The sequence below is a fragment of the Mytilus trossulus genome, chromosome 5 (assembly GCF_036588685.1).
Source record: "Mytilus trossulus isolate FHL-02 chromosome 5, PNRI_Mtr1.1.1.hap1, whole genome shotgun sequence".
Classification (NCBI taxonomy): Eukaryota; Metazoa; Mollusca; class Bivalvia; order Mytilida; family Mytilidae; genus Mytilus; species Mytilus trossulus.
Genome location: NC_086377.1, coordinates 82,995,771 through 83,139,949, shown reverse-complemented (window position 1 = coordinate 83,139,949; position 144,179 = coordinate 82,995,771). Strand labels below are relative to the sequence as shown.

The window sequence follows — 144,179 nt, the reverse complement described above, 5'->3', positions numbered from 1 at the left end:
GACCTATAGTTGTTAATTTCTGTGTCATGTTTGTCTTTTGTGGAGAGTTGTCTCATTGGCAATTGCAATTATACCACATCTTCTTTTTTATGTTGTCAGAAAACAAAAACAAAATCTTATAAAGGAGAAACTTCAATATGCTAATGGATGCTTTTGTCCAGAGAGAGAGAATCTATACCAGACTCTTGAAATTATTCATTGGCAAAAACGATTGAAATTAAAGCGAAAGGACTGGACATATAGCCTATGCGTAATTTCATTGGTAAATAACTATATATATATATTTTTCTTTTCACCAAAGAGCGACGCATTGCGGGGTACATAAAATATCGCACCTTCATTCCTTTGTTTGTCCTTTCTGTCCTTATGCATGTTATGGTTAATTAGATTTTTTAAGTGTACAATTCTTGCCAAATTTCTTTAAAACTGATATCGTATTGACACGTTCGAAAATCAGTGCATGTTAAAAGAGATATATATGCCATTTGGAAATATTAATTAATTTATATTGGAAATTGCATTCTATTTGCTGTCATACCGTAATTTCTCTAATATATTTGTAAAAACTTAAAGAACAAACTAAACAGCATGATATGCCCGTCGTTTTATGAAAAAAAAAACATAATACATATTTTTAAAATAACACGGGGCTTGTACAGGAAGCATATCCTGACTCATTCCTTATTCTTGCATGTCTTGGGAGTTTGTATATCACAACATGTTTTCTATGATACCAAATTGAAGCTCAATAAAAATTCAAAAACCCAAAAATGAATTAAAGAATCATCACGAAAAAGTAAACAGACCTAAGAATAATTTAACTAACAAGTCTGTGAAATTGAATGCAATAATTATCGATAGTTTCTGAGATATGGCGTGACATGTGAAAACCCCCTCTTTTTTCATAAACTCAATAACTCTAAAATAAAATTTGAATCATCACAAAAAAGTATACAGATCTTCAGATTCATATAACTAAGAAGTGTGTAAATTTTTACTATTATTTATCTATAAACATAAATAAATTGAATAAAGTTGTTCAGTTCGAAAAATTCCTTCTTCGTGTACCTAAATTTTCGGTATTAGTTTTAAATGATCATTGTTGGTTTTCTGTGCAGTTAAAAAATAACAGAAAATCAGAGCCGGACTATATCATTGAAATAATTATGACAGTAAGGAAGGGTATATTAATGTTTCGCTTTGGCAACCCGCCTCCCTGCGACGCATGAAAGAAAAAAATATAATAGCCTTCCAAGACGTTTGGACTAGAAAAATATCATACCCCTCCAGCCTTTTGAAGTGCAAAGATCTTTCCATAAACATTTTTCTTCTAAAGTTATTATTTTATTTTAGACAAAAACTATATCATATGCAATGATATGTAGGACATACGTCCTGAACATGCATGAAATGTTTGTCACTGGACGTTAATTAAGAAACCAACAATCAATCAATATATTAGACATAGTCTTGGTATAAAGCTGGAATTTAAGGTAGCGCCTTCCTTATATTAAAAATTTGTAAGGGTTCCGCGGAACCCAGTGTCTCGCCTACTTTTGCTGAAAATCACTGGCTCAACAAAAATGAGGAAAAAAATCAATAAAAAATGTTCCTTTTGATACTATCTTTTGATTGTAAGAAGCTTCTGAAGTTCTGTCCAAGTTTGGTAAAAATCCAGGATAGTTTATGAATCTTATAAATGTTTAAAAACTTTAACTGCAGACTGTATGCTATGTTAACTGGAAGAAAAACTAAGTCCATTTATAAGTAAAATATAGATACACAGGTACAAAATATTAACAAAATTTCCTTCTAAATTCTAGCTTTTGATCATAAATAAGCTTCTGTCTAAGTTTGGTACAAAGTAAAAGGAGTATAAGAAAGTTATTAAATTTTTAAAAAATTTAACCACAGAGCAAATGTGTTGTTTCCTGGCAGAAAATCTAAGTCCATTTAAAAGTAAAATATGGAAAAAACGGATTTATTTTTTTACAAAATTTACTTCTGTATATTATCTTTAAATCATAAACAAGCTTCTGTCCATGTTTGGTACAAACCCAGGATAGTTTAAGAAAGTTATTAAAATTTTAAAAACTTTAACCACAGAGTGAATGTAATGTTTCCACCATAAAAACTAAGTCCATTTATAAGTAAAATACGGAAAAAATCGAATTTTATTTTTACCAAATTTACTTCTGGATACTATCTTATGATCATAAACAAGCTTCTGTCCACGTTTGGAAGTAATCCAGTATAGTTTAAGAAAGTTATTAAAATTTCAAAAACTTTAACCGCAGAGTGAATATTTGTGGACGCCGCCGACGACGACACAGACGACGACGGAATGTAGGATCGCTTAGTCTCGCTTTTTCGACAAAAGTCGAAGGCTCGACAAAAATGATAATTGACATGCATTATATTAGTAACACCAAAAGGGTCAGTCATCTTGAGATTACTAATTATACGATATTTTGTTGAAGATCTCACAGAAACAGTAAATGTGTTTTATTTCTTATGATTTTATTAGACTGTTATCCTAGTAGAATAAAATGCACTAATATTAATGGTGTAGAAGTTAGCATGCGGGAGAAACAGAAATTTGAGCATCGAAAAATCCACAAACCTTTTCTTATTACGGAAAATTACACGCATTACGTCCCGCAAAAAGTGATGTTTTTCGGGAATTCAAACGCGTAACGTCGCGCCAAGAGTAAACTCCCTTGAAACTGTATCGGATGCCCTTTCTACAAAATTGTCAATATTTTGAGTTAGAGCTGGTAGAAGTTTCTATAATGTTCATATTATTTGTCCCAATAGTAGTACACTACACTGTAAAAATCTTTTTGAGATTGAACAGGTGCAATTTTTTTAATTTGAATTTATTGTCTAAAAGAAATGCACTACGAAATAACTGTGTTCTCGGGCCATATATTATAGGTGAACAACTTGCATGTGAACGGAATATGGACCTGTACTACATTGCATGCAAATTATGCATTGACTCAATTTGTATGATCAAACCCCTTGATGCAAAGCTGTAATTGTATATATCATGTATATAATATGTAAACTTACGCTTTGTCTTTTTTGTACATATGAACTCAAAATAATATAAGCATGTGATAAGAATACTACCTTGTTTTATAGCTCCAATCTACATGATCTACGAAGTAGTGGTAAATAGTTATGTATCTCTCTATCCGTCTGTCTGTCCGTCCATTCTTCCGTAAGTATTCTTGGTTTTCGTATACTTAATCAAATACTTTAATCATGTTACATGTAATATTGTATTGCAACCTTCTTTGGATATATGATTACAAATTTATGAGAGGAAGGACTTCTGATCATGTTCATACATTTATATTTTTTAATATTGTCTTGTACCTGCGGAAAAGGAACCAAACTTAAGTCTAGTGCTATATATGTCTACATGTATATGTCATTTTAATTTATTGTGTCTGGCAAATTCATGAAATTCATGTCTTTTATCTTGAATAAATATAAATAATCTGCAGTGAATAACTGTTTTTAAATTTTCCATGGATTTTATCAATGTTTATAAGGTCTGGAAAAACCATTAATTGATGGATTATCACTATCGCAAGACTGGAGCGGGCCCCCTTTTAGGCAGGTAGTGCGAATCCCCTTAGGTTTCATCCATTACAGAGGGGTAAGGGGTTAAAAAGTTCTGTTATGCTGTTATGGGGTAATTAAATTCTTTGTTACTAGTATCTGTTATTCTGAAAATATATTTGCTGTGAGCTGTTATTGTCTTATTCCTTGTTAGCTGTTATAGGACTATTATTTTTATTGTTATCTGTTATTGTGAGATTGTATTTGCTGTAAACTGTTATTGAAAATTGGAATGTTAGCATTTTGACAGCCAATTTTAAGTAGAAATTGACGAAAATTGAACATTGTGACTTGGATGGAGAGTTGTCTCTTTGGCTCTCATATCACATCTTACATCTATTGGGGTCTTTCCACTGGTGATATGGGGGTCATGTATTTGCAGAAGGATTCCAGTAACCTACATCACATAAACATATTAAAAACAGTCGGGTCTAGGACCATTTCAGTCTACATTATTATTATTCTTTGTAATAAATTCCATTGTCTGTGAACATCTTTTTAGATGTATAATTTTGTACAAATTATAATATGTACAAAAAATGTGTTCAAATTGAAGTTTGTATTTTGACTTTGTTCACATTTTGCTTACGAACTATTTATTGTATTTTGACTTTTTACACAGTTTTTGTACACATTATAATTTACTGATAACTTTTACAATAACTTATCGTATGGATTTTGTTATAAAAAAGCATTGGTACACCGCATAAAATTATAATTCAATGAGCACATAATATACCTTATGTTATACTGTTACACCACTGTCCAATGTTAGGGGAGGGTCGGGCGCCAACTAACATGTTTAACGCCACCACACTCTGTATGTGCCTGTCCCAAGTCAGGAGCCTGTAATTCAGTGATTGTTATTTGTTGCTAAGTTTTTCGTTCAGTAATTTGTAGATAAATTAGGCCGTTAGTTTCTCGTTTGAATTGTTTTTCGTTTGTCACTCAAGGCCTTTTATATCTGACTATGCTGTATGTGTTTGCTCATAGTTGAAGGCAGTATGATGAGCTATAATTTGTACATTTTTTTTGGTACAAATCAATATTTGTACAAAATCAAAACTTGAACACAAAATATATAAAAGGTGTTCCTGTTAAGGTCGTATGGACCTAGGCCTATCCCAATCCTAGCCATAGGTTTTTCTTTTTTGTGATATTGAGAATTGTTCAAATTTGAATTTAACATATAATTATGGATAATGTTCCTTGTACCCCCATGCGTACATGCATATTTAATTCAAATCAATTATTAAAATACCTAAAAGGAAAACATATGACCAAGGCAACCTGATGAGGATAATAATTAAAATGAATATATATGTCTACTCTGTTAAGGCATAGATAGGTCCATACAACCAGTTATATAATAAAATTTACTGTATTGGTCCTGAACCGGACTGATTTTAAGATTTTATTTACTGTTAACTGTTATTGTCCCTTTTCAATTCCTTGTTATCTGTTTTAAGCTAAATCAATTTACCGTTTTGCTGTTATTGGATCCCCTCTTGCCCCCCTCATTACATGCAAAACGGGGGGAGGAAGAAGGTTGTTTTTTTTTTTACCGAGCCAAACATTTTTCATAATAATAATACATTGAGATTTAACATATACTTTCCTATATATAGATAGATAAAATATTAATCTTTTAAATGAATGCAATGTTTTATTATGCAATCATTATGTAATCAATTATTATGCAATTAGTGGCAAAATCTGGGTAAGTTCACTTGAATGAATTTAGCTTTATCATCTCTTTAACTATACAGAAAATTTTAACGAAATCTTAATCAACACATCATGGGCTTCAAAAGAGTGTCTCAGATTGTCTCTATGGTATTTCATTCTCTCATAAATCTCTAATTAGTGTAAACATCCTAACCACATGAAAGAAGTTAATGTTTAATTAGGTTTGAAATTTGTTCTATACATTCTATCTGAAATCTGAGACACCCTTTTGAAGATAATGGCCATAGGAACAATATATAATAAAATCAACCCTCTAGGAATACCTTTGCAGAAGCTAATTTCATTTGAAAGTGGAAATTTGGTAAACAATATTTTAGACACAGTTAACATTATAATTGGTTACATAATTGTTGCATAATACTAACATTGCATTGATTTGAAAGAGTTTTCTGTTAGCTATCCAAAACTTCCACTTTAATAAATGTTCAAGCATTTTAAAACTTGAGGGTTGGAGTTATAAAAATCTTTGTATTGTGCTACCTTAACATATACTTTCCTATATGTAGTGTTTGTATTAAAGTATGCCAACAAAATTCATCAAATTTGGGATCATAATATTGTTTAAGATAAAAAATCTTACATCCTGTACATTATAAAAGTACAAAGTCTTCTTTAACACACGTACATGGTTAATTCGGATCACATTTTTTCTATTCCGATATTATAAGAATTCGAAGGTTCATATCATTTACAATATCATTCAACATTTTTCTGGGATTTTTTTTACTATCAACGTTGAACCTCGAGGTTACATTGTAGTAAAACAAAATCCAATTAAAACGTTGAATGTAAATGATATGAATCTTTAAAATCTTATATAATAGGACTCATGTTTTTCAAACATAATGTGTTAATCAATTATGTTATGATGATTTTAATAAACTTCACATTGGGTAATTTGTCACGTATATTGATTACATTATATCGAGTTGTCCCAACGATACACTTGTCGGTGTGCTCGATCAAACGTATTTACCGACATTCATATAGACAAAATCACCAAACTTTGAAAACTTCTTGTGACGAAACTACATTTCGGAACACGGTAAAAATTGGATACTCAGAAAGCTACATTATTAAGGTTTGATATATATTTAAAAAAAAAAAAAGATAAATATGCAGTCAAATCTGGCAGTTTTTTACACACCCCTATGTTGAACAATAGATTGTTCAATTAACAGCATGTTTGGCAATTAAAAAATCATATATTAACAAATTTAGATTTAACATATACTTTACTTATAGTGGTTGTACAAAAGTTATATAATGGTTTTGTGTTTTAAGATATATTCATCCCTATGCATATCGGTTTTTATGCGTAAATTGTCTCTCTTTTTTTTTTACCTTTTCTATCTCTTTCATAAGAAGAGTGACTTTTCTATTGTTCTTGTGTCATTGGAAATTCCACTGTATGGAATAACCGCTTCACAGATGATATCAGATATGTTTCTTACGTCGTAACTACAATCCCCTTCCCTTTTCATAAATGTGACTTACTGAATAAGACTATTTACTGGATTTGTAATAACATAAGCAACACGACGGGTGCCACATGAGGAGCATGATCCGCTTACCCTTCCGGAGCACCTGCGATCACTCTAGTTTTTGGCGGGGTTCGTGTTTTTCATGTCATGGTTGCTGTCAGTTTATTTTCGATTATGAGTTTGACTGTTCCTCTGGTATCTTTCGCCCCTCTAGAAGTTACTAACTTAAAGCATGATGAAAAATAATAGTTTTACAATTTTAAATATGATTACAACATACGGCTGGTTAGAATGCAAATCGTTCAGCTTGCAAAATAGCCAATAAATGCCACCAAATATGCAGAAATTTTAGACTGGAGGAAAAACCTAACACAATCACACTAGCTTATTGAACACCAGCTTGGTTTGACAATACTAACATGTATGTAAGACTATAATTCAATAGAACATAGGTGGATATACAGGCAATCAAATCTTGTATATATCCAAGTTCAAAAACAAAAAGTGTTCACTGTAAACCAGTGTTGTATGTCCTGGGTTAGGGACCACCCTTTTTAAAATGGTTGGATCCGCCCCTGGTTTCAATGTGAATAGGACCATAGGTCGGTATGCCGACATTCAAACCTATGAATTCCATTTTTTACAAGAGTTTATTGAAAAGCGGGAATTTCTCGCTGCATTGAAGACCTGTTGGTGACCTTCTGCTGTTGTCTTCTCTATGATCGAGTTGTTGTCTCTTTGACACATTTCCCACTTCCATTCTCAATTTTATTGATATACAGGAGTGTTGTAGTTAAGAATTGAGAGCTTTCTTTCAAATTCAAATGAAGTACTAGTATACGCATACAGTGAGAGTTTAGCACACACCAAGTCAGTATGCTGACATACTGATCTGACAACTTATAGTATACATAGATTAAGAGTTTAGCATACACCAGGTCGGTATGCAGGCAAACACACCTGAAAAATACTAGTATTTTAATAGAATGAGAGTTTAGCATACACCAGGTCGGTATGCTGGCATACAGACCTGACAAATACTAGTATATGCATAGAGTGAGGGTTTAGCATACACCAGGTTTGTATGCAGGCATACACACCTGACAAATACTAGTATATTAATAGAGTGAGAGTTTAGCATACACCTGGTATGCAGGCATACAGACCTGACAAATCCAAGTAGGACACTGAATTTAGCATTCTTTTCATTGAAACATCTGAAATAAAGATGGGTGAATGCTATGTTATGTACATACTTCAAAAATGGCATGACAGTATAACAAAAATGCAGAATGAGTATTTTTTTTAAGGTTTATTTGCTTCAACTATTTCCTGGGTGTTGAAATAGTTTATTCTAGTATCCTATGAAAAAGGTTTATGATAAAATGATGTAGTTTTGGATTCGCATTTACAAAAAAAGACCACAAATCTTGCCAAAAAATGACACACAAATAATAATAATGCTATAAAGTGACTTTTTAACGCGAAATATATCAATCATCCCAGAAGATGTAGCTTTTTCGCTCAAAAATGAGTGAAGTGTCATATGAGAATTTCTAATTTTAGATGAGAACGTGTTCCATGAATCATGTGAATGTCTATAAAATGGAGCCATTGATTCACATAAATTTGCCAATGAAATTGACTGAATGCTACCATTTCCTCAATAGAAGGATCTTTTCCTTTATCTCCTCAGTGAGGGTCTGGAATTGGGAGGAGGGGTGTCGTATCTACAAATTTTAAACTGATTCAACTCAGTGACATATGCATGTAATTCAGTAAAAGGAGTCACATTTCCCTTCGTCAACTTTGTGACACATGTAATTTCAGAAAGTCAATTGACAATGTTTTTTTTTGTAGAATAGTTCATTTGGTTTGTACAAGTTCAACTTGTATGCGAACACAGGCATGTGCACTTTCTTGTTGGCTTTATTTCAAGAAAAAATAACTAACCTGCTCCCTTGGGAAATGCCGCAGAAATTTTCACTTCTGCATACAAAAGTCTTAACACTTTCTGATACGTCAAATCATCTGTTTCTTATAAATTATCTTTCCGGTAAAGGCTTGAAGTCTTCGATAATTTTCAGTTATTTTCTTGTTACTTGATCGTCCAACCTCGCGTGCACCCAACATTTAGACGGTATATTTAACTGCGGAGGCTCACAGTATGGATGGGGTATATAGAATATAGAATAATTGGGGGAACAACATTGTGTCCGGGGATACAGAGGCCCGTATGTGTGGTTTAAACAAATCAGTACTAATCTGAACACAATCTTATATCTTTATATAACAAGTTGCTTTCTTTAAAAAAAAAAAGAAAAGCAATGCATGAACCTAAGACCGCTTACTGGTCACCAACAGATTGTTGCTGAATTTGTGTTTGCTTAGACGTGAAATAATTGACTTTATATATTTTAAAGTTCGACTGTTTTATTCAATACTTGGGAATGTACATAATGTTTCCGATGAAACAAACCGGTTGACTTATGCAAATTGCACAAACCAATCGCAATTTAAATTTATGCACTAAGTTTGCTTTATAATCTGGAATTCTGGATACATTTATTTTATCTATCATATCTTTTATTTTGTTTCCTGTATTGATGCCTTCATATTCTCAACTCCGCGTTATTGAAGCTGTCTGTACGCATGGTAGATGTGGTATAGATAAATTTAAAGTCCAATTTCCATGTGCGGTGAAACATGTGGCATGGAATTAATTGGGACATCTTATAAAGAGACTTTTTTTGGTCTAATAAATTAAGTGAGTAATTATGACCGTGCATGCAAGTCACATGTCAATCTCTTACAGCCGTGTCCTAAATTTAGATAAGAAAAACGAAAATGCGCATTCACGAGTGAAATTAGTATAATTGGTTTTTTTGAGAACGCAAACCGATAGTGTGCGTTTGAAATGCGCACTATAACGTAAATGAATCAAGACGTGAAGGATAGGTGGGCAACACAGTGAATACAATTTTCAAAACTGTACCATAGTACACATATATATGTAGATGTTATAAGGTAATACTATTAAAACAAACAAACAAAAATAGGGTTGAAATTTTATAATAAACATACATTCTTGTCAGTCATTTTTTTCCGAAAATTTTGAATAGATATACATGTAGTATCAATAAACACAAGCGTCAAGTATTGAAGGACGGACATTTTATTATTCAAATGAATCTATTTTTAAATTCTACCATTCCACTATAAGAACAGACTACTATACAAAATATTAGTAAATACTTATAAATCCATACTTTAAAAGTACAAAATAATAGCAATCGGAGATCAGACGGAGATCGACGGAATATAACGACTGACATTATTCGGGTTAGTACTTTATTAAATTGTGATTATTGTAAATTATTACTGGGACTATTATACTATTGTTACGTTTTTTTTGTGAGCTGCAGGGATTTAAAATCTTTGTAAATTGAAAACACATAAGTATTTTTATTCACGACGGTTTAAAATTTATATATTTAATTAATTTATCTTTCCGTTTTATGGATATATTCCAATACAAAAGAAAAACTATTACTTATCAAACCTTACTAAAACGATAGGAAATAATTAACATAGAAATATGATTATTATTGTTTATCAGCATTTGTTTTGTATGATGCAAGGATTTATTTAGAGTTAATTAATTTGCATGTTTCATTTACAAATGAATATTTAAAAATAGTAAAGCAGAGTAGATCAGAGTATCTTGTCATATAAATAATTATTTCTTAATTGCAACTCCGAAAATATTCTGACTTCAATTTAATATTTAGTTTCTACAGAAACATAGATACATTTACATTCTAATATGACGTTCTTCTTAAGCTTTGGGTACAAAGCCATGTTCTAATTCAAATGGAACATGGGCTGCACGTGATTGACGTCCCAATTGAAATTGCAACGTCAGGTGAATTTTGAACAACCCCAGATATCAAAATGGACATTTTTGTTGGTGTTGCTCGCTAGGAAATTAAATAAAAACATTCTAAAAGTAAGTTTAAATCTGTCTGTTCTTTTTTATTGATAAACTGTTGATTTTCTATAACGTTTTTGGTTCATGAAATCAAAATGGCGACATTCCGAGCGTCTACTATAGGTCCTCTTCGAAGTGAAAAAGTTCAATTATTCCTATTAGAATCGAAATAATTCTATCCTGCCATGCTCTATGCTCATTTTAACATGGGTAGGCATTATATTTATAAACATTTAATACCTCGCTAACGCTCGGTATTAAGATATTAACAAATATAATGCCTACCTATGTTAAAAATGAGCATAGAGTTAGAGTAAGAGCAGGATAGAATTATTTCTTAAGTATCTATTTTGTAAATATTGCTTTGAAATCTAATGAATTAATTAAGTTGAATACTTTTGATAATAATGTTATCCTTCTGTTTTCCGATCTAATATAATACACATTTAAACCAGCCGAATGTTTTCTCCTTAGTCTATAATGAAAATACACACGTGGTTAAATCTTCAGATATAGTTAGTTTACATGTTATCATGACAATGCATAATACTGACACGTTATAATTGACCTAGATACATGTACACACAGTGTACAGGGCTCGTTTTAAAAGAAATATAATTGTGTTGTCATAATACTTGTTTAGAAACTTTCACATCAAAGCGCTTATCAACATACACATTATTATAAACACATATGTTTTGTGAAAAATAAAAAAGGTTCTTATATGTATACGATTTATTTGCTGCAACCTAGCCTTATGGTTTACTTTCCAATTTACTTTGATTGTGTAATGTCACGTGGCAGCCTAGCCACAGAGGGACCCTTCAAAGACGTAGATAACTACCTGTATAAATGATTTAAAACTTTCGAGACGTTCCGAGAATTTTATTCCGACTTCCGGCCGAAAGATATTGAGCGGCCCATAGACACATCCAAAACTCGCCAATATATAACCGTGAACCCCTCAGGAGGTTCACGCACAAAACCTGTACATTTACCCCGTATTTGAACCCTCCCTTTTTCCATGCCTAAAAATTGTCAAGTCCCCCCTTATTTTGCTCCTCCCTTTTCAGGTTACAAATGACCAGTCCCTTAGTACGTATTTGCAAAAAAATTGTTTACTCATAATCAATACGGTATTGGTCTTCGGACTAGTAGTTGGAAAAGATTGGTGAAAGGTTGGTGCACACTGTGACCACATGACATTTTCTTTCTCGTTTTTTCACATGAAGACATTTGTCTCAGCCTCTCGATACATTGTGTACATGTTTACTTTTAGAGATATGTATGCTAGAGATTAAAAGGTGTGTACAGATGAAGATATTTGACAGCCTCTCTAAACATGTTTAACTTCAGATAGATACTAGAGATTAAAAGGTGTGTGCAGATGGAGACATGTGTCAGCCTCTCGATACATGTTTACCTTTAGAGATATGGATGCTAGAGATCAAAAGGTGTACAGATGAAGACATTGGTCAGCCTCTCGATACATGTTTAACTTTAGAGATATGGATGCTAGAGATATAAGGTGTATACAGATGAAGACATTTGTCAGCCTTTTGATACATGTTTAACTTTAGAGATATGGATGCTAGAGATATAAGGTGTATACAGATGAAGACATTTGTCAGCCTCTCGATACATGTTAAACTTTAGAGTTATGGATGCTAGAGATCAAAAGGTGTGTGCAGATGAAGACATTTGTCAGCCTCTCGATATATGTTTAACTTTAGAGATATGACTGCTAGAGATTTAGTGGGACGTACAGATGAAGACATTTGTCAGCCTCTTGATACATGTTTAACTTTAGAGATATGAATGCTAGAGATTAAAAGGTGTGTACAGATGAAGACATTTGCCATCCTCTTGGTACATGTTTAACTTTAGAGATATTGATGCTAGAGATTAAAAGGTATGCGCAGATGAAGACTTTTGTGAGCCTCTCGATACATGTTTAACTTTAGAGATATGGATGCTAGAGATATAAGGTGTATACAGATGAAGACATGTGTCAGCCTCTCGATACATGTTTAACTTTAGATATATAGATACTAGAGATTAAAAGGTGTGTGCAGATGAAGACATGTGTCAGCCTCTCGATACATGTTTTACTTTAGAGATATGGATGCTAGAGATATAAGGTGTATACAGATGAAGACATTTGTCAGCCTTTTGATACATGTTTAACTTTAGAGATATGGATGCTAGAGATTAAAGGTGTATACAGATGAAGACATTGGTCAGCCTCTCGATACATGTTTAACTTTAGAGATATGGATGCTAGAGATATAAGGTGTACACAGATGAAGACATTGGTCAGCCTCTCGATACATGTTTAACTTTAGAGTTATGGATGCTAGAGATAAAAAGGTGTGTGCAGATGAAGACATTTGTCAGCCTCTCGATATTTGTTTAACTTTAGAGATATTGATGCTAGAGATATAAGGTGTATACAGATGAAGACATTTGTCATCCTCTTGGTACATGTTTAACTTTAGAGATATTGATGCTAGAAATTAAAAGGTGTGTACAGATGAAGACATTTGTCAGCCTCTCGATACATGTTTAACTTTAGAGATAGGGATGCTAGAGATATAAGGTGTATACAGATGAAGACATTTGTCATCCTCTTGGTACATGTTTAAATTTAGAGATATTGATGCTAGAAATTAAAAGGTGTGTACAGATGAAGACATTTGTCAGCCTCTCGATACATGTTTAACTTTAGAGATATGGATGCTAGAGATTAAAAGGTGTGTACAGATGAAGACATTTGTCAGCCTCTTGATACATGTTTAACTTTCGAGATATGGATGCTAGAGATTAAAAGGTGTGTACAGATGAAGACATGTGTCAGCCTCTCGATACATGTTTAACTTTAGAGATATGGATGCTAGAGATTAAAAGGTGTGTACAGATGAAGACATTTGTCAGCCTCTCGATACATGTTTAACTTTAGAGATATGGATGCTAGAGATATAAGGTGTATACAGATGAAGACATTTGTCAGCCTCTCGATACATGTTTAACTTTAGAGATATGGATGCTAGAGATATAAGGTGTATACAGATGAAGACATTTGTCAGCCTCTCGATACATGTTTAACTTTAGAGATATGGATGCTAGAGATTAAAGGTGTGTACAGATGAAGACATTGGTCAGCCTCTCAATACATGTTTAACTTTAGAGATATGGATGCTGGAGATTAAAGGTGTGTATAGATGAAGACATGTGTCAGTCTCTTGATACATGTTTAACTTTAGAGATATGGATGCTAGAGATTAAAAGGTGTGTGCAGATGAAGACATTTGTCAGCCGCTCGATACATGTTTAACTTTAGAGATATGGATGCTAGAGATTAAAAGGTGTGTGCAGATGAAGACATTTGTCAGCCTCTTGATACATGTTTAACTTTAGAGATATGGATGCTAGAGATTAAAAGGTGTGTACAGATGAAGACATGTGTCAGCCGCTCGATAGATGTTTAACTTAAGAGATATGGATGCTAGAGATTAAAAGGTGTGTGCAGATGAAGACATTTGTCAGCCTCTCGATACATGTTCAACTTTAGAGATATGGATGCTAGAGATTAAAAGGTATGTGCAGATGAAGACATGTGTCAGCCTCTCGATACATGTTTAACTTTAGAGATATTGATGCTGGAGAGTAAAAGGTGTGTACAGATGAAGACATTTGTCAGCCGCTCGATACATGTTTAACTTTAGAGATATGGATGCTAGAGATTAAAAGGTGTGTGCAGATGAAGACATTCGTCAGCCTCTCGATACACGTTTAACTTTAGAGATATGGATGCTAGAGATTAAAAGGTATGTGCAGATGAAGACATGTGTCAGCCTCTCGATACATGTTTAACTTTAGAGATATTGATGCTAGAGATTAAAAGGTGTATACAGATGAAGACATATGTGAGCATCTCGATACATGTTTAACTTTAGAGATAGGGATGCTAGAGATATAAGGTGTATACAGATGAAGACATTTGTCAGCCTCTCGATACATGTTTAACTTTAGAGATATGAATGCTAGAGATTAAAAGGTGTATGCAGATGGAGACATTTGCCAGCTTGTCTATACGTGTTTAACTTTAGAGATATTGATGCTAGAGATTAGAGATATGGATGCTAGAGATTAAAAGGTGTATACAGATGAAGACATGTGTCAGCCGCTTGATATATGTTTAACTTTAGAGATGTGGATGCTAGAGATATAAGGTGTATACAGATGAAGACCTTTGCCAGCCTCTCGATATTTGTTTAACTTTAGAGATATGGATGCTAGAGATTAAAATGTGTGTACAGATGAAGACATTTGTCAGCCTATATATGCCTCTTATAGTTATCAATAGACGTTAAAAACCGACTTTGAATTCATCCATTGTTATAGTAGTAAGGAGGCTAAAATAAATGTACACGTAAAACATTAAATCATATCCTTGCGCCACGATCACCTAGCTTATCAGATACAAAAACATTAATTTCATAAGAAAAGGGGTGAACTTAAAATCAAGAGTTTACTTTCTTGATAAAATGCAAACTTCCTTTTATAGTAAAAGTTCAACGGCAAGTCAATATTGACATTAAAAGACTTCCGAACAAGAAGGGATTTTCAGAAACCCGATCCCGAAGGTCGGGGTAATTTCAATAGCCTATTTTGTGAGGAGGTCTTTTATTGTCAATATTAACTGATCATTGAACTTTCACTGACTTTCAATCCTTCAAATATTCAAGAAAATTACAGAAACAACACTTGCATTATAAAGGACAAGTTTAAATAGGATTCAATTCATATGACGGATAAACAGTACTTAGTATAAAGATTCGGGGAAGTGGGTTGATTGCCAGTGAGACAAATATCAACCAGAGTTTAAAAGAAGTGAAGGTTCAAAATTATAGGCAACCGTGTGGCCCTCGTCAATGAGAAAAACCCATACCGTATAGTCGGCTGTAAAAGGCCAAGACATGACAAATGTGAAACAATTCAAGCATACTAATAACAAAGCCATTTATTAAAACAAATACGGAAGACATGAAATAACGACAACCACCGAACTGCAGGCTCATGAATTGGCTTGGGACAGGCACATACAGATTGTGACAGGGTTAAAAATGTTTTTTAGCGCTCAACTTTTCCATTACCTAGTATATACAAATGATAGTTAACTAATTGCATAGAAAACGGAACGATTACATAATATACTTATTCAATAGTTTAGCTCCAAATCAACACCGTGGGATGTTTCTTTTTAAAATATGAAGGGTAATTTTATATTTTTGAACATGTATGTGAAGTTAGCAGCCGGTTCGTTATTTGTTATTCGATATTCAATATCCAACCGGCTGCTAGCAGCCGGTTGGATATTCAAAATTAAGTTGAAAAAAAAAATTACTTAATAACATTAAAAGCATGATTTTCATAGTTAAAAGGACTGATATATTCTAATATTATTCAGACATTTTATTCAATAGGTAGATACAAACGTGATTAAAGGGAATTGGCGTACACTTCCTGTCTTTCATGTTTACGGAGCGCCCAAAGTGCCAGTTGGATATTCAAAGTGTATTGGGAAAACCTACCTGGGACCGCTAAAATGAGGTTGAGACCCCCTGGTCTTTCAATATCCACACAATTTAATAAATCATAAACTCTGTACATATAAAGGTTGTATTAGAAGGATTTTCCAGAATACTGTCATATTCAATATCTATGGAGGGCTTATATTGTCACTTTTCAGGTAAAAATTATCAAAATTTTAGGACAAAGGGTACAGGGCAATGGTGAGAGCCCCCTAATCTCTCAATCGTTCTTATATTATTCAGAAATGTATTCAATAGGTAGATACAAACTGACTAAAAGGAATTTGGGTACACTACCTATTGTCTATGACAGGAAGTGTACCCAAATTCATTTAAGTCACGTTTGTATCTTCCTATCAACTAATTGTCTACTTAATATTAAGCAGATTGAGAGATAAGGGGGATCTTAACATTGCAATGCGCTCTTTGTCCTGAAATGTTGATATTTTTTTGCTGAAAAATCTAAGCCCTCCGTAGATATTGAAGATGACATTATTCTTGGAGATCCTTTTATACAATCTTTATACATACAGAGTCTATGATTTCGTCGAAATTTATGGACAATGACAGAACAGGGGGGTCTCATCGTCCTTTAAGCTGTGTCACTATATTTTGTTTTTTTTTGGGGGGGGGGCTTTTAATATATATTTTATTCATATTTCTAAATGTTATTAAATTGAGCGGTTTTTGTTTTTGTTTTAAGAATTATTAGATATAAATTAAAGTATTGATGTAGTTTTATTGATAGAAAACTATATTACATAAAGACACATACGCAACTTACATAAGCATTGATAAGGGTTAATATTCGAGGATCACGAAAGTTTAAGACAACTTGAAGGGGTCATAAAACGATTTTCTACGTATCGTTTCACTCCTTTCAACTTTGAAAATCATTCTTTTAATGTTATCAAATATTATATTTTTTTTTTATGATTTTCAACTAAATTTGAATATCGAACAGACTGCTAGCAGCCGGTTGGATATTAAATATCGAATAACAAACCGGCCGCTATCATCACATCCTATAGGATTCTGATTTCACTTAAAAAACATGATTGATATCAAAGTAAGAGATGTGGAATGATTGCCAATGAAAAAAGTATCCTTCAAATCTCGAATGAAATGGATGTAAGCAATTGTAAACAAACGCATGGCCTTCAACAACGAGAAAACCCCATACTATATATACGGCTATAAAAGACATCGACATGAAACATAAAAAACTGTCCTAATCTATAACAAAACAATTTTTACGAAAAGCAATTGTAACAGACATGAACAATCACCGAACTACATGCTTCTGACTAAGGACGGGCTCACCAACAATGTGGCGGGGTGAATCGTGTTAAAAGACGTCAACCATCTATATAACCTGGCATAGTCTTGAAATAGTAAAACGTAAAACCTTTTTTTTTTATATAATTGTGCATGTAATAAGTATAATAATGTGGACAATACTATCGAATTTATTAATTTGATCGAGTTGCGTATTAAACATCTCAACAGGGCGCATCAACACGCAGTAATATGTAGCGATATATCTGACCAGAAAAAACAACATTGAAGAATATAAGAAATTCTGATTAAAAACAATCGACCAACTCTACATTTTACTCTAGAAATTAAAATTTAGAAAACATATTTTTATATAAGTACTACATGTTCACCGTGATAACAAGTATGACTTGAATGTTGACTCATCAAAACACGAAGATATAGATTGTAAATATAAACCATTTTTACTTGACATCTTCAGATACAAGTAGAAATGTGGCTGTCTTGATAAAATGTGTTTGCTTCTAATTATCATGATCATGTAATGATAGCGATTTTTTTTATTCAATTGAATTGTATATATAAGAGTTCAACAGAATGCATCAGACACCAGCAAACTGAAATATCTGGAAAATAAAAAGATTTTGAATCAAAGACGAATAAAAGTAATGTTCACCAATTACACACGAACAGTCTCCCAAACAAAAAGACCACAATTGGGTAATATCTGTGATAAATCAGACTGTACATTTCTGTTATTGTTTTTCATTTAGTTCGACCTTGAAAACATGTATAAACAATATAAGTACTACGTGGTCAAAGTATAAGTTGAATGTTGACTCATCATAACAGGAAGATGAAGGGTGTGATTATTAACGATTTGAACTTGACATCATCCGGAGGTTACAAGTGGAAACATGATTATCTCTACATACGCTTGATTCGACCTTTTTCATTGTATTATTCAGTGCTTTCAATTTTGAGTGTAGTTTACATTGACTAAATTACGGACGGGGGAGGCTGAGAATTTGTATACGATTTTATTTTAATCTTAAGTAATAACAGTAATCACGCAATGCCATAAACACAACATGTTTCGATATCTTGAAAAAGTAATGTATACTTGTCATTAGTAAATCAGGTATGGATCTTGTTTATTATGGTTAATTAGTTTTAACTATTGGGGGTAGTTGGCATTTGTTTCGTCAGATTTTATGTGTCCTGCCTATTTATGTCTTTACATATATGTATTAAACTGTTTTTTGGGCATTAGTTTGACGAGTGGGTCTTTTTCTTAATTAGATTACACTTTTATGCAGGTGAGGGACGAGTTTTATGCAGGTGAGGGACGAGTTGACATATCTTTATTTAAACTATTCTCTATCAGTTCAATGTTGGCGATTTTTCAATGTATCCAGTTGTCTTCGATTCAATTGTATCGTACAGACAAGTAAGTTATTTAACGTAACACAATATAATGCAGTTAGTACATTTCATTTTATCATGACCTATTTGGTATTGAACAATTATTTGGTGAACAGTTAGGTCGACATAGCTTTATTAACTCGACATTTTACTAAATAAGTGGATTATGACCAATAAACACTTAAAATTTACTGCAAGTATGATTTTTTTGTATAATTATTCAGAAGGTAGATATAGGAAGATGTGGTATGAGTGCGTGCCAATAAGACAACTCTCCATCCAAGAAACAATTTATAAAAAGAATGGTTTGTTTTTACGTAAGACTCTGAAAGTGTTTGAAATAATCATTCAACGTGTGTCTGCTCTGATAAATCTAGGAATCATATATTTTTTTTCAAAAAATGTCAATAAGGCTACTTATTAAATCGCTGTTAAAAATATCGGATGTTATGTAGAAAGTAAAGTAACGAAAATTTTGAAATCCAAAACGAATTCACAAATCGAAAAGGGATTTATCAAATAGCTAAATCAAAAACTCAAACAAAACTTACGAATGGAAAACAACTGTCATAATCCTGACTTTTTTTACAGGAATTTCCTACAGTAGAACATGGTGGATAAAACCTGGTGTATAGGTCGCGTAATATATATGACAATAGTGTTCTACTTGTGAAAAAAGAAACATTACCAAAGCATATGGGTAGTAATTCTTAGGCAATGTTGCTTTTTTACGTTATCAACATAATTTGAAAATTGTTCAAAGAATTGTTTTAGTGACATTTTTTTGTACATTTAACCCCATTTTAAAATGTTGTGCATGCATCTTGAAAACGTGACGTGTTTAAAATTGAGGAAACATATTAAATGGCCATTGTTATAATATTGTTCGTTTCTGTTTTCTCTTATTTTTGCGATAAGACGTGGCACGGTACTTGTCTATCCCATATTCATGTATTTGGTTTTGATGTTATATTTGTTATTCTCGTGGTGTATTGTCTGTTGCTTGGTCCGTTTCTGTGTGCTGTTGCGTTGCGGTGTTGTGTCGTTGTTCTCCTCTTATATTTAATGCGTTTCCCTCAGTTTTAGTTTGTTGCCCCGATTTTGTTTTTTGTCAATGGATTTATGAGTTTTGAACAGCGGTATACTACTGTTGCCTTTATTTATTAAACATCATAATGTGTTAACACAATCCTTTAAAAAATGTAGAAATGATGTAACAATATACTCAAATAACATATTGCTGTTATCCAGATCAACTGTTACAGTGCCGACAGCGAACGTTACAATTTCAAGCTAAGGTTATTCCCGACACTTCATAGACATGATGCTAACCGATTTTTGAACAAGTAACCGGAAGTTGGATAAACTGTTAAGAATTGAAAATATCACACATGTTTACAACATATAAATGCGTCTGAAGATAATCAATACAAAATAAATGACATGTGTTCAGGAGTGCAAACGAAACAATTATCCACCAAAGGTCAAGCTGATTGTTTTTGTATAAACAAACACAATTAAAAAGAGAGAGGGGCATAATGATTTATGATATGCATGTCCAATGAGTATTATGATTTATATAGGAGGTGTACCAGGTTTTTAGATAACATTTGTCAAGTTTTAAACATCAATTTTTATGGTCAATACTGTAAGGTCCTGTGTAATCTTTCGTTATTTTTCTTCATATACACATTTTCAAAATGCGAGTTTCAAGTGTTACATTTATCTCAATAATAAAAACATCGGAATAAATTCTGAATGTACAGTAACCAAGTCATGCTAAATGATTAGTATTTCTTATTTTCATAGTTTTTGTCAAGTGAACATAAAAATATTAGTATCAATCAAAGTAAAATACACATTCGACATGATCGGCATAAAATGTGAGTAAAAATTGAAGCGTGTAGTTCATTCCGAAATTTTGAAATAATTAATCTATATATTTGTTCTTTTATGATTCGTAGGCAGTAGTTTTCTTTAGTTCTACTTCATTTGTTCAAGGTCGGACTAGGCGCATTTATTTCTATCATAAGACTGGGTTTTAGGCAGTTCAAAGTAAAATAAAGAACACACACGTGTACATGGTATTTGTTTAATAACCGAATTCACGGTGGGTAAGGTTGTCCTGCGAGAGAACGTTCTGTGCTGGTGATTCGGTCCTGACTGGTGCTGGTGATCATTGAATATATGTAAACAATGACGAAAATGATGATTTTTGACGTTTTCTCGCATAAAAAATGGAAGGAAACAGTTCAGATGTTTTAATTTTGTTGCTTGTAGGTTCATAGGCAAACAATTAAAAATGTGACCCTCTAAACCGTTTCAGGAAGCGTAACACAAAAGTGCTAATTTTTAGAAAATCTGGAACTGAAAAAATCAAACAAAAATGCTCCTGGAGTCCGTTTTCTATACCCAAATCCAAACGACACAATTATTTGGGAAAAACCTGTGCAATTTATTAAGTTTAGTTTAGACATGTCCTGATTCTGTGCTGGTAGGTCCTGTCATTGTGCTGATGGGTCCTGATACGGTGCTGGTATTGTTGGGTAACCAGTTGGTCATATTTGAAACAATCGTTCCAGAATCAATAAAATTGGGCAAATGATTGTAATCATTCGGATTGGTGACTCCTATTTTTACTTTTGTGCATCCATTTGGCTGTTTAATAAGCGTTTTCAAATAATCGTAACTTATATTACATAAAAGTGCAGCATATTCCGTCCAATATCAGATGAAAATACATCTAATTAGAATAGTTTAATTTAAGAAATAAAATGCCCTTAAATTGATGATTCTCTACATAATATGATAAAACAGTTTTAAAAGGTGCTTAAGGTTAAGTGACATTTATAACGACAATAAACGTTTAACTGGTTTATACGAGGTTAGATGATTTAACTACTGGTGCCTCTAATTTCTTCCTTAATATATACACTTTCTCCAATATATTTCGACTGGATAAAAAAACGACTTAGATTTGCTTTTCTTACTTTACTGATAAAAACTTACTAGACTGGAACAATATGTGAACAATTGCAAGTCAAAGTATGACATTCAACAACGAGCAAAAACTATAACGAATACTAGCTATAAAAATGTAAACGATTAAAAAGTGTAGACCTTCGGACTGATTTAAAATACAACTTTGAACAAAAACAAATATGACAGATAGCAACCATCGACAACAACTGGTTTTGAGTACTCGTGTCAGGGCTTAACATGTTTGTTTGCGCTCCACACTCCACCCAATCCCTCCTTCTGTCTCCCTTCATTGGTACAGTGGTGTAACAACACAACACGTAGCACATAAAATGATAACATTAAGACACAAATTATTGATCAACGAGTACTCACAGCCACTGAAAGCTAGTTCAAAGCCACATTTTCAGCTAATAGATAAACAATGTTCTCTTAGATTAAAATCTCAATCGGTACACATCAAACAAACGCAAAACTTAAGTTCACATTTAAATTTTTGGTTAAGCAGAACTTTAAAACTGTGCAGTAAATCTTGTGCTCACAACAGCTATTGTCATAAATATGTATACATCAGACATTATAAAGACATCTGGTAGATACTAGGTAGTGTTTTACAGTTCAATTTATTGATCATAAAGGGATGGAGATTGCAGGGAGTTTAACATAGGAGAAGAAGAAATTGATAGTAATTTTTGGCGAAAGACTTTAAACCTTCTTTGCATTAAATTCTGAAAGTTTTCTTGTTGCCTTAAGGGGTATAATCCTCAACAAAATCTTAATAATTTGTTGGAATGAATAAAGGTTTTAAATCAAATTTTCATGGATCCACCTTTTAGCTCCCACGTGCCCTGACGAGCCATGAGAGCTGTCGGTATCCTGTTGCACCTACCGCCCGTAAACTTTCACATTTCCATCATTTTACCCAATTCAAACGTGACAGGATTATTATCCTAGTAACTGGTGTTACCAATGTATCGAATATTTTAAGTTAAAAAAAATCAAAACACTATATTCATTGTGTTTGTCAATTTGTTTAGACAAAACAAAACTGCAAAAACTTCGAATACAAGAGAGTATTTTTTTTTCTAAATGCATTTTTATCTGTCGATTTCTAGATCTATGCATAATATTTATTTCAAATGACATGGATTTCACACCCTGGTGACCCTGCTACCCTTATATATTCATATACATATGTATTGAAACAAACTAAAGGCTGATAAATGTTGCAAGACCAAGTTTTGGCATCTGATCTGAATTTTCTAAAAAGTGCAAGTTAGATAGAAATTGGCCTGTTGAATATTTTTACTCGGTTAGTTTTGCTCTAACTACTTGAACTTTTGCGATATAAACTAAAAACTCGGTTATATTTTAACAGACAATGGTCATGTTTGTTGATGAATATTGTTTTTCCTAGATTCACTCAGACAAATTCATTTGGTAACATTTGGTCAAGTAATTTCAGAGAATTTTTTTTTCTAATTACGGACGCCAAGTCAATAGCTCACACGGCCTCTTGATACAGGTGATCTTAGAGCAAAACGGGTTGATATAAACCAGCTTAAATTAAACCATTTGGTAAAGTTTGAATATTTGGATTGTTTAAAACTGTTTTTATGGCTTTTGAAAGTTAAATGTAGGTGTATGCTTTAAGATCTTTTGCATCTTATATACTAATTCATACTTAATTGGTAGTATGCAGCTACGAGATATTGTTTTTGTTTTTAATTAAAGGCACATTTAACAAAACAGCCGATTTCGGTAGGTGCAAATACTTCTGGATTTTTAAGATGCATAAGCATAAATTCAACTGAAAAAATACTAAAAAAATAAAATATTGATCTTAAAAAGCATTAATTTACATCGTTGCCCCCGGGAACAGTATTTTTTTGGGGGATGTGGGGGTGTGGGGTGTGGGGGTCTAAAAAAGGGCAATTATATTATCGTAAAGAGACAGTCGAGTACATATTTTACGTTCAAGGCGTGTTTGAGTTGATTGTTTTGTCCTAAACACGAACAATATTAAAATAATAAATGTTTGATATGTCTGTCTTTAGATTGGATTTTTTAAATATATATAAAGGCTACATGTTAATATAATAGTACTGAGCATTCATAGTATGAAAAATGAAATAAATGGGTGAAGTGAAATACCTTTGTAACAAGTCATTTCTACAGAAAAGGTGTGTTTGAAACACAATAATTAAAAGCCTTGTGCTATTACAAATATGGATCGAAAAGTTTATTTCTTAGTCTGGTATTTTTTTTTTCGTTCACTCATTTTCAATACAATTTTGGCATATTTTGTTTTTATTTTTATTCATGAAATATATTTGAAATTAGAAAAGTGTGACACATCGTTCACTTCCTCCCCCTTAATTCTTTACCAAAAATCATTGACAACATACTTTACTAAAAAGTAAAATCACAAAAATACTGAACTCAGAGGAAAATCAAAACGGAAAGTCCATAATCACATGGCAAAATCAAATAACAAAACGCATCAAAAACGAATGGACAAGAACTGTCATATTCCTGGCTTGGTACAGGCATTTTAAAATGTAGAAAATGGTGGATTAACGGATCTTTAAAATGCATAACGTAAAAAATCTGATTTTTTTGTGCGTGTTATCTAGGTAATCTAGTCTTCATTCTGAGAAATTCTAGTCTGCCTTTCCATGAATTATTTAAATATTTCTTTAACAAAAACTCAATAACTCTTTGAATCATCACCAAAAAAACGATGTCCGATCGATTGGGAGACTCGTATCGCGATGTATAAATTCATTCAATCAATTATCTTTAAATTCATCTTTGTTTATATTATCTTTATCGCTTTTTTTGTGTGAAGTGCTTACATAAACTATATATAAATAAGAAGATGTGGTATGAGTGCTGATGAGACAACTCTCCATCCAAGTTACAATGAATAAAATCACAAACAATTATAAGTCAAAGTACGGTAATAACGTCATATTAGAATTGATCTTTGTTTTTATTATCTGTCTCGTTTTGTCAAAGACAAAGATAATCGAAAAACATATATTGAGGGCAGTAAACAGACTCGAACAATAGAAACAATTAAAACGTACAGTCAATTGTTGAGAAGTATATTATTTTTTTTTTTTTAATAACTTTCTGCGTTTTAGGTTCAACCAAGCCTTTAATAAAGTTGTGACTTCATTGCGACAACTCCATAAAACGGACGTCGATTAAAGAAGCCAAAAATTGGACGACGATTTGAGAACAACAAAAAAAGACGTCGAACAGAGGAGCATACAATTGGCCGTCGATTTGCAATGTTATTTTATTGTGACGTCAGATTTGGACATCGATTTGGTGATCGGACGTCGATTAGAGACCGGACGTCGATTTAAGTCTTATATCTATATACGGTAACACGTTGTCATCTGAAAAACAACCACGTAGGTTATATCATTGTATATATTAGACAACACCCAAAATGCAAAAAAAAGCCAGTCATGCAATATGTAAGATAAAATTTGGCTCCTCGGTAATATATAAGTCAAACTTGGCAAATCTACAATAATTACAATCGGCCAACCTACACAATAACCACTTTGGTAATAAATAAGATGAGTAGTGGTCAATCTGACAAAATGACCACTAGCCAAAATGGTTAATGTAATATATAACACTTTCCCAATCTCCATAACTACCACTTGGGTAATATAATAAAGGCAACAGTAGTATACCGCTGTTCAAAACTCATAAATCCATGGACAAAAAACAAAATCGGGGCAACAAACCAAAACCGAGGGAAACGCATTAAATATAAGAGGAGAACAACGACACAACACCGAAACGCAACAGCACACAGAAACGGACCAAGCAGCAGACAATACACCACGAGAATAACAAATATAACATCAAAACCAAATACATGAATATGGGATAGACAAGTACCGTGCCACGTCTTATCTCAAAAATAAGAGAAAACAGAAACGACTCAACGTTAAAATGCAACACACTCACAGAAACGAACAATATTATAACAATGGCCATCTTCCTGACTTGGTACAGGACACTTTTAAAGGGGAATGACAGTGGTGGGTTGAACCTGGTTTTAAGGCATGCCAAACCTCGCACTTTAATGGCACAGTTAAATATAACATAGAAATGAAAACAAAATATTACAGGACTACAATACAAATAAAAAGCAGAACATATAAGACAAAGAAAAGCATGATTAATAGATAACAAAAAGCATCAGGTTTAAAATTCAATACGCCAAAAACGCGTTTAGTCCACACGAGACTCACCAGTGACGAAAAAAATACAAAATTGTACAGCACTGAAGATCAAAAGTTGAAAAGGTTTTGCCAAATACGGCATTGTTTGTATGCCCAGGATAAGAACATTCATATTATATAAAACAATTCACACTATTGCAAACAGTAAATTTTTAAAAAATGAATATGAAAGAGATATACATAATGAAACTGAAGTAAAAACTAATTACAGAAAACTGAACCCGAATACATAACGCCCAGATATACAAGATTGAAAGTGAAAAAAGTACAAAGTTGTACAGCACTGAAGATCAAAAGTTGAAAAGGTTTTGCTAAATACGGCATTGTATTATGCCCGGGATAAGAACACTATTATATAGAACGATTCATGCTATTGCAAACAGTAAATTTTAACAAATGAATGTGAAAGATATATTCATAATGAAACTAAAGTATTAACTTATTAAGTTATTACAGAAAACTAAACCCGAATACATGATGTCAAGTTCAATACAGCATAGACACACCAGAATCAGTCCAGGCGTTAACGCAATTAAAAAAATGACGTCACATACGATGGCGAAAAGGCAAACGTTATGCTACATTTGAATTTATAAAATTTAGAAACAGCATGACGTCACACATGAATCCTGGTACTTTTGATAACTATGAAAAACTATAATTTAAAAGTGAGCTAGAATTAGGATTGCTTTAAGATTATATTAAAACTAAATACTGTTAATTCATTAAAACAAAATGCATATTGTAATACTTATTAATAGCAATTAACTGTAATATATATATATGTCCAGTTTGTTATGAATGCAACTTCAAACGTAATTAATCGTACAAAATTAAATATAATCAATAAAGGCGGTGATTAATTTATCTATCCGTAACACCTAAATATAATAAAAAGACGTCAACACATTTGACAAAATGAGAAGATGAGAATTACAAATATAACATTAAACATATAATAGACATTACTCTGTCAATTTGCAAATTAACCCCTCGGGAAAAAAATCAGATAAACCTCGGCAAGTATACAAAAAAAATATTACTTCGGTAATACATTAGATAACATTCAACCAATCTATTAAAAAAAAATACTCGAGCAATATATAAGATAACTATTTGCAAATCTATGGAACGACTACTCATGTTGTATATTTTATAAAACTCGACCAATAACTCGGACATATAGATGATGACACTCGGCTAATATACAAATGACTACTCGGGTTATTTTATAAGTATATTTTTATATATTCTGTCATATTAGATCTGCTTACCCTTCCGGAGCACCTGAGATCACCCCTAGTTTTTGGTGGGGTTCGTGTTGTTTATTCTTTAGTTTTCTATGTTGTGTCGTGTGTACTATTGTTTTTCTGGTTTGTTTTTCATTTTTAGCCTTGGCGTTGTCAGTTTGTTTTAGATTTAGGAGTTTGACTGTCCCTTTGGTATCTTTCGTCCATCTTCTTTTACATTAAGTTCGACCTTGTTAACACGGTTTTAAATATAAACAACATATGTGATAACATTATAAGTTGAATGTTGACTCATCATAACATGAAGACATAGGTTGTAAATATAGAGATTTACACTTGACATCATCCGTAGGTTTTAAGTAGACACGTTATATTATATACATTAGCTTATGTTAACCTTATATATTGTACGTTTTAATAAATTTTATTATGAGTGTAGTAAATTTTTAATTTATTAAGGGGTAATATGAAAATAAAAAGTTATTACCAGATGCTACATCTATAAACACAACTTGTTTCGAGAACTTATCAAACAAGAGGGTTGAATCAAATAATTTCATTTGTTCAAGGAATTTTAACGCCATTCGTGTACACGTATTTAAACTCTTTACTGTTAACAACATTATTTCAGTTCTGTTTTTGTTTTTTCATGTTTCAGTATAATATTTTTTTATTAGATATATAAAGATGTGGTATGAGTGCCAATGAGACAACTATCCATCCAAGTAATAATGTTTAAAAGTAAACCATTATAGGTCAAGGTATGGCCTTCAACATGGAGCATTGGCTCACACCGAATAGCAAGCTATAAAGGGCTCATACATTTCAAGTGTAAAACCATTCCAACGGGAAAACCGACGGTTTAATATTTATACAAACGAGAAACGAGGAACACGTATGAACTACATAAACAGACGACAACTACTGTACATCAGATTCCTGACATAGGACAGGTACAAACATTTGCAGCGGGAATAAACGTTTTAATGGTACCAAACCTTCTCCCTTTTCTGAAACAATAATATAACATCACAACATAGAAAAGACACACTATAAAATATCAATTGACTGTTAAACAGAATATATCCTTTGTTGTCCTCTCTCTGTGGTTTTCAAAAATCAATGTTCTATTACATGTTGCCTGGTGTAATTGAGATAGACACCATTATTAATCGATGGATTTTATTATATGTTGTCTGTTAACATTGAGACAGACAACATATTCAATCGATGGATTTTAATATATGTTGTCTGGTGTCATTATGGCAAACAGCATATTCAATTGATGTGTTATATTGTATGTTGTCTGACGTCATTGAGACAGACAACATAATCAATCGATGGATTATGTTGTATGATGTGTGACGTTATTGAGACAAACATGATAAGCAATCAGTGTCTCTTAATTTATGTTGACCGGTGTCAATGGGAGGGACAACATAATCAATGGGTGGATAATGGATATTATCTGGTGTCATTGGGACATACATGATCAGCAATCGTTTGATTACATTGTATGTGTCCTGCTAATCAATCGTTTGATAAAGGCAACAGTAGTATACCGCTGTTCAAAACTCATAAATCCATGGACGAAAAACAAAATCGGGGTGACAAATTAAAACTGAGGGAAACGCACTAAATATAAGAGGATATATTGATAACATTGTATGTTGCCTTTTGTCATTTAGACACAGATGATGATAATGGTCTGGCAAAACAGTCGTTGGACGTTAGAGTAATCTCGCAAGTTGTTTCATAGGTTCGATGGTCTAGGTTTAGAATTTAGTATCTCATATTGCAAAAATGATTCACAGCCAGCTTGCCTTGATTTATCTTAAAATGTTACCGAGCAACAATATTTTAGTCTCATTTTAATTGATCAGTTAGTTGATAAACATTCTAACAAATATACAAGGTCCATGATAAAATGGAAATTCCATTAAAACTTTTAAAATAAATTAAAATGACACATCTACATTTTACAGAATATGTTTACTGTTTATCAAATATAACATACATAGCTAACTAGTATTTCGACACTGTCTGTCAAATTCTATCACGAAATTAAGTGTACAAGAAGAATGTATGCCGGTTATTAAAAACCCACGTTATAAGGATGCAAGACTATGTACCTCTCACGTTGAAGCACAGTTGCTTTTCAAAAGCTACATAATAGAAGAAAACACATTATAGTATATCTTTCCTAGCAACATATAGAAAAAAAAACAATATTACCTACCTTTTTCAGCTATTACATCTACATCACGCTAGTTTTAAACATCATAACTTAAATTGAATAGACGAGCAGGAAGCAAACATTTATTCAGAACGAGGCAATGATTAACTGCTCTTCCATCAAGTGTACATACATGTACTACGCAAGTCATTTAAGTATAATACAAAATCATCACTGTAATTATAATCAATATATACAAGAAACTAGATTTAAAAATCATACAAGACTAAACAAGGCCAGATGCTCCTGACTTGGGACAGGTGCATTATTGCGGCGGCGGGGTTAAACATTTTTATGAGATCTCCACTCTCCCTCTTTAACTCTAGCCAATGTAGAAAAGTAAAGTCATAACAATACGCATTAAAAGTTTCAAAATGCAAAGACTACGAATAAGAAAAGCCCCTTCAGAAAACTGTTTGAAAAGGTAGAATTTGGACAGGAAACTGTGTAACATTTTGTTTTAATTCTTCACAAATCGGACAACTGCGTACTATCTAAATAAGTAAAGTTTCACAATCGGCAATCTTCATGTGACGCCGGTTCTCTACGGAATCGGCCGAGTTGTGACGCCGGTTCTCTACGGAATCGGCCGAGTTGTGACGCGGGTTCTCTACGGAATCGGCCGAGTTGTGACGCCGGTTCTCTACGGAATCGGCCGAGTTGTGACGCCGGTTCTCTACGGAATCGGCCGAGTTGTGACGCCGGTTCTCTACGGAATCGGCCGAGTTGTGACGCCGGTTCTCTACGGAATCGGCCGAGTTGTGACGCCGGTTCTCTACGGAATCGGCCGAGTTGTGACGCCGGTTCTCTACGGAATCGGCCGAGTTGTGATGAATGTAGAGTTGCAGATTCACCCGAGGATAACCTTTGAAAACCATAATACATCTGAGGTGTCGATATTGGAATGCCAGAAGCATTTTGTTAATGAGTTACGTATAGTTTAAATGTGCATAATAGAAACAAAGAGATATGTATATCTTTTTCAGGGAATGTTATGTTTTTTAATGAAGATAGTTTGAAGACTATTGAGCTTTGATAGATGTTTTACTGCTTGAGTCACCAAAAGTACTAATATATACTATGGTCTCATTATTATTTGTTGGAAACCAATTTGTGTAGTAGAAAGTAAAATCACAAAAATACTGAACTCAGAGGAAAATCAATTTGGAAAGTCCATAATCACATGGCAAAATAAAAAAACAAAACGCATCAAAAACGAATGGACAAGAACTGTCATATTCCTGACTTGGTACAGGCATTTACAAATATAGAAAATCGTGGATTAAACCTGGTTCTATAGCGCTAACCATCTCACTTCAGTGCAGGTGAACCACGGACTTAAGTGTTCAAAGAATTGCACATGATTATACTTGTTTGCAGACTTTGACAAAATCACGAAATCAAATGTCTACGAAAGTTTTCCTCAATCCACGAAAATTGGTTCCCATGAAAATAAATAAACCCACATTTATGGTATACACTGATGAGTAAGTTTATAAAATATTTATATAAACTGATTGTGCCTTTACCTTTGACCATGACGATATGTTCGACGAAAAGCATCCATGTTCTTGTACACGTTCAACTTCCGAATTTACATTTCCATTTATATCGCACATTTTCCAATTGCGTCTGTAGCTCACGCTAGAACAAGTCGACGTATTAGCATTCTTTCAGACACGTTAAAAAGCTAATTTTCAGTAATCTACGAAGTGCCGCATTGCAATAACATTGTCCATAAATTATCTCTCCTGGGTTTGAGATTTACGGATTTTGACATTCGACATTATCTTTGTCACACACATCATCCAAAGACCAAGTATAAATTGACATCACATTTTATAAAAGAAAAAATAACGTCACTACCATCATTTTTTTTAACTTATTTTTTAAAGATCTAATCCGAACAAAACACACCTATTTTTCTATAGGTTTTTGCATGCTGCAATCAACCATACGAAATGAATAACTGAGTTCTATCATGACTACCGCGATATTTTAAATTAGATGTTCAGAACACTTGCTATCAACCTTAATCTAGCAAACCATGATAAAAGAGAAATAACTGATTAAAATTTAAAAATAGATAAAGTTCAATTTTAATATTTTTAAAGTTCCCTGGTGTGGGTTTTGTCGATATCTCTATTTGTTAAAAATTAATCATTTGATACAACCGAATATCGGCCAAAATGGAACAGCTCTTTATTTATTTTCATGGATACCAAATTTCGTGGATTGAGAAGAACTTTTGTAACTCATGTTACTATGCCTTTACCTTTGACCATGACGATATGTTTGACAAAAAGCATCCATGTTACTGTACAAGGTAAAGTTCAGAATTTACATTTCGTTCAAATTGAATATGATAGTTTGTTTCTGTTAAAAAATACAAAATGAAAAGATAAGACAGTCCAAACTATCTTAAAACACTATTTCAAATACAAAATGCGCTATGGGCTTTGCTAGTTTTTGAAGGCCGTATAGTAACCTATAACATATAGTTGTTAGTGTCTGTGTCATTTTGGTTTCTTATGAAGAGTTGTTTCATAGGCGACTTTTATTTGTCTGTTTATCTTTTTCTTATTTGACCATACAGTTGTCAGTTCAATTTCTTACTATAAGTTTGGCTGTCCCTCGGCTATATGTAGTCCCTTTTTTATAACAAATATTAAAAAGAAAATAATATCATACCAAAATTATATAAACCCATATATCAGGAATTGATTTCGTTGAACAATTGTATGATGTCATACTTAATGATAAAACTTGCGATGCGTGTAGAAAGTATATATTCCCCCTTTTTAAATCGCATTCAACTTTTAAAGCAGGATTCGCGCACACTTTCAGAGCACAAGAGAATACCCTGTTTTGTTAGGGGCAGTCTTTAATTGGCTTTGTTGTATTCTTTTTGTTTCTTGTGTTTCCCCTGTTTGCTCTTTTCATTTCAAGGTATATAGTTGTCAGTTAATTTTTGACAAATGTGTATGACTATAAGTTGAACGAAAAGAAAGTCATCCATATAATAGGAAGTGAAATTACATGATTTACCTACTGTGATCTGAAGGTCTATTACAAATAAAAGAGGGACGAAAGATACCAAAGGGACAGTCAAACTCATATATCTAAAATGTGTTACTTAGTTTTTAGTTTTCTAGGTTGTGTCTTCTATACTATCATTTGTATGTATGTCATTAGATAGATAGCCATGGCGTTTTCATGTCATTTTATATCTATGAGTTTGACTTTCCCTCTGGTATATTTTGTCCTTCTTTTTGCAGCCTGAATTGGTCAACCACTATAATGGTTTATGTATATTAAGTTGGTACAGAACACAATATTGAAATGTTAAACCAGTTGAAAAATCTTAACTTTGTGACGTTGTTCTCCTCTTATATTTAATGCGTTTCCCTCAGTTTTTGTTTATTACCCCAATTTTGTTTTTTTTCCACAGAGTTACGAGTTTTGAACAGTGGTATACCACTGTTGCCTTTATTTGAAAGCCTAGATATAAGCAATTATACGACACTAAACGACCAGGATAATAAGCTTATCCTGTAAGTTATGAAGAAGCTCAAACAAACAACATGACAAAACTAAAAAATCAATTCAAACACAAGAAGGCATTATTGACTTTCCCAATAAACGGTAAAGCTAAATGATAACATATGAGCACAGAATATAATAAGGACTTATGTAAATGTGATGTTAGGTTAACTTATAATGTATATTTAACAAAACGTGTGTTTTTTTCTACATTTATTGTAAGGCTGTGACGTATCCTCAAATGTTAGGATTCGGTGGATCTGGTGGTGGTGGTGGCTGTGGTGCCACTACTGCCACAACTGCATTCACAATGTTATCTAATTTTCGGAAGAATACATCAATCACTAATTCGTCACCATCTCCAACACCTGGATCAACAAAATGAAAAAAAAGTAGACCAATGTAATATGTTAACTCACGAATATATACAACATACCAAATAGCGGGATATTTTCGCGGGGTACAAGTTTTCTCGGGAATGAAATTCAGCTAATTTAAGAATTAATAGCCAATGTTTTTTTTTATAAAAGTAATGAATCCGCCAAAAAATTAACCGCCAAAGTATAACTTTTTTTTCAATTTGAACGTACAGAGAAATGCAGTTAATGTGAAATTACAATATAATGCATGCACAAAGTTTGAATAACATTAGTTACTTGATTTTGCCATGTCATTATGGATTTTCCGAATTGATTTTCCTCTAAGTTCAGTATTTTTGTGATTTTACCTTTTACCTGCATGCATGTCAGGATCACAGAGTACTGAGAAAAAGATAATATACTCAGCGGATTAATGAAATTTGCGTTACAAAAGAAACAACTAATGACTCTTTCGTCATGCGTGAGGTCAAACATTTAAAAATACTTCAAATAAAACTAAAACATTCTGTACAGTACTTACCGCCTGTCTCGTTTAGATTATCTGCAATAGAAACATACATGTGTGCATTTTCTTTATGTTTTATTCTAAATTTTGGAAAGAAATATCTAATTAATTTATAACGATTACTACTATGTACAAATAACGTTTTTTTAAATCTGTATAGCCGTTACGGACGCAAATTCAGTGACAGAACAATGACACCATATGTAGGGACCAAAAAAACAGCACCATCCAAAAAGGCAACAATTGATAATGATGAGTCAACATTTCACTTTTTGTCTGTTTTCTTTTTAAAGATTTACGTAAGAATATCTGCATTCAAAAAGGACACTTTGATTCTGCCATCGATTTATTTATTTGTATACCATGCTTGGATTTTCATTGTCATGTATAGTTTTGACTTCTTTACGTACAAATATGATTTCACTCAGTACAATTTATTTAACGTGAACCTATCATGGTCTTGATTTGTATTTTTGTTTATGTTAATGTTTGCGTATCATGTTCTATGTTTAACTTTATGTCTGTCTAGTTACAGAAGTATTTGAGTCAAATAAGGACAACAGTAGTATACCGCTGTTCAAAACTCAAAAATCCATGCACAAAAAACAAAATCGGGGTAACAAACTAAAACCGAGGGAAACGCATTAAATATAAGAGGAGAGCAACGACATTACACTGAAATGTAACACACAGAAACGGACCGAGCATCAGACAAGACCTCACGAGAATAACAAATATAACATCAAAACCAAATACATGCATTTGGGATAGACACGTACCGTGACACGTCTTATCGCAATGTGAATTTACACTAAAAAATAACAGAAAACAAACGACGCTACGTTAAAATGTAACACACACACACACTCAGAACCGAACTATACTATAACAATGGCTATATTCCTGACTTGGTACAGGTCATTTTTAAAGGAAAAATGGTGGGTTGAACCTGGTTGTTTGGCATGTTAAACCTCGCACTTTTATGGCCATGTGAAACATAACATGAAAATGACAACACAACACAACAGGACTGCAATATAAATAAATTTGAGAACACAATTGACAAAGATTTAAAATGACAAGAAAAACTAAGGTCTTATACTCCTTTCGAAGAAACTGTAAAAAGAATGATATTGGAATTGTAATATTATTGATTCAAGAAATCGTACAAACAAACATATGCATCAGATCATTATTAAGATAAGCCTGCATTGGTATGTCAATGCATATTTGAGGGTGTTGATGAAAGGGGTCTTTTAGAAATGTTTTTTTTAATTGTCTTATCAATTTTTATCTATTCTGTAGACTTATACTATTTTTCTTTATTCCTTAATTTTTAACAAATCTTGTAGATAATGTATTCTATAATTGTTTTATCGATTTTTCACTATTCCGTAAGCTATCTTCTTTTGCTATATTCTTTATTCTTAAACACACCATTAATCTATATTATCGGCGATGGGTAAAAACAGTAATATAAATGCCCGACCTATAGTCAAACGAAAACAAATCTATGGCTACCATGAGTTATTTCGATTCTAATGGGACAAATTCGATATTTTTTAACCTTGAAAGCTCTATATACACGATACTGTTTTTGGCTGTTCCGCTTTTCTCCCATATGATAACATTTCTAAATTTATATAATCCCATTACTCATTTTTTTTACGCATTTTCAGCTGTATATGTTCTGCTAAAGTAAATTAATGCATTCTGAGGCGTACAAGAAGCTCGGTCCTTGCCTTTGTTTTTTTTGTTTAAGGATACATACATATGAAGTAACCTTGTTTCGGAGTCATGCAAACCCGATGACATCTTTTCGCGGAATTTACGTTTTATGAAAATTTACCATTAAAATCATTTTAAATAGACTAGCTATTTATTTTGCTTTAGAATAGAAATATCTTTATTGCATCTGAATCTTTGCCTATGTAAACTGTGGGTTCTGTTGTCAAAAATAGATAATATCTGGTGGTATATTTAAGTTTGGTGTAACGCCGAAAAGCCAGTTTTGTGTGTAGTATTCATGCGCTTGCGCTAAAAGTACTCATACTGTGATTGTACTGATTGACGATAATATGTCGTCATATTAGAATTATAAATAACGTATGAAGGAACTGAACTTTACAGCAATAATATGTTTTTTTAGAAACATCAAGACAAAATTTAAAATGGTGTTTTGAAAAAAAGAAATTTTATAAGTCATTTACTTTTTCACTAATCGATCGATATCTCTTTCGCTAGAGTTTTCCATGCGATGCGTCTTATATTTTATTTTAGTTAGAGTTCATGTTGTAAAGAAACCCGGATTCACTTAGTCAGACACAACAGAAGGGTTACCATTTGCAGAATTCATAATGTTCATTCATAATAGGGTATGCCTTTTCATGTAAGTTTTCATTTCAATGATGTCAAAGGTTTTGTTCGCAATTCTGAGTTAGCCACAACAAAATGGTAGTTAATTTTTCAATAACATAACGATATTAATCCTTCTGCACCAGACAATCAATTGTTTATTCAGTGATGTTCGATGCCAAGATATTTGAAAATAAAAAGCTTGAATAAGATGAAGTAGATGTAGGAAGATGTGGTATGAGTGGCAATGAGACAACTCTCCATCCAAATAACAATTAATAGAAGTAAATCATTGTAAGTCAATGTACGTTCTTCAACACGGAGTCTTGGCTCATATCAAACAGCAATCTATAAAGGGTTGCCGAAATTACTAGTGTAAACCATTCAAACATGACAACCAACGGTCTGATCTACATAAAAAACCAGAATCGAGAAACACATAGTAACTACCAAAATAGTCAATACTGTCCATCAGATACTGGGAGCTAGAATCTAAAAAGGACGGACATGTTTAGCACAAGTCAGCCGAGGAATCAAAGATTTGCCAAAAAACACAATGAAAGCTGATTTTATAATGCAAAATTATAATGTACAATCACAAAACAAATATCATGTAAATGCTTTTTTTTATCTAAAAAAAAAGTAACCTATAATGGTTTAATTTTTAAATTGTTATTTGGATGGAGAGTTGTCTCATTGGCACTCACACCATATCTTCCTATATCTAGCAATACTGTTGTAAAATTTTTGGGCGTGTGTTTTGCTGTAAATCTCTGTCATTAATGATTATCCCATAACGGTTTTTTACTATTATACATACAGTAATAAATAAATGAATAAAAGCAAAGAAAAAAGTTGAACATAGTATGTTGAATTAAAATCATGTAAACAGAGCGGTGTTATATTAGTGAGGTTCTTAGGATATACTTAGTCATAAATAACTTCACAAAAGCAATCTCTCAAAAATATAACTGACGTTAAGATAGAAACATAGATGGGTTTTTTTCTTCATGTGATTCTACTCTCTACGTAATATGAAAATGCCTGAATTTATATCTACAACAGACATGACAGAATACCTACCTCTTTCTTCTCGTTGATTTCCATGTATCCAACGACGAGCTGCACGTCCTAAGCCAATCACCCAATTACTCATTGTGTGTGTCCTTTCTAAGATAAATAATTCTGACTTTACCAAAAAAACGCATTTTAAATTACTGAATCTTTCTATTATCGTTTGTTTGCTGTGGCATTGTAATATACACTTACCCTTCTTTTATGGACAGTTACAATATTGAAAAGTTTCAAAGGTACATGTAAGGAACATTTATATATCATGGATTTATTGATAGATTGGTGGTTGCTTAACGTCCAGTGGCAACTATTTCATGCATGTTCAGGACGAGAAAAATCTAACAATAAATACAATAGGCAGGTCTCATCATAATAGAGGGCATTCGGGATGGTGGTCGGGGAAATGTGGACTGTCACTGGAAAATTAGGGTATATTGGATAGGAACAGAAATCTTAGATATTATTGATTTTGGTGATAAAATTCGATTATTCGTATTTGTACATAGTTTTAGATATGCATATAAGGCTGTCTGTTTAAGACGAAAGCAGTTTTCAGAAGCTTAAATCTAATAAATTCATCAGGAAGAAACAATGTATGTTTAAGTGTTTGATATTACTATAAATTTCCACTACCTCCTACTATAAACATTAACATTATTTATGATAGGTACTTCGAATTCCTTTCTTCATTTGAACTGTACATTTATACCGTACATTTACCTGTGATAATTCAGAAAATAGCGGATTTAATTAGTTCAAGCTTTTTTATTTCTTCACATTTCACAGCGGAATAATACTGTAACTTTTCATCCCTTATTTTATTGCTTTTGTATTTACATGGTACTATAGATCAAATGTATTCGTCAGTGTATGTCCACACGTGTTATTATGTCTTTTGATTGATAAACGCCATTTCAACTAATATTTGATATTGCGTCTTTCTATGTTGTGACGTTTCACTTTAGTTTCAAATAAGGGTGAAGGTTTGGAACCTCAATACAAAGATTTTTTCTGATAACAAAATAAAATATATACTTAATCTAACCACTAGTCAGCAAGTGAAATACGTAGGCTCCTTTATTAAACAGTTTATGGAACTGAGGATAGGGGGCACTTGATGTCATTTCTTGGGTAAAATCTTTTGGTTAATTTTTATTGTTTATGTAAATTGTAATGTCTTTATTATATCATTGTTATTATATATAGTTGTCATCCTTTGGGTGTAATTTGTGATAAAGATTAAAATGGTTACACCCGATGCACCTGGTCATAGTCAGGTGTATGTTGTTCTGAAGTTGTCGTTTATTGATGTGGTTAATAATTGGTTCTCTTTTCTTGTATTTTTATATATATTAGACCATTGGTTTTCCTGTTTGAATGGTTTTACACTAGTAACTGTTGGGTCATTTATAGCTTGCTGTTCAGTGTGAGCTGATGCTCCGTGTGAAGACCGTGCTTTTACCTATAACGGCTTACTTATAAAAATTGGGACTTGGATGGAGAATTGTCTCATTGGCTTTCATGGCACAATTTCTTCTATCTGGATAACAAAAAGACAGTTGCCCATAAAAAAGAGTTATATATCTTAATATTGAAATAGCCAGATTCCTCAATGTTAAATGATTGATGTATTTATGATTGTAAAAACCTTTAAGTATTGAAAATGTACTTCCCTAAGACAATAAATGCATTTCCTGTATTAAAAAAACGTTCTACTTTTGTATGCTCCTTTTTTTGGCCTTATGTTTTGTGGTTTGTGCGTCCGTCTTTTCGTCCGTCTGTCCCGCTTGAGGTTAAAGTGTTTGGTCGAGGTCAGGTTAAAGTGTTTGGTCGAGGTATTTTTTGATGAAGTTGAAGTCCCATCAACTTGAAACTTAGAACACCCCATGAGATGATCTTTCTTATGTTTATGCCAATTTAGAGGTTTAACCCCATTTTGATGGTTCACTGAACATAGCAAATTATGGTGCACTGAGGACACATTCTTCTTCAACCTTTCTCTTATCACGGTTTGTGTAATGCATATGCACTACGCAGAGGTCAAAGTATTAATGAAACTCATCGCTGTTAACCCCGCTGCATGCGGAAAAACTTTCGGGGAAAAAAAGAACGAAAACATTTTAATTCACTAGCAGTATATTTCTGAAGATTTTTCATAAAGCAAAGTACTTGAACTCTTTATCATCGGTTCTCGATAGTTACATGTCAGTTAGAATTTTGTATACCACACACAACATTATGAACAAACACCGAATAAGCTTCTGCCTAGCACTTCACATTAAAATATTTAACTGTTCATTATTTGCTTAAACACTTTTATAACAGGATCAATTGCATTTTCTGCATTACTTTTTTAACAAGTTATATATACATTTGTCGTTTCATTGAGGATCAGTATTTTATTCATATCATAAAATAAGTTTTAAATTATAATTTATCCCTTTATTGATTTAAAGTCATATAAACTTGAATTTATTTTATTGATTTAAAAGGCTAAGTTGTACCATAAAATTCGTGTGTAATTATGTCAGAGATATTTCATACTGTAGTCAAAAGTAAAATTACAAAAATACTGAATTCCGATGAAAATTCAAAACGGCAGGTCCCTAATCAAATTTTCAAATGTACAAAATGGTGAATTGGAACTCATTTTATAGCGCTAAATTTCTATGTTAAGATATATACATTTTAATTGGCTGCTTGAAGAAAATCAGTACAAAGAACTTTTTACACATTTATACATTGTAACTTGGATGGAGAGCTGTCTGATTGGCATCCATAGTGCATATGCCTATTTATAAATCTTTCTTTTATTTACAAATGAATATTGAAATAGTATAAATATTATCATATCATTACAGTAGTTGGAAAATACCAAATAATTACAACATTATAACTGAATTTTGTGTCAATTTGTTTATATCTCTCAAATAGATTTTATACAGATAAACTAAGAAAAGATAAACATTCTAAAGATGTCCGTCCGCCAATTTTGTAGTTATTGATATATTTGATACACTTCGTAATCAAATGTAAATAATTGTACTTACACGCAAGTAAGGACTTCCTTATACAGAACAGTTATAATTGCAGTGAATGTAAAAGTAAACCAACAACGTATTTTTTTCCGGACTTATTTTTATTTTCCCGAATACTATATTTATCACTAGGAATTTTCAATTGTAAATAATGTTATTGTGTTCTCATATAATATTTACTCATCTAATGTATAATTTTTACTCATATAATATATATTTATTAATATTTTGTTTTGACCCAACATACATAGCTACTAGCATTAGTGATTTATAAGCAAAATATTATATCAGTAAAAAACTTTGAATTCGCTACAAACATGGATACCACATAGCTCTATGATATTTGCAAAGATGAGAATTTTGAAAATCTCCTTTTTATCATGTTTATAAATACTATAATAAGAGAGAACAAAACTTCGCACAGGAATCCTTATTAAGAACGATCTATAAATCAGGATGTTTGATGTTCTTACTACCGTTACCATTTACTATAGTTTTCTTCCGAAATACAGTGATGAATTATTTCCAAACACTATAACACGTAGGTACTAATTTCTTGTTACTTGTTTTGGGGTTTTGAACGATCTGATCTTGTGAGGAACTACACTGATTCCAACAACAAATGAATGCAGGTCATATTATACAAATTCTTGACAACAATTGTATTGTGTGTGTTGAATTACCATTTCAGCAAATCGACAGTAACCAAAAGAAACGCACGAATATATCATGCAACGGTACGTGTTGAAAACAATTATTTGTTTGTTTGCCTTTTTCATTTACAGCCATGACGTTGTCAGTTTATTTTTGATTAATGAGTTTGACTGTCCCTCTGGTATCTTTCGTCTCTATTTTGTCTTAGTCTTAAACTGGGACCGACATTTTCAGAAGGAAATGTTTGGTTGAACCTAGTCTATTCATAGCTAGCTAAACGTCCCATTTATAAGACATATGTTATAGTTCCGTTATAAAGACACAATTGTGTGAGCAACCCAGAAATAATAATTGTTAAACGCGACGATTATAAAATTCCAGCCGTAAAATACTCTTGTAGATATCCAGAAGTTCACCAACTGTGTGTATTTCATGTCAGAACTCTAAACTATAGATCTTGGTATTTTATATCAATTTTGATATATACATTTAATAGATAAATGATTCTTGAATATTGCTGCACCTCATACATGAGTGATTCCAATGTTTACTTACATCTCTTACAATTAATGTGTTGCAGATAACTCATTCCGTCTCCAGTTTTCTTAATAGTAACTGTATTGAATGCGACTGTCATACAATTGATCAATGAAACGTTTAGCTAGCAATAAACCATGTTTAATCCATGTTTTACAGGAATTGCCTGTACCAACTCGGTAATATGAGCATCGTTATTCATTCGTTTGATAATATGAGCTTTTCATTTTCATTTTTTGAAATATTAATGTTATTGCCGAAAGGTCAAAGTTAAACATTTATGAAATGTAGAAAAGGAAAAAATAAAGATGTTTGGTTCCACCTTAAACTGTGCTGACCACCATATTTATCTCCGTTCTACGAGCTATTCATTTCCTCAGTAGAAAATAAATGCAAAAGATTGCCAAACAACAAAAGGCGAAAGCTATAAATAAAATCTGTCTTAAAGATAAAAATTTGAGAATGCCGAAAACTGTTCATTTACTCATTGGTATTTCAGACATATTTTTTTTAGAAATGTGGATTCGGAGGATCTGGTGGCGGTAGTGGCTGCATTCACAATTTGATTTGACACCATGTCTCTGATCGTCATAGTATGTTCAACGTCTGAAGATATAAGATATATACTGAACTTTTTATATCTCTTGAATCATTTGATTCCACCCGGCCACCAATTTTTGGCCCCCATCACAAAATCCCGACCACCAATGTTTGCCCACTACATTACATGTATTACTCTTGAATGATTTGATTCTACCAAGCCACCAATTTTTTGGCCACTTTTAACTTTATATATATCTCTTGAATCATTTGATTCCACTTAAACAATCCTTATACAATTAGACACTCAAATAGCAAAAGTCACTTTTACAAATAACCTTATCAGCACTATTTAAGTATCAACAACAACAAATATACTACTTCTTAATTTAGTTACGTGTAGCCCTATATACAAGCATGCAAAGGAACCAATTCAACAAGAACAAACAAATTAAGTGCATGTCACTAACAATTCATTCTAAATCAATTCTAAAACATATCATCAAAATTTCAAAGTTATTTAATATATTTTCACACAAATATTCTTCCATCTACATCCGTCTATGGTATCCATGGTTTGGTAATTTGTTACATTTACATAGTGGAGAGACAATTTTTAAACACTCATTTTCGAAATCTTGTGGCGAGTCAATTCTCAAACACAAGTTTTACTTCGTTCTGACTATTTGTGGCGAGGCAATTATCACACACAAGTACAAATTTCATTTTGAATATCTGTGGCGAGGCAATTCTCACACACAAGCACAAACTTCATCTTGAATATCTGTGGCGAGGCAATTCTCACACACACATCAACACGATTGAAACAGCTCAGCGGTTATCGGTTTTATTTTACATCAAAACATGATTTTGAAACTAATAGATATAATCAAAAATCCGAGACAGTTTCATACACTGGCCTACATCTAATATGGAAATAAAAATCCATTGTTAAATGTAATGTTCAGAAATAATAAGATGCATGTCCACAATACTATATAAAAAATCACGCTGCCGTATTTAAAGTTCCTGAAAAGTCATTAGTAGGTAATAATTATATGTTTCACTTGTTTATATCGCCGTTCTATCTTTACAGCAACAGCAGCACCTACGATATCCACAAACTGTTATAAAATCAGCCAAAAAAAAAGTAAATAAATCCAAAGAAAAAGTTAGTGTATCCAGGAGAAAAAACAAGCCATTATGAACTGTTTAAACAACTACCACGAAATTAAAGTCACAATATTAATATATACAATTTGAGTCCTCCACCATGATAGATCCGTGTTTTACTTGCTCGTATTATAATCATTAATAACACTATTTTTGTATCTATACTATATTTTCAAAACTACATATGTACAGTTACGCTACAATTCTACAACTCGTAGTTTATGGCTACGCTTGCTGAATATCTTATTCATCAAGTCATGAATATGCATTAGCTATGTAGGCGTGTCAAGATTGTATCATACGCGATAATGCCAGCCAGTTCACACTGCAGCTCTGCACTGTTATGATTTCATTAACCAGTATACAAAGATAAATATAACAATTAGAAGGAGTTATATGGAATAATTTAATTATAAAAATAAATTTCAATGAACGTTTTGCAGGAGACAGACCAAGTTGTAGAAAAATTGTACATCAGCACTGAGGAAGGTCAAAATGTCACAAGAAACAAAGGGGACACATTCTTGGCAGTGTATAGACGAATTGTATATCTTTATCAACAAACAGACAAAAATAACATGGATAATTCATAGCAAAGGGAGATTATAGGACAGACATATCAAATAATGAATACTTGATCGCTGTTATTACAGAAATTGTGTCAGTAGCATAAATTATAATGATTTACTGTAAACCAACAAATTGTAGAGAGTGAATTATTTCAATTACTTTGTAAGATAGATAAGAAGAAAATAATGTGAATATAAAACATCATGTGAAGGTCCAACTTTGACCTTTGTACATATGCATACATCAACAGAGTTAAGAGAACATATTAAAACCTAAAATTTGGCTAGAAAATGTTTAACTAGACTAGAGGCTCTCGAGCATGAGTCGCTCACCTGTGTCTACTGTGATTTAGGAAATAATGTCAAATAAGGTTAAAATCATAATAACTAGAATAAGATACCCCAAAAATTATTGAGACCAAGTTTGGTTTAATTTGGGTCAGTAGTTTAATTAAAGGCAGGTCATCCCATTGTAGTGTTATTGTAGAACCCTTATCATTATTTTAATTAGTTTTCAAGTTTTCAATTGAACATTTTACAATTTAACAATTTACCCATACACTTCTCTGGGCCAGAAGGGGTGAGAGAGCTTTTCTCATCACTTCGCAAATAGCAATGTCTTTTGTCTTTTGCCAAAATTTTCATTATAGTATCTACTACTACAATGCGCCCAATGCTCCCACCTTACCACAGACATAGTCGACATGGCTAAAAATATACCATCTGGATACAATGCAAGTTTTGTCTACTATCTTTCTTATGCTATTTAAAACCGCTCTAAACAGAGAAAATCTGACAGGAGCGGATATGTTTAAAATGATGAGATCTACCTATTGTCAGTTTCATCAAGACTGTCACACGACCTGTTACAAAAGTTATTGCCCGTAAATGACACATTTTACCAATTTCGTTTGAATTAGTCTATAATCTTGAGAATTATTGTAATAGACCAATCGCACAATAAAAGGAAGATTTAGGCTTATCAAGTAGAACATTTTTTACTGTTAGCCTGTATATAAACTGCCTGACAGCCACGAGGACCTTGCAAGGTATGTACATACCAAATAAAGTCACCTTAGTATACATAATAAGAAAGAAAGTAACATTTAAAAAAAAATCAAGTAGATACTGAACCATGAAAATGATGTCAAGGAAAATGGTCATATGGCAGACGGAATCTTCATAACATAAGTCATACATGTAAACAAAGTATAAGTCATCCAGGTTTTTCATCTTCTAAAATATAAAGCTTTTGAGAACTTACATTTGCAGTGGACGCCTTTGGACTACTATCTCTTTGTCGAGCTTTTTACAACAGAAGTGACAGGCTCGACAATAAAACTATTGTATTTATCAGATTGTTAACTTAATTGAATGTTTGTCGATTTATTTGTCAACAATATTAAGATTTTTCTCAGTTAATCAATGCAAATTTTAATAGGGACTTTTTTGCAGGTAGTGTTCTGTTATTTTCATGTGGTCAAGATATAAGTACTGTTTTTATATGATAACTATGAAACAGGGATGAAGGTTTACACTCATCAAAACCCCTGATGAATTCAATGTTCGAGACGATTTTTTACTCAACGAAACCACAGTGTCAGAATCAATACAAATTTAGATAGGAACTTTTTTTGGAGAGAGCGGTCTTGTGAAACCATTTGTTCATGTCGGCATGATATAACTACCATGTTTTATATGATCCCTATCATATGCGGATGGAGATTAACACTCAATAAAATCCCTGGTAAATATAATTTTCAACCTCTACTGTCTAGAATGATTGTTTGATTAGGGAGTTGTACAAATCATCAATGCATTTGTTTCACAGGCAAGGAACTTTTATTTTCATCAGGTCTGCTTTCTAGTGATGAACATGTTTGAAGAAAAGTACACCCTTTTCATTGCTCGAAAAAAATCTTCCAGCGACCAGTTTTTGATTTCTTGGCACATAAATAAATAGATCATGCATGTAGTTTTGTTTTTACCTTTAAGGGTAGTAGAATGCACAAAAGTTTAGACATATATATACAAGTATTATAAAGGGTAGTAGAATGCACAAAAGTTTAGACATATCACAAGTATTATAAAGGGTAGTAGAATGCACAAAAGTTTAGACATATCACAAGTATTGTAAAGGGTAGTAGAATGCACAACCGTTTAGACATATCACAAGTATTATAAAGGGTAGTAGAATGCACAAAAGTTTAGACATATCACAAGTATTGTAAAGGGTAGTAGAATGCACAAAAGTTTAGACATATCACAAGTATTATAAAGGGTAGTAGAATGCACAAAAGTTTAGACATATCACAAGTATTATAAAGGGTAGTAGAATGCACAACCGTTTAGACATATCACAAGTATTATAAAGGGTAGTAGAATGCACAAAAGTTTAGACATATCACAAGTATTGTAAAGGGTAGTAGAATGCACAAAAGTTTAGACATATCACAAGTATTGTAAAGGGTAGTAGAATGCACAAAAGTTTAGACATATCACAAGTATTATAAAGGGTAGTAGAATGCACAAAAGTTTAGACATATCACAAGTATTATAAAGGGTAGTAGAATGCACAACCGTTTAGACATATCACAAGTATTATAAAGGGTAGTAGAATGCACAAAAGTTTAGACATATCACAAGTATTATAAAGAGTAGTAGAATGCACAAAAGTTTAGACATATCACAAGTATTATAAAGGGTAGTAGAATGCACAAAAGTTTAGACATATCACAAGTATTATAAAGGGTAGTAGAATGCACTAAAGTTTAGACATATCACAAGTATTATAAAGGGTAGTAGAATGCACAACCGTTTAGACATATCACAAGTATTATAAAGGGTAGTAGAATGCACAAAAGTTTAGACATATCACAAGTATTATAAAGAGTAGTAGAATGCACAAAAGTTTAGACATATCACAAGTATTATAAAGGGTAGTAGAATGCACAAAAGTTTAGACATATCACAAGTATTATAAAGGGTGGTAGAATGCACAAAAGTTTAGACATATCACAAGTATTATAAAGGGTAGTAGAATGCACAAAAGTTTAGACATATCACAAGTATTATAAAGGGTAGTAGAATGCACAAAAGTTTAGACATATCACAAGTATTATAAAGGGTAGTAGAATGCACAAAAGTTTAGACATATCACAAGTATTATAAAGGGTAGTAGAATGCACAAAAGTTTAGACATATCACAAGTATTATAAAGGGTAGTAGAATGCACAAAAGTTTAGACATATCACAAGTATTATAAAGGGTAGTAGAATGCACAAAAAAGTTCATCGTAATGTACAAAGACCTTGTTGATTAATATTTCGTATCAACTTCACAAATAATGCATGATGATCTTGATATATAGATTCTGCGTACTGACGTTGTTTATCAACGTTACAACGTGTTATTTTGTTCTTTTATTATTGTTACTTTCACTTTTTGGTCTGTTTTCTGTAATATGTATTACAAATAATCCCGTCAATGTGTTGTTTGTATAATCTTTTGTTTTTGTTGGTTTTTGGACGTGTGACTTTTTGTGTTTCTTTGGTACATATAACGTGGCTCTGTACTTGTAAACATCCTGTCATTCTATCATAATGCCATGAAATTATTTTTCTATCATAATTTTGAAAGTACTTTCAACCAAATTTTTTTACTTGCGTCGTGGTATTAACCATATGTGGATTTTTCAAAATTCTAAAGAACTTCCTGATAATTTGAAATGTCGGTGTATTTTTTTTATTTTTCAACCCTGTATACCACCATTTCCCATGTAAAATTTTCAATTTGAAAATAACTAAATTATTTTATATTTCTTCCTGTGTGACATTTACATTCTGCCGTCAAACACGCGAATCTACCCTAGAGTTGATGTAAATCTAGTTACAGGACTTTAATTATTTCATTTCTTTATGAGTTGATTTAAAATACATATAGAAGTTTGCAATGAATGTGGTTGTTAAATTTGATAAATGCTTTTTGTGCTTCTTTGTTAAATATTTGTTTGCGTTTGTTTTAATTGAGATTGTGACACAGTGATGATTGCTGTAATCCTATTTTGACAAATACAGTTCCTGCATCGTTGTAAATATAATGAAATTTTATTCGAGGTCATACAAGTGTGAGGCTTAGCGCTATAAAACCAGGTTCAATCAACCATTGTTTACCTTTAAAAATGTCTCTACCAAGTCAGGAATATGACAGTTGTCGTCCATTTCGTTTGATATGTTTTATCATCTGATTTGACATTTGATAAGGGACTCTCCGTTTTGAATTTTCCTCGGAGTTTTTTGTGATTTTACTTTCTTTGTACTATTATTTCTCTGTTTGTCATGATATTTTTTTAGCCATGGCGTTTTCAGTTTATTATCGATTGATGAGTTTGACTGTTCCTCTGGTATATTTTGTCCCCCGTTTCTAAAAGATTGTCGTTTGAAAATATTCTGGAAATCATTTTGTACATTTGCTCACGTTTTGACTGATGATTTTAAACATGTGCTACCTGGAACGATTGTTTGATTAGTGACTGGTAAACATGTGCTACCTGGAACGATTGTTTGATTAGTGACTGGTAAACATGTGCTACCTGGAACGATTGTTTGATTAGTGACTGGTAAACATGTGCTACCTGGAATGATTGTTTGATTAGTGGCTGGTAAACATGTGCTACCTGGAACGATTGTTTGATAAGTGACTTGTAAACATGTGCTACCTGTAACGATTGTTTGATTAGTGGCTTGTAAACATGTTCTACCTGGAACGATTGTTTGATTAGTGACTGGTAAACATGTGCTACCTGGAACGATTGTTTGATTAGTGACTGGTAAACATGTGCTACCTGGAACGATTGTTTGATTAGTGACTGGTAAACATGTGCTACCTGGAACGATTGTTTGATTAGTGACTGGTAAACATGTGCTACCTGGAACGATTGTTTGATTAGTGACAGGTAAACATGTGCTACCTGGAACGATTGTTTGATTAGTGACTTGTAAACATTTGCTTCCTGGAACGATTGTTTGATTAGTGACTTGTAAACATGTGCTACTTGGAACGATTGTTTGATTAGTGACTGGTAAACATGTGCTTCCTGGAACGATTGTTTGATTAGTGACTGGTAAACATGTGCTACCTGGAACGATTGTTTAATTAGTGACGCAGGTAGGTTTATGCTGTTGTGTGGTAATTAGTCAAATTTTGAGTAAAAAAAACGACGGAAATTGAATTTTGCCTTTTCTAGTAATGGATAGCAATGGAATGAAAAATTAGAACAGTCTTGCGATACAGCATTGGAACTTTAATTTGCGGCTGTACTTTTGCGTGTTTATCGCGTAACTATGGTAACGGGGCATATCCAAACACGTACTTGGGCCCACATCTTAAACAGCCTGGCGCACCCCGAAGACCTACACGAAACTCATAAAATAAAGTTGGGTTTTGTTCATTAAAGTCTCATCTTTCATATGCTTGCTGTTTCTTCGTTAAATTCGAACGGGTACGTTTATTATTACAAAAACAAACTGAAGTTGTACCAAAAAAGCAGTAAACATTGAAGTCGTTGGATATTTGCAATGCTTATCGCAAAGTTTTAAAATTAGAAACAGCAATATTATTGATTATCATCATCATTAGAAGTGGTGTGCAAAATTTTTAAAAGGTAATCGAACATTAACGGGGTGCGCCAATGCGTTTTTATACACGAATCACACAAAAATCCATGTTTGTACACAAATAAAACATTCAATTGATCAAGACTATTTGGATTATTTCCCCTGATGAAGTAAATACGCCACGTTTTTCAAAACAACGATTTTCTTTTATAAATGCTGATTTGTCATTAATTTTCTTGCAGATTGATGTTTATGACAAATGGTATCGGGCATTCTGGATACCTTGCTATCCTGCATCCATGAAGACTCAAAATATTGACATGTTAATCGGGTATCTTGATTTGAGAAAAAGGGGGGTTTAGGTCTTTATAATTATTAAGAAAAACAGCATAAAAGTTCATGTACGAGGGTTCGATTCCCTCCCTAAGCTATATTAATGTTTTGATATGCTGGTGCAAAGTTGGCAGATTGCTTAGTGGCCACACATGAACTTTTATGATGTAATATTTAAAAATTATTTAAACTTTTATGATATATTATTTAGAAAGATTTCTGATATTTACAAGCTCTTTAGCTCAAAAAATATTCAAACAAATCAAGATATTCATTATATATACACGTCTTTATAGAATTCTCCACCAAATCCACATGCAATGTCCATTGTTTTCTTTCATTCTATATACCCACCTTTTTAAATATGTTCTTAAATTTGTCCTACCTGTTGCTGTGTAAACCAAAACACCCTGCATGGTCCACTTGTAAATTCTCTCCATATACTGTAAATTCAGAAATTATTGCGAGGTTTTTATTATTGCGAATAATGCGACTGAGTTGTAAAGGCAATAATTAAAACTTGCATTCTGTATTATTTCAACTGAATTAAGCAAGACTTTTCTCAAAATCGTAAAAATTAAAATCGCATTCAAGTGTAAAATGACAAAATCGCAATAATAAATGCTCGCAATAATTTCTGAATTTACAGTAAGTTAGTGATTCACTTGTACTTTGCAATAGCAGATATTTGACATTTAGTATTGGAATCATATACCCTTCTGACAGTTTTTTTTAATTTTCACTTCCAACACATCATGAATACACTCCTTGATAATTAAACCAAATATTTTCTGACATCTCACTAGGAGTTTTCATAATCTCAGTTACTCATTTGAGTAAATACTTCTACATAATAGAATCCTACTTCTACTATTCCATTTTCTGTTGTCAACATGCCAATACACAATAATAAAAGAAGATGTGTACCCAAGAAAATCCAATATCTTTTGAAGCTTTCTTTCCAAAAAAGTGTGACCAAGATTCCAACACTACCATATTTTTATCATGTCTTTGGTACTTTTTGTTTCAAATGATGTTTGCCAACTTCCAAGTTTTACTATCAAATGTCTTGTATGGAAAATTTAACAAAACATTTTTATTTATCATTTGCACAAGAAGAATGAAACTGCATGATTTTGAAATAAATACACAGACAAAGACTACCAATCTATCAATATAGACCCTTATACAATGTATAGTGTTCATGTTAAGTTCTGTTTAAGAGTTGTGTCAGTTCATGTTGCACTTCTTTTATGCTGCTCTTTTTTAAAGTTTTATCCTGCTCTTTTTTAAAGTTTTTTTTTAATAATTTTATTTTTTAATTTTGACCATCATTTTTGTTTCACAATTGTAATATAAGAGTCCTGAATGGTTCAAATTGTTTTTTTCCTCCTCCAAAATATGCTGTCAAATTGATGTTTCCTAGCCTCTAAATTCTTGTTTAACGAAATAAAATACATGAAGAATGCCATTGATCAGTTTTATTTTTATTTCTGTGAAAATGCACAACATTCTTTTTTTAAGATTCAATACATATATAAATATAATCTATAAACAAAAAAATAGCTGAAATCATCATGGAGGACACAACATATTTTAAAATTTGACACAATGTTTCAACAATCTTTTGACAAATAACCTGCAAACATGAATATGTGTAACTATGCAAAGGTGATCTTGGCTAGATCAACCAAAGACCCAGATAATCTGAAATGGTGGAACAATAAGCAAGTTGAAAATTCCAGAGAAAACTCAATTTATACAACCGTGCCTAACCACAGTCAAAACATAAATGTATTTCAAAGATATAACAATTATCATGTTATAATGAATAAATACCCCAAAATGTATATACCATTAGCCGAGTTCAAATCTAGAGTCCCTCGGGTGCAAATTTATCTTACAAAGACAAAATATTGGAAAAATTGTTACAAATCAGGCGAAAAAACTCTCTTCATAGAAAAATATAACCTGAAAAACTGGTGTAAACTCAGTGAAATTGAAAGAAAAGGCCATCAGCAAAAAGATTGCAATATTTGTAAATCCGATGCCTTCCACACGTCTCTGCATGCTGCCACAAACAACAAATGATATCGACCAATTATGCACTCAACTTACAACAACAGTTTGCAACACTTCAAAAACTAACAATGATGGCAAAATGATTAAAGTAGTGAAAACAATTGTCCCGTACATAGAAAAGAAAACTGGAAGTAATTTTACAGACGTAATTTGCAAAAATTATAAACTAACACCAAAGTTGACTTCAGGAGAAAAAGAAAAAGAAATAAAATCTGTACTATCAAAACAAAAAGAAGAAATGTCCAACCTACTAAATGCAGATAATAAAGTTAGAAACTTTCTAGCAATAACAAAATCATATAGTGAATATGAACGAGAAAGATTGGGAACATTTTTTATTAGTAAGTCCAAAGCAAAACAAAACCTAGCTAAAAGATTCAGAGAAGAGGCCAAAAAAATCAAAAAAACAGAGAAAAAGTATAGGAAACATAAGCAATTATGAATTCGACAAGAATAAGTTCATTAATGAAATCAAATCACTTCCTGCAAAATCAAACGTAAACTGGACCGAATTATCAAGAAAATATCAGGTCAAAAACGCTTATCATAAATTTCCACTCAATGGAGGTCAGGTTTTATACCAATTTGCAAAATCTGAAGGAGTTGAAGTTAACAAATTTAATGAAACTAAAAGAATAAGCGGCAGGGATTACTTCAGGCGAGTTCGTAGGGCTAAACACATATTATGTAAACGTCTCTCAACACCTACACCAAGACCAGCCAAACAACTTCAGAAAGAAGTAAGGGAACTATTACAGACTGGCGACTTGGATATAGGTGTTGCAGTTGCTCCTAAAGTCTTTAAATCAAATAACATAACAACCACTGGTGAATTGGTAGAAAAGATTGTGACAGTTTATGGCAGAAAATTTCCCCTTCACCAGTTATGTCAGAAGCTGACAAATGTCTGAAATGGGTTTTTTCAGGGCGTCTGCCAACACCATCCATCGTCATTTGAAATTGTGGCATGACCATTCTGGCATCTTGAGTAGGCCATACTTTTTGATAATGGTTTCCTGTTTGTTCGATGAAAATATCTATCTTACAAATGAGGAATACACTGAAAAATACCCTGATCAAAAAGCTATTGATGTACAAAGCATTGTTGAAAAGCCAAAGCTCTACATATTTGGTCAGTCAAAGAGTAGCGATTCTGACCAGATGTCATACAGTACGACAAGGGTGGAGGACCTTAAAGATCTAAGCACTCCATCAATTGCTCCCGATGGTTTAAAGGTCTATGACATAGTCAGGATTTTCACTGGGGACAATCCTGCCCGACAATTTGAGTGTGGACAGCAAAGGGGAGGCAATTACCGATGTATCTGTGGCTTAGCTGCAATCCACACAAATTTTGAAGCGGCTTTTATCCAGAAAACTCAATCTTTACAGCAACGTCTTGATCTTTTTAAAGCTGGTACTCTGTGGAAAACTTTCAACATGCAGAACAACATCAACCCCTTTGTAAATTTAACCAAGGAAACCCTTACTGATGAGCTAGATTACAGAAACCTTGATATTTACAACTTAAAAAAACCTGAACTGAAAACACTTCTTACAGAGACACTACATGGAATACAGAGACCACCTTCCTTGTTTTGTCCCAATTTTGACAATACATGTACCACCGCAAATTTAGAACAATATGAAATTTCCAACTGTGAGCCACTTCACGACATTGTGAATGTTGTTCAAAACTTGATAACTGAATTGCCATACCACCTTGATGACAACATTCAAAAAGAATACCTGAGGTTCTTTGAAGTTACTGTGGGTGACAAAAATGAATTGAAAGCCAGCAATGCACGCCTATACGCTATCAAGCTAGCTCACTTCACTAATATGAATTACGAAGATGGTCTTGTTAATGCTGACATCCTGACAATCTGCAACAGCCTTGTAGAAATCATTACCATTTGTTACAGTCGTTCAAATGAAAGGACACAAAAGCAGGTTTTAAGATTATATAACCAATGCTTTCTTTTTGCCATTTTGATCAAATATGTCATCATCAACCCTAAGAAACTTACAAAAGGAAAATTTTATGGCTCACACTTCCACAGCTTCACAGTTCATTTTCCTGAAATGTATAGACTATTTTGCTTAAGGTCCCTTCTTCCAGAAAACCAGGAAAGGACATTTGGAGATCTTAGATCTATCTCTGTCAGAACCAGTAACCGACAGGCCAAATATGTTGTTGATAACTGTGTCTTGAGATTTTTAGCAAAGCAGGACAGTGAAGACCAAATTGATTCTTTTGAACATCAGGATTCAGCCATCAGCCAGCAAGCTCGTTTGCTTCCTCCCAGAGGAAACTCCATCATTCCCGGTCAGTTAATTGCTTCCAGACACCGTCTAATACAGGCACACTGTCAAAGAATTTCTGATTTTCTTGAAGTTGGTATCAATGTATGGTGGAAGACATCAGGAGGTCATGTTGAATTTTTAGATGGCCCACATGAAAATCATTCACAAGACTGTGGACCTAATTTACATCATTTCAGCACATCTAATCTGAAAAAAGAGTATGCATATTTAGATGAAAAATGGAAAAATATCATAGACAAAGTAACAACTAACAAGTTTACAGTACCTTGCATGAAAATAAAAATCTATGATGTCAATGGAAAAGTAACATCAGTGCTGAACACAAACCTGGACCTTGAAAAAAATTCAGGTAGGTGGCAATTCATTCAAATGTCTATTATATATATAGTCTTCTTATTTATAAATGGTCAAACTACCAATTTTTACAACAACACAAATTAATAGTTGTTTTCTTTCCTATTAAGTATTCCAGATTGAAAATATGTAATGAATTAGAAAAAAACTCTCCTTGAAAGTTAAGAGCTGGAAAATGTATGATATGATCTTTCTTATTCCAATTCCAAATTCTACTTCCAAATTAGAGTGTTAACCCTTTTTTCAGAAACTTGGGACATCCGTCTAATTCCTTCGTAAATTTTAAGGACGCCATCAAGAGTTGGTTGACCGATATGGAATAACCGTTTCGAAATTGATATCGGATACGTTCCTTACTTTGTAACTACAATCCCCTTCCCTTTCATGAATGTGACCCACCGAATTATACTATTTACCGGATTTGTAATCGCATAAGCAACACGACAGGTGCCACATGTGGAGCAGGATCTGCTTACCTTTTCGAAGCACCTGAGATCATCCCTAGTTTTTTGTGGGGTTCGTGTTGTTTATTCTCTAGTTTTCTATGTGGTGTTATGTGTACTGTTGTTTTTCTGTTTGTCTTTTTCATTTTTAGCCATGGTGTTGTCAGATTGTTTTAGATTTAAGAGTTTGACTGTCCCTTTCGTATCTTACTTCCCTCTTTTCTATGGACCCATTCTTGTTTTTATATAACAAGAGATGTGGTATGATTTCCAAAGGTCAAATAAAGAAAATTATACCAGATAGTTAGATATAAAGGCTTAAAAAAAACTTATGAAAAAATAAATATGATGCATATGAACAATGATGAACCAACAACAACTGAACTACAGACTGCTCACTAGTGACAGGCACATAAAGAATGTAGCTGGGCTTAAATATGTGTAAGAGATATAGCCTCCCATAAACTGACTTACCAGTTATGATGAAATTGCTTTCTTTACTTTTCCAGAAGATGACACAGGATCGAGTGATGAACACATCATTGACCATGAATTTCCAAGGGAGATGAATTACACTGAAACAGAAGAGGACGCTATAAATTGTAAGTATACATTTCTTACTGCTTTGAATTAAAATAACACAATAATAAATTTATCTGTTTTCAAGACCAAAATTGGCAGCGCGACATACGTACAATGGCTTCCATTTCTACGATTGTGAAAATAAACTGGAGTGATTTGGAAAATTTTGACGAAGTAGAATCCTGACCATTTGATTTAAAGAATAATATATAGTTTAAATAAAAAGTTGAATATGCAAAATTTTAAAGTTTGTTTCTAAAAAAATAAGTTTGCAAAGGTTCTGCAGAAGCCAGTGTCTCACCTACTTTTGCTGTAAACCCAAGATTCAACATAAATGAGTAAAAGAAAGAAAAAAATTCCTCTTGATATTATTTTTTCATTGTAAGAAGCTTCTGTTCAAGTTTGGTAAAATACAGGATAGTTTAAGAAAGTAATTAAAAAATCCTCTTGATTAAATCTTATTTTCAAATGCCATGTTAAATATATTCACCTGCAAGACTTCAATTTTCATTCTTTGTTTCAGTGGATGAAGCTCAAAGTGGACCTGAAGAAATAATAACAGAAAGACAGAATAGAAGATGCCCTGATATAAAGTTGAGCAATACACATGGTATTTATTTTTTTTCCAAATTAACTGTAATTTTGTAGTAGTCGCATATTTTTGCTACAAGTAAAAAAAACACAAAAAAAACCTATTAGTCCAGTATAATTTTTTTTACTGAAAGAGTTATCTCCTCTTAAAAGACTCCTTTGAAAAGATAATTCTTAAAACAAACATAAATGATAAGCATTTAATTATTTGGCATAACATATAAAATTAATCACCAAGTTTTCTTTATATGATTTAGCCAACTTACCATTAAATTGCAAATTGGTCCCCAAATTTGCAGAGTTGGTACTGTGATTGGACAATCAAAGTTGGGGTATACCATAAATCTACCTTTATTAATTATAATGATTTGCAATATCAATTCCAAAAAATAATGATGTCCAGATTTCCAGAGCGTGTTTCTATGTTGTGTTTGAGTAGTTTTTTGGCGCATTGTTTTTCAATTTTCCTCATTGGGCTGTCAGTTTTATTATAACTTGCGAGTTTTGTCCTTATGGTGATTTTTTTATCTTTCAATATTACAATATACATGTACCTTTGATAATAAATTTGCTTTCTTTACTTTTCCAGAAGATGACACAGGATCGAGTGATGGACACAGCATTGTACATAAATTTCCAAGGGAGATAAATTGCACTGAAACAGAAGAGGACGCTATAAATTGTATGTATACATTTCTTACTGTTTTGAATTAATATATATACAATAATACATTGATTTAAATTAGGTCTAAAAAATAAAAGACTTTTTTCTTAACAAAGTTTGATGTGAATAAGAGAAAATAAGACTGTGTCCATAGTACACCCACACATTATGTTCATGGAACTGAAGTTTGGGGTCATAACTTTAAAATGGCATTAAAATTAGAAAGATCATATGTCATGAAACAAGTGTACTAAGTTTTAAGATGATTGGATTTCAACTTCATTAAAAACTACATTCGACTAAAAAGTTAATATGAAGCGCGACATACAGATAGATGCTTTGCACGAAAAACATAATGCTCCAATGTGAAAAATGTTGATACATGTACAACTAGTTAAATGAAACATATTTAACAGGAGCATCTGCCCATTGATAGTCTTGTATAATTTTAACTTATTTTTCTTTCTTGCATATAATTTGGAGTTAAGTAAGAAGTTCATTATCAATGAATTAGTATATGTTTGTTTAATTCTTATTTTCAAATGCCATATAAAATACATTCACCTGCAAGATTTTAATCTTCATTCTTTGTTACAGTGGATGAAGCTCAAAGTGGACCTGGAGAAATAATAACAGAAAGACAGAATAGTAGACATGATAGATGCCCTGATATGAAGTTGAGCAATGCACATGGTATTTATTTTTTGTTTAATTAAGTTACTTTTGAAATAGCCATATGACACTGAGCAGATGAAAGGGCTACATTTTCAATTTTGCAAATTCGTTTAAACAGATATTCTTTTTATTTTGTCCGGATTACCATAGTGTTTTTTCTATGTTGTGTATTGTGAAGATTTGTTTTCCCATTGGGTTGTCTGTTGCTTTTTGGACTTAAAAGTATACTTTTGATATTTTATATCTCTCTTTTAATATTTCAATATTACGATATACATGTACCTTTGATAATAAATTTTCTTTCTTAATTTTTCAGAAGATGACACAGGATCGAGTGATGGACACAGCATTGACCATGAATTTCCAAGGGAGATAAATTGCACTGAAACAGAAAAGGACGCTATAAATTGTAAGTATACATTTCAGCTGTTTAAATTAATGTAAAGGAACAGATATCTTGTAATAATAGAATTTTCAAATGACAATAAAAAAATAACCGTTTATTAAGAAGTCACAGAACCATGAGAATGAGGTAAAGGAAAAAGAACATACCTGATCAAGAAAATTTGAGTCTTCATACTTCAAACAGGTAACTGACATCTTATTTCTTTTTAATTGCATATGGCATTGCCTTTAGGGCAGGAAAATAAGCTGAAAATATAAATGAGATCACTTTTATTTTAGATACCCAGCTGCAAGAAAAAAATAACATTCAGATTAAACAAAAATATAAGATATTTGTACAGGACGAGAAATCAAGAAAAACTAGAAATTGTCGAGGTAACTGTAAATTGTTCATTTTGGTAATAAAATGTAATTGCTGTTATGTTATTTGTGAATAAATAAATTTAATGTTTTTACAAATTTTTTTGGCAATAAGCCCATTCTTACATCATGTACATAGTCATACCGCAACATATGTGTACGTATGTTAACAAGTAACTTATCATATGTTACCATAGTGTTGACCATAAAAAATAAAGCCTCTACAAATTTCATGAATAAAAAAAATTGTAACAGTTCAAAAGAACCAAGGTATTGCCATACTTTTGCCGATGCCAATGAAAATATGTAGAATTGCTATAACTTGCTTTTGCAACAAAAGTAGCAACCTCTACAAAAAGTAAATAAAAAAAAATGATTTACTTTCTTCAAGAGGAATTTGGTGAAGTTTTTCAATCCAAATTAAACTGTTATATTGTAATGTTTAAGTTTTATGTTTTCAAACTGAAATATTGTTAACATTAATTTATTTTGTATCAACAGGCAGCAAGAGAAAACTGATAAAATTAAATGTTGATGTATCTGACAAGGAGAATACTAGTTTACCAAGGAAAAGAACTTGTTTGACAGTTGAAAAAGTGAAAAGAAAATTATTTGTGGAGAATGAAACAGGTAAATTTTAACCTTCATATGGAACCTTGAGGTACCATTTAAAGATATCCATCTAGACTAACAGTGCATGTATACTCCAATCAATGTCAAGAAACCATTTTTTTTTCTGTCCTTGCTTAAAATAAAATTGAGAAAGGAAATGGGGAATGTGTTAAAGTGACAACAAGCTGACAATAGAGCAGACATAAGATGAAGGTCACCAATGAGTCTTCAATGTAGTGAGAACCAGTTAAGTGATAATGGATGTCTTTCTAAACTGCGGCAGGGATTTACATGTTTGTGAGATCTCAAACCTTTCCCTATACCTCTGACCAATGTAGAAAGGTAAACCCATAACAATACACACTTAAGTCTATTATTCTTAAATGGTTTGGACAAAAACCCCTTAAATCAATCCCAATACTTCTTTTGAATATTGATTTCACAGAGAGCCGTACCCTTATTCACACATTGTCCTAAACATCAAAATTACTTGTTCTTCGCTCCTTTTTTCCTGAACAGTTAGGACAATAACCCCTAAATTAATCTCAACATTGTTGACCTTTTTCAAAGAGTCATACACTTATTAAGTTCTTGTCTAAATAGCGCATCAAAATAACAGTGATAAGATAATTATTTAACAACTACATGAATTTTGCTTTTATATAAAAATGTTTCCTATGTTATGCACATATTTACCAGAAGTTTTCTTTTGCAGCAAGACAACATGGGCTATCTATACAGAATGTGCAGAAATTACAAAATGTTAACAAGATGGAAAGAATGCTGTCTTATGTGCAGTCTGTAAGGTTGTCTAGAGGTAATTATTAAATCAATGAATACACTTAACTGTTACCATTACATTTATGATGGTTTTAAGGTTATATACCCTATTGATTCTCAAAATCAGTCTGATATAGTAGACAGACGACATATATAGCTTCTTCTGATAGACAATGTAAACAAGAACCTTTTGTTAATAAAATAATTGTACTTACAGCTAATTTCCTAATGCTTGTAGAGTAGGACTTTGGTTAGCTTGCTTATTCTACAATTGTAATTTGAATAACATTAAATCAAATTTAAATATAATATATATACATTTTTAGGTTTAACTATGTCGGTCTTTATTGTTTGCATAATAACAATGCTTGAGCTTATGTTTATACAAACAGAGCAAGCAAGCCAACCAAACCTTTAGGCTACAAGCATTAGAAAATAAGCTGTAACGTTTAAATATTTATTCACTTGTTGTTTAAATAATAATCACCAACATTTCCTTTCAATGATAGGTAACTATTTCTAGTTCCTTTTTTCACAAGATACCAAATTTCATCCCCCATTTTGTCAATCACCAACAAACATATCAAAAAATATTGTTTTCTTGAATAGAAAATAAGGGTTCTCTTAGAACCAAAGCCTTAAATTGATTTATGTCAAAAGTTTCACATCAATCCACAAAAGACCGATAACTCTGGAAATTACTTGATATTTGTTATCTTTCAGAAAAAAGAAGAATGACAGAACTGGACAAAATTAAAATGTTGCTAGGCGAAATATCTGATGTAAAGCTATACATTGAAGCAAAGGAAAAATGTGAGCGGTGTCCTGATAATACCTCAATACAGGTGAAAATGGAACAACACTATATTAAATTACAAACAGTGGTTAGCAAGAATCACAATGAGATCAGAGCCAAACTTGCTATATCTCCTAACAATAAATCCCTTCTGTTTAAATTTTTTTTAGCAGAAACACTGATGGACAAGTGGGGATATTTTTATTGATTTGATCTATTTAAAACATGATAAACTTATATTAAAGGCACTAGTATGAATTTGAGTGGACAATTAATTATAGGAAAATCCAGAGACATGCAGGAATCAGACATACCCAACTATCAGAACAGTTTTTTTTTAATTGTATTTACATTGTGTTGTGCCAAGCTGACGTAATTTCGGACAAGGGTAAAACTATATGGCAAGGACAACTTCCTTGCGGGACCTTACAAACAAATATATGTCTGTCAATTATTAAGTGTATAGCAATTCCAAAATAATCTTTTTTTAAAAGCTACACATGTATTACAATGTATTAGAATGCCTTACTTTTTTGGGGCAATGTTGGGACAGATCAAGAAAAACATATACATGTAGTCCTTAAAAATACTGAAGTCAAGCTATCAGGATACTTCATGTTGATAACACAAGAACTTGAAGAAATTTTTGTCAAAATGTGATTGTCTGTCTTTCTTTTATGATTGCACATGTCCTTTGTGTGAAAAAATATGTGTATAGATTTATCTTTTGTGAACTGTACATGTGAATAAGTCTTTTTTATAACAGTAAGACGTGTATTCCTAATCAGAGTCAAAATTTGCATGATGGTGTTGATTAAAGCCAAACATACATGTAATTAAGTTAATGGAGTTTTTAACTTTCTTATATGGAAGCTGTCTGAAACTTAATCTTGCTTTATAAACGAACATGAAAATACATATTATTTTTATATACATTGTATGTATTTCACCATAGTAAAATCAACATCAAGTATAGAGAAAATTTGCATTCTATATTTTTTAAAGAATAGATTTTGTTTGACAATACAGTGTATTTGAAGAAATAAAAATTCACAGGCAGCTATTATATCCCAGACATAAGTCAGTTTGAAAGTGTAAGTGAGAATATCAAATTTATATCAAAATTTTAGCTTGCGTACAAAACAATGTATCTTTACGTCATTCGTTGTTTATGTGATGCTTAATAACTGATTACCAGTACTACATTTAGTATATATATAAAATGTACAAGTTATTCTTGTAAAAAAAACATAATTAAATTATACATGTCATTTGCATGTAGACATTTGTTCAGAAACTTTTTGGGTTTTTTTCCATGGGAAAAACGAGGGGGGGGGGGGCATGGTTAGAATCTTGTTTCTAAGTACATGTATCAATTCTAAGCAAAATTATTGTAATTTGAGAATTGATGTTGTATATATAATAAATATGTCAAAAACATCATGTACTTGTTCTCGTTTGATTCCTTTATATCTTTTCTACAAAATGTATATATAAATCAACATGGTAAATGCAACATATTAAAAAAATGAAAATGTGAATTATATAGCACTGTGTGGAACATTTTTATGATTGCCAATGACATGACTATCCATCAGAGAGGTAGATTTTAAATTTGTGAAGATAAAATTTTGGGTTGCTTCATGTACATGGAGTATATTCCTCGTCGTATAAAAAAACCCACCACCTTGAAAATTGTTGTTTTGTTATTTCTTCACTAGACTGGATGTCAGACTGCAGTTGTATGCAACTGAATGACAGAATGCGTTCCATTGGTGGATCCTGAAATTTTCATAAAGGGGGGGGGGGGCTGACTGATCCAACTTAGGGGGCCAGCTCCAGTGAAACCCAATATAATCAGCCAAATATTTCTCATGAAAGATAGGGCCCTAACAACATATATATTTGAAACATTTACAAAGTCCTATAATTCAAAACGCCTTCACATCATACTTATAATAAAGTGTAATTAACCATCATGTTTTGGGTATTGCTGCACATGTATGAATTGCATGTACAGGTCTATGTTTTGACCTTTAAAGTAATGAAAATCTGGAAACAAAGTTATGAAAGCGATGGACAAATTAGAATCCACCAGATGATCTAATAAAATTCCACAGACTCAAACTACAAATAAGAGCGACAACATATAACAATGTTGCAACTAAGAATATTACAGACCAGCAAGTCCACAACAACAAACATGCGGTCATAGTTCATTATCATATTAGCAAGACCGACCAGTTCAAAAACTCCATCTTTGTGGGCACTGTGAACAGTCGGCAGGAACCATCTACAGGACTGCATCACTATAACCTAGGATTTAAATCATAACTCCACAGCAAGAGGGAATAGTTCAGTGGCGGATCCAGAAATGGTCATAAGTGGGGGCCCACTGACTGACTGACACAAAAGAGGGGGGGGCCCAGTTTATGCACAGATAAACCCGTTACATAACAGACGAAAGTAATCTGTGCAATACCCAACCGTACTACAGAAGTGGGAAATAGATATTTTTTTTTTCAATTTCATAGATGTCCAAATAATTAACGACGTCTGGCAAGGCTATTTTATTTTTTTTCTAGGACGATGTCTGGCAAGGCTATTTAATTTTTTTGAAGGAAGGCATCAAGGCATCCCAGATAAAAAAAAAATAGCCTTGCCAGACATCATTAATTTGGACTAGTCTATTTCATCTGCTCATTGCATGAAAAAAAACCTGATAACATGGAAAACAGCTGTATCATGTTAACCTTTAGAAACCAAATCAAGTCATGAGAATAGTTAAAAAAGAAGTATTTCATTAATTACTTGAAAAAAACAATTATTCTGAGACGATTGAAAATCGGAGCACATGGTTCATTTTATTTTAAAACCCAACATGCAGGTTCTGAAAACAAATATGGAACTTGCATTTTGAACCAGATGTAAATTAAACTAACTTCTGACAGAAATTGTTTTTATTTACCAAGTTTTGTCAACAGTATGGGAGTTAAAAAAAAAAGAATTAAGTTATTAAGGGGGACGTCTGCTTGGTTTTTTTTTCTCAGGAAATTAACCACGTGTGGCCAATTAACCAACAATATCGAGCCTTTATTTTGTCCCTTCTTGTATTTTACCTTCAATAATTACACTTCCCTACGTCGAAATCTTTCAAATCTTTCAAATGTACTTCTCAAAGATCGTTTTGCAGTCTAAAAATTACATACAAGAGCACTTCTTCGTCAAATACTGAATTTTCTGCGAACAGGTGCTTCTCACATTTGTTCCGGATGCAAGCTTCTAATTTACACCGATTTGCCAAATATGGTATTAGAGGGCGGAGCTAACTTCCGTGACTGATCGAAGAATATTTGATAACTATAGGGTTTTAAAACACAAATGAAGTTTATTTCTGTCATGCACGTCAATATAATAAAATTTGGCATCTTATTAGCCACAATTTAACACGAATGCGTTCGAGGGGAATCGTGTACAGATATTTTTTTCACCGAGAGAGACGAACGCCAGCCATTACGTAATAGAAAAAAGGGAAATAACTCGTGCTTTAACATTTTTTTACGATTTGGCGCTAACCATGTCATTAACCTACCTGCGGACTGGTAAACATGTGCTACCTGGAACGATTGTTTGATTAGTGACTGGTAAACATGTGCTACCTGGAACGATTGTTTGATTAGTGACTTGTAAACATGTGCTACCTGGTACGATTGTTTGATTAGTGACAGGTAACCATGTGCTACCTGGAACGATTGTTTGATTAGTGACTTGTAAACATGTGCTACCTGGAACGATTGTTTGATTAGTGACTGGTAAACATGTGCTACCTTGAACGATTGTTTGATTAGTGACTGGTAAACATGTGCTACCTGGAATGATTGTTTGATTAGTGACTGGTAAACATGTGCTACCTGGAACGATTGTTTGATTAGTGACTGGTAAACATGTGCTACCTGGAACGATTGTTTGATTAGTGACTGGTAAACATGTGCTACCTGGAATGATTGTTTGATTAGTGACTGGTAAACATGTGCTCCCTAGAACGATTGTTTGATTAGTGACTGGTAAACATGTGCTACCTGGTACGATTGTTTGATTAGTCACTGGTAAACATGTGCTACCTGGTACGATTGTTTGATTAGTGACTGGTAAACATGTGCTACCTGGAACGATTGTTTGATTAGTGACTGGTAAACATGTGCTACCTGGTACGATTGTTTGATTAGTGATTTGTAAAAATATACAATGATATTAAGTCACCGCAAATGAACCTTTATTTACATCAGGTGTTATTTCTCTTTAAAAGAATGTTTCTACTGATAAACATGGGGTAACCAAAGTATATACCTTTCATTTTACGAAAAAGGGTTTCCAGCTTCCAGTTTTTTGAAGTCTTTGTGCTTCTCGGTCTATTTTTTTATGTTGCATTTTGTAAACTGTTGTTTTTATTTTGGTCGCATTTATTTTTAGATATGGCATTTTCAGCTTGTCTTCGACTTATGAGTTTGAATATGACTTTTGTATCTATTAACTAGTTTCTGTTTTTATTAATGGTTGTACTGTCATGATCACTGTGTCGCTGCTTCTTTCTTTTTGTGGCACAATAAATAAGAACAAAAACCTTTATTTACTTTTGATTTTACTTTTAAGGGTAGTAGAATGCACAAACAGATTTTACATATATACAAATATAAGACAGTTCTTACACACATATAGTGCTACAATAATCACATCAACAACAAAAACACAACTGTATCATATCATATTAAATTTATAAATAACAAAGTTTCTATATATTTAAAATAAAACAGTTGTATTAATTTATAGCTAGCTGTTTGAAGGCAAAATGTATAAGCATTGAAAAAGGCTGGCAAATTAATGACAAATCTGGCATAGCATTTTATAGAACACATTTGGGGTGATTGAGTGCAAGGAAAAAAATATGAAGCATGAAATCAAACTATTATTATTGTTGCAAAATCATATCCGACAAAAAGTCTCACCCTGGGGTTATTGAGTATTTCTTTATTCAGCTGTTTTTATAGTGATTATTTGGGTATTTGGTTACCAGACAAAATATTTTATGATTATTTAATTATTTGATAATCTAGAACTGTATTTTTTATTATTTGATTACTAGTATCTTGTTTAGAAAAAAAAATAAGGATTCTGTGATTATATTGTTTAAAAAATTGTGATTATATGATCACTCGGACACCCCATGAGGGGCCTCACAAAATCTAATCTCTATTGAATATAACTGAATATAATAAAAATGGTAAAAGGGCAAATCAAACAGAAAGTTGTATAGCATTACGCTCAAACACAAAGAAACAACACATGGTGTAGATAACCGTAGAGACGCACAATTTGTAAGTCCAAAAATGTTTTGTGATATGTTCTCAAACACTTTCAAATATTTGATTATATAATATAACCAAACAATTATCACTGATCTATTTGAATTCAAATTCCGTTTTTCTGATGAATGAACAAGAATGTGTCCATAGTCCATGTTAGTGGACCGTGAAAATGGGGTCAAAACTTTAATTTGGCATTAAAATTAGAAAGATCATATCAAAGGGAACATTTGTACTAAATTTCAAATTAATGTAACTTTAACTTCAGGAAAAACTACCTTGACCAAAAACTTTAACCTGAACTTTACACTTTTTTCTATGTTCAGTGGACCATGACATTGGGGTAAAAACTATAATTGGGCATGCAAATTAGAAATATCATATCATGGGGAACATGTGTACTAAGTGTCAAGTTAATTGGACTTCAACTTCTTCAAAAACTATCTTCACCAAAAACTTTAACCTGAAGCGAACGGACGCACAGACGGACGAACGAACGAACGGAGACACAGACCAGAACACATAATGGCCCTCTACTATCGTACGTGGGGGCATAACCATTATTTCATTTGATAGAACAGATAAAATTGAGAAAGGAAATGGTGAATATGCATTACATGCATTTTTGTTCAAAACCTTATTGATGAAGAGACATTTTTATTTACAAGCTTACATTTAAATTAGCTGCTGTCATGTTTTTAGAAATGCACGAAGGACAAGATTCGGTCTCTGATTTAGTTATTTTATATGTGCATACTTTAGTATCCATTAGACTATATAATCACTCGGACACCCCCATAAGAAATGCATGAAGGACAAGATTCGGTCTTTGATTTAGTTATTTCATATTATACATACTTTAGTATCCATTAGACTTAAATTTAGAACTAAATTAACTATTAAGGTATTATTGAACAGCTTTAAGTTATTGATATACAAAGTTACGAATGAAATGAAACTCGTAATTGTAGCTATGTAGGTTTTTTTCAAAATTGATTAAAATAGTATATATTAAATATTGTATCTAGGGGAGATATTTATATATTTTATGTTTAGTTTATTTACTGGTATCATCTCCATAGTTCAGCTACACACCTTGGGAATTTTTAACTAGTATATATACACATGTGTAGCTGCCAAACTAAAGTATGAGTATGACCAAACGTGAAGGGTGAGAAAGTACATAATTTGTGTATCAGTTTAAACTCTTATAAGTTTGAGGTATATAATTGTTGAAAACATGCTGCACAGACTTACGTTTTGACCTTTGAAAAATAAAAGTGCTAATGAACTTTCCATTCCTGGATACAAATTCGTGCGAAACTTCAGTGTAAACATGGTACAGTTAAAGCTGTAAAAGAAGCTGAGAAATTACACTGTCCTGTTTACTGAGAAATCACACTGTCCTGTTTACTGAGAAATCACACTGTCCTGTTTAATGAGAAATTACACTGTCATGTTTACTGAGAAATCACACTGTCCTGCTTATTGAGAAATTACACTGTCCTGTTTACTGATAAATTGCACTGTTTATATTTACAGAAATGCAACCTTTGTAAATGAGGAATTACAAATATAGACTGATACTTGTATACACATTACAGAAAGAAAGACATAATGATAGTCATTTATTTACAAACAATTTCAATCTAGCAGTTCATCAGTTGATCTCTGTCCAACATGTAAATGGTATTATTTAACTTTACAAAAAAAAGTAACTTTACAAATGATGATAAGTTTAAATTTAATTGATTTCTAAACACAGCTGGTTAACCCACCAGCATAACAAATTAAGTATACTTTACGAGTTTTTACAATCAACGGGTGGATGCAACTACTGGCGGTTGTTACGTTCTAACGGGTATAACCAGCGCAGTAGTTATGACATATCACGTGTGCAAATTATCTGTTACAAAATTATGTATTATCAAAAAAACGAAGGTTTGTTCATCTAGACGGATGTGCTCAAACATGCTACATGAATGGATAACAACTTTTAAATTCCTATTTTTGTACAAACATTTGCTTATGTCGAAAATGGTATACTGAACCTGGTTTATAGCTAGTTAAACCTCTCACTTGTATAAAAGTCGCATTAAATTCCATTAAATTGACGCCAGTGTGTGAACAAAGTAAATAGACATAATAGGTAAAATTGTCAAAAATAAGGATACAGCAGTAAACATTGTGTTATAGTCTAAATCATTATAAAAAAATCAAAAAGGCACATAGACAAAGCATATTGGCAAAAACGAAAGCGAGAATACAAAAATTTACCATAGCACATTAACAAAATGACGGGCTGTATAACTACTGAGCCACGTCAAATGGATATTGGGATTGTAGGAATCAACTTTCATAAAAGGGGTTAGTACATATTTTAGCTTTTTCCTTGCCATGCATGACACTCACACATGAAATATGTTTAAGATAAAAGATTGTTATCACTATTACATTGTGATTCATTCACATATTGTAAATTCAGAAATTATTTTGAGGTTTTTATTAATGCGAAAAATGGGACTGAGTGAGTATCGCATTAATAAGAACTCAAATTCTTAAACTGATACATATATTAGCATAACGATTCCTTTGACATTGTAATAATTACTATCGCTTTTTTGTCCCATTTAAAAGAAAGGCAATAATTAATGCACGCAATAATTTTTGAATTTACAGTGGATTATTGAAGTGACCAAATCGTAATGCCTTGGATTGACAATACTTCCTTCTATTAATTGTTAACTGATGGTTTTCCTAGCTGTTTTTTTCTGAAAGAAATTACTTTTATTTTATTTGAAGCATTTATGAAGAGTTGCCATGTCTGTGCTAGTAACTTCTGTCTTTTCTATTTGATCTGCTAGATCTGCATAAATTGAGTCTTTTCGTAGGGCTTTGCGAAATTCATTAAATCCCTGTTCATTTTTACGCAACAGCATGTCCATTAAATTCCTGTTCTTTTCCTGTGGTGTTTTACCAGATTCTATCTTCTTCCCATCATCAACTGACACTACCTCTCTTGATATTAGATGATCTACTATGTTCTCGTGTTGTATATCAGTGATGACCTTGAGGTAGTTCTTTTGTAGACGAACTTTATATAATGGAACATTACAAACTGATAAGCCTACAAAATACAAAAAGATTTTTTTTTCTTCAGATAATGCTATTGACCTTTTATGACTAAAGACGAGGTTAAATCCAGAAAAGATATTTGGACCACATGAAATTTATAACGTTTTTATTGTTTTACATCACTTGGTCGATACCTCTTCTGATGGATTATACATGCCCTAAAGTATTATTAGCTCAGTATTCAGTAATTTGCTACTCACATGATTTTAAACAAACCCTTCTTAAATTTACCGTTTATAATTTTTTTAAATTATGCAGAAACTAACGTTTCAACTCATTCGGGCAAAGTTGGCATTAGATGGATTTGGCCATTTTTCAGTACTTTCAGGTATGTAGCCCTTCTACTGTTTTAGTTTTATTCAACCTTTTTTTTTTAAATCTAATGTCTCATGAATAAGTTGAATGCCCACATATAATGATAGATCTTACATTTCTTCATACAAATTGATGATGTATGCTCTGAATTTATCAAACACATATGATAAGCGTTTGACATTTTAAACAGAGCTGGTAAACATACACATTCACAATTTATAGTTAATTGCCAATTTGTTTGTTATTATATTTTCTCTCACTTTGATTTTTTTTTATAGTTGACCAAAACTAATGCCTTTGAATTATATATGTTCACTATTCTTTTCTACAGTTGGATCTAAGAAGCGAAATTCATCTGAGGTCATATTTGCCTGATTCGTAACAGGTACTTAATGAACTGTGACTTCATTATAACTGTAGAAAAGAATCTTGATCTCAATGCCTGAGATCATAATTACTCAATGGTACAATGTCTAAGATCATAGTTACTTAACACAAACTGAAATTCGTCCTGAAAGACTCATCATATATACCAGTGACCTACTTTGGTATGCAAGAAAAGTAGTATACTTATGATAAATTAAATACGACGCAAATGATCTGGTAGATAGTCTTTAGAATCAAATACATTATATCTATTTTGAATGAATATATAACAAGATTTTAAAATGTTTTCAGTAAAAATCCTTCTTTGTTTGTGTTTATAATAAACCCTTCAGACAAACCTTCATTTTCTGCCGATGCTGATGTTGGACTTGGACTGAAATCACATTTCAAATCATTAGCGATATCTTCGTATCCATAAATACGTAATCCATCAACAAATACACTGTAAGCAGGTTCCCTTCTTTTGGTCACAATATCCAGCAAAGCTTTGTTCTGATCATCTTGTCCAGCATGTTGTTCAATACGGCGTCTGTCATCTACTGATATCACCAGATGTGCCATCATATGATCTAAAATTTGGCTGGTTTGTATGTCCTGTATGATTCTGTTTTCGTTTTCTCTGATTCTATCTGTAAATGAGCAGATCGGTTTATTAACCAAAATGAAGTTTAGAGGATCATCAAATAAAACAATGCTTTCAATTATCTTACATTGTTTTTGATTATAAAATGTTGTTGCCAAAAAAGATATTATTTTATATAAGAAAACCGCCATGAAATGTATACAAAGATTAAATCAATTTGAATTTCATTCGAAATTTAAAGTAATTAGGTATATATATATATGTTACAGTAAATAGGTGAAATTAGGAATTACTCGTAATTACTAAAATTTTGGAATTATATGTAATTACTGATGCACTTGTAAATACAAGAAATTCCTGAAACTGTCCAGTTATTACCAGTTATCACTAAATTTCAAATGAACTTTTACATCTATTTACTAACTGTTAAAATAATGTTGTAGTATGAAAAAGTGGCCATTCTATAATATTGAATGAGATATAACGAGTCCAGAACCAATCCTATATATACAAATACATATTCTTAGTATTTGACTTTATTTCATAATCTATTTTGTTCAATTCAATATTTTATCATAAATATTTGTTGTTTTTTAAGGTGTTTCGGTTAAGGTTTAACTACCAAGGCTTTTCCTCATCAGGTATCCCAAGCCTCTAACTAATAAAATAATCAGTTTCAAAGTAAAGTTCAAAGCATCCATATGCATAGAATTTAAAAATTCTGCATACCGGGATACTCGTATAAACTTGAATGAGATATAACGAGTCCAGAACCAATCCTATATATACCAATACATATTCTTAGTATTTGACTTTATTTCATAATCTTGAATGAGATATAACGAGTCCAGAACCAATCCTATATATACCAATACATATTCTTAGTATTTGACTTTATTTCATAATCTATTTTGTTCAATACAATATTTTATCATCAATATTTGTTGTTTTTTAAGGTGTTTCGGTTAAGGTTTAACTACCAAGGCTTTTCCTCATCAGGTATCCCAAGCCTCTAACTAATAAAATAATCAGTTTCAAAGTAAATTTCAAAGCATCCATACGCATAGAATTTTAAAATTCTGCAATGAATGAGATATAACGAGTCCAGAACCAATCCTATATATACCAATACATATTCTTAATATTTGACTTTATTTCATAATCTATTTTGTTCAATTCAATATTTTATCATAAATATTTGTTGTTTTTTTAAGGTGTTTCGGTTAAGGTTTAACTACCAAGGCTTTTCCTCATCAGGTATCCCAAGCCTCTAACTAATAAAATAATCAGTTTCAAAGTAAAGTTTAAAGCATCCATATGCATAGAATTTAAAAATTGCGGGCGGGGATGAAAATCTATCAATTAATTGTTGAAAATGGTATCGAAGGAGATGGGGAACAATATAATCAGCAGATTAAGCATTTTGTTTGAGAAAAGAAAAAAAAAGACAACAGATGATTATAATTAAATCTCTGAAGTAGAGGCCTCATTACATGAGATCTTGATACCACAAGCTCAAAGTTACTCCGTATAAGATCACTATCCATATGAGTTGCATAGCTTACAATATGAACACGAATGCATTAAATGTTTTGTATATAATATGACAAACTCAACATTACAGTCCTGTTGTGACATTTGTATCCGTTCAGAATGCATCAACGGGGATACCATGCAAGTGCCTCAAACTTATCAAACAAAGCAGAAAAGATGCTTGTCCGGAGCATCTAAATTTTGCGCCCTGTTTATGTCAGGTATAACGTAACTTTTCCCATTCCTAGTATTGATAGAGGACGTGGGAATCCAAGAAGTCTTTTCTGTTTAGTTTTGGAACATGAACAGACAAATGAATAATTTAAGCTTTGCTCAAACGATGGAATTTTAAATGGATCTGTCTCTAGGAATTTATTCACGTTCTCAGCAATAGTTGGAGTTAAAAGTTAGGAAAGCAGGGTGTCTACAGTCAGTCGGAGATTGGCAGGGATTTGTGACGTGTGCATGCAAAACAGGTTGTGAACGAAAGACATGCAACTGTGTCAAGTCTAATGTAATTGATTAGTAATTACAGGTATTTACTGAATTGTTTAGTAATTACAATTAATTCCTAATTTCACCTATTTACTGTTATATATAAAATTCTTAAGGGTTCCGCGGAACCCAGTGTCTCGCCTACTTATGCTGTTAATTGCAGGCTCAACAAAAGAGGAATAAAATCAATAAAAATATTCCTCTTGATACTATTTTATGATTCTAAAAAGCTTCTGTCCAAGTTTGGTAAAAATACAATATGTTTTGAAAACTTTAACTGCAGACTGTCTGTAACGTAAACTGGAAGAAAAACTAAGTCCATTTATAAGTAAAATACAGATACACAGGTACAAATTTTTTTACAAAATGTTCTTATAGATACTAGCTTTTGATCATACACAAGCTTCTGTCCAAGTTTGGTACAGGTCCAAAATAGTATAAGAAAGTTATTAAAATTTTAAAACTTTAACCACAGAGTGAATGTTGTTTCCTGGCAGAAAAACTAAGTCCATTTAAAAGTAAAATGCACAAAAATATGGATTTATTTGTTAACAAAATTTACTTCTGGATACTATGTTATGATCATAAACAAGCTATTGTCTAAGTTTGGTACAAACCCAGGGTAGTTTTAAGAAAGTTATTAAAATTTCAAAAACTTTAACCACAGAGTGAATGTTGTTTCCTGGCAGAAAAACTAAGACCATTTTAAAGTAAAATATGGAAAAAATGGAATTTTATTTTTCCAAAATTTCCTTCTTGATACTATCTTATGATCATAAACAAGCTTCTGTATAAGTTTGGTACAAATACAGTATAGTTTAAGAAAGTTATCAAAATTTCAAAAACTTTGACCACAGAGTGAATATTTGTTGGCGCCGCCGACGACGCCGACGGAATGTAGGATCGCTATGTCTCGCTTTTTCGACTAAAGTCGAAGGCTCGACAATAAAGTAGACATTGCATAATTGAAAGTCACATGGTAATTAACTGTTTACCTCTTAACCAATACTTTTGTATTGCAATGAACATGTATTTTTGTATTGGTCATTCCGATATACCAAAAAACCAATACCTGAGAGATATATTATCAATTTTAACAATTATAACACCGCAAAGTAAAACCGAGTGGTTGCCTATCTGAAGTTTTCAGAGTATAAGAGGAAATACAAAAAATGTCAGTATAGTATATTGATGTCAATAAGTTCAGAAAGAATCATCATGTAAAATTATCAGTGTGGAATGGACGGTTGACCACATATACCCTTCCAGTTTATGTATCTTTCTGTTTTGGATTTTTTTCTACTTTTTCCTGCAGCAAGTGTTTTCGAAGCTGTCATCACTTTACGTTATTGAGCAAGTATTAGGCAATTAGTGACCAAGGTCTGGTTGGGCAATAACTTAATAGGTCAGACAATGGCGGTAGAGAAGAGATTTTTGCTTAACCATATGGTGATGTACAATAGACCAACTTTGTTTTAGATATTTGCCTGATTGTATGTAATTTCATTCAACAAACATAACGACAGGGGCATTGTAAAATAATAGGCAAACCTATTTTTGCACTGACTTTATAAATTTCTGTTATAAACATGTTCAACCTAGAAATACATATTTCCTGTACTGAATAAATGATTTACATAGTAGTTTTTTTATTAACTCACACCCTTCATATAGTATTACCTGTAACAATTTCTACTGCTTTAAGTGTATTGGGATCAACGTCCTTTACAACCTCCTTTAAACACCTTGCTCCTTTACCAATATCTACAAAAACTTGCTCAAGTACCCGTATTGTAGGTGTCACTGTTCTGTCTTTCCTCCATGCAAACAAGACTTCCTTATTCTGTGCTCTCAAATCACGATCACGTTTCTCTTTAATACTCTCTATCTCTTCTACAGAAAATCCAAGTTCTATTCCTAGTTGAAGAACTATATTGCCAACCAGCGGTGCTAATCTATCTAAAATTTCGTCTGATGGAATACAGTCTAGAATATCGTCAGGAATACCTATATGGAATAAGAAATAAAATATATCTACAAAGAATTTGTCAAAACTAATTAAAGACTCAAATTGCCGTGTTCCCCTAAATGCTTTTTAAAATAATGGAATATTGTTTAACCTCGACAGTTAAATGTGTGTTAATCTTGTGAGAACTAAAGGTTAAAACTTTGCATTTATTTTCCAGCTGGTGCTACAAATCAAATATTTTTATTGTATTAACATGATTAAGCATTTGCATTCAATGCATGCTCTCTTGAAAGGAGACCATAGCTGAAACTGGAAAGAGGACCCTTTTATTCCATCTATAATTATTCAAGGGTATGTTCTTTATTCCCTATATTTGACCTCAAACTTATAATTATTTTCTCATCCCAATTCTCATTAGGGTCTACTGGGTAATTCTTGAAGGGTATTGATCAGCATTTAAGAGAGCATTAAAAATCAATGGTTATTATTTTGTTTTTTGTCCATGGATTTATGATTTTTGAACAGCGGTATACTACTGTTGCCTTTATTAATGGCATTTCATTCACTTGCTAAGTTTAAATGTTTGTGTTTAAAATGACTAAGCTTCTAAGTTTCGGAAAATTGGTAAAAACCTTTCCCACATGTTACAGTTTTTTTTCTATCTACTAAAATTTAATAATCTAATAGGGCTATAAGACAAAACAAATCATTGTAATCGTATGTTCTATGTCTAGCCATAACAGCCATGTTTGTTGACAGAACAACATTTACACTGCATTATCAGAGGAATATTCACTCTAAGTTTTGTTGAAATTGGTTCAATACTTTCTGACGAGGTGACGATCTTGATAAAAGTAGACGACTGGCAAAGTAATTAGTCAATGACACAGATAAAGTTCATCGTAGCTTTATATAACCGCATAGGTCGAACACTGAACAGTTGGGGCAAGTATGGACACAACATTCAAGCTTGATGCAGCTCTGAATTTGGATTGTGATCAAATAGTTGACACAGCAAAGGTTTCTGACACATAATGAATGTGGTCTGATGAACTTTGAGCAATACACTAAGCTGTTGAATATAAATCCCCTCAAAAACAAATATTTGAAGAAGAATTCTTATTAATTTCGGAAATCTGAAATGAGAAAATTTTTACCACAATCCCTCCCCATTTTTTATCACCTCCCTAAATCCCTTATTCCAAAAAATACTCAATTCCAATTTCTAATTATGTTTGCAACAATAACTACTCATTTAAATACATCATAAAGTATTAAAATATAAAATAACTTAGTCATGGTTAAAATTAATATTAATTAACAATAACTTCTAAAAATAAATTTACAGCTACACATCTCAAGACAATTATCTATTAATTTAACATAATTTTCAAGCATCGAAGGGAGGTAATCAAGTAATCAAACATATATATATAACAGTATTCGTTAAATTTTAATTGGAATTGGATTACCTCCTTTACACTGCTTTAAGATTGTCTAAATTGTCCTTTAACAAGAAAAAACCCTTGCTTCCCCCCTGTTTGCCCCTAACTGCTTAATGATTTGATACATTACCCCCTATAACCATCCCTTTGTAGTATGGAAACTTATAGTATAGTTTCAGATAGATTTATACACTTAAACACTGGTTATTGACTTAAAACTACAAAATGCTTATTTAGGCCCCTTTTTTGGCCCGTCACTAATTGAAACCCTACTTGGAGTAAGAACCCCAAAACTCAATTCCAGTCTCTCCGTTGTAGTAAGAAACCTTGTAGTATAATATGAGAGAGATGCATACACTTTACCACAAGTTATTGTCAGTAAACTAGAAAAAATGCTTCATTTCTGCCCTTTTTGGCCCCTTTTTCCTAAATGATCAGGGGTATTAACTCCAAACTGACACCAAACCTGCCCTTCATTACAAGGAAACTTGTGGTACAATGTCAGAGAGATTCATACAGTAAAACATGAGTTATTGTCCCCGAATTCCTAGACTGTTTGCCCAATAACCCTCAAAAGAAATCCCAACCTTCTACTTTATGGTATGAACATTGTGGTACAATTTCAGAGTAATTGAAATACTTATACACAACTTATTGTCCTGAAACTAGATAAATGTATGTGTTGGGCCCTTTTTGGCCCCCAATTCCTCAACCGATATGACCATAACCCCTGAATCAATCCCAACCTTCCTTTTGTTGTTATAAACATTGTGTTAAAATTTTATGGATTTCTATTTACTTATATTAAAGTTATTATCCGGAAACCATCCTTTTTCGGACGACGATGACGTGATACCATTATACGACCGCACATTTTTTTGCGGTTGAAAAAAAAAGTTTATGTTCACTTTGTTTGGCGTCGACTGTAAAAGTAGATTCTGAAAATGAGGTTAAAAAACCAATACATATTGCTAATTTTGGATGACCGACTTGCAAATGACTCAAACTGTAAGAATTGCTCACATCGGCTATATGAAAGTATAAGGATATGAAAGGGGGACTACAAAAAAGTCATTTTATCATTGCACTTAGTGCCCCTCTTAAAATTGGAATAAATTCAGGGAGGCAGTCATGTCTTTTCAATTTTAAACCCAAATCCCGCATGAAAGATAAACATCTGTAAAGAGAGTGATTGAATTTTGAAAGAATGCTCTTATACTGCTTTGTTATTACACAAACAGCCAAACTTCTCCAAAGGGATTGATTATAATTTGAAGGTATGTGCTTACTGCTTTGTAATCAAACAAGATACATAACAATATGATAAATGTCCTGTACCAAGTCAGGAATATGGCAGTTCTGATCTCATAGTTCGTTTCTGTGTATGTTGCATTGTCTTTTGTTTTTTGTTGCACTTCAGTGTTTTGTTGTTTCGTTGTTTTCCTTTTATTGTTGATGCTTTTCCCTCGGTTTTAGTTTTTAATCCGGATTTGTTTTCCTCTTATAGTTGATGCTTTTCCCTCGGTTTTAGTTTTTAATCCGGATTTGTTTTCTCTCAATTGATTAATGACTTTTGAACAGCGGTCTACTACTGTTACCTTTATTTATAAAGATAATAACATTATAATTACTGGTCAATCCCATGAAATGTAAAAAATCCAAGCTGCACAGTTATGTAAAAAGGAATCAAGATGACTAATTGTTAAATAATCTACCCTTAATTATAAGGTAAGCATAATATTTATGATTGATACGATACATATAAAACCAGGTTTAATCCATCATTTTCCACATTTGAAAATGCCTGTTCCAAGTCAGGAATATGACAGTTCTTGTCCATTCGTTTTTGACGCGTTTTGTTATTTGATTTTGCCATGTGATTATGGACTTTCCGAACATTTTTCTCTAAGTTCAGTATTTTTGTGATTTTTATTTTTAAGATAAAAGCCTTTTTTTATTATGTCATATTAAGACCTTTAGATATCAAAATACTTACCAGATTTCACTTGTTTTCTTCGACGTACCTGAAAATATGATAATTGTTAACATCAATTTATTTCAGGGTGGTGAGTTCAATCTGTCATTGATCTTTGCTATCTGAAAACAAGGTCATACAGTTATGACAGAGGTAAATGGCCCAGATTAGATGCAAAAGAAATGTTCAAATTATTCATTGTTAAGGGCATTAGCTATGATCAACATGATCAATACCCACATTCAATACTTAAACTAATTGAATCCGTATTTATGTGACCTTCAATTTATCCTTTAGCTAGAAATGAGTTACACATGTACTAGGCGTGTTCAGCTTAAACATAGACACACTATGAAATATCAATTGCAATGGCTTAACTCAATCAGAAGACATATTAACAAAAACAAGTGAACATACACTGAACGACTAAATTTAATCTTTGACACAATGAAATTACAAAATAAATAAAATAGGGTGTTAGATGTAAAACTATATCAGAAAGACAATAATAACATTGGACAAAATGCCGCCAAATTAAATAATGTATACAGGTAAATAAAAACAATTGTGCTGTAAGTTAAACATGGAGTACGAAAATATTTTTTACAAAATAAATAATTGTGTTGTTGATACATTCATATGTTTATATCTGGTTATATGACCGTCAGCAGTCTTAGGAGGTCATCTCAATGGTTAATTAGACTAGAATACACACGAAAAGCTAACATATATTTTAAAGTATATGCATTTCAATTATTTATTGTAAAGTTTTTGTAATTTGGATATACATGTTTGTAAATTTAAATCAAATATGAGAATTTGAGTCAAATTGGTGAGCCTAAATTTGACAGCTAATGTCTATTTAAAAACTTAACCATCTCATCCTTTCCAATCATAACACAACACGCTGAATTGTCTCGCCTGATTTACTTATCTTGATTTATGTTGACCATGTTGTGAGTCTGTTATTTGAAAAGTTTTCTCAAAGATTGATATCATATAATCTTAACCTTATCAAAGATCAAAGTAAACAAGAGGCTCTCAAGAGCCTGTATCGGTCACCGGATTTTTTTTGGTTTAATCTCTCATCAATGATTATTTTGGCTTTTCAATTTATTTAAATGTTCTTTGAATCGTCCTATTTTCTTCAAAAGCCAAAAAAAATCATTTTCTCCTATGTTCTATTTAAGCCATGGGAGCTATGTTTCTTGACATACAAGGAAATGAAATATGAAATTCATACTAGATACTCTGAAACTCTGAAAATCATTTAGCCTAAGTTTGGCTGCAATTGATAAAGCAGTTTCAAAGGAGAAGATTTTTTAAAGTAAGTCAACATGATGATCAAATTGTGAAAAAAGCCCTTAAAGGACAATAACTCCTTAAGAGGTCAATTGACAATTTTGGTTATTTTGACTTATTTGTATATCTTACTTTGCTTAACATTTTTGCTATTAACAGTTTATCTGTATCTATAATAATATTCAAGATAATGACCAAAAACTTCAAAATTTCCTTAAAATTAACAATTAAGTGGCAGCAACCCAACAATGGATTGTTTGATTCAACTGAAAATTTCAGGGCTGATAGATATTGACCTAATGAACATTTTTACCCATGTCAGATTTGCTCTAAATGCTTTCGTTTTTGAGATATAAGCCAAAAACTGCATTTGACCCCTATGTTCTATTTTAGGTAACGGCGGCCATGTTTTTTGACGGATCAAAAATCGAAGCACACACTTTGTGCAGGATACTCTAAGGAACAATCATGCTAAGTTTCATTTAAATCCATTCAGTAGTTTCAGAGAAGAAGATGTTTGAAAAATTGTTAACGACAACAGACGACTACGACGACGACGGACGCCAAGTGATGAGAAAAGCTCACAAGGCCTTTTAGGCCAGGTGAGCTAAAAAGTATAACAAAAGTACCATACTCAAAGACAAATTTAATAAACAGTTGTGCCACGAGCGCATGATATGCTCGTCGTCTTGTGTGTTAAGTTTTATGCAATAATCATAATTATAGTTTCTGAGATACGGTGCACCATGTGAAAACCCCACTTTTTTTTTACAAAAAACTCATTAACTCTGAAATAAAATTTTGAATCATCTTCAAATGTATACAGATCTTTAGATTAATATAACTATGAAGTGTGTACAGTTTTAAGCAATAATCATTAACGGTTTTTGAGATGAGGTGCGACATGGATAAACCCCCTATTTTTCACCAAAAAGTATAAAGATCGTTTGACCATCATAAGAAACAACCATGGTAAGTTTCATGAAATTTGGATAAGTGGTTCTCAAGTTTTCAAACAAAAATACAAATTAATGTAGCAAAGACGCAAAAAAAAAAAGAAAAAAATAGTAGATACTAAATTACAAATTCCACAATAACATAAATTAAAGTGTTTGGTTATATAGTATAAGAACTTTCTCGATAAGTAAACACTTAGGAAATATAGTTACAAGGGTAAACAAAATAGAATGACACTGCAAGATAACAAATGTTTTAAGTTGATGAAAAGTAGGAAGTTAAATAGAAGTTTTTTTTGTCAAAGTAATATTCTGAAGCGTTGATTTTTAAATCTCAAACATGTCAAATAGGTCAAAAACAGATAAGTGAACACTAAGGAAATATAGTTAAACAAGGGTAAACAAAATAGACACTGCAGGATAACAAATGTAATTATAATCCTGGTACCTTTGATAACTATTTACACCACTGGGTCGATGTCTCTGCTCTTCAACTTTGTACTTGTTTGGCTTTATAAATATTGTGATATGAGCGTCACTGATGAGTCTTATGTAGACGAACGCGCGTCTGGCGTACTTAATTATAATCCTTGTACCTTTGATAACTATTTACATAACTGGGTCGATGCCACTGCTGGTGGACCTTTCTTCCCCGAGGGTATCACCAGCCCAGTAGTCAACATTTCGGTGTTGACATGAATATCAATAATATGGTAATTTTTATAAATTTCCTGTTTACAAAACTTTAAAATTTTGGAAAAACTAAGGATTTTCTCATAGATTACCTTAGCCGATTTGGCACAACTTTTGGGAATTTTGGATCCTCAATGCTCTTCAACTTTGTACTTGTTTGGCTTTATAAATATTTTTGATATGCGCGTCACTGATGAGTCTTATGTAGATGAAACGCGCGTCTGGCGTACTAAATTATAATCCTGGTACCTTTGATAACTATTTTCAGTTGATGAAAAGTAGGAAGTTAAATAGAAGTATTTTGTCAAAGTAGTATTCTGAAGCGTTAATTTTCAAATCTCAATTAGGTCAGAAACAGAGACTTTTTCAAAATTTGACAAAATTGTATTGATTTTAACCAAATTAATGCCTAGGAAACATAGAGTGCTGGCGTCGACAAACTAAATATGTGTGTCAGATATGTAAAATGCCGTGACAAAGATTAAGCTAACATATTTTTTTTCGACGCCTATGATCTTATAAAAAAGAAGATGTGGTATGATTGTCAATGAGACAACTGTCCTAAAGAGACCAAAATGACACAAACATTAACAACTATAGGTCACCGTAAGGCCTTCAACAATGAGCAAAGCCCATACCGCATAGTTAGCTATAAAAGCCTTATCCATTTTCAATGAGTTTTCGTAGAAAATCAAAACGTTTGCTATTTGTGACGTCATGAACAGAGCGCTAGTACGTAAATTAAAAAAATAAGTTATATTTTCGATATTGTCATTGTATAAGCTATGATTCATTTTTGTATTGGTCAATTAATCCTAATTATAAATTTTAGCCAGAAATAGGGGCCATTTAAGGACCTTGTCAATTTGTTCTTGATACAATATTTTGGCTTCTGTCCAAATTTAATAAAATTCCAAGAAGATTTGAAAAAATATAATAAAACTACAGATTCAACCCAAATGCTGACGCCGCCGACGCCAACACCGGATTATATGATCGCTATGTTTCGCTTTCGCAGGATCGACAAAAACCTGATGGCAGTATGTAATGATAGAGAATCATATCAAAATTCATAAGATCATAAGAAGCAAATAAAGTGAAAACTGAAGTTAAATTGAAAGATTCACAACTTCAAAACAAAATAGAATCTTTAACTTAATATGATATTGCATACATGTCTCTATTAAGTCTTGGTACTTTCCGGTGATATTTTAGGTCCAGGTCAGAAGAACACTACAGAACAGACAAGTTCACAATAAAACCACACCATATGCCAGTTAAAGAAATATATGAAAAGATAAATACAATTGCATCAGTTCATTGCAGTAATTACTTACCACACATAGTTTATGTGTTGTTACTTCCATTTCTCTCAATCCGTTGTCCAATTCTGCGAAACTGATTTCATTATTCTCTTTCAAATGAATAAGCGTCAAAAATTTAACCATCTGTGTATTTGTTGGGTAATTCTCTACCATATCACTCCATACCATCTCGTCCATTCCAAGATGCAGAGCCAATTCATGTAGCATATGTGCCTCACAATGATTAGACAGACGAAGCAACTCTGTGTTACTTGGGATCTGAGATAATGCATCTTCACTCAAACCTAAAACGAATTTCAAAACACATACATGTATGAATTGTAAACAAGAATGTGTCCAAAGTACACGAATGCCCCACTCGCACTTTCATTTTCCATGTTAAATGGACCATGAAATTGGATAAAAAAATATAATAAGGCATTAAAATTAGAAAGATAATATCATAAGGATCATGTGTACTAAGTTTCAAGTTGATTGGACTTCAACTTCATCAAAAACTACCTTGACCAAAAACTTTAACCTGAAACATACACTTTCATTTTCTATGTTCAGTGGACCATGAAATTGGAGTCAAAAGTTTAATTTCGTTTGAAAATTAGAAAGATCATATCATAAGGAACAGGTGTACTAAGTTTCAAGTTGATTGGACTTCAACTTCATCAAAAACTACCTTGACCAAAAACTTTAACTTGAAGCGGGACAGACGGACGAACGGACAGACAGACAGACGGACAAACAGACAGACGGACGAACAGACGCACAGACCAGAAAACATAATGCCCCTCTACTATCGTAGGTGGGCATAAACAAGTACGTTAATATACTGAGATAAGATGAGATAACTATTCAGCATTGGAAGTTAATGGGTACACAATATAATCAACATATGCAGTAATCTAATTCTAATTTCTTCGAACCTATGTTCACAAAATACACCTAAATGTATTATCTTAAATATAGCACATATTTTATCTGTTGACAGCAATCCTAGACAATTTACTCATAAGACATATAGGATACATTTTAGTAATTTACAGCAATTAATCTTAACCAAAATTGCAAATCATATATTTTAAATTAAAAGTTTCTAATACATGTATTTTTGGTAATTGTAAACTCAGATGGTAAAAAATTATTACTTTTCCACGGTTGTTCCAATTTGAAATATGTGAAAAATCATTATTTATTGTTTAAGCTTTATCACAATTATGGCATATCAGTAGCATGGTTTTATGTCATGAGATTGTAATTAAATTGGATATTTTAATAAGTTAAATGTTAACTCTGGTCAATAATATGGAAGTGCAGAGAGATTAATGATACATTTACCTGGACAATTAGCATCACACTGCTTTTGTTCCTGTAAAATAGAAAATAACTCTACAATCCAATTATTTGTATAATTCCATGTAAACAACCTACTTGCTTGTCGGTCCCCAAAAACACATTTCATTTTGTAAAATGTGTGAAACTAATGACAAAAAATTAATGACACATAATAAAAATATACAATATTGACAAATACTGATAGTTACTACAAGCAAAGTCAGGTAAATACTATAAATATTAATCCACTCCTCTACCTTACAAAAAAAAGGTTTAAACAAAGAGGTGTCATAGCAACATTAGCATCCATTTGCTTCGCTGTCTAATACATTTGTCCTTTGCTGTTTAGTTTACTATCATACCAACATCAACAAGTTGGTACAGATATAAATTTGTCTCTGAATGTATGAACATTTTAACATAACAACATGAACAACTTTAAGAGCTTGATATGTGGCATATATTTTGTTCATTGTTGAAGGCCTCACAGCAACCTATAGGTGCTGAATTTTACGTCATGTGGTTTATGGTGGAGAGTTGTTACGTTGACAATCATATATCATATCTTATTTTTTATATAGAGTTGCAAGATTGAATGTCTAACATATAATGCAAATATAGTACCTATCTTATGCAATAAGGGAACTTGGCGACATTTGTTCAGGCTTAGAAATCAATTTTAAATTTCTTGCAATGATGTACCTAAAATTATTTACATACCCTTTTCTTGTTCCAAATACTCCAGTTATTTTTAATGTTTTCTCTGTGTTCACAAAGACATTCCTCAGTTTCGGAAGCCATCTTATTTTCTGAAGTGAAACAGTTTAATTTCGAGCATGAATACTCGGTGTGGAAGGGTAACTTGCTGTTGGCTTTACAATGGATGGAGAACTGATAAAATTCGGAGATTCTCTCTAAAGTAACAAACAAACAATCCCGGACACTGGTGGCTATATCAGGTATTATCAAACCCTTGGAGCGCTTGTGGACTAGGTGCAATAAGATCTTATTTCCTTCTACACAGACAACGATATCATGCTCTTTATCAACTGATAACCCAACAAACCCAGAAAACATAAGTTTCCTTCCACGGTATTGCTTCAATGTCCACATACTGAGACATGCGCATATGAGACGATTCGGTAAAGCTGGAGGAACAACGGTTCCGTTAAAAACAAAGGCCAAACTAACAGTCCTCTCTGGTGTACATTCTTGTGACAAGAAATCTGTATCATTTCTTTGGGTAAGCATACAGGGTACAAAGAAGTGTTCTACTGGTAGCCGACTTCCTGTTTTTGTATCATATCTACGCTGTTCAGATACAATATCAAGGTGTATCAGCATATCAAATATGTACTCTTTAAAGAGTAATATCTGACAAAATTCGTCTTGCTCCCAAATCTGGTAGAGGTCTAATTTTTGTATCATTCCATTTTCAGACATCTTTTTGAAGGTTTTTCTTGTGTTATCTTCTTTTGGCCAGAATTCAACATCTATAAAAAGAAATAAAATCAATCTTAAGACTTGAAATTAAAGTCAAAAATATACTTGTATTAAAATGTATCTATGGAAGCTATGTTGCTCACCTTGATCAGCACAGGAAAATAATCTTATCTTAATAATTCTATAACATGTTCTATTTTAGAACAAATTATCTTTCCTTTATAAACAAGGCATTTGATGATCAAAATTGAATTGTTTCTCATTGTGGAAAAATGTTACACTTTAAAATTTATTCTATATTTATAAACCATGAAGTTTTATAGTTATATCTATACCTTTTAAGCTATTACGTTTCAGTTTCAGTTTTAAAAAAAAATGTTTTTCTATCATAATTTTCCATTATGATTTTACAAAACGTTTCTCGTTTCTCGTTTTGTTTATATAGATTAGACCGTTGATTTTCCCGTTTGAATGGTTTTACACTAGTAATTTTGGGGCCCTTTATAGCTTGTTGTTCGGTGTGAGCCAAGGCTCTGTGTTGAAGGCCGTACTTTAACCTATAATGGTTTAATTTTTAAATTGTTATTTGGATGGAGAGTTGTCTCATTGGCACTCACACCACATCTTCCTATATCTATAAGTTAAAACTGTTATTCTCTCCAAAGTTTCACAGCATAATAAAATAATTAGCTATAATTTAACAAGTATTGAAACTGTGAATACTAAAATTTATAATGTTTTACTAATTGTATAATAAAAAGTTCTGAAAAACCAACTTAAAGATTAGTTAAGGGCACCATTTAACAGTCCCTAGTGCTATTATTGGCTGGTAAACAATATTTTGGTATGTTTTTTTACCAGCAATTTAATTATTACTCAATGAAAATATTTACGCACCAGTAATAAAAGATCTCATAACTTCCACCATAAGAAGGGGACTGATGATAACATTATCTCTTAGCTGTGGTGTGTCAAAATAGACAATTTTCCCTAGAGAATGTTGATAATGTAGAAAGACGGTCAACTGCCCAGGAGACAGGACAGACACCTCGCTGATAGCATTTAATTCTTTAACTTCAGCCAATGACATTATTTGCTTTCCTTCTGCCACTAGTTCAGCGATCTCAAGCTCCAGTGGAACACATGCATTCGGCATCCTTTCACCCCAGCATGGATGGTCGAATGTTAGTTCTGTTATTGTTTTCTTCAGAACTTCTATTTCTGGGTCGGCTTGATCTTTGGCATTGACAAATATTAGAGGTCTAAGGACCAGATGATGTTTTCCCTCGTGATCTTTAAACAATTCCTCAATTCCTCTGTAAAGCTCTTCACGTCTGGTCGCAATATTCTCCTGTTAAACATAAAAAGTTGACAAAATAATACACTGATACTGCATCGCACACCTGGTGATTTATATGCATCTTCAATGGTGGAATATTCCAACACGTACTACAATATCAAATTTTCAAATGACCTACATCTTCTCTTATAGGTCAAGTTAACACTTTTAACCTAGATCTTATACTTTCAAAGATAACAGACTGAAACTGTTATCAGTTGTTAAATCTTACATTCCAAGGGGAATAAAATGAAAAGGGTCTTTTGAAAGAAACACTAGCTATTTATATTTGTGTTTGGTAATTCACTTTACCTACCTAGTATAGAAACACAAGTAAACAAATAAGTCACATTTAATAAGTTGGCAATACATCTAAAACAGGTCAAGAGGGTATTTGCATGAACATATGGATATTGTTATAGTTCAATTTTTTGTTGATAAAAATTATTATTATTTTAAAACAAAGCATGAATCGTCCTCATGCATTCCCTGTCCAGATTTTGGATTTCATCAACTCATCAACATTTGTATTACGTTTTGGAATTTCAAATATTTTGGGGACTTACATCACTGAAAATACAGTTAAGACGTATATCTTGTGCAGTACCACTAAATGCTAAACTTTCACTTTGTCAAAATATTTGTTGAAATAAAACTGACTTAAATACAACTTTAACAATCAAACTGAGCAATTGTTATAGTCAATAGACAATGCCCGAGAGTGACACGGCAAAGAAAAAACAAATTTTAACATTTAAACTGAACAATTGTTTAAAGTCAATAGACCATGCCCGAGAGTGACACGGCTAAGAAAATTCAAACTTTAACATTTAAACTGAGCAATTGTTTAAAGTCAATAGACTATGCCCAAGAGTGACACGGCCAAGAAAATACAAACTTTAACAATTTAAACTGAGCAATTGTTTAAAGTGAAAAGACCATGACCGAGAGTGACACGGTAAAGAATCTTCATGAACATTTTCTACATTTGAAAATGCCTGTACCAAGTCAGGAATATGACAGTTCTTGTCCATTCGTTTTTGATGCGTTTTGTTTTTTGATTTTGCCATGTGATTATGGACTTTCCAAATTGATTTTCCTCTGAGTTCAGTATTTTTGTGATTTTACTTTTGAATATTAATACAAAAGCAAACCGAATATCATTTTTCTTATCTATAAGTGGTTCTTCATATAGTCTACTCTAGTTATAGGCCCTGTAATCTGATCTTAAGTCTATTACCCACCAATCAATTAGGATCTTGTTCTTTCAAAAGTGTAGCTTTACACGAAGTTTGGTCAAGTTAAGACATATCGGCATATTATCATTATGTAAGTAGTTTTTACACATTATTCAAGTGTTTCAAATGGCAATGACTACTAGTAACTACTATATTTCTAACATAAGATCACTTACCGTTAGTACTTTGTCCTTGTGAGTGGCAACAAACAAGATCTTTGGAATGCCTGCATATACAACCTTACAATAGGTCAGGATGGAATTGACCCAATATTGCAAGAATACTACAAAATAAAATCAAAATCTGTCATAAAAAAGTATAAACTAGAGGCTCTAAAGACAGGGTCTCTCATCTTTGTCTATGTGAATATTAAACAAAGGAAGCAGATGGAATACAAATTCATGACTAAATTTAACAAGTAATTCCATTCCCCTGCTTACTTTTTTAGGCATAAAATATAAGGAAATAAATCTGGATGGTATATGAAGAAAAAATTCATCAAAACTATAATTTTTAGTCTTTGGGTAGATATTTTGAGAAATCAGTATGAAAACATTCTAACATTAAATATGTTTTCTGGTTTACTCATTATAAGACAATCTGACTTTCTTTAGGAAAACATTTTTTTAACATTGCTTAATGACTAGGCCATAAATTGTGAATTTGACAATACATTGCTTAACTTACTTTTACAACAAATAAACATGTATGACAAAAATATGGATTACATTTGTTTTGCTGCTATTTAATACAAAGTTTTAACAAAAATAGGTTTAAGGAATAACAACAAAAGTGCACACACTGAAATTTCTCACCTTCTTTACTAACCATTTATATTATGTTGATAGTCCTACATTTAAAGTTTAACTACAACTATCACATAAACTTAACATGATCCAAGAAAATGAGGTCAAGGTCAGATAAAGTAAACAGAAATACATGTAGACCTAACAATCATTCAATACACTAAATGTAGTTGACCTATTGCCTTTAGTTTCTAAGAAACAGACTTAAATAAACTCATTATAGATACTAGGATTAAGTTTTGTATTTACACCAGACCGCATTCCGTCTACAGAAGACTCATCAGTGACAGTAGAATTCAAAAATGTTAAAAAGTCTAAATAAAGTACGAAGTTGATGAGCATTTAGGACTACAATTGCTAAACGTTTTGTCAAATACAGCTAAGGTGGTCTATTCCTGGGTAGAAAAGACTGAGTATTTCAAAAATTCAAAAGTTTGGTAAACAGTTAATTTATAGATATGACCAAGAAAACTAAACATTGACCAATGAACCATAAAAAGGAGGTCAAGGTCAGACGAACCATTCCAGGCAGAAATGAACACCGTACAATCAATCTTTGCATCACATATACATGTAGTTGAACTATTGCTTAAAGTATCTAAGAAACAAACTTAACCATGAAAACTTAACATTGATCAATGATCCATGAAAATGAGGTCAAGGTCAGATGATACCTGGAGACTGACATGTACACCATAAAATATTTCCATACACCAAATATAGTTGACCTATAACATATAGTATAAGAAACAAATATTATAAAACTCAATCAAAGGAAAATGAGGTTAAGGTCAGATCACACCTGTCTGTTGGACATGTACACCCTACAATCATTTCAGATACAAAATATAGTAGACCAATGGCATACTGTATAAAAAACATACCAAAACACAAAAAAATAACTATAACTACTGAACCATGAAAATGAGGTCAAGGTCGGATCACACCTGCCAGTAGGACATGTACAACTTACAATTCTTCCATACACCAAATATACTAGACCATCAAAACGTAACCTTGTTCACCTATCCATGAAATGAGGTCGAGGTCAAGTGAAAACTGTCTGACTGACATGAGGACCTTGCAAGGTACACACATACATACAACCGCAGAGGTAGAACCCTGAACAGTTTGTGCATGTTTGGACACAATATTCAAGCTTGATACTGTCTGAATTTGATTGTTATCAAATTTTTGACATAATGTAAGTTTCTGACACTAAATAATTGTGGTGAATTATCTAACAAAATTTAAATGGGTTAAAAAATTTGTAATACATTTCAATTGAAGATCTCTTGCTATTGCACAATACTGTGCAAAAGAAGATTTCTTGCTATTGCCCAATACTGTGCAATTGAATATTTCTTGCAATTGCGCAATATTGTGCAATTCAATATTTCTTGCTATTGCTCAATACTGTGAAATTGAATATTTCTTGCTATTGCGCAACACTGTGAAATCGAAGATTTCTTGCTATTGCACAATATTGTGCTATTGGATATTTCTTGCTATTGTGCAATACTGTGCAATTGAAGATTTTTTGCTATTGCCCAATACTGTGCAATTGAATATTTCTTGCAATTGCGCAATATTGTGCAATTCAATATTTCTTGCTTTTTGTGCAATACTGTGCAATTGAAGATTTCTTGCTGTTGCGCAATACTGTGCAATTGAAGATTTCTTGCTTTTTGTGCAATACTGTGCAATTGAGCTAGAGATCCATACACTTGAATACAAGTTATTGTCTGGAAACTAGAAAAATGCTTATTTTCGGCCCCATTTTGGCCCTTAATTCCTAAGTGTTTCCGGCAATTACCCCCAAACTCAATTCCAGCTTTCCCTTTGTGGAACCTTGTAGTACAATTAGAACAACTAGAACAATGCTTGTTTTTTGCTTGTTTTTTGGCCCCTTATTCCTAAAATTTTGAGGCAATTACCCCCTGAATCAATCCCAGCTTTCCCTTTGTGATATGGAACCTTGTGGTACAAGGTCAGAGAGATCCATTCACTAACACACAAGTTAATGTCTGGAAGTTACAAAAATGCTTATTTTTGGCCCTTTTTTGGCCCCTAATTCCTTAACGGCTGGTACCATAACCCCCAAAATCCATCCCAACCTTCCTTTTGTGATATTGAACTGTATGGTAACATTTCATAGAGATCCATTTACTTAAACTAAAGTTGATGTGCGAAAACTAAAGTGTCTTAGGATGATGACATTGAAGCAAACGTCATACCAATATACGACCGCAAAAAATTGTTGTGGTGGTATAAAAATAAGATGTTGTCTGTCAATAAGTGCAACACTCTGTTCATGCTTCTGATAAAATCATCAGCTCCTTTTTTGTGAAAATTCACTCATTCAAAATCTAAAGAAATTTTCAGGAAAGCGATTTATCACAATATATAATGATGTCATTCTATTGTTCTGCCGACTGATTTGAAAATGTTCAGTTGTTTGCTCATGCTCTAACTTCCTAAAAGAGTTGGCCACTCAATTTGTGTCAAATTTAACTGATCATTTTTGTGTGTACAAAACACTTTCTGACATACAAAAAATAAAACCTGGTATCTTTGATAAATATTATTGTATAACCTCATATCAATGTTTCAAAATGAAAGACATATTGAGGTTAATATGGTAGTTTGTGACAAGCTCAAAGTGGCAATGTAAACAAGTTACGTAAACATTTTGGTTTGCTTAAATATTTAGAAAAGACATTTTTTTATTTTTTTGAATTATCACCTTGCTGTTATAGAAATGATTGTTTGCATTATCGGAGTGTAAATAACATGCATATTACCTGCTGGCGTTGGCGTCATGTGCTGCCCTGGAAAACACATCACATCAGGTACCTGTTCATGCAAATCTTTGCTCCCATCAAATACTACAAGAAACAATGCCCGGAACGTCATAAAGGTCTGGTGTGTTGTTAAATAAACGTATTGTCCACCAAAATCCCAGAAGATAAGACGTCCAACTTTCATTTTATACTTCCCACTTTTGAGGACTTTTTCCATTTTCTTTCTTATTTCTTCTTTAGTCATTCTTGTTCTCATTTTCTGTTCCATCTGGTTTACTGTGTGAGGCACATTGGAGGATTTCGTAGATGGTAGAGATTGTGCTGTTGCAGACTGTTCTGAGGGCAAAGAGGAAAGTGTAGCTTTGGCATAACCAGTTGGGCTTGTATCTGAAGCTTTGTTGGTAACTTCACTCTCCTCCTCTTCTTCCAGAGAGGTCATTAAAACCTTATGGTACACAACATCTAGGGCATTGTAAGAGTCTGAAATTATATTTAATACATCAGGCAAATCAAATCCAAAACAGGTGCAGGCTGTCAAAACCAAGTGAAGAATGTAAGAAAAATCAGAATTAAAATAAGAATCATATCTTATCAGGTGTAACATTCATATAATGCTATTAACACATTTTAAAGAGAGTCATATTTTAACTGATTGATTGATGAAATTATTGATTATGGAAAATAAATGTTAATTCATTGCATAATTTTAACATTTAAATTCAATTTCAAAATATAAAACCGTAACATCTTTCTAATAAGATTAGTAAAATGTTAAGATTTTCATACACAAATCAGATTTGATATTGAATTAATATGGTGCGTGAATAGAAGGCACAAAAAATGGCTACAATGTGAAACTATTTAAATCAGTGCTATAACATGTCTGCTGAAAGCGCAGTCCATGCAATAGAGTATATTTTTAATGTGGTCAGATATTCTACTTGTGCTCTTTCTCACCTGGATCAACAAGAATCCACTCTTTTGACTGAATGTCGAGGCCACAGCGACCTTCTACCAGAGAAATCCCATCAGTTGGATGTCGCCCTTCTGGTAGGACATCCCCAGCTAACAGCTTCACAAGAGTCGTTTTCCCAACAGAAAATTGACCGGTTACCATGCATCTCATATCAAATGATTCATAGCTGCCCTTCCCTAATAAACGATTCAACATTGCAGACTGTTGCCCTTTTCCGATGGAATCTAAAAAAAATAAAAAAATTGGAAAGTTTTGATGTGTTCATGTTGAGAAAAAAAATGTATCCATACACAAACTCATAGATAATTTTTCCTCATTTGTTGGTTAATATGTTGATATATGTCATTTTTCGATATGTCAATGTGTTAAATATGTCAGAATGTCTTTATGTCTTTGTGTTGATGTATTAGCCTGTTTGTGTATTGATCTGTCAGTGTAATGATGTATGTGTGCTAAAGTGTTGATCTGTCAATGTTTCAATATGTCAATGTGTTAATGTACGAGTCTGTTAATGTATTCAGCTGTCAGTGTGTCTATATGTCAATGTGTTGATGTATGAATCTGTTTATATGTTGATATGTTAGTGTGTCAATATGTCAATGTGTTGATCTATCAGTGTGATGACAAATGTGTGTTAAAGAGTTGATCTGTCAGTGTGTCGATATGTCAATTTGTTGAAGTTTGAGTCTTGTAATATGTTGATCTGTCAGTGTGTCAATATGTCTGTTAATGTGTTGATCTATCATCCTGATGATGTATGAGTGTAAAAATGTTGATCTGTCAGTGTTTCAATATGTTATTGTGTTGACGTTTGAGTCTAGTGATATGTTAATCTGTAAGTGTGCCAATATGTCAATGTGTTGATGTAGGAGTCTATTATTATGTCGATCTGTAAATGCATCGATATGCCAATGTGTTGATATATAAATCTGTTAATGTGTTAAATCTGTCAGTGTGTCAATATGTCTACGTGCTGATGTATGAGTCTGTTTATTTGTTTATTTACAGACATGCACAGATTAAAAAAATTATGTGATCTGTAATCAATCAATCTTCATCAATAGCCTATTTCACTTTTCCCATCAATTTGCTGGGTTTTTTCATTATAACATTATTAGCAGATATCAAGGTTTCCCTATATTAGAAACAAGTAATTATAAATCATTTCAGCCAGTATCTGAATAATTAACATTAGAGCTTTACCTTCAACTACTGGTGCTGCAGGTTCCTGTAAATGGGTGTCAGGAGTTACTTCTGGGGATGTCTTTGACATGACAGTCTACAAAAGAACAATATGCTATAAACTATCATGTCCCATGTGAAAACTTGTCAAATAGTTTAATACATATATAAATTCTAATAGCCTTTATATCTGCCACTAGATTTAAAGAGGGTTTCATATAGTCGAGTTACAAGTTGCGAGTTAAGATAGTCGAGTTGCGAGTTAAAAAAGTCGAGTTGCGAGTTAAAAAAGTCTAGTTGCGAGTTACAAAAGTTGAGTTGTGAGTTACAAAAGTTGAGTTGCGAGTTAAGAAAGCCGAGTCGCGAGTTAAGAAAGTCGAGTTGCGAGTTAAGAAAGTCGAGTTGCGAGTTACAAAAGTCGAGTTGTGAGTTAAGAAAGTCGAGTTGCGAGTTACGAAAGTCGAGTTGCGAGTTAAAAAAGTCGAGTTGCGAGTTACAAAAGTCAAGTTGCGAGTTACAAAAATATTTTTGAGGATCGATTCACATTTGATAAACAAAGCATGCGTGTGTAAGTGATAAATTTGTCCTGTTAAAATATGTCTGGGGGGACAAATATTGCTAGTATAAAAAGTCCATGGTTACAGAATTTACTAGTATATTTGGTCCGATGTTATTAATATATGTCCCCAGACTAATTTTCCTAGGTAATCATGTCCTATAAAATCCTATAATATTTAATTACATTTAAACCATGGAAACTTAGATGTTATGTTTTAGTAATGTTTAAGAGTTGCATAGTTATATTTTTGATAAAATTTATGTCCCCAGATTAATTTTGCTATGGAATCATGTCCATGCCATTAATAGTCTTAGGTTAAAATGTCCATGCCCTTAATTTTAAAAGGTGAATATGAATGTAATATGTTTTAATATTGTTAAAGACAAAACGAAAGAGTTGCGTATCAATCTAGGAAATCATGTCCATGTCATTAACTATTCTAGGTTAAAATGTCCAAGCCCTTAGTTTTAAAGGTAACTATAAATGTAATATGTTTTAATATTGTTCAATAGTTGTGTATCAATTTTTTATTTTTTTTTATATAAATAAGGCCGTTAGTTTTCTCGTTTGATTTGTTTTACATTGTCATTTCGGGGCCTTTTATAGCTGACTATGGGGTATGGGCTTTGCTCATTTATGAAGGCCGTATGGTGACCTATAGTTGTTAATTTCTATGTCATTTTGGTTTCTTGTGGACAGTTGTCTCATTGGCAATCATACCACATCTTCTTTTTCATATAATACGAATAATATACAGTTACTGTCTTTTGATGAGGTAAATAAGCGGTTTTCTTGACTTTTGAAAAACATGATATTCACTGAGGCCGACGGCCGAAGTGAATATCAGTTATTCCAAAGTCAATTAAACCCCATATTTACCGAAACAAAAGACAGTAACTGTTTTGTTCCATATTCCGAGAAAAGAAAATGTATTTAATGACAAACATATACCAAAACAAATTTTACATGAAACATTTTACCATACATTACGTTGCATGTAAAAGTGTGTGACGTTTAGCGCGGTGAATAACACTTTCTGAAGTGAATATGCTTTTTTATTCAAAATCCAATTCATAACGAGAAACTTACTAAAATGATACCAATATGGAATATCGCCGTTTTTTTGGACCAAACTTATGATGACACAGAACAATATTGAAAGCAAATGGCAAATGGCACGCAATAAATCGGGCCTTCTTTATCATGTTTATATACTAGCATTTCGGAGTCAAACGTACGAGTGACACACGACTGTTGTGCGACAGTCGTTCGACAGTGACACAACGGTAACATGCATATTTCCATGACATGAAAATCTGAAAAATAGAACCAAAAACTCACGATTGTTATACGACAGTCGCACGGCTTTCACAAGACTCATTTGCGACAAACCCACAACAGTATAATTACAATTCTTATTTCCTGTACTGTACCCATCGTGGAACCATCGTAGACATGTCGTAGCTGATGTGACCTCTCTACATATTTTTTTGACATTTGATTTTGCACGACAACTTTTTTATTGATCATCCAAGACAAAAAATCGTACGATCTGTTGTGATCGGGGCTTTACATTTCGAACATCTCTATGAACGTCATGGCAGTATGACCGTTACCTCCTGCATCAGATGTTATTACCATAGTATCATCTTTAGATTCCCGAATATGGAACAATCCAAATTGAATTCTTAGAAAACTAACTGAAACCGTTTTTCTAATTAATTCATAATTGACAATCTCAAACGTGTGAACACTATATAATTTTAAACCTAAGTGACTCAGTTTTATAAGTTACCCAATACCCAGGAGGATTACTTTAAAAAAAATCTTATTCACGATGTAGCACTAAACATTTTAAATTTTCCAATTAAACCTTACCTGTAAAATGGCGCAAATGTAGTTTTTACAATAGTATCGTTGATGGCTACATGCATAGACCAAAGAATCAAATCGGGGAATGAGTCAAAGAGACAGCAACCCAACCAAAATATGCAATTCAACCGAAGGCCATTTGGTCTTCAACACAACGAGAAATCACACACCTAGAGGGAGCCCCAAACAGGCCCCGAAACACAGTGTTATATATCTTTAGATCAAGAGTATTTACGCCATTCTATGCTCCTAAATATAAAGATGAACCAAAATAAAAAAAATATACAAGAGCAACAAAGGCTAAAGGTTCCTGACTAAGGTCAGACAAAAAAATGCAGCGGATTTAAACTTGTTTTATGCACGCACATCATTTCCCCTGTATCTCTAGCCGATGTAGACATATATAATTTTAACGTCCACAATTTTGAGTGTCTGACTGCCAAAGAATAAATTTTGCGGTCCCTAACGATTATTGCCAGGCTCGGCAACTCGACTTTAGTAACTCCCAACTCGACTTTCTTAACTCGCAACTAGACTTTTGTAACACGTAACTCGACTTTTTTAACACGCAACTCGACTTTTGTAACTCGCAACTCGACTTTCTGAACTCGCAACTCCACTTTCGTAACTCGCAACTCGACTTTCTTAACTCGCAACTCGACTTTTGTAACTTGCAACTCGATACTCGTAACTCGCAACTGGATACTCGACAACAAGTGAATCTCAGATTTAAAGGACAATAACTCTATATTTTACAGGAAGTTGAAATGCGCAATGCAATCACAACTTATTTTGACTAGACACAGACAATTATCTTGAATTGACCGTAATTCTTTGCTTATTTCCACCTTTGATTCTGTTGTTTGCATCTATTTGTTATAATAGGTACAGTCATTGTTTTGAACAAAATCAATTCTCTTCGCCACATAATTTATAGATAATACATAGTGATGCACGTTGACTAAATATGAAAGTGCATATGTAGTTGTCTCCCTTACTAGTATAATCAGTTTCAGAATGTTCATTGTTATTTCCCTTTTTTAAAACTATAAATTTCATGTTTCTTTATTTAATGATTTACATGATGTTTGTTCAGTACCTATTTGTGAATTTGAATAGATATTAGTATTTTGAATTCATTGGTTAACGTTATTCATTTATATTCTAAAATCTAGTATTTGCATTGTCACAAATCATTTATAACCTCCTTTGACAGACTTTAGGCCTATATATTTTATATGACTGGTTTGGTGTAATTGCATTGAATTGTCTGATGTCTGAAGTATACAGTCCAACCAATGAAAGCTGTACTGAATGCAAATCTTCCTTTAACTTATTGGAAATCCGAAATAAACTTTTTTATAATTGAATCAGTGTTTATAATGTACAGATTGAAAATGTATTATTGATATTGAATAAATACTGTATCATATGCAGTTTATACATGTATTTCAACCAAAAACGAGGATATTTTTTTGGTCAGGTAAATTAATCAATCAACGATAGATTTCTCCAAGAAGAAATGTAAGGTTTCAAATGAATAAACTACACAGAGAGCAATTGCTATAGTATTGATTCAATGGGACAGGTAAACTTACAAACGTTTAAATACCTTGGTCAAGAGCAGACAACTCTGTGGTTCGCAATAACACATAATGAACGGGTATATAATCTGTTTATTGATGGCATTGTAAAAAAACAATCTAAATAAAAATGTATTATATTTAAACTTGCCAAAGTTTGTCAAGGGCAATGCCTCCAACTACACCACAATCATCAATACTGGGACCAACTACCGTATCCCCAGGACCAACAAGTTTCACCTCTGGACCAACAACCTCAGGGCCGACAACAAATTCCACCTCTAGACGAACAACCTCAGGGCGGAAAACAAATTCCACCTCTAGACCAACAATTTCTGGACCGACAACAAGTTTCACATCTAGACCAACAACCTCTGGACCAACAACAAATTAATAATTATATATTCATTTAGAACGCCGGAATAATTGCTTGCTAATTCCGTTTCAGGTCTTCATATTTAGAATTTAAAATAAAAATTAAGTCACGGTTATATATGATGAACTAATTTATTTGAATAAATAATTTGTCATATATATGCATAGATAATCTATAATTATAGTTAATATTTAAAGAAAAATATTCAAAAACTAGCCAGGATCGTTTCTACAAAAGCGTATTAGGGATGTAGTAAAAATGAAATCGAATTACTGATTGTATGTTGACATCTCATATCTTAAAATCTCTGTGAATTATATTTTTGTTTCACTTATTTTGATAATTTACCAGTTTAATACACAATTATCTCTATCCAATAATATATGAATATTTGGCGGTTACGCGTACCCTAAGAAGTCCAATTATGCCACGCGTACCTGCATGACGCAGATACTGCCTTTATTATAAGCTGAATTTCACTCGTTTCATTTTCTTAAAAGAAATGATAGTTTTCGCGATAGCTCTTAGCCTAGGTAAAAGAATAACACTTAAAATCGATCAAAATGTATTTCAAGCTTAAATTGTATAATAAGAACATTTGAACCTCTGGAAATGGTTGCATAAGTTTTTGGGTTTTTTTTGGAACGTTTTAAAAATCTAAAATATGTCCACAAACATTTTCAGTTTGTCATAACCAGGCGTGGTGTTCTCGGAAGTATCCTTTCGTTTGAAAAAAGTAAAATCACAAAAATACTGAACTCAGAGGAAAATCAATTCGGAAAGTCCATAATCACATGGCACGAACTTGACATAAATCATTCATGTTAAATTTAAAATGGTTATAACCAAGAATTGACATAATTCTACAATAGATTGCTGACTAGACGAGCTCAGATTGGCCGGAAATGATTAAGGCTCTTACGGGGAACGTAACATGTATGTCGATTCATTGGATTATGGAAAGTATCTCTTCGAGCTTCTTATCAAAAGGTTGCAATTGAATAAAAATGAAACATATCTCAAGTGCCGTGTGCTGGAAACCTCATAATGAAAGAATTATGCAAAATCAAAAAGTTTTATTTTAATAAAAATACATTTTTTTCTCCAGTGCCGTTTACTATCCATATCCTCTTGTGTCTTTAAACAGACGATGAAATCTAGCATTCACCAATCTTAAAATCAATCAATGTACTAACAAAACATCGGATGACTTCAAGTTCTTTTGGGTGGTGACAAGCACTTGTATCAGAAAAAGAATCGCATCTCTATATCCAAAAGTTAGGTTAAGGTACACTTCACAGACACATGTTTTCTGGTGACAAGTTCCTGTGTGGATGATGAATAAATTACCGGGAATTCAACCTCACCGTAACAACTATTATATTGTTAATCAGTATACTCTAGTTTGTTGTTATATATTATAAAACATTTTGTAAAAAGTCATATGAAACTTCAAATTAAAAAAAAATGATGCATACGTTTTTTTTTACAACTATAACATTGTATAAGAATAGTTTTCATTCTAAAACATATGTACTGTCATATACTTTTTTTCTGAAGAAATTTCTTTAACTTGTCCACATTTAGAAGATTACTTTTTTTAATTGCTTGATTCCAGGATGCAATTCGCCGACATATTTTCCGTATGCAAGTAACCTTAGCGTGACCTTTCTTGTAATTGATCGCAATTCGCATCGATATGTCATTTAAATAAACCATATTTTGATTGTACATGTGGAAGTGCATAGTGGTCATTCTTTTGAAATAATTAGTTTCAGTGAACTGGTAAAGGTTACCAGTGGCGGATCCAGAGGGAGGGGTTCCGGGGGTGCGCAACCCCCCCCCCCTTTATTTTTGCCGATCAATGCATTTGTATCGGGACATATGTTTTGCACCCCCCCCCCCTTTTGCCCTGGGTTAGCACCCCCCCCCCCCCTTTTGCCCTGGGTTAGCACCCCCCCTTTCGAAAATTCCTGCATCCGCCCCTGGTTACGACCCTTAAACGTCTCTTACAAAGATGAAAAGTGCATGAAATATTGCAAAAATATAACTACTATACAAAAAGACTATATTGGAATAAATCCCTCAAAAAGCATCTAACGTATACGAAAATCACGAGGAATATCCAGAATTGTGCACACTTCTTTCCACCGTATACCGTGGGCATAGTGTGTCTACGGCTGTCCTCAATATAGGGTGGACACCACGCCCATGGATGTCCACGGCATAGGGTGGGCACCACGCCCACGGTGGACAGAGAGTGGACGGCAATTGTTTGTCCACCGTGGGCGAGTGGAAATGACAAAGTCCACCTGGACTGTAGTGTATATACCTAGGAGATACCAAGCTCACCGTGGGTGTCCTTTGTTTTGAAGGAGACATTATACACTGTATCTAATAATTTTTGTTGATCTGTTATTTATTCTTTTGGTGGTTAACCTAACTTATTTGTTCCCATATTCAAAGCAGACTTTTTTTTTGCGTGTTTGGGGCAACTAACGGCATATTCACAGAGCATTGTCTGTTTTTTTCCTCAGCAACAGCCAACCTTGCCAGGGGAATCATTGTGTCCCAGTTCTGCCAACTTTTCAGGAAGTGAATTCGTGATTTGTTGGCCAAATTGTAAAGATCAAAGAGAAAAAAACAACTAAGTTTAAAGACTAAAGACTTGACAGCCCTTCTGTCCTGGACACTATTAATTTTTTTCCGCGGCTTTTCCATGTCGTATTTAGCATTTTCGGGGGTGAATTTTCAGCCTCGTTACTCCTTTCATCTACCGTTTTTCGTTTTGAAACTGACGAAGTTCCTGGGGTTCCCATACTAAAATATTAAGAAATATTTTGTTGCATGGTTTTGTGCTCAACAGCTGTGCAACAAGACAGGTCAATACCAATCAATACATCATACCCCCAAATACCATTAATTGAAAATCTCGGCACGATAAGCAATGTACAATACCCCAAGCCATGGTATGAGAAATCGATATTTAAAGTACGAGAATTGCGATCAACACATGATACCAGACAACCCGGGCCAGACATGCCAGAGTTATTTGTTCTAATTTTAAAATATGTACAACAGGACCTGTACAAACCAGTTCAAATTCTTGGAATCCCAGATGATTTAATTGAATCGAATTGGCTAACATAGAATTGTGATGAAGGGATTTTTCACTTTCTATTTTGGAAACATCAAGAATTTTTTGTTACTAGTCAGTTGGGCATATCGGATTACACATTTTAATTGCCGAGGCATAAATGATCTAGTCCCGGGCGTCGGGCTAGTTGATTTTAACCCCTGCAGCTGATGACACAAAAAATAAGAGACATCCAACAGATGAGAACACAGATTTAAAACATTTGTCTTTCACATATGCCAACATGTATATTAGGCAACAAGCTTGGAATTGTCAACTTACATTGTTAACTGACAACAAATACTACAAAGACATTGAAAACTACAGGCAACCATTTATTGTAATTTCTTTGTACCAAGTCTGTTTTGTCTCTTATAATCTGTGAATATCTTTTAAAGTAAGACAAGACTATTTACCTTAAGGAAGTCCATCACTTCTTCCTTCTTCCTTTTTTCCTCTTCATCATCATAGCTTTTTATTTCTACCAGATCATAAGGAGTATTACCCTGAAATACAATCAAATAATCTTTCATTAATTATACACATATATATCTTTTATTTCAAACAACTGTAAAACATTAAGTTATAGTAACTGTTGCATGTATTTTACCTTAAGAAATTTTTGAATGATTGGTGTAGGGTGTGTTGGTGAAATGTGATAAAATGGTAGTTGTGATGGTAGTGTAAGATATGTTGCTGGAGTATGATTAAATGGTAGCTTTGCTAATAGTGTATGATTTGTGTAAGGTGTGTTGCCGGAGTATGCTTAGATGGTAGTTTTGATAAAAGTGTATGAATGGTGTAGGGTGTGTTGGTGGAATGTGATTAGATGGTAGTTTTGTTAATAGTGTATGAATGGTGTAGGGTGTGTTGGTGGAATGTGATTAGATGGTAGTTTTGTTAATAGTGTATCATTGGTGTAAGGTGTGTTGCTGGAGTATGATTAAATGGTAGATTTGTTAATAGTGTATGATTGGTGTAAGGTGTGTTGGTGGAGTATCATTAGATGGTAGTAAGATGTGTTGCTGGAGTATGATAAGTTGGTAGTTTTGTTAATAGTGTTTGATTGGTGTAGGGTGTGTTGCTGGAGTATGATTAGATTGTAGTTTTGTTAATAGTGGATGATTGGTGTAAGGTGTGTTGCTGGAGTAAGATTAGATGGTAGTTTTGTTAATAGTGTTTGATTGGTGTAAGATGTGTTGCTGGAGTAAGATTAGATGGTAGTTTTGTTAATAGTGTTTGATTGGTGTAAGGTGTGTTGCTGGAGTATGATTAGATGGTAGTTTTGTTAATAGTGGATGATTGGTGTAAGGTGTGTTGCTGGAGTATGATTAGATTGTAGTTTTGTTAATAGTGTTTGATTCGTGTAGGGTGTGCTGCTGGAGTAAGATTAGATTGTAGTTTTGTTAATAGTGGATGATTGGTGTAAGGTGTGTTGCTGGAGTAAGATTAGATGGTAGTTTTGTTAATAGTGTTTGATTGGTGTAGGGTGTGTTGCTGGAGTAAGATTAGATTGTAGTTTTGTTAATAGTGGATGATTGGTGTAAGGTGTGTTGCTGGAGTATAATTAGATTGTAGTTTTGTTAATAGTGTTTGATTGGTGTAGGGTGTGTTGCTGGAGTAAGATTAGATGGTAGTTTTGTTAATAGTGTTTGATTGGTGTAGGGTGTGTTGCTGGAGTAAGATTAGATTGTGGTTTTGTTAATAGTGTTTGATTGGTGTAGGGTGTGTTGCTGGAGTAAGATTAGATTGTAGTTTTGTTAATAGTGTTTGATTGGTGTAGGGTGTGTTGCTGGAGTATGATTAGATTGTAGTTTTGTTGATAGTGTTTGATTGGTGTCAGGTGTGTTGCTGGAGTATGATTAGTTTGTAGTTTTGTTAATAGTGTTTGATTGGTGTAGGGTGTGTTGCTGGAGTAAGATTAGATGGTAGTTTTGTTAATAGTGTTTGATTGGTGTAGGGTGTGTTGCTGGAGTAAGATTAGATTGTAGTTTTGTTAATAGTGTTTGATTGGTGTAAGGTGTGTTGCTGGAGTAAGGTTAGATTGTAGTTTTGTTAATAGTGTTTGATTGGTGTAAGGTTTGTTGCTGGAGTAAGATTAGATTGTAGTTTTGTTAATAGTGTTTGATTGGTGTAAGGTGTGTTGCTGGAGTATGATTAGATGGTAGTTTTGTTAATAGTGTTTGATTGGTGTAAGGTGTGTTGCTGGAGTATGATCAGATGGTAGTTTTGTTAATAGTGTTTGATTGGTGTAGGGTGTGTTGCTGGAGTAAGATTAGATTGTAGTTTTGTTAATAGTGTTTGATTGGTGTAGGGTGTGTTGCTGGAGTATGATTAGATGGTAGTTTTTTGTTAATAGTGTTTGATTGGTGTAAGGTGTGTTGCTGGAGTAAGATTAGATTGTAGTTTTGTTAATAGTGTTTGATTGGTGTAGGGTGTGTTGCTGGAGTAAGATTAGATTGTAGTTTTGTTAATAGTGGATGATTGGTGTAAGGTGTGTTGCTGGAGTATAATTAGATGGTAGTTTTGTTAATAGTGTTTGATTGGTGTAGGGTGTGTTGCTGGAGTAAGATTAGATGGTAGTTTTGTTAATAGTGTTTGATTGGTGTAGGGTGTGTTGCTGGAGTAAGATTAGATTGTAGTTTTGTTAATAGTGTTTGATTGGTGTAGGGTGTGTTGCTAGAGTAAGATTAGATTGCAGTTTTGTTAATAGTGTTTGATTGGTGTAGGGTGTGTTGCTGGAGTATGATTAGATTGTAGTTTTGTTAATAGTGTTTGATTGGTGTCAGGTGTGTTGCTGGAGTATGATTAGTTTGTAGTTTTGTTAATAGTGTTTGATTGGTGTAGGGTGTGTTGCTGGAGTAAGATTAGATGGTAGTTTTGTTAATAGTGTTTGATTGGTGTAGGGTGTGTTGCTGGAGTAAGATTAGATTGTAGTTTTGTTAATAGTGTTTGATTGGTGTAAGGTGTGTTGCTGGAGTAAGGTTAGATTGTAGTTTTGTTAATAGTGTTTGATTGGTGTAAGGTTTGTTGCTGGAGTAAGATTAGATTGTAGTTTTGTTAATAGTGTTTGATTGGTGTAAGGTGTGTTGCTGGAGTATGATTAGATGGTAGTTTTGTTTATAGTGTTTGATTGGTGTAAGGTGTGTTGCTGGAGTATGATCAGATGGTAGTTTTGTTAATAGTGTTTGATTGGTGTAGGGTGTGTTGCTGGAGTAAGATTAGATTGTAGTTTTGTTAATAGTGTTTGATTTGTGTAGGGTGTGTTGCTGGAGTATGATTAGATGGTAGTTTTTTGTTAATAGTGTTTGATTGGTGTAAGGTGTGTTGCTGGAGTAAGATTAGATTGTAGTTTTGTCAATAGTGTTTGATTGGTGTAGGGTGTGTTGCTGGAGTGAGATTAGATTGTAGTTTTGTTAATAGTGTTTGATTGGTGTAGGGTGTGTTGCTGGAGTAAGATTAGATTGTAGTTTTGTTAATAGTGTTTGATTGGTGTAGGGTGTGTTGCTGGAGTATAATTAGATGGTAGTTTTGTTAATAGTGTTTGATTGGTGTAGGGTGTGTTGCTGGAGTAAGATTAGATTGTAGTTTTGTTGATAGTGTTTGATTGGTGTCAGGTGTGTTGCTGGAGTATGATTAGTTTGTAGTTTTGTTAATAGTGTTTGATTGGTGTAGGGTGTGTTGCTGGAGTAAGATTAGATGGTAGTTTTGTTAATAGTGTTTGATTGGTGTAGGGTGTGTTGCTGGAGTAAGATTAGATTGTAGTTTTGTTAATAGTGTTTGATTGGTGTAAGGTGTGTTGCTGGAGTAAGGTTAGATTGTAGTTTTGTTAATAGTGTTTGATTGGTGTAAGGTTTGTTGCTGGAGTAAGATTAGATTGTAGTTTTGTTAATAGTGTTTGATTGGTGTAAGGTGTGTTGCTGGAGTATGATTAGATGGTAGTTTTGTTAATAGTGTTTGATTGGTGTAAGGTGTGTTGCTGGAGTATGATCAGATGGTAGTTTTGTTAATAGTGTTTGATTGGTGTAGGGTGTGTTGCTGGAGTAAGATTAGATTGTAGTTTTGTTAATAGTGTTTGATTGGTGTAGGGTGTGTTGCTGGAGTATGATTAGATGGTAGTTTTTTGTTAATAGTGTTTGATTGGTGTAAGGTGTGTTGCTGGAGTAAGATTAGATTGTAGTTTTGTTAATAGTGTTTGATTGGTGTAGGGTGTGTTGCTGGAGTAAGATTAGATTGTAGTTTTGTTAATAGTGGATGATTGGTGTAAGGTGTGTTGCTGGAGTATAATTAGATGGTAGTTTTGTTAATAGTGTTTGATTGGTGTAGGGTGTGTTGCTGGAGTAAGATTAGATGGTAGTTTTGTTAATAGTGTTTGATTGGTGTAGGGTGTGTTGCTGGAGTAAGATTAGATTGTAGTTTTGTTAATAGTGTTTGATTGGTGTAGGGTGTGTTGCTAGAGTAAGATTAGATTGCAGTTTTGTTAATAGTGTTTGATTGGTGTAGGGTGTGTTGCTGGAGTATGATTAGATTGTAGTTTTGTTAATAGTGTTTGATTGGTGTCAGGTGTGTTGCTGGAGTATGATTAGTTTGTAGTTTTGTTAATAGTGTTTGATTGGTGTAGGGTGTGTTGCTGGAGTAAGATTAGATGGTAGTTTTGTTAATAGTGTTTGATTGGTGTAGGGTGTGTTGCTGGAGTAAGATTAGATTGTAGTTTTGTTAATAGTGTTTGATTGGTGTAAGGTGTGTTGCTGGAGTAAGGTTAGATTGTAGTTTTGTTAATAGTGTTTGATTGGTGTAAGGTTTGTTGCTGGAGTAAGATTAGATTGTAGTTTTGTTAATAGTGTTTGATTGGTGTAAGGTGTGTTGCTGGAGTATGATTAGATGGTAGTTTTGTTTATAGTGTTTGATTGGTGTAAGGTGTGTTGCTGGAGTATGATCAGATGGTAGTTTTGTTAATAGTGTTTGATTGGTGTAGGGTGTGTTGCTGGAGTAAGATTAGATTGTAGTTTTGTTAATAGTGTTTGATTTGTGTAGGGTGTGTTGCTGGAGTATGATTAGATGGTAGTTTTTTGTTAATAGTGTTTGATTGGTGTAAGGTGTGTTGCTGGAGTAAGATTAGATTGTAGTTTTGTCAATAGTGTTTGATTGGTGTAGGGTGTGTTGCTGGAGTGAGATTAGATTGTAGTTTTGTTAATAGTGTTTGATTGGTGTAGGGTGTGTTGCTGGAGTAAGATTAGATTGTAGTTTTGTTAATAGTGTTTGATTGGTGTAGGGTGTGTTGCTGGAGTATAATTAGATGGTAGTTTTGTTAATAGTGTTTGATTGGTGTAGGGTGTGTTGCTGGAGTAAGATTAGATTGTAGTTTTGTTAATAGTGTTTGATTGGTGTAAGGTGTGTTGCTGGAGTAAGAATAGATGGTAGTTTTGTTAATAGTGTTTGATTGGTGTAGGGTGTGTTGCTTGAGTATAATTAGATGGTAGTTTTGTTAATAGTGTTTGATTGGTGTAAGGTGTGTTGCTGGAGTAAGATTAGATGGTAGTTTTGTTAATAGTGTTTGATTGGTGTAAGGTGTGTTGCTGATGTAAGATTAGATGGTAGTTTTGTTAATAGTGTTTGATTGCTGTAGGGTGTGTTGCTGGAGTAAGATTAGATTGTAGTTTTGTAAATAGTGTTTGATTGGTGTAAGGTGTGTTGCTGGAGTATGATTAGATGGTAGTTTTGTTAATAGTGTTTGATTGGTGTAGGGTGTGTTGCTGGAGTAAGATTAGATTGTAGTTTTGTTAATAGTGTTTGATTGGTGTAGGGTGTGTTGCTGGAGTAAGATTAGATTGTAGTTTTGTTAATAGTGTTTGATTGGTGTAGGGTGTGTTGCTGGAGTAAGATTAGATTGTAGTTTTGTTAATAGTGTTTGATTGGTGTAAGGTGTGTTGCTGGAGTATGATTAGATGGTAGTTTTGTTAATAGTGTTTGATTGGTGTAGGGTGTGTTGCTGGAGTAAGATTAGATGGTAGTTTTGTTAATAGTGTTTGATTGGTGTAAGGTGTGTTGCTGGAGTAAGATTAGATTGTAGTTTTGTTAATAGTGTTTGATTGGTGTAGGGTGTGTTGCTAGAGTATAATTAGATAGTAGTTTTGTTAATAGTGTTTGATTGGTGTAAGGTGTGTTGCTGGAGTATGATTAGATGGTAGTTTTGTTAATAGTGTTTGATTGGTGTAAGGTGTGTTGCTGGAGTAAGATTAGATTGTAGTTTTGTTAATAGTGTTTGATTGGTGTAAGGTGTGTTGTTGGAGTATGATTAGATGGTAGTTTTGTTAATAGTGTTTGATTGGTGTAGGGTGTGTTGCTAGAGTAAGATTATATTGTAGTTTTGTTAATAGTGTTTGATTGGTGTAGGGTGTGTTGCTAGAGTATAATTAGATAGTAGTTTTGTTAATAGTGTTTGATTGGTGTAAGGTGTGTTGCTGGAGTATGATTAGATGGTAGTTTTGTTAATAGTGTTTGATTGGTGTAAGGTGTGTTGCTGGAGTAAGATTAGATTGTAGTTTTGTTAATAGTGTTTGATTGGTGTAAGGTGTGTTGTTGGAGTATGATTAGATGGTAGTTTTGTTAATAGTGTTTGATTGGTGTAGGGTGTGTTGCTAGAGTAAGATTATATTGTAGTTTTGTTAATAGTGTTTGATTGGTGTAAGGTGTGTTGCTGGAGTAAGATTAGATGGTAGTTTTGTTAATAGTGTTTGATTGGTGTAGGGTGTGTTGCTGGAGTAAGATTAGATTGTACTTTTGTTAATAGTGGATGATTGGTGTAAGGTGTGTTGCTGGAGTAAGATTAGATGGTAGTTTTGTTAATAGTGTTTGATTGGTGTAGGGTGTGTTGCTGGAGTAAGATTAGATTGTAGTTTTGTTAATAGTGTTTGATTGGTGTAGGGTGTGTTGCTGGAGTATGATTAGATGGTAGTTTTTTGTTAATAGTGTTTGATTGGTGTAGGGTGTGTTGCTGGAGTAAGATTAGATTGTAGTTTTGTTAATAGTGTTTGATTGGTGTAGGGTGTGTTGCTGGAGTATAATTAGATGGTAGTTTTGTTAATAGTGTTTGATTGGTGTAGGGTGTGTTGCTGGAGTAAGATTAGATTGTAGTTTTGTTAATAGTGTTTGATTGGTGTAGGGTGTGTTGCTGGAGTATAATTAGATGGTAGTTTTGTTAATAGTGTTTGATTGGTGTAGGGTGTGTTGCTGGAGTAAGATTAGATTGTAGTTTTGTTAATAGTGTTTGATTGGTGTAAGGTGTGTTGCTGGAGTAAGATTAGATGGTAGTTTTGTTGATAGTGTTTGATTGGTATAAGGTGTGTTGCTGGAGTAAGATTAGATGGTAGTTTTGTTAATAGTGTTTGATTGGTGTAAGGTGTGTTGCTGATGTAAGATTAGATGGTAGTTTTGTTAATAGTGTTTGATTGGTGTAGGGTGTGTTGCTGGAGTAAGATTAGATTGTAGTTTTGTAAATAGTGTTTGATTGGTGTAAGGTGTGTTGCTGGAATATGATTAGATGGTAGTTTTGTTAATAGTGTTTGATTGGTGTAGGGTGTGTTGCTGGAGTAAGATTAGATTGTAGTTTTGTTAATAGTGTTTGATTGGTGTAGGGTGTGTTACTGGAGTAAGATTAGATTGTAGTTTTGTTAATAGTGTTTGATTGGTGTAAGGTGTGTTGCTGGAGTATGATTAGATGGTAGTTTTGTTAATAGTGTTTGATTGGTGTAGGGTGTGTTGCTGGAGTAAGATTAGATGGTAGTTTTGTTAATAGTGTTTCATTGGTGTAAGGTGTGTTGCTGGAGTAAGATTAGATTGTAGTTTTGTTAATAGTGTTTGATTGGTGTAGGGTGTGTTGCTGGAGTATAATTAGATGGTAGTTTTGTTAATAGTGTTTGATTGGTGTAAGGTGTGTTGCTGGAGTATGATTAGATGGTAGTTTTGTTAATAGTGTTTGATTGGTGTAAGGTGTGTTGCTGGAGTAAGATTAGATTGTAGTTTTGTTAATAGTGTTTGATTGGTGTAAGGTGTGTTGTTTGAGTATGATTAGATGGTAGTTTTGTTAATAGTGTTTGATTGGTGTAGGGTGTGTTGCTAGAGTAAGATTAGATTGTAGTTTTGTTAATAGTGTTTGATTGGTGTAGGGTGTGTTGGTGGAGTAAGATTAGATTGTAGTTTTGTTAATAGTGTTTGATTGGTGTAAGGTGTGTTGCTGGAGTAAGATTAGATGGTAGTTTTGTTAATAGTGTTTGATTGGTGTAGGGTGTGTTGCTGGAGTATGATTAGATTGTAGTTTTGTTAATAGTGGATGATTGGTGTAAGGTGTGTTGCTGGAGTAAGATTAGATGGTAGTTTTGTTAATAGTGTTTGATTGGTGTAGGGTGTGTTGCTGGAGTAAGATTAGATTGTAGTTTTGTTAATAGTGTTTGTTTGGTGTAGGGTGTGTTGCTGGAGTATGATTAGATGGTAGTTTTTTGTTAATAGTGTTTGATTGGTGTAGGGTGTGTTGCTGGAGTAAGATTATATGGTAGTTTTGTTAATAGTGTTTGATTGGTGTAAGGTGTGTTGCTGATGTAAGATTAGATGGTAGTTTTGTTAATAGTGTTTGGTTGGTATAGGGTGTGTTGCTGGAGTATAATTAGATGGTAGTTTTGTTAATAGTGTTTAATTGGTGTAGGGTGTGTTGGTGGAGTAAGATTAGATTGTAGTTTTGTTAATAGTGTTTGATTGGTGTAAGGTGTGTTGCTGGAGTAAGATTAGATTGTAGTTTTGTTAATAGTGTTTGATTGGTGTAAGGTGTGTTGCTGGAGTATGATTAGATTGTTGTTTTGTTAATAGTGTTTGATTGGTGTAGGGTGTGTTGCTGGAGTATAATTATATGGTAGTTTTGTTAATAGTGTTTGATTGGTGTAGGGTGTGTTGCTGGAGTATAATTAGATGGTAGTTTTGTTAATAGTGTTTAATTGGTGTAAGGTGTGTTGCTGGAGTATAATTAGATGGTAGTTTTGTTAATAGTGTTTGATTGGTGTAAGGTGTGTTGCTGGAGTATGATTATATGGTAGTTTTGTTAATAGTGTTTGATTGGTGTAAGGTGTGTTGCTGGAGTAAGATTAGATGGTAGTTTTGTTAATAGTGTTTGATTGGTGTAGGGTGTGTTGCTGATGTAAGATTAGATGGTAGTTTTCTTAATAGTGTTTGATTGGTGTAGGGTGTGTTGCTGGAGTAAGATTAGATGGTAGTTTTGTTAATAGTGTTTGCTTGGTGTAAGGTGTGTTGCTGGAGTATGATTAGATGGTAGTTTTGTTAATAGTGTTTGATTGGTGTAAGGTGTGTTGCTGGAGTAAGATTAGATTGTAGTTTTATTAATAGTGTTTGATTGGTGTAAGGTGTGTTGCTGGAGTAAGATTAGATTGTAGTTTTGTTAATAGTGTTTGATTGGTGTAGGGTGTGTTGCTGGAGTAAGATTAGATTGTAGTTTTGTTAATAGTGTTTGATTGGTGTAGGGTGTGTTGCTCGAGTAAGATTAGATGGTAGTTTTGTTAATAGTGTTTGATTGGTGTAAGGTGTGTTGCTGGAGTAAGATTAGATTGTAGTTTTGTTAATAGTGTTTGATTGGTGTAGGGTGTGTTGCTGGAGTAAGATTATATTGTAGTTTTGTTAATAGTGTTTGATTGGTGTAGGGTGTGTTGCTGGAGTAAGATTATATGGTAGTTTTGTTAACAGTGTTTGATTGGTGTAAGGTGTGTTGTTAGAGTATAATTAGATGGTAGTTTTGTTAATAGTGTTTGATTGGTGTAGGGTGTGTTGCTGGAGTATAATTAGATGGTAGTTTTGTTAATAGTGTTTGATTGGTGTAGGGTGTGTTGCTGGAGTAAGATTAGATTGTAGTTTTGTTAATAGTGGATGATTGGTGTAAGGTGTGTTGCTGGAGTATGATTAGATGGTAGTTTTGTTAATAGTGTTTGATTGGTGTAGGGTGTGTTGCTGGAGTAAGATTATATTGTAGTTTTGTTAATAGTGTTTGATTGGTGTAGGGTGTGTTACTGGAGTAAGATTAGATTGTAGTTTTGTTAATAGTGTTTGATTGGTGTAAGGTGTGTTGCTGGAGTATGATTAGATGGTAGTTTTGTTAATAGTGTTTGATTGGTGTAGGGTGTGTTGCTGGAGTAAGATTAGATGGTAGTTTTGTTAATAGTGTTTGATTGGTGTAAGGTGTGTTGCTGGAGTAAGATTAGATTGTAGTTTTGTTAATAGTGTTTGATTGGTGTAGGGTGTGTTGCTGGAGTATAATTAGATGGTAGTTTTGTTAATAGTGTTTGATTGGTGTAAGGTGTGTTGCTGGAGTATGATTAGATGGTAGTTTTGTTAATAGTGTTTGATTGGTGTAAGGTGTGTTGCTGGAGTAAGATTAGATTGTAGTTTTGTTAATAGTGTTTGATTGGTGTAGGGTGTGTTGCTGGAGTATAATTAGATGGTAGTTTTGTTAATAGTGTTTGATTGGTGTAAGGTGTGTTGCTGGAGTATGATTAGATGGTAGTTTTGTTAATAGTGTTTGATTGGTGTAAGGTGTGTTGCTGGAGTATAATTAGATGGTAGTTTTGTTAATAGTGTTTGATTGGTGTAGGGTGTGTTGCTGGAGTAAGATTAGATTGTAGTTTTGTTAATAGTGTTTGATTGGTGTAAGGTGTGTTGCTGATGTAAGATTAGATGGTAGTTTTGTTAATAGTGTTTGATTGGTGTAGGGTGTGTTGCTGGAGTAAGATTAGATTGTAGTTTTGTTAATAGTGTTTGATTGGTGTAGGGTGTGTTGCTGGAGTATGATTAGATTGTAGTTTTGTTAATAGTGTTTGATTGGTGTAGGGTGTGTTGCTGGAGTAAGATTAGATTGTAGTTTTGTTAATAGTGTTTGATTGGTGTAAGGTGTGTTGCTGGAGTATGATTAGATGGTAGTTTTGTTAATAGTGTTTGATTGGTGTAGGGTGTGTTGTTGGAGTATGATTAGATGGTAGTTTTGTTAATAGTGTTTGATTGGTGTAGGGTGTGTTGCTAGAGTAAGATTATATTGTAGTTTTGTTAATAGTGTTTGATTGGTGTAAGGTGTGTTGCTGGAGTAAGATTAGATGGTAGTTTTGTTAATAGTGTTTGATTGGTGTAGGGTGTGTTGCTGGAGTAAGATTAGATGGTAGTTGTGTTAATAGTGTTTGATTGGTGTAGGGTGTGTTGCTGGAGTATGATTAGATGGTAGTTGTGTTAATAGTGTTTGATTGGTGTAGGGTGTGTTGCTGGAGTAAGATTAGATGGTAGTTGTGTTAATAGTGTTTGATTGGTGTAAGGTGTGTTGCTGGAGTAAGATTAGATGGTAGTTGTGTTAATAGTGTTTGATTGGTGTAAGGTGTGTTGCTGGAGTAAGATTAGATGGTAGTTTTGTTAATAGTGTTTGATTGGTGTAGGGTGTGTTGCTGGAGTAAGATTAGATGGTAGTTGTGTTAATAGTGTTTGATTGGTGTAGGGTGTGTTGCTGGAGTAAGATTAGATGGTAGTTGTGTTAATAGTGTTTGATTGGTGTAAGGTGTGTTGCTGGAGTAAGATTAGATGGTAGTTTTGTTAATAGTGTTTGATTGGTGTAGGGTGTGTTGCTGGAGTAAGATTAGATAGTAGTTTTGTTAATAGTGTTTGATTGGTGTAGGGTGTGTTGCTGGAGTATGATTAGATGGTAGTTTTTTGTTAATAGTGTTTGATTGGTGTAGGGTGTGTTGCTGGAGTAAGATTATATGGTAGTTTTGTTAATAGTGTTTGATTGGTGTAAGGTGTGTTGCTGGAGTAAGATTAGATGGTAGTTTTGTTCATAGTGTTTGTTTGGTGTAAGGTGTGTTGCTGGAGTAAGATTAGATTGTAGTTTTGTTAATAGTGTTTGATTGGTGTAAGGTGTGTTGCTGGAGTAAGATTAGATTGTAGTTTTGTTAACAGTGTTTGATTGGTGTAGGGTGTGTTGCTGGAGTATAATTAGATGGTAGTTTTGTTAATAGTGTTTGATTGGTGTAGGGTGTGTTGCTGGAGTAAGATTAGATTGTAGTTTTGTTAATAGTGTTTGATTGGTGTAGGGTGTGTTGCTGGAGTATAATTAGATGGTAGTTTTGTTGATAGTGTTTGATTGGTATAAGGTGTGTTGCTGGAGTAAGATTAGATGGTAGTTTTGTTAATAGTGTTTGATTGGTGTAAGGTGTGTTGCTGATGTAAGATTAGATGGTAGTTTTGTTAATAGTGTTTGATTGGTGTAGGGTGTGTTGCTGGAGTAAGATTAGATTGTAGTTTTGTAAATAGTGTTTGATTGGTGTAAGGTGTGTTGCTGGAGTATGATTAGATGGTAGTTTTGTTAATAGTGTTTGATTGGTGTAGGGTGTGTTGCTGGAGTAAGATTAGATTGTAGTTTTGTTAATAGTGTTTGATTGGTGTAGGGTGTGTTACTGGAGTAAGATTAGATTGTAGTTTTGTTAATAGTGTTTGATTGGTGTAAGGTGTGTTGCTGGAGTATGATTAGATGGTAGTTTTTTTAATAGTGTTTGATTGGTGTAGGGTGTGTTGCTGGAGTAAGATTAGATGGTAGTTTTGTTAATAGTGTTTGATTGGTGTAAGGTGTGTTGCTGGAGTAAGATAAGATTGTAGTTTTGTTAATAGTGTTTGATTGGTGTAGGGTGTGTTGCTGGAGTATAATTAGATGGTAGTTTTGTTAATAGTGTTTGATTGGTGTAAGGTGTGTTGCTGGAGTATGATTAGATGGTAGTTTTGTTAATAGTGTTTGATTGGTGTAAGGTGTGTTGCTGGAGTAAGATTAGATTGTAGTTTTGTTAATAGTGTTTGATTGGTGTAAGGTGTGTTGTTGGAGTATGATTAGATGGTAGTTTTGTTAATAGTGTTTGATTGGTGTAGGGTGTGTTGCTAGAGTAAGATTAGATTGTAGTTTTGTTAATAGTGTTTGATTGGTGTAGGGTGTGTTGGTGGAGTAAGATTAGATTGTAGTTTTGTTAATAGTGTTTGATTGGTGTAAGGTGTGTTGCTGGAGTAAGATAAGATTGTAGTTTTGTTAATAGTGTTTGATTGGTGTAGGGTGTGTTGCTGGAGTAAGATTAGATGGTAGTTGTGTTAATAGTGTTTGATTGGTGTAAGGTGTGTTGCTGGAGTAAGATTAGATGGTAGTTGTGTTAATAGTGTTTGATTGGTGTAAGGTGTGTTGCTGGAGTAAGATTAGATGGTAGTTTTGTTAATAGTGTTTGATTGGTGTAGGGTGTGTTGCTGGAGTAAGATTAGATGGTAGTTGTGTTAATAGTGTTTGATTGGTGTAGGGTGTGTTGCTGGAGTAAGATTAGATGGTAGTTGTGTTAATAGTGTTTGATTGGTGTAAGGTGTGTTGCTGGAGTAAGATTAGATGGTAGTTTTGTTAATAGTGTTTGATTGGTGTAGGGTGTGTTGCTGGAGTAAGATTAGATAGTAGTTTTGTTAATAGTGTTTGATTGGTGTAGGGTGTGTTGCTGGAGTATGATTAGATGGTAGTTTTTTGTTAATAGTGTTTGATTGGTGTAGGGTGTGTTGCTGGAGTAAGATTATATGGTAGTTTTGTTAATAGTGTTTGATTGGTGTAAGGTGTGTTGCTGGAGTAAGATTAGATGGTAGTTTTGTTCATAGTGTTTGTTTGGTGTAAGGTGTGTTGCTGGAGTAAGATTAGATTGTAGTTTTGTTAATAGTGTTTGATTGGTGTAAGGTGTGTTGCTGGAGTAAGATTAGATTGTAGTTTTGTTAACAGTGTTTGATTGGTGTAGGGTGTGTTGCTGGAGTATAATTAGATGGTAGTTTTGTTAATAGTGTTTGATTGGTGTAGGGTGTGTTGCTGGAGTAAGATTAGATTGTAGTTTTGTTAATAGTGTTTGATTGGTGTAGGGTGTGTTGCTGGAGTATAATTAGATGGTAGTTTTGTTGATAGTGTTTGATTGGTATAAGGTGTGTTGCTGGAGTAAGATTAGATGGTAGTTTTGTTAATAGTGTTTGATTGGTGTAAGGTGTGTTGCTGATGTAAGATTAGATGGTAGTTTTGTTAATAGTGTTTGATTGGTGTAGGGTGTGTTGCTGGAGTAAGATTAGATTGTAGTTTTGTAAATAGTGTTTGATTGGTGTAAGGTGTGTTGCTGGAGTATGATTAGATGGTAGTTTTGTTAATAGTGTTTGATTGGTGTAGGGTGTGTTGCTGGAGTAAGATTAGATTGTAGTTTTGTTAATAGTGTTTGATTGGTGTAGGGTGTGTTACTGGAGTAAGATTAGATTGTAGTTTTGTTAATAGTGTTTGATTGGTGTAAGGTGTGTTGCTGGAGTATGATTAGATGGTAGTTTTTTTAATAGTGTTTGATTGGTGTAGGGTGTGTTGCTGGAGTAAGATTAGATGGTAGTTTTGTTAATAGTGTTTGATTGGTGTAAGGTGTGTTGCTGGAGTAAGATAAGATTGTAGTTTTGTTAATAGTGTTTGATTGGTGTAGGGTGTGTTGCTGGAGTATAATTAGATGGTAGTTTTGTTAATAGTGTTTGATTGGTGTAAGGTGTGTTGCTGGAGTATGATTAGATGGTAGTTTTGTTAATAGTGTTTGATTGGTGTAAGGTGTGTTGCTGGAGTAAGATTAGATTGTAGTTTTGTTAATAGTGTTTGATTGGTGTAAGGTGTGTTGTTGGAGTATGATTAGATGGTAGTTTTGTTAATAGTGTTTGATTGGTGTAGGGTGTGTTGCTAGAGTAAGATTAGATTGTAGTTTTGTTAATAGTGTTTGATTGGTGTAGGGTGTGTTGGTGGAGTAAGATTAGATTGTAGTTTTGTTAATAGTGTTTGATTGGTGTAAGGTGTGTTGCTGGAGTAAGATTAGATGGTAGTTGTGTTAATAGTGTTTGATTGGTGTAGGGTGTGTTGCTGGAGTAAGATTAGATTGTAGTTTTGTTAATAGTGGATGATTGGTGTAAGGTGTGTTGCTGGAGTAAGATTAGATGGTAGTTTTGTTAATAGTGTTTGATTGGTGTAGGGTGTGTTGCTGGAGTAAGATTAGATTGTAGTTTTGTTAATAGTGTTTGATTGGTGTAGGGTGTGTTGCTGGAGTATGATTAGATGGTAGTTTTTTGTTAATAGTGTTTGATTGGTGTAGGGTGTGTTGCTGGAGTAAGATTAGATGGTAGTTTTGTTAATAGTGTTTGATTGGTGTAGGGTGTGTTGCTGGAGTAAGATTAGATTGTAGTTTTGTTAATAGTGTTTGATTGGTGTAGGGTGTGTTGCTGGAGTATGATTAGATGGTAGTTTTTTGTTAATAGTGTTTGGTTGGTGTAGGGTGTGTTGCTGGAGTAAGATTAGATGGTAGTTTTGTTAATAGTGTTTGATTGGTGTAAGGTGTGTTGCTGGAGTATGATTAGATGGTAGTTTTCTTAATAGTGTTTGATTGGTGTAAGGTGTGTTGCTGGAGTATAATTAGATGGTAGTTTTGTTAATAGTGTTTGATTGGTGTAGGGTGTGTTGGTGGAGTAAGATTAGATTGTAGTTTTGTTAATAGTGTTTGATTGGTGTAAGGTGTGTTGCTGGAGTAAGATTAGATTGTAGTTTTGTTAATAGTGTTTGATTGGTGTAAGGTGTGTTGCTGGAGTATGATTAGATTGTTGTTTTGTTAATAGTGTTTGATTGGTGTAGGGTGTGTTGCTGGAGTATAATTAGATGGTAGTTTTGTTAATAGTGTTTGATTGGTGTAGGGTGTGTTGCTGGAGTATAATTAGATGGTAGTTTTGTTAATAGTGTTTGATTGGTGTAAGGTGTGTTGCTGGAGTATAATTAGATGGTAGTTTTGTTAATAGTGTTTGATTGGTGTAAGGTGTGTTGCTGGAGTATGATTATATGGTAGTTTTGTTAATAGTGTTTGATTGGTGTAAGGTGTGTTGCTGGAGTAAGATTAGATGGTAGTTTTGTTAATAGTGTTTGATTGGTGTAGGGTGTGTTGCTGATGTAAGATTAGATGGTAGTTTTCTTAATAGTGTTTGATTGGTGTAGGGTGTGTTGCTGGAGTAAGATTAGATGGTAGTTTTGTTAATAGTGTTTGCTTGGTGTAAGGTGTGTTGCTGGAGTATGATTAGATGGTAGTTTTGTTAATAGTGTTTGATTGGTGTAAGGTGTGTTGCTGGAGTAAGATTAGATTGTAGTTTTGTTAATAGTGTTTGATTGGTGTAGGGTGTGTTGCTGGAGTAAGATTAGATTGTAGTTTTGTTAATAGTGTTTGATTGGTGTAAGGTGTGTTGCTGGAGTAAGATTAGATTGTAGTTTTGTTAATAGTGTTTGATTGGTGTAGGGTGTGTTGCTGGAGTAAGATTAGATTGTAGTTTTGTTAATAGTGTTTGATTGGTGTAGGGTGTGTTGCTCGAGTAAGATTAGATGGTAGTTTTGTTAATAGTGTTTGATTGGTGTAAGGTGTGTTGCTGGTGTAAGATTAGATTGTAGTTTTGTTAATAGTGTTTGATTGGTGTAGGGTGTGTTGCTGGAGTAAGATTATATTGTAGTTTTGTTAATAGTGTTTGATTGGTGTAGGGTGTGTTACTGGAGTAAGATTAGATGGTAGTTTTGTTAATAGTGTTTGATTGGTGTAAGGTGTGTTGCTGGAGTATGATTAGATGGTAGTTTTGTTAATAGTGTTTGATTGGTGTAGGGTGTGTTGCTGGAGTAAGATTAGATGGTAGTTTTGTTAATAGTGTTTGATTGGTGTAAGGTGTGTTGCTGGAGTAAGATTAGATTGTAGTTTTGTTAATAGTGTTTGATTGGTGTAGGGTGTGTTGCTGATGTAAGATTAGATGGTAGTTTTGTTAATAGTGTTTGATTGGTGTAGGGTGTGTTGCTGGAGTAAGATTAGATTGTAGTTTTGTTAATAGTGTTTGATTGGTGTAAGGTGTGTTGCTGGAGTATAATTAGATGGTAGTTTTGTTAATAGTGTTTGATTGGTGTAGGGTGTGTTGCTGGAGTAAGATTAGATTGTAGTTTTGTTAATAGTGTTTGATTGGTGTAAGGTGTGTTGCTGATGTAAGATTAGATGGTAGTTTTGTTAATAGTGTTTGATTGGTGTAGGGTGTGTTGCTGGAGTAAGATTAGATTGTAGTTTTGTTAATAGTGTTTGATTGGTGTAGGGTGTGTTGCTGGAGTATGATTAGATTGTAGTTTTGTTAATAGTGTTTGATTGGTGTAGGGTGTGTTGCTGGAGTAAGATTAGATTGTACTTTTGTTAATAGTGTTTGATTGGTGTAATGTGTGTTGCTGGAGTATGATTAGATGGTAGTTTTGTTAATAGTGTTTGATTGGTGTAGGGTGTGTTGTTGGAGTATGATTAGATGGTAGTTTTGTTAATAGTGTTTGATTGGTGTAGGGTGTGTTGCTAGAGTAAGATTATATTGTAGTTTTGTTAATAGTGTTTGATTGGTGTAAGGTGTGTTGCTGGAGTAAGATTAGATGGTAGTTTTGTTAATAGTGTTTGATTGGTGTAGGGTGTGTTGCTGGAGTAAGATTAGATTGTAGTTTTGTTAATAGTGGATGATTGGTGTAAGGTGTGTTGCTGGAGTAAGATTAGATGGTAGTTTTGTTAATAGTGTTTGATTGGTGTAGGGTGTGTTGCTGGAGTAAGATTAGATTGTAGTTTTGTTAATAGTGTTTGATTGGTGTAGGGTGTGTTGCTGGAGTATGATTAGATGGTAGTTTTTTGTTAATAGTGTTTGATTGGTGTAGGGTGTGTTGCTGGAGTAAGATTATATGGTAGTTTTGTTAATAGTGTTTGATTGGTGTAAGGTGTGTTGCTGGAGTAAGATTAGATGGTAGTTTTGTTAATAGTGTTTGTTTGGTGTAAGGTGTGTTGCTGGAGTAAGATTAGATTGTAGTTTTGTTAATAGTGTTTGATTGGTGTAAGGTGTGTTGCTGGAGTAAGATTAGATTGTAGTTTTGTTAACAGTGTTTGATTGGTGTAGGGTGTGTTGCTGGAGTATAATTAGATGGTAGTTTTGTTAATAGTGTTTGATTGGTGTAGGGTGTGTTGCTGGAGTAAGATTAGATTGTAGTTTTGTTAATAGTGTTTGATTGGTGTAAGGTGTGTTGCTGGAGTAAGATTAGATGGTATTTTTGTTAATAGTGTTTGATTGGTGTAGGGTGTGTTGCTGGAGTATAATTAGATGGTAGTTTTGTTGATAGTGTTTGATTGGTATAAGGTGTGTTGCTGGAGTAAGATTAGATGGTAGTTTTGTTAATAGTGTTTGATTGGTGTAAGGTGTGTTGCTGATGTAAGATTAGATGGTAGTTTTGTTAATAGTGTTTGATTGGTGTAGGGTGTGTTGCTGGAGTAAGATTAGATTGTAGTTTTGTAAATAGTGTTTGATTGGTGTAAGGTGTGTTGCTGGAGTATGATTAGATGGTAGTTTTGTTAATAGTGTTTGATTGGTGTAGGGTGTGTTGCTGGAGTAAGATTAGATTGTAGTTTTGTTAATAGTGTTTGATTGGTGTAGGGTGTGTTACTGGAGTAAGATTAGATTGTAGTTTTGTTAATAGTGTTTGATTGGTGTAAGGTGTGTTGCTGGAGTATGATTAGATGGTAGTTTTTTTAATAGTGTTTGATTGGTGTAGGGTGTGTTGCTGGAGTAAGATTAGATGGTAGTTTTGTTAATAGTGTTTGATTGGTGTAAGGTGTGTTGCTGGAGTAAGATTAGATTGTAGTTTTGTTAATAGTGTTTGATTGGTGTAGGGTGTGTTGCTGGAGTATAATTAGATGGTAGTTTTGTTAATAGTGTTTGATTGGTGTAAGGTGTGTTGCTGGAGTATGATTAGATGGTAGTTTTGTTAATAGTGTTTGATTGGTGTAAGGTGTGTTGCTGGAGTAAGATTAGATTGTAGTTTTGTTAATAGTGTTTGATTGGTGTAAGGTGTGTTGTTGGAGTATGATTAGATGGTAGTTTTGTTAATAGTGTTTGATTGGTGTAGGGTGTGTTGCTAGAGTAAGATTAGATTGTAGTTTTGTTAATAGTGTTTGATTGGTGTAGGGTGTGTTGGTGGAGTAAGATTAGATTGTAGTTTTGTTAATAGTGTTTGATTGGTGTAAGGTGTGTTGCTGGAGTAAGATTAGATGGTAGTTGTGTTAATAGTGTTTGATTGGTGTAGGGTGTGTTGCTGGAGTAAGATTAGATTGTAGTTTTGTTAATAGTGGATGATTGGTGTAAGGTGTGCTGCTGGAGTAAGATTAGATGGTAGTTTTGTTAATAGTGTTTGATTGGTGTAGGGTGTGTTGCTGGAGTAAGATTAGATTGTAGTTTTGTTAATAGTGTTTGATTGGTGTAGGGTGTGTTGCTAGAGTATGATTAGATGCTAGTTTTTTGTTAATAGTGTTTGATTGGTGTAGGGTGTGTTGCTGGAGTAAGATTATATGGTAGTTTTGTTAATAGTGTTTGATTGGTGTAAGGTGTGTTGCTGATGTAAGATTAGATGGTAGTTTTGTTAATAGTGTTTGATTGGTGTAGGGTGTGTTGCTGGAGTAAGATTAGATGGTAGTTTTGTTAATAGTGTTTGATTGGTGTAGGGTGTGTTGGTGGAGTAAGATTAGATTGTAGTTTTGTTAATAGTGTTTGATTGGTGTAAGGTGTGTTGCTGATGTAAGATTAGATGGTAGTTTTGTTAATAGTGTTTGATTGGTGTAGGGTGTGTTGCTGGAGTAAGATTAGATTGTAGTTTTGTTAATAGTGTTTGATTGGTGTAAGGTGTGTTGCTGGAGTATAATTAGATGGTAGTTTTTTGTTAATAGTGTTTGGTTGGTGTAGGGTGTGTTGCTGGAGTATAATTAGATGGTAGTTTTGTTAATAGTGTTTGATTGGTGTAGGGTGTGTTGGTGGAGTAAGATTAGATTGTAGTTTTGTTAATAGTGTTTGATTGGTGTAAGGTGTGTTGCTGGAGTAAGATTAGATTGTAGTTTTGTTAATAGTGTTTGATTGGTGTAAGGTGTGTTGCTGGAGTATGATTAGATTGTTGTTTTGTTAATAGTGTTTGATTGGTGTAGGGTGTGTTGCTGGAGTATAATTAGATGGTAGTTTTGTTAATAGTGTTTGATTGGTGTAGGGTGTGTTGCTGGAGTATAATTAGATGGTAGTTTTGTTAATAGTGTTTGATTGGTGTAGGGTGTGTTGCTGGAGTAAGATTAGATTGTAGTTTTGTTAATAGTGTTTGATTGGTGTAAGGTGTGTTGCTGGAGTATGATTAGATTGTTGTTTTGTTAATAGTGTTTGATTGGTGTAAGGTGTGTTGCTGGAGTATAATTAGATGGTAGTTTTGTTAATAGTGTTTGATTGGTGTAAGGTGTGTTGCTGGAGTATGATTATATGGTAGTTTTGTTAATAGTGTTTGATTGGTGTAAGGTGTGTTGCTGGAGTAAGATTAGATGGTAGTTTTGTTAATAGTGTTTGATTGGTGTAGGGTGTGTTGCTGATGTAAGATTAGATGGTAGTTTTCTTAATAGTGTTTGATTGGTGTAGGGTGTGTTGCTGGAGTAAGATTAGATGGTAGTTTTGTTAATAGTGTTTGCTTGGTGTAAGGTGTGTTGCTGGAGTATAATTAGATGGTAGTTTTGTTAATAGTGTTTGATTGGTGTAAGGTGTGTTGCTGGAGTATGATTAGATGGTAGTTTTGTTAATAGTGTTTGGTTGGTGTAGGGTGTGTTGCTGGAGTATGATTAGATGGTAGTTTTGTTAATAGTGTTTGATTGGTGTAAGGTGTGTTGCTGGAGTAAGATTAGATTGTAGTTTTGTTAATAGTGTTTGATTGGTGTAGGGTGTGTTGCTGGAGTAAGATTAGATTGTAGTTTTGTTAATAGTGTTTGATTGGTGTAAGGTGTGTTGCTGGAGTACGATTAGATTGTAGTTTTGTTAATAGTGTTTGATTGGTGTAGGGTGTGTTGCTGGAGTAAGATTATATTGTAGTTTTGTTAATAGTGTTTGATTGGTGTAGGGTGTGTTGCTCGAGTAAGATTAGATGGTAGTTTTGTTAATAGTGTTTGATTGGTGTAAGGTGTGTTGCTGGAGTAAGATTAGATTGTAGTTTTGTTAATAGTGTTTGATTGGTGTAGGGTGTGTTGCTGGAGTAAGATTAGATTGTAGTTTTGTTAATAGTGTTTGATTGGTGTAGGGTGTGTTGCTGGAGTAAGATTAGATGGTAGTTTTGTTAACAGTGTTTGATTGGTGTAAGGTGTGTTGCTGGAGTATAATTAGATGGTAGTTTTGTTAATAGTGTTTGATTGGTGTAGGGTGTGTTGCTGGAGTAAGATTAGATTGTAGTTTTGTTAATAGTGGATGATTGGTGTAAGGTGTGTTGCTGGAGTATAATTAGATGGTAGTTTTGTTAATAGTGTTTGATTGGTGTAGGGTGTGTTGCTGGAGTATAATTAGATGGTAGTTTTGTTAATAGTGTTTGATTGGTGTAGGGTGTGTTGCTGATGTAAGATTAGATGGTAGTTTTCTTAATAGTGTTTGATTGGTGTAGGGTGTGTTGCTGGAGTAAGATTAGATTGTAGTTTTGTTAATAGTGTTTGATTGGTGTAAGGTGTGTTGCTGGAGTATGATTAGATGGTAGTTTTGTTAATAGTGTTTGATTGGTGTAGGGTGTGTTGCTGGAGTAAGATTAGATTGTAGTTTTGTTAATAGTGTTTGATTGGTGTAGGGTGTGTTGCTGGAGTATGATTAGATTGTAGTTTTGTTAATAGTGTTTGATTGGTGTAGGGTGTGTTGCTGGAGTAAGATTAGATTGTAGTTTTGTTAATAGTGTTTGATTGGTGTAGGGTGTGTTGCTGGAGTATGATTAGATGGTAGTTTTGTTAATAGTGTTTGATTGGTGTAGGGTGTGTGGCTGGAGTATAATTAGATGGTAGTTTTGTTAATAGTGTTTGATTGGTGTAGGGTGTGTTGCTGGAGTAAGATTAGATTGTAGTTTTGTTAATAGTGTTTGATTGGTGTAAGGTGTGTTGCTGATGTAAGATTAGATGGTAGTTTTGTTAATAGTGTTTGATTGGTGTAGGGTGTGTTGCTGGAGTAAGATTAGATTGTAGTTTTGTTAATAGTGTTTGATTGGTGTAAGGTGTGTTGCTGATGTAAGATTAGATGGTAGTTTTGTTAATAGTGTTTGATTGGTGTAGGGTGTGTTGCTGGAGTAAGATTAGATTGTAGTTTTGTTAATAGTGTTTGATTGGTGTAAGGTGTGTTGCTGATGTAAGATTAGATGGTAGTTTTGTTAATAGTGTTTGATTGGTGTAGGGTGTGTTGCTGGAGTAAGATTAGATTGTAGTTTTGTTAATAGTGTTTGATTGGTGTAGGGTGTGTTGCTGGAGTATGATTAGATTGTAGTTTTGTTAATAGTGTTTGATTGGTGTAGGGTGTGTTGCTGGAGTAAGATTAGATTGTAGTTTTGTTAATAGTGTTTGATTGGTGTAAGGTGTGTTGCTGGAGTATGATTAGATGGTAGTTTTGTTAATAGTGTTTGATTGGTGTAGGGTGTGTTGCTGGAGTAAGATTAGATTGTAGTTTTGTTAATAGTGTTTGATTGGTGTAAGGTGTGTTGCTGATGTAAGATTAGATGGTAGTTTTGTTAATAGTGTTTGATTGGTGTAGGGTGTGTTGCTGGAGTAAGATTAGATTGTAGTTTTGTTAATAGTGTTTGATTGGTGTAGGGTGTGTTGCTGGAGTATGATTAGATTGTAGTTTTGTTAATAGTGTTTGATTGGTGTAGGGTGTGTTGCTGGAGTAAGATTAGATTGTAGTTTTGTTAATAGTGTTTGATTGGTGTAAGGTGTGTTGCTGGAGTATGATTAGATGGTAGTTTTGTTAATAGTGTTTGATTGGTGTAGGGTGTGTTGCTGGAGTAAGATTATATTGTAGTTTTGTTAATAGTGTTTGATTGGTGTAGGGTGTGTTGCTGGAGTAAGATTATATTGTAGTTTTGTTAATAGTGTTTGATTGGTGTAGGGTGTGTTGCTGGAGTATGATTAAATGGTAGTTTTGTTAATAGTGTTTGATTGATGTAGGGTGTGTTGGTGGAATGTAATTAGAAGGTAGTAAGATGTGTTGCTGGAGAATGATTAGATGATAGTTTTGTTAATAGTGTATGATTGGTGTAAGATCTGTTGGTGGAATGTGATGAGATGGTAGTTGTGTCAGTAGTGTTTGATTGGTGTTAGGTGTGTTGGTTGAGTATAATGAGATGGGAGTTTTGTCAGTAGTGTAGGATTGGTGTTAGGTGTGTTGGTGGAGTATGACGAGATTGTAGTTGTGTCAGTAATGTAGGATTGGTGTTAGGTGTGTTGAAGATTATAATGAGATGGTTGTTGTGTCAGTAGTGTATGATTGGTGTAGATGTGTTGGTAGAGTACATGTATGATTATATTGTAGTTGTGTCAGTAATGTAGGATTGGTGTTAGGTGTGTTGGTGATTATAATGAGATGGTTGTTGTGTCAGTAGTGTATGATTGGTGTAGATGTGTTGGTGGAGTATGATGAATGGTAGTTGTGTCAGTAATGTAGGATTGGTGTAAGGTGTGTTGGTGATTATAATGAGATGGTTGTTGTGTCAGTAGTGTATGATTGGTGTAGGGTGTGTTGGTGGAGTATGATGAGATGGTAGTTGTGCCAGTAGTGTATGATTGGTGTTAGGTGTGTTGGTAGAGTATGATGAGATGGTAGTTGTGTCAGTAGTGTATGATTGGTATAGGGTGTATTGCTGGAGTATGATGAGATAGTAGTTGTGTCAGTAGTTTAGGATTGGTGTTAGGTGTGTTGGTGGAGTATGATTATATGGTAGTTTTGTTAATAGTGTAGGATTGGTGTAAGGTGTGTTGGTGAAGTATGATGAGATGGTAGTTGTGTCAGTAGTGTATGATTGGTGTAGGGTGTGTTGGAAGAGTATGATGAGATGGTAGTTGTGCCAGTAGTGTATGATTGGTGTTAGGTGTGTTGGTAGAGTATGATGAGATGGTTGTTGTGTCAGTAGTATATGATTGGTGTAAGGTGTGTTGGTAGAGTATGATGAGATGGTAGTTGTGCCAGTAGTATATGATTGGTGTTAGGTGTGTTGGTAGAGTATGATGAGATGGTAGTTGTGTCAGTAGTGTATGATTGGTGTAGGGTGTATTGCTGGAGTATGATGAGATAGTAGTTGTGTCAGTAGTTTAGGATTGGTGTTAGGTGTGTTGGTAGAGTATGATGAGATGGTAGTTGTGTCAGTAGTGTAGAATTAGTGTTGGGTGTATTGGTGGAGTATGATGAGTTGGTAGTTGTGTCAGTAGTGTAGAATTGGTGTTGGGTGTATTGGTGGAGTATGATGAGATGGTAGTTTTGTTAATAGTGTAGGATTGGTGTAAGGTGTGTTGGTGGAGTATGATGAGATGGTAGTTGTGTCAGTAGTGTAGGATTGGTGTTTGGTGTGTTGGTAGAGTATGATGAGATGGTAGTTGTGTCAGTAGTGTAGAATTGGTGTTGGGTGTATTGGTGGAGTATGATGAGATTGTAGTTGTGTCAGTAGTGTAGGATTGATGTTAGGTGTGTTGGTGGAGTATGACGAGATGGTAGTTGTGTCAGTAGTTTAGGATTGGTGTTAGGTGTGTTGGCAGAGTATGATGAGATGGTAGTTGTGTCAGTAATGTAGGCTTGGTGTTAGGTGTGTTGGTAGGGTATGATGAGATGGTAGTTGTGTCAGTAGTGTAGGATTGGTGTTAGGTGTGTTGGTGATGTATGATGATATGGTAGTTGTGTCAGTAGTGTAGGATTGGTGTTAGGTGTGTTGATGGAGTATGATGAGATGGTAGTTGTATTAGTAGTATATGATTGATGTAGGGTGTGTTGGTAGAGTATCATGAGATGGTTGTTGTCAGTAGTGTAGGATTGGTGTTAGCTGTGTTGGTGGAGTATGACGAGATGGTAGTTGTGTCAGTAGTGTATGATTGGTATTAGGTGTGCTGGCAGAGTATGATGAGATGGTAGTTGTGTCAGTACTATAGGATTGGTGTTAAGTGTGTTGGTAGAGTATGACGAGATGGTAGTTGTGTCAGTAGTGTATGATTGGTATTAGGTGTGCTGGCAGAGTATGATGAGATGGTAGTTGTGTCAGTACTATAGGATTGGTGTTAGGTGTGTTGGTAGAGTATGATGAGATGGTAGTTGTGTCAGTAGTGTTTGATTGCTGTAAGCTGTGTTGGTTGAGTATAATGAGATTGGAGTTTTGTCAGTAGTGTAGGATTGGTGTTAGCTGTGTTGGTGGAGTATGATGAGATAGTAGTTGTGTCAGTAATATAGAATTGGTGTTAGGTGTGTTGTTGATTATAATGAGATGGTTGTCGTGTCAATAGTGTATGATTGGTGTAGGGTGTGTTGGTAGAGTATGATGAGATGGTAGTTGTGCCAGTAGTGTAGGATTGGTGTTAGGTGTGTTGGTGGACAGGGATGATTCCAGGTGTTTTCAAATGGGTCCCTTGAACATCAAATTGGGAATTTTTATCCCAATTGGGAATATTTTATGCATAAAATCTAAGACGCAATAATATTATTTTCTTGTAAAATTATGGCAAGCCGTTTTACTATTTATTCGAGTTTCAAGATATCTCATGTAATATATAAGATATCTTATACAATTTCATTTTTATAAGATATCTTAAATATTATATCTTATATATTATTAAAGATATCTCATAAAGTTTAGAAGATATCTTATATACTTGATTAGATATATTCTAAAATTTATGAGATATCTTATGAAGTATATGAGATATCTTATAAATAGTTTATATTATATAAGATATCTTATAAAGTTTAGAAGACAATATAGTTTAGAAGATATCTGATATAGTTTATGAGATATATGATAAAGAAAACCAATAAGATATCTTATAAATTATATAATATATCTTATATACTGATATCTTATATAATATATAAGATATCTTATATAATTTTCTTTATCATATATCTCATAAACTATATAAGATATCCTGGTACCTTTAATAACTATTTACACCACTGGGTCGATGCCACTGCTGGTGGACGTTTCGTCCCCGAGGGCATCACCAGCCCAGTAGTCAACACTTCGGTGTTGACATGAATATCAATAATGTGGTAATTTTTGTAAATTTCCTGTTGACAAAACTTTGAATTTTTCGAAAATCTAAGGAATTTCTTGTCCCAGGCATTGATTTCCTTAGCCGTATTTGGCACAACTTTTTGGAATTTTGGATCCTCAATGCTCTTCAACTTTGTTCATGTTTGGCTTTATAAATATTTTGATATGAGCGTCACTGATGAGTCTTATGTAGACGAAACGCGCGTCTGACGTACTAAATTATAATCCTGGTACCTTTAATAACTATTATATACTATATAAGATATCTTATATTATATCAGAAATTTTATAAACTATATAAGATGTCTGATAAACTATATAAGATATCTTATAAACTTTATAAGATGTTTTATATAATATATATGATATCTTATATAATCTGTTTTTTAATCATTTTAATAAGATATCTTATATAATCTGTTTTAATAAGATATCTTATATAATCAGTTTTTAAAAGATATCTTATATAAAATAGAAGCTATCTTCTTATATAATACAAGTAGGAACAGTAGTAGTGTAAACCCTGTGATTAAGACCCGTGTATATAGCAAAATCCTAAATACAGCGTTTGGTGGTGCGCCTGTCAGATGCGGAACATACAGATAAGTTAATAGGTAACAGGTGAATAGACTATTGATATCGGTATCGGATTCGACCCGGAACTTCTTAATTATTGGCAATATTAATTATGTGGAAAACAAAAGGGTCTGGAGTGGTGTAATTTTTAATCAACAGCATTGTACTATATTAGTAATATGTAAAGTTGAATTCTTTGATTCATCGTTTTTACGTGATGACGGCTGACAAATTGGACGTCGTAATTTTAGTATTATAGATAGAAGATAACTTATATAGTTTATGAGATATATGATAAAGAAAATTACATAAGATGTCTTATTAATTATATGAGATATATTATAAACTATATAAGATATCGTATATACTATATAAGAAATTTTATAAACTATATAAGATAGCTGATAAACTATATAAGATATCTTATAAACTTTATAAGATATTTTATATAATATATAAGATATCTTATATAATCTGTTTTAAAAAGATATCTAATATAATCTGTTTTTAATATTAAGATATCTTATATCAAATAGAAGCTATCTTCTTATATAATATAGAAGATAACTTATACAGTTTATAAGCTATCTTATATAGTAAAAAAGATATATCATAAACTTTAAAAGATATCATCTTAAGTTTATAAGATATCTTATAAATATATTTTATAAAAGATATCTCATATAGTATATAAGATATATCATATAGGATAAAAGATATCTCATAAAGTGTATAAGATATCTTATATAGTTTATAAGATATCTTATATAGTTTATAAGATATCTTATATAGTTTATAAGATATCTTATATAGTTTAAAAGATATTTAATATAATTTATAAGATATTTCATAAATAAAATTATATGATATATCTTATAAACTTTATAAGATGTCTCATAAACTTTATAAGATATCTGATAAACTATATAAGATATCTGATAAACTATATAAGATATCTTATTAATTATATAAGATATCTTATAAACTACATAAGATATCTTATAAAGTTTATGAGATATCTTGAAGTTCGAATAAATAGCAAAACGGCTTGCCATAGAAAATGTATATTAAATTTCACCTGTATAATAATTCTGGATGTGCTCCGGATTATGATTTATATGATTCTCAAAGATATGATTACCAGATCAATTAATTGACAGTTATTGGATTGAGAGCAGGGAAGTTGTTACATGAATATCATTGCACAGGATGCACTATCATCTTAGCTATAGTAACCTAGACCTATTACAAAAACATATATATACCAGCTAACATAAACCACTTAAAAAATCATCCATCAGGTATTTTTTCAACAGGTCATCTTTATAAATTTACCTTGATTCAAATGGATTTCAAATTGTTGAATTCAAAAAAGCAATTACAAAAGTTTATATACTTAAATTTTAATTGATAAGATATTTAAAGCAATTGAACCAGTGAACTTTAAAATTATTTAAATCAAACAGTTCCATAATGATGACATCGTATTTCATGAATGGTCTATCATCAACATTATCATATCAAAAACGCTCAAACTTTTGTCTTTTGAGGAAATAGAGCAAAAAATAAAATAATTTCTTTGACAAAACAAGCTTTTATCAAATTATATAACCGGCTCTGCTGTGCGATCTGCTTTCACGAGATCGGCACCCATTAAAATTCATTCATCAATGTTATATCAAAATTTAGTCAGCATTCTTAACTGGATTTTTAAACGTTTTGACGACAAACTATGAAAACTTAGTTGTCTAAATCGGTGACGGAAACTTCGATTTTTATTTTATTTTCAAGAATTGGGAATTCATATTCACAAAAGAATTTTTGGGGCCGCTGGCAGATTTTAGGGCCGCTTAGAGGCCCTAAACTATATAATGGAATCATCCCTGGTGGAGTATGATGAGATGGTAGTTGTGTCAGTAGTGTAGGATTGGTGTTAGGTGTGTTGGTGATTATAATGAGATGGTTGTTGTGTCAGTAGTGTATGATTGGTGTTAGGTGTGTTGGTGGAGTATGATGAGATAGTAGTTGTGTCAGTAGTGTAGGATTGGTGTTAGATGTGTTGGTAGAGTATGATGAGATGGTAGTTGTGTCAGTAGTGTATGATTGTGTCAGTAGGGTAGGATTTGTGTTAGGTGTGTTGGTGATGTATGATGAGATGGTAGTAGTGTCAGTAGTGTATGATTTGTGTAAGGTGTGTTGGAGTATGATGAGATGGTAGTTGTGTCAGTAGTGTAGGATTGGTGTTAGGTGTGTTGATGGAGTATAATGAGATGGTTGTTGTGTCAGTAGTGTATGATTTGTGTAAGGTGTGTTGGAGTATGATGAGATGGTAGTTGTGTCAGTAATGTAGGATTGGTGTTGGGTGTATTGGTAGAGTATGATGAGATGGTAGTTGTGCCAGTAGTGTAGGATTGGTGTTAGGTGTGTTGGTGGAGTATGATGAGATGGTAGTTGTGTCAGAGTGTAGGATTGTGTCAGTAGTGTAGGATTGGTGTTAGGTGTGTTAGTAGAGTATGATGAAAGTATGTTGGCAGTGTATGATTGGTAGAAGGTATGTTGATAGAGTATGATTGGTGGTAGTTATGTTGGCAGCATATGATTGGTAGAAGGTATGTTGGTAGAGTATGATTGGTGGAAGGTATGTTGGTGGTGTATGATTGGTGAAAGGTATGTAAGCAGTGTATGATTGGTGGAAGGTATGTTAGCAGTGTATGATTGGTGTACTGTGTGTTGGTGGAAGGTATGTTGGTGGTGTATGATTGGTGAGAGGTATGTTGGTAGTGTATAATTGGTTGAAGGTATGTTGGTAGTGTATGATTGGTGGAAGGTATGTTGTTAATGTTTTATGTTTGAAGCTTTGTTAGCAGTATTTGATTGGCGAAAGGCATGTTGGTAGTGTCTGATTGGTGGTAGGTTTTTAGATAGTGTATGATCTGTTAAAGATAAGTTGGTAGTGTAATATTGGTTGAAGGTCTGTTGGTAGTTTATGATTGGTGGAAAGTATTTTGGCAGATTATGATTGATTGTAGGTATGTTGGCAGTATGTGATTGGTGGAAGTTATGTTGGTAGTGTATGATTGGTGGAAAGTCTGTTGGCAGATTATAATTGGAAGAAAGTATTTTGGCAGTGGATGATTAGTGGAAGGTATGTTGGTTGTTTATGATTGGTGGGAGGTAGGTTGGTAGTGTTTAATTAGTGGAAGGTATGTTTGTAGTGTATAATAGGTAAATGGTAAGTTGGTATTGTTGGTGGACAGTATGTTGGAAGTATATAATTGGGGGAAGGTATGTTGGTAGTGCATGATTGGTGGAAGGTATGTTTGTAGAGTATGATTTTTTTATTTCTGAGTATTTTATTTCTGTTTCTCTATTAGATGTAATGTTCTTTCCAATATTAACAAGCTGTTTTTCTATTTCCTCTTTCTATTTTTATTTACAAATGTTGATTTTCCTTGGTCCTGAATATGCTTCATATTTTTTTCTTCGTCTTTTAAATTTTTTGGTACTTCATTGCCAACATTGTTTTTGTTTTTCATTTCTTTGCGTACTTCAGTTTTAAAGTATTTCACTGAGGACGGGAGACTATCACTTATTAATGCATAATATACAGCACTGTATTCATTTATTGACATATAAGTATAGTAGCCTAGGCTGTCCCCTAATAAAACCAGGTGCTCCGCAGGGCGCAGCTTTATACCACCCCAGTGGTTGAACCCTGAACAGTTGGGGCAAATTTGGTCACAATATTCAAGCTTGATTCTGTCTGCATTTGGATTGTGATCAAATTTTTGACATAATATAGTTTTTGGTCACAAAATTAATGTTGTCAAAGAGCTAACAAATCTATTGCACAATACTGTGCAATTGAAGATTTCTTCTTGAAACTTTTCAAAATTAGAAATTTGAAAAATTTTGAAAAAAAAGATAGCCCTTCAAAAAATCCCCCCCCAACTTTTTGAAACCCCCTTGGAGCAATAACCCTTAAACTCAATCCCATGCTTTCCATTGCAATATTGAACCTTGTAGTACAATTTCAGAGAGATCCATACACTGAAACACATTTATTGTCATGATTGTTTGGAAACTAGAAACATCCTTTTTTGGACCCTAATTCCTACATATTTTGGGCAATTAACCCAAAACTTAATCCCAGCCTCCCCTTTGTTATATGGTACTTTGTGGTACAATTTCAGAGAGATCCATACAATTACACATAAGTTATTGTCTTGAAACTAGAAAAATGCTTGTTTTGACCCCTTTATGGCCAATATTCCTAAACTCTGGCCCAATAACCCCTAAAATGAATCCAAACCTTCTTCTTGTGGTTTTAAACATTGCGGTATGATTTCAGAGCAATTGAAATACTTCAACACAAGTTATTATCCTGAAACTAGAAAAATGCTTGTTTTGGGTCTCTTTTGGGCACCTAATTCCTAATCGATTGGGACCATCATCCTCAAAATCAATCCCAACCTTCCTTTTGTGGTACTGAACTTTCTGAAAAAATTTAATGAAAATCTATTCACTTAAATTAAAGTTGTTATCCGGAAACCAATGTGTCTTCGGACGACGATGACGCAAACGACGACATCTTATTGTATACGATCCCAAACAATTTTGGGGGTCGTATAAAAACAATCAGTTTTTAGAAAACTGTGTTCATTCATTAAGTGTATTAATAACTAGAGGCTCTAAAGAGCCTGTGTCGCTCACCTTGGTCTATGTGAATATTAAACAAAGGATGCAGATTGATTCATGACAAAATTGTGTTTTGGTGATGGTGATGTGTTTGTACATCTTAATTTACTGAACATTCTAGCTGCCTGCAATTATCTCTATCTATAATTAACTTGGCCCAGTAGTTTCAGAGGAGAAGATTTTTGTAAAAGATTACTAAGATTTACGAAAAAATGGTTAAAACTTGACTATAAAGGGCAATAACTCTTAAAGGAGTCAACTGACAATTTCAGTCATGTTGACTTATTTGTAAATCTTACTTTGCTGAACATTATTGCTGTTTACAGTTTATCTGTATCTATAATAATATTCAAGATAATAACCAAAAATAGCAAAATTTCCTTAAAATTACTAATTCAGGGGCAGCAACCCAACAATGGGTTGTCCGATTCATCTGAAAATTTCAGGGCAGATAGATCTTTACCTGATGAACAATTTAACACCATGTCAGATTTGCTCTAAATGCTTTGGTTTTTGAGTTATAAGCCAAAAACTGCATTTTACCCCTATGTTCTATTTTTAGCTGTGGCAGCCATCTTGGTTGGTTAGCAGTCACGCAAAACATTTTTTTAACCTAAATACCTCAATGATTGTTGTGGCCAAGTTTGGTTAAATTTGGCCCAGTTGTTTCAGAGAAGATTTTTGTAAAAGATTACTAAGATTTACGAAAAATGGTTAAAAATTGACTATAAAGGGCAATAACTCCTAAACGGGTCAACTGAACATTTCGGTCATGTTGACTTATTTGTAAATCTTACTTAGCTGAAAATTATTGCTGTTTACAGTTTTTTTCTTTCTAGAATAATATTCAAGATAATAACCAAAAACAGTAAAATTTCCTAAAAATTACCAATTGAGGGGCAGCAACCCAACAATGGGTTGTCCGATTTATCTGAAATTTCAGGGCAGATAGATCTTTACCTGATGAACAATTTAACACCCTGTCAGATTTGCTCTAAATGCTTTGGTTTTTGAGTTATAAGCCAAAAACTGCATTTTACCCCTATGTTCTATTTTTAGCCATGGCGGCCATCTTGGTTGGTTGGGCGGGTCACCGGACACAATTTTTAAACTAGATACCTCAATGATGATTGTGGCCAAGTTTGGTTTAATTTGGCCCAGCAGTTTCAGAGGAGAAGATTTTTGTAAAAGTTAACGACGCCGGACGACGGACGCCGGACGATGCCGGACGCCAAGTGATGAGAAAAGCTCACTTGGCCATTCGGGCCAGGTGAGCTAAAAAGGTTAGTCTCTCCATGTAAACGTTAAGCACAGACTGATTTCTTCATATTTAGTTTAATCTGTTTATTATACAGGTATTTCATCATAAAGTTGTACTGTATTATATATTATCTGCAGCTGTTTACCCTCAACTATTTGTATTTATATTGTAATTGTACTTTCTCTGTTGACTTGTTTTTAGATTTATGAGAATAAAATATCTATCTATCTAATAAGAATAAAACTGAATGTTACCTGTTTTGATTTCACCCAAGGACTGCATCCTTGATGTATTAACCATTTTGTTACATCAATCTGTCCAAACTGAGCAGCATAATGTAAAGCTGTTTCTCCATGCTATAACAATATAATATATAAACATGTTAATGGTGTGTGATAACAAAATCATGAGAGGAGTCAAACAATTTACCAAATGTAAGAAATATAACATCGGGTAAGAAAATATCCAATTATATTTGTGTATAAACTATTAAAGGGTAGATTAAAATGTAAATTCAATGCATATTTTCTGATTCAGTGAAACAAAACAGGTAAAAAAATAGTAAAATCTTAATTATATAAGTGTAACAAGTCAAATAATAGCAACCCTCACTTTATATAAGTCTCACAAGTATTTGTTGTCCATTTAACATGTATGATTAAGAGCTGATCTCAGAGAAAACCATGCAAAATTTGAAAAATTGTCCAGAAGCAACTATTGAGATTTGTTTTTCTGTGTTGTTTGTTGGAATGTCAAATGACTCAGCATCACTTTGAAAGTGTTTCAAATTATACCTGTTTGTGCTATTTTTAATATAATGATAGATTCTATGATAGAATCACAAAATGTATGTTACAGATTAATAAAAACTCATTGTTTTGCCTGTTGTGTGAAAATCGGAACTTTGCCAATATTTGGAAGTTGTGTCAGTTTAGAGAAGTGCATACGAGAGGTGTTTTCTGAGACTCGTTTCTGTCAAAGTAACGCTTTAAATATTAATATTTTTGGCTAGAAGGGGTCATTATGTGATAAATTATTGATGTTTAATAGTTTTTGCTGGTGATTTGATTATAGGCTGTATTTTGTACAGGTTAAGTTTCAAGGGAATTGATGCGAAATACATGAAATTTAAAGGATGTTTTTAACACAATCTATGATATTAGCTGATTTTTTTTTTAGCCATACGTTTCAAAATGTTTCAAAAAATAATCCCATAAACATTTCACTAGGATTTTTTTTATTTAAAGCAGAAAAAAAAAATTTAAGAAAAAAATTGCCATTAAAATTTTATGGTTTGTGGTAAAAAACACATTTTTCATCCAATTTATCAAATCTTTTCATTAGAAATGTTAATTAATGACAAAGGATTGTTTAAAGGGTTTATTCTTTGTTTAAATACTTTCCTCACGATCGAACCTTAAAGATATCCCAACTACATGGGGATCTTTTAAAGAAAGTTATCTTAGAGTTATCTCCCCTAATATAACTTCTTAAAAAAAGAAGTAACGTAAAGCAGATTAGTTGAGAAAGCCAAAGTTATCACAGATGATGAAAGTATTTACAATTATACATATAGAGAGACTATCTACACAGTAAAACATAGATAATGGTATTATACTAATATGTCACAACAATCTTCCTTCAAAAATAATTCTCCCTGTGGTAGCTCCCAATATTATGCTTCATCTGAGGAGGTCATACACATTTTGAAATTTGAGAAGCCAGTATCACAGCATCTTCGTGGGTTATCCTGTGACACAGATTTACAGATACCAGAGGGCCTTCTTATTTTGTATAGATATGGGCATTTTTCACTGGATTCCTCTACTCTAGAGAAGTATATTTGTCCCAAGCATAGGGACAATCTGGGGATTTATTGGAGAAGACAACAAAGAAGATGCCAGTCAACATTCCACCCAACAAATAGCCATGCTAAAGTTGAAAGAGGTATCCAGGTACAAGTTGCAAAAGAAATATGGATGGAAAGTGGAGTCTATATTCCTATTGGTGCAGGTAAGGATAAATATTTTCATGTGAATTATATGAACATCACTCAGTGATCAGGTGATGACCTCAGTGTACATATTAGTCCAAATAATTATGACGTCTGGCAAGGCTTTTTTAATTTTTTTCTGGGAAGCCTTTGTCGTAGGAAGGCGTCCTAGAAAAAAAATAAAATAGCCTTGCCAGACGTCATAATTATTTGGACTATGTACATGTACATATATGATACATGTACATGTATGTCTCCATTATATATAAATTATTAAATAGCATGCAAAAGTTGTATACATAGACTAAACACAAAAAGTATAGAATGTCAGGTGTAAAGACTTCCTCCCAGAATGATTGTCTTTCTTCTTTTGCTGTTTTATTATGCATGTTATATGAGGAGTGTACAATTTTGTTACAAGTGAATTGACAGCTCTGCACTCTTGTCAGGCTAAAAATCCTAAATTGCTACATGTAAATACAAATGTTTATAATCAAAGGTGCAATCAGAATAAACGAATAACCATGATAACTAGGCCTTTGAGGCATATAACATGTATAACATAATAGATTTGAAATGTAAAAGTTTTTTTTTATTTAACCTTTAATGTCATGAATGTGATTAGGGAACAGTATACTGTCAACCTTGCAAATTTTATACATGTAGGCTAGCTCTGTATCTATCATTATTATTATTTAGAAGTAGGATTTACCCATACATTTTGTAGTTGTGACTTAGATACATTGTACAATGTAGTTGTGTTTTTTTTTAAACTGGACAAAACACAACAAACAATAATATTATTATTTCACAAATGACACAGCCCTGGTAAAGCCAAGGGATTAATAAAAATCAGTTACAGACTGACAGCTGATAATTACAACAATAAACATGTTCAATCAACTTCAATGTACATGTATATTTAGTATACATGTATTATCACTGGTCAGAATCAGAGCCTGGTGCACAACCATATAAATAATGGATTCCCCAAATAATAAAATTACATTACAGATGTTTATACATGTATATGCATCTATTATTACAGCTAGTTTCCTAATGCATGTAAAGCAAAACTTTGGTTGGCTTGCTTGCTATGTTTGTAAAATTCTTTGAACAAGTTTGTAAATAAGATTGACCATGTTGACATCTTTAAACAATACATGTACAATGATATAAGCATAGTTTAACCTGTGTACATACTCTATTTGAATTCAATTGGGTGTTATCCTAATGATTGTACATTATAAAAACAAAGCAAGCAAGCTATCTAAAGTCCTGCTCTATATACATGTATGCTGTAGGAAATTAGCTGTAAATTATTTACTTTTATTTACTTGTAATTGTGATATAAAACAGTAAAAAACCTGTTATTTTGATATTTGAAGAAGAATACTTACTTTGATCTATGTTTATCAGAGGCTCCTGACTTTGGACAGGCACTTAAATGGGGCGTGGTTAAACATGTTTATGAGATCTCGGTCAACACTCCCCTATACATGTATCTCTGGCCAATGTAAACGCATAACAATACACACATTATAATTCATTTCAAGAGAAGTCTGAGTCAGATGTCAGAATTATTAATGGAAGTCATACTTAAAACTCCAAATTGTACACAAGAAACTAAAATTAAAAAATAATACTTGTATAATCCATTTTTTTATTTTCAATATACATGTAAATGTTACTATGTATGATAACAATAAGGAATAGACCACTGACTTAAGTATCTTGTTCCTCCTCCATAGATTAGGGTTTGGGATGGATTGGCATTGAGTGAAGGGGTTTATATTGAAAATCAATATTCCTTTTCAACAATGTTTAACGTGTTTGAATAGTCCAGCTTATATACATGTATTTCAAGTGGCAATGGCAACAACAAATTATTTCCATTCTTGTTACACACTTGCTTCCCTAATTTCTTTTTTACATAATCCCCTCCCCCCCCCCTTCCCCTTTCCTTGTTATTTTTACACAAATGTATTATTAGAAAATTTATGAAATGGTGGTGTTTAGATTAATTTTAATTAATGTAGAAATTGACAAATTACAATAACCTGTTTAAACAAATATTGTACTTTTTTATATTTATCATATTCATACATTGTCATATAAAACAACAAAAATGTTTTGAAATTTTTTTCAGGAATTTGTAATGCATGCAGGCGGAAGCATTTGCCAAGATCTGAAGAAGGCAAAAAAACCATACAGAGAGATATAGGTAATATATTTTATTGATTTTTTTCAAAATGATTTTATGTTGATTCAGTAAAATGATCAAAGTTGAAAAAAAAAAACTTTTTTCAAGAAACATTAAAACGAGTAATATTTTCTGATTCAGTGCGAAGAGACAAGAAAAATAAGACCCCACTTTATATAATTCTGTCAAGTATTTGTTATTTTTAAAAGATGTTTAACATTAGATCTGTAGAGTTAACATTATCTGACTAAAGATGTTAACACAACTTGTTCTCATCAACTTCTCATTAAAATCAGATGTTTACAAAATAATTTTTCGTCAGGAAACAAAATAAAACCTAAACTATCTGATTCAGTTCTGTGTTACGAATAAAATGAGATCCCACTTTATATAATTCTAACAAATAGTTGTTGTCCATTAAACCTTTCTGATTAACAACATGATTTTGTGTAGATTCTGTATAAAGTGATGTTTGGTCAGAGTAAGATGATTATATCTATCATTACATCGTCTGTGGCCTCTAACTGACTGCCGTGAGTGACCAGGTAAGTCACCACCTCCAGGTGTCCTCCCCAAACCGCCAACATTAATGGTGTCCATCCATCCTGTAATATCAACATATAACAGACATCAAAACTTGTGTCATAAACTGGACAATGTTGTGTAATAAACATAAACAAAATATATATCACATCAATCAGTGGTCAAAACTGAATAAAATGACCAGTCACACTTTTATTTATATTCTACATAAACATCAAATAAACAACATGTTTTATTGTGAGATGTCAGAACTTCCATCAGAACTGTCAGGTTAAAAAAAAAAAAAAAATTCTAGAAACATAAACAATATTTATATGAATGGACTCAGCTGGACAAGACAATTAAAATGAGACCCCACTTTATATAATTCTAATAGATATGTGTTGTCCATTAAACCTGTCTGATTAACAATGATTACGTAGAATGATCAACAGTTTTTTAAAAAAAAAAAATTTCAAGAAACATCAAAACAAGTTATATTTTCTGATTCAGTACGAAGAGACCAGAAAAATAAGACCCCACTTTATATAATTCTGTCAAGTATTTCTTATTTTTAAAAGATGTTTTACATTAGATCTGTAGAATTAACATAATTTGACTAAAGATGTTAACACAACTCGTTCTCTTTAACTTCTCATTAAAATCAGGTGTTTACAAAATAATTTTTTGTCTAGAAACAAAATAAAACCTTAACTATCTGATTCAGTTCTGTGTTACGAATAAAATGAGATCCCACTTTATATAATTCTAACAAATATTTGTTGTCCATTAAACTTGTCTGATTAACAACATGATTTTGTGTAGATTCTGTATAAAGTGATGTTTGGTCAGAGTAAGATGATTATATCTATCATTACCCTGTCTGTAGCGTCTAACTGACTGCCGTGAGTGACCAGGTAAGTCACCACCTCCAGGTGTCCTTCCTCAGCGGCCGACATTAATGGTGTCCATCCTCCCTGTAATATCAACATATAACAGACATCAAAACTTGTGTCATAAACTGGACAATGTTGTGTAATAAATATAAACAAAATATATATCACATGAATCAGTGGTCAAAACTGAATAAAATGACCAGTCACCAGATTACGTAGAATGATCAAAGTTAAAAAAAAATAAAAAAATAAAAAAACATTAAAACAAGTTATATTTTCTGATTCAGTGCGAAGAGACAAGAAAAATAAGACCCCACTTTATATAATTCTATCAAGTATTTTTTTATTTTTAAAAGATGTTTTACATTAGATCTGTAGAATTAACATTATCCAACTAAAGAAGTTAACACAACTTGTTCTCATCAACTTCTCATTGAAATCAGACGTTTACAAAATAATTTTTCGTCAAGAAACAAAATAAAACCTTAACTATCTGATTCATTTCTGTGTTACGAATAAAATGAGACCCCACTTTATATAATTCTAACAAATATGTGTTGTCCATTAAACCTGTCTGATTAACAGTATTTTGTGTCGATTCAAAATAATGGTCAAAGCTTAGAACATATTTAGTGGTATTTCCGTGTAAAATGTTTGGTGTCTACCAGCTGCTTCATATCATATGAACTGTTGTGTATAAGGGTAATATAGCAATGGTGTATGTTTGTGGTGAATATAAGGGTAATATAGCAATGGTGTATGTTTGTGGTGAATATAAGTAAAGAACTGCAATAAGCCATGTTTATTTTTTTCAAGATTGCATGGCCTATAAGTGTGATCTGTAACTTGTTTGTGATGAGTGTAATTATGGCATTGCTATGTCACATGTTGGTGTTGAGTATAATAGTGTCATTGTTATGTCATATGTTGGTGTTGAGTATAAGAGTGTCATTGTTATGTCATATGTTGGTGTTGAGTATTAGAGTGTCATTGCTATGTCACATGTTGATGTTAATATAATAATGTCCTTGTTGTGTCACATGTTGGTGTTGACTATAAGAGTGGCATTGCCATGTCACATGTTGGTGTTGAGTATTAGAGTGTCAATGCAACGTCACATGTTGGTGTTGAGTAAAAGAGAGTCAATACAACGTCACATGTTGGTGCTGGGTTTAAGAGTGTCATTGCTATGTCACATGTTGGTGTTGACTATAAGAGTGTCATTGCTATGTCACATGTTGGTGTTGAGCATATGAGTGTCGTTGCTATTTCACATATTGGTGTTAAGCATATGAGTGTCATTGCTATGTCACATGTTGGTGTTGAGTATAAGAGTGTCATTGCTGTGCCACATGTTGGTGTTGAGGTAAAGAGTGTCATTGCTATATCACATGATGGCGTTGACTATCATAGTGGCATTGCTATGTAAAATGTTGGTGTTGACTATAAGAGTGTTATTGCTATGTCACATGTTGGTGTTGACTATAGAGTGTCATTGCTATGTCACATGATGGTGTTGACTATCATAGTGTCATTGCTATGTCACATGTTGGTGTTGATTATAAGAGTGTCATTGATATGTCACATGTTGGTATTGAGCATAAGAGTGTCATTGCTATGTCACATGTTAGTGTTGACTATAATAGAACCATTGCTATGTCACATGTTGGTGTTGAGTATAAGAGTGTCATTGCTGCGCCACATGTTGGTGTTGAGGTAAAGAGTGTCATTGCTATGTCACATGATGGTGTTGACTATCATAGTGTCATTGATATGTCACATGTTGGTGTTGACTATAAGAGTGCTTTTGCTATGTCACATGTTGGTGTTGACTATAAGAGTGTCATTGCTATGTCACATAATGGTATGGACTATCATAGTATCATTGCTATGTCACATGTTGGTGTTGATTATAAGAGTGTCATTGCTATGTCACATGTTGGTATTGAGCATACGAGTGTCATTGCTACGTCACAGGTTGGTGTTGACTATACTAGTGTCATTGCTATGTCACATGTTAGTGTTGACTAGAAGAGTGTCATTGCTATGTCACATGTTGGTGTTGACTATAAGAGTGTCATTGCTATGTCACATGATGGTATGGACTATCTAAGTATCATTGCTATGTCGCATGTTGGTGTTGAGCATATGAGTGTCGTTGCTATGTCACATGTTGGTGTTGAGCATATGAGTGTCATTGCTATCTCACATGTTGGTGTTGACTAAGAGTGGTATTGTTATGTCACATGTTGGTGTTGACTATACGAGTGTCATTGCTATGTCACATGTTGGTGTTGACTATAAGAGTGTCATTGCTATGTCACATGTTGGTGTTGAGCAAATGAGTGTCGTTGCTATGTCACATATTATTGTTAAGCATATGAGTGTCATTGATATGTCACATGTTGGTGTTGAGTATAAGAGTGTCATTGCTGTGCCACATGTTGGTGTTGAGGTAAAGAGTGTTATTTCTAGTATAGAATCGCTGCTACGTCACATGTTTGTGTTGATTAGAAGAGTGTCATTGCTATGTCACATGTTGGTATTGAGCATAAGAGTGTCATTGCTATGTCACATGTTAGTGTTGACTATAATAGTGTCGTTGCTATGTCGTATGTTGGTGTTGAGCATATGAGTTTCATTGCTACGTCACAGGTTGGTGTTGACTATACTTGTGTCATTGCTATGTAACATATTAGTGTTGACTATTAGAGTGTCATTGCTATGTCACATGTTGGTGTTGAGCATATGAGTGTCGTTGCTATGTCACATGTTGGTGTTGAGCATATGAGTGTCATTGCTATCTCACATATTAGTGTTGAGGTAAAGAGTGGCATTGTTATGTCACATGTTGGTGTGGACTACAAGAGTGTCATTGCTATGTAACATGTTGGTGTTGAGGTAGAGACTGTTATTGCTATGTCACATGTTGGTGTTGACTATAAGAGTGTCATTGCTATGTTACATGTTGGTGTTGCCTATAAGAGTGTCTTTGCTATGTCACATGTTGGTGTTGAGGTAAAGAGTGTCATTGTTATGTCACATGTTGGTGTTGACTATAAGAATGTCTTTGCTATGTCACATGTTGGTGTTGAGGTAAAGAGTGTCTTTGCTATGTCACATGTTGGTGTTGGAGTAAAGTGTGTCATTGTTATGTCACATGTTGGTGTTGACTATAAGAGTGTCATTGATAAGAGACATTGTGGTGTTGAGGTTAATAGTATCATTGCTATGTCACATGTTGATGTTGAGGTAAAGAGTGTCATTGCTATTTCTAATGTTGGTATGACTATACGAGTGTCATTGCTATGTAAAATGTTGGTGTTGACTATAAGAGTGTCATTGCTATGTCACATGTTGGTGTTGACTATAATAGTGTCATTGCTAGGTCACATATTGGTGTTGACTATAAGAGTGTCATTGCTATGTCACATGTTGGTGTTGAGTATAAGAGTGTCATTGTTATGTCACATGTTGGTGTTGAGCATAAGAGTGTCATTGGTATGTCACATGTTGGTGTTTAGGTAGAGTATCATTGCTGTGTCACATGTTGGTGTTGAGTATAAGAGTGTCATTGTTGTCACATGTTGGTGTTGAGCATAAGAGTGTCATTGATGTCACATGTTGGTGTTTAGGTAAAGAGTGTCATTGCTGTGTCACATAGTGGTGTTGCCCTTTATAGCTTGTTGTTCGGTGTGAGCCAAGGCTCCGTGTTGAAGGCCGTACTTTAACCTATAATGGTTTAATTTTTGAATTGTTGTTTGGATGTAGAGTTGTCTCATTGGCACTCACACCACATCTTCCTATATCTATTGAGTATAAGAGTGTCATTGATATGTCACATGTTGGTGTTGAGGTAAATAGTGTCATTGATATGCGTCTTGTACCTTTTTGGATCATAGCTGGTCATCGTTTTAATAAACTTTGGATTTTCAAATATTTTGTCCTCGAGCATCACTGAAGAGACATTTATTGTCGAAATCCTTATCTGGTGCAGAAGAAAATGCTACAGTTAAAGTTATTTTATGTCACATGTTGGTGTTGGGTATTAGAGTGTCATTGCTGTGTCACATATTGGTGTTGGGCATAAACGTGTCATGGTTATGTCAGAGGTTGGTGTTAGGTATGATAGTAAAGTTGTTATGTCAGATGTTGGTTTTGGGTATAAGAGGGACATTGTTATGTCAGAGGTTTGTGTTGGGTATAAGAGGGATGTTATGTCAGAGGTTGGTGTTGGGTATAAGAGGGACATCGTTATGTCACATGTTGGTGTTGGGTACAAGAGGGATATTGTTATGTCAGAGGTTGGTGTTGGGTATAAGAGGGACATTGCTATGTCAGAGGTTAGTGTTGGGTATAAGAGGGACATTGTTATGTTAGAGGTTGGTGTTGGGTATAAGAGGGACATTGTTATCTCATATGTTGGTGTCGGGTATAAGAGGGACATTGTTATGTCAGAGTTTGGTGTTGGGTACAAGAGGGATATTGTTATGTCAGAGGTTGGTGTTGGGTATAAGAGGGACATTGTTATGTCACATGTTGGTGTTGGGTATAAGAGGGACATTGTCATGTCAGAGGTTGGTGTTGGGTATAAGAGGGACTTTGTTATGTCACATTTTGGTGTTGGGTATAAGAGGGACATTGTCATGTCAGAGTTTGGTGTTGGGTATAAGAGGGACATTGTCATGTCACATGTTGGTGTTGGGTATAAGAGGGACTTTGTTATGTCACATGTTGGTGTTGAGCATAAGAGTGTCATTGGTATGTCACATGTTGGTGTTTAGGTAGAGTATCATTACTGTGTCACATGTTGGTGTTGAGTATAAGAGTGTCATTGCTGTCACA

At 33.2% G+C, this 144,179-nt stretch overlaps 1 protein-coding gene and 2 long non-coding RNA genes across 4 annotated transcripts; 1 reads left to right on the top strand and 2 right to left on the bottom strand.

Moving 5' to 3' along the window:
• Positions 1-55,991: 55,991 nt before the first annotated feature.
• On the top strand, positions 55,992-57,234 carry LOC134719210 (uncharacterized). The gene is made up of 3 exons (XR_010107546.1): positions 55,992-56,018; positions 56,522-56,608; positions 57,179-57,234. It is a non-coding gene; the product is annotated as an uncharacterized LOC134719210 (long non-coding RNA).
• On the bottom strand, positions 56,479-64,143 carry LOC134719209 (uncharacterized). 2 transcript variants are annotated; one of them, XR_010107545.1, is made up of 7 exons: positions 64,091-64,143; positions 60,301-60,350; positions 58,481-58,579; positions 58,211-58,310; positions 57,818-57,871; positions 57,144-57,244; positions 56,479-56,542 (listed from the first exon to the last, which is right to left on the bottom strand). It is a non-coding gene; the product is annotated as an uncharacterized LOC134719209 (long non-coding RNA). The 2 variants fall into 2 exon arrangements; XR_010107544.1 differs by having other exon boundaries at positions 64,001-64,091.
• Positions 64,144-68,873: 4,730 nt separating this feature from the next.
• On the bottom strand, positions 68,874-134,372 carry LOC134718386 (uncharacterized). The gene is made up of 15 exons (XM_063580885.1): positions 134,349-134,372; positions 133,975-134,076; positions 101,411-101,500; positions 93,490-93,565; positions 92,268-92,510; positions 91,311-91,790; positions 87,877-87,983; positions 86,021-86,474; positions 84,401-85,173; positions 83,684-83,714; positions 82,367-82,638; positions 78,100-78,127; positions 74,370-74,696; positions 70,417-70,707; positions 68,874-69,368 (listed from the first exon to the last, which is right to left on the bottom strand). Exons 1-15 carry the CDS (start codon positions 134,370-134,372, stop codon positions 69,034-69,036), a joined length of 3,633 nt encoding a protein of 1,210 aa, XP_063436955.1. The 3' UTR covers positions 68,874-69,033.
• Between the last annotated feature and the right edge of the window lie 9,807 nt (positions 134,373-144,179).

Excerpts from the sequence above, each read along its gene's own strand:
- LOC134718386 (XM_063580885.1), bottom strand. The coding sequence starts at position 134,372 with ATGTTAAATGGACAACAAATACTT. Across the intron at positions 134,077-134,348 it reads TAAATGGACAACAAATACTT|CATGGAGAAACAGCTTTACA; the intron begins GTGAGACTTATA and ends ATATTGTTATAG. Across the intron at positions 83,715-84,400 it reads GTATTTGGAACAAGAAAAGG|GAACAAAAGCAGTGTGATGC; the intron begins GTATGTAAATAA and ends TCTATTTTACAG.